The sequence below is a fragment of the Dendrobates tinctorius genome, unplaced genomic scaffold (genome assembly GCF_039654945.1).
Source record: "Dendrobates tinctorius isolate UK_male_01 unplaced genomic scaffold, ASM3965494v1 ptg000011l, whole genome shotgun sequence".
NCBI classification, from domain to species: Eukaryota; Metazoa; Chordata; class Amphibia; order Anura; family Dendrobatidae; genus Dendrobates; species Dendrobates tinctorius.
In genome coordinates, this window is record NW_027361679.1 from 32,552,464 (window position 1) to 32,696,642 (window position 144,179).

The 144,179-nt window shown below is 43.9% G+C and overlaps 1 protein-coding gene across 1 annotated transcript; it reads left to right on the forward strand.

Moving 5' to 3' along the window:
• The first annotated feature begins 38,740 nt into the window (after positions 1-38,740).
• On the forward strand, positions 38,741-115,944 carry BTC (betacellulin). The gene is made up of 6 exons (XM_073590650.1): positions 38,741-38,883; positions 97,511-97,609; positions 103,661-103,778; positions 104,944-105,090; positions 105,994-106,095; positions 109,920-115,944. Exons 1-5 carry the CDS (start codon positions 38,766-38,768, stop codon positions 106,091-106,093), a joined length of 582 nt encoding a protein of 193 aa, XP_073446751.1. The 5' UTR covers positions 38,741-38,765; the 3' UTR covers positions 106,094-106,095; positions 109,920-115,944.
• Positions 115,945-144,179: the final 28,235 nt, after the last annotated feature.

Sequence of the window (144,179 nt, forward strand, 5' to 3'; positions counted from 1 at the left end):
TTCTCAAAGAAGTTTTCCCCAGCTGAAAAAAATTATGATATTGGGAATAGGGAACTGCTCGCTATAAAATTGGCCTTTGAGGAATGGCGACATTTCCTGGAGGGGGCCAAACATCCTGTTACTGTCCTCACCGACCATAAAAATCTTGAATATCTCAAAACGGCCAAACGGCTTAATCCAAGACAGGCAAGGTGGGCGTTGTTCTTTTCATGTTTTAATTTTGTGATTTCTTTCAGACCCGGCTGCAAAAACGCCAGAGCAGACGCGCTATCTAGAAGCTTCTTGCCTGAACAACCGTCAAACATCCCACCTGTTCCCATTTTACCTGATAAAGTATTTTTGGCTGCTAATTCCTCTGATTTGTTTGCTGAAGTTAAGCAATTTCAACATTTGTCTCCGTCCGGCTCTCCTGATAATAAATGGTTCGTTCCCTGTCATTTGCGTTTGAGACTGCTGAATGAACACCACAACTCTCCTCTTTCAGGTCACCCTGGTATCTCTGGTACTATGGAGTCAATCTCCAGAAATTTTTGGTGGCCGACTTTACGCCGGGATGCCACTGCCTATGTCAAGGCGTGTGACATTTGTGCCCGGTCTAAGGTTAACCGCTCACGGCCTTTGGGTGAACTATGTCCTCTACCTGTTCCCTCCAAGCCATGGACCCATCTTTCCATGGACTTTGTTACTGATTTACCTTCCTCCCTGGGAATGACTACCTTGTGGGTTGTGGTGGATCGCTTTAGTAAGATGGCGCACTTTATTCCTTTACCCAAATTGCCATCCGCCAAGCAATTGGTCCCCTTGTTTCTAAATCATGTGGTGCGGCTGCATGGAATTCCTTCTAATATTGTGTCAGATAGGGGTACCCAATTTGTCTCCAAATTCTGGAGAGCTTTCTGTAGTAAAATTGGCGTTTCCCTTGCTTTCTCATTGGCCTTTCACCCGGAGACCAATGGGCAGACAGAACGGGCCAATCAAGCCCTTGAACAATTCTTACGTTGCTATGTGGCTGATAAGCAAGAGACCTGGGCATCTTTTATTGCCCTGGCAGAGTTTGCCATAAATAATAGGGTGAACTCTTCCACAGGGATATTTCCCTTCTTCTGCAACATGGGATTTCACCCTAAATCCAGCTCTTTCTCTGAGGACCCCTCGCACAATCCTGAGGTAGAGATTGTTTCCTCTGATCTGCGGTCAGTTTGGGAGCAAGTCCAAAGCAACATCAAAAAGGCTCATGAGTCACAATGCCACTTTGCTAATATGAAAAGGAGAAGTCCTTCCTTTGAAGTTGGGCAGAAAGTGTGGCTTTCTACTAAAAATCTGAAACTTAGAGTCCCCTCTGGTAAACTGGCTCCCCGGTACATTGGCCCTTTTAAAATATCTCAGATAATCAACTCTGTTTCTGTCAAATTGGATCTCCCCCAGGTGATGAGAGTGCATAAGGTATTCCATGTCTCTCTCCTAAAACCTTATGTACCTCCAGTTTGTCCGGCTGACACACCTCCTGCTCCTGTTGTTGTACTTGGTCACCCCGAGTTTGAGGTAAAAAAGATCTTGGATTCCAGGAAAGTTCGTGGGGTCCTGCAGTACCTGGTGGACTGGAAGGGGTATGGCCCTGAGGAGAGGTCGTGGGTGTCTCATTCTGAGGTTCATGCTCCCAGGTTATGTAAGAGGTTCCATATCAATTTTCCTGAGAAGCCTTCCCTGTGTGAGGGTCCAGGGGCCCCTCATACAGGAGGGGGTAATGTCAGGATTCGTACCGGGGTCTAGTCTGTGTTCCACAGCAAGTCTCGCTGCCTTACTGGCTGTGCCACACAACCAGTCTTAATATACAGTTTCTGATCAACTAGTTATTTTTCGTTCATCGTTCTTCCTCCGTTCTGGTGATTGGCTGCTTCACTGTTTCCTGTGCTTATGTCCCGCCTTTTTCCTATTTAACACTCCACAGGGCTCTCACTCCTTGCCGGTGATTCTTCTGTGGTACGGATTCCTGTCTTCCCTACAGCGCTGTCCGGTACAACCTCTGACAGCCTCCCGGTCTCTCTTTCGTTGAGTACCTCTGGGACTCCAGCTTCCCGCTTTTGTCTTTGCTGAATTCTTAGTATTTTTTGTGTTAGCTTGGGGTTTCGTGGTTTTACCCTTCAGGTTCATTCACTCTTTAGTTTCACTCTAGGAGTCCTCCTTGCTGCTGCTTGTCTCCCTTAGGTTGTCCTGCACTCATTCCACCCTCGGTTTACCCTCACTGTAGCTCCCTGCTCTTACGCCGAGGTAGGGATCGCCGCCCAGTTGTCTCCCACCGGCTAGGGTGGGACCGGCAAGTAGGTAGGGTCAGTGGTGGGTGGAGCTCAGTGGCACCTTCTTCCCTGCCGTCTGGTGGAATCATAACAGGTAATTGCAAAAACAGGATGCAGCAGACCCCCTTACAGGTCCGAAAGGGGGTCTGCTGGTAACACAGGTCAGAAATACTGATGAAACAACCACTCTCAGCCTATCAATCCATGGAGGGGGCTTGAGAAACCTCTATAAGATTTTTTTTTTTTTGCAAATGAGAAAAACCACTAGAATCTGAATGAGATAGAAATTCTGTGTTATGGTATGGGATGCATTGTCTTATTTACATTTTCTTCTTTTGATACTGAATTTGTTTTTGACTGATCCAAACCCAGCTTTTCCTCTTAGGGCAGAGACACACTGGTGTATTTCTCCTTTTCTCCTGCGATAATCGCATCACACTGAAGGTACAGTACTATGTGGCTAAATAAGGATGTGAAAAGGGCAATAAATAACAAAAACAAGGCATTTAAGAAGCTAAAACAAGAAGGCAATGAAGAAGCATTAAAAAGTTATAGAGAAAAAAATAAAATATGTAAAAAACAAATACATTTAGCAAAAGTGGAAACTGAGAGACTTATTGCTAAGGAAAGTAAAACAAACCCCAAACTATCCTTCAATTATATAAACAGTAAAATGATTAAAATTGATGGTGTCGGCCCTTTAAAGAACAATGAGGGTGAAATCATAGAGAGCGATGTGGGAAAAGCAAATGTTTTAAATACTTTTTTCTCAACAGTGTTCACACAGGAAAAGGATTTGCCAGGGGAAATGCAGAGTGATAATATAAACTCCCCATTAAGTATTACCTGCCTAACCCAGGAAGAAGTGCAGAACCGCCTTAGTAAGATTAAAATTGACAAATCACCAGGCCCTGATGGCATTCACCCTCGGGTATTAAGGGAGTTAAGTAATGTGATAGCCAGGCCTCTATTCCTTATATATTTAAAGACTCCACAGAAACAGGGTCTGTTCCTTTTGATTGGCGGCAAGCAAATGTGGTACCAATATTCAAAAAGGGGTGTAAAAGGGAACCTGGAAACTATAGGCCGGTAAGCTTAACATCTGTTGTGGGTAAAATTTTTGACGGGTTTCTAAGGGATACCATTATGGAATATCTCAATGTTAATAAATGTTTAACTCCATATCAACATGGATTTATGAAGGATCGCTCCTGTCAAACTAACCTGATCAGCTTCTATGAGGATGTAAGCTCTCAAATGGACCAAGGAGAATCATTGGATGTCATTTATCTCGACTTCTCTAAAGCATTTGACACTGTCCCACATAAAAGATTGGTAAGTAAGATGAGAAAGCTTGGGCTAGGGGAAAATGTGTGTAGATGGGTAGGTAGCTGACAGTGCTAGAAAACAAAGATTGGTTATTAATGGTGCATACTCAGATTGGGCCAGGGTTACTAGTAGGGTACCACAGGGTTCTGTATCGGGCCCCCTACCATTTAATATATTTATTAATCATCTAGTGGATGGCTTACACAGTAAAATATCAGTATTTGCAGATGATACAAAACTATGTAAGGTAGTTAACACAAAGGAGGACAATTTGCTACTACAGACAGATTTGAGTAAATTGGAGATTTGAGCTGAAAAATGGCAAATGAGGTTTAACACAGATATGTGTTAGGTTATGCACATGGGAAGGAGAAACAAATGCAACAATTACTTACTAAATGGGAAACTGCTGGGGAAATCAGACATGGAAAAAGACTTGGGCATCTAAGTCAATAAGAAGCTAAATTGGAGTGCCCAGTGTCAGGCACCTGCCACCAAAGCAAATAGGGTCATGGGATGCATTAGAAGAGGTCTGGGGACACGAGATGAAAACATAATTCTCCCTCTGTACAAATCACTCCTCAGACCAGACTTGGAGTATTGTGTGCAATTTTTTGATGCCGGTGCTCAAGAAAGACATTACTGAACTTGAAAGGGTTCAAAGGCGGGCTACTAAAATGATAAATGGAGTTGGTTCACTACAATACCCAGAAAGGTTATCAAAATTAGGTTTATTTACTCTAGAAAAGAGAAGACTTAGGGGAGACCTAATATATATGTACAAGTATATCAGAGGGCAATACAGAGATCTCTCCAATGAACTGTTTGTACCAAGGACTGTGACAAGAACGAGGAGGCATTCTCTTCGTTTGGAGGAAAGACAATTTCTGCACCAGCATAGAAGAGGGTTCTTCACGATAAGAGCAGTGAGGCTCTGGAATTCTCTTCCTGAGGAAGTGGTGATGGCCAGCTCGCTGAATGAATTTAAAGAAAGGAATGGATGCTTTTCTTGTGAGTAACAGTATAGAAGCTTACGAATAACTTAATATTATAGGTAGATGGTTGACCCAGCTTAGGGGAAGGAATTTTTTTTCCCTATGGAGAAAATTGGCTTCTACTCTATGGGTTTTTTTTGCCTTCCCCAGGATCAACAATGCAGAACAGCTGCACTAAAAATAGGCTGAACTAGATGGACATAAGGTCTTCCTTCAGCCTTCAAAACTATGTTACTATGTTCAAAACTATGTACTGGCCGGCACCTCTCCTGACCTGAGCATGACAGCATGATGGATTACTATGCAGCTGTCAAGCTCAGGTCAGGAGAGCAGACAGCCAGTGCGAGTTTTACCATGTGATTCTCAGACGAAAAATACAGCAGTGTGTCTCTGCCCCACTGTGGTTTTCTTCCCTGATTCTATCCCCAATTCTGTTCCTCCAATTACTGACTCAGCTGGTTTGTTTAGCCTTGCCTCAGGTTCCTCTGGCCAGCAGCTGCTCTGTGGATGCAACCTAGGGGCCCCATTGTAAGTCCAGATTATTGTAAAGGGTTTCAAGAATGAAAGCCAGATGTCCTCTGGGACCTGCTAGATGAAATGGATATCAAGTCTATCCGAAGTTGATTTTTTTAAAGCTGACTGTCTCAGACAGATGTTATGAGACCATTTTGCTTCTCTCTTCCCTGTTCTTTCTATTGCTGAAGCTAAAAGTGGAAGCTAGAGGAATATAGAGGAATATTTCATGCATTTTTTATCTGTTGTAATGAGTACCTTAATTAACAAGAAATGACTATAGGCAGCAAGTATTTGTCAACAATATTTTTGTCTTGTGATTTTCATTGCCCGTTTATGAGACAAAGTCTTCAAAATGGCACGTGTGCATCATGAATTTTGAGCAAAATAAAAAATGCTCTTTTTTCTGTCCTTGAACTGTTAAAGCAACTTTTTAGAGCCAAAAAATTGCCTGTTTCCCAAAAATGGCACAAGTATGGTGCCAAAATAAAATCAATCCTAGGGAAATCAGAGTACATTTGAGACAAAATTTACAACTTTTTAAAAAGTCGTATTTTATGAATCAAACTAAAACATAAGAAAAATCCACATTGACATAAAAAAACTAGATAAACAAGAAAAGATGACTTTAAAAAAGGCTCAAATAATTTGATGAATTTGTGGCAAATAAAAAAAAAAGTCACTAATTAAGAGGTATTCATTAGAAAATGGGACAATCGTTTGGCAGAACTTTGGTTCATCGGCCAAGTTAGTAATCTGTGACTACTGGACGGCAGACCTGTGAATCTCTTTACTTCCCAGATCTCCTCTTGATTACACAGGATGGTGTGATATCATCCTTGTGATGTGACGAACACAAGACATCTCGCTATCCCCACTAGTCAAAAGAAGAGCTGGGAATGTGGGTAGATGAGGAGAATCGCAGGCCTTCTGTCCAGTGGTCACAGATTACTAGCCTGAACCATGGACCAGAGTCCTGGAAATGTTTTCTCCCAGCTCTAATAATTCGAAAATGCAATGCTGAATCGAGCCCATTGGCTCACTTGTTCTATGTCTTGTGTGTGCTGTAGGAGCTCATCCACTTTTATTGCTGCTGCTAGGACTGCCCATACCAGCTACAGGGAAGAACACTATCAGCTTTCAGCCTGGGAATATTGCCAGCAATAATGAAAATCAGGAAATGAGTACAACGTTAACCTCTTCCCGACTGCATGACCCATAAAAAAAGCAGCTGTTACCTGGAGGAGGATAGTTATATAAGGAGAAACCCCTCCTATAACTGAGAGGTGTCACATTTGGATTCTTGGTGCAGATGTCGATTTTGTGAACTTTGTTTTTACAGATTGGCATTTTTAGCATGACTGCCCTTCTGTAGCTGGGCGTAGGTTTATAATTAACACTAACCTCTAATGAGAAATTCCAGCTCTGCTATTAATCACTGAAATTAAGGTGGAAGGGTTTAACCAGGAATTTTATAGTTTGGGATAGTTAGAGTGGATAAACTATCCAAGATTGTAATTAAGGTTGCTTAGGGATAGAACATTCCCATAGCTACAGGTGTTGGGTCATACACATGGGTAGGATTGTGATTTATACATGGATCCCGGCTCCATACATAATAATATTGAGAATAGTATACCAAGATTTCAAAAATGTTACATTATGAAAACAAAAAATTTAATGAAAGAAAATTCAACGTAATGAAAAAAAGTCCGACCTGTTGAAAACTTGGTAAGGACATTTTTTGTTCTTACCCACGTAGTAGTGATCCCTGCCATTACCTAAGACAACTACATTATGCACATATTTGCTAGGACTTATAATAAGGGCTATTTCACACGTGCTAATATTTCCGGTATCGGAAAAAACAGTACTGGAGATATCACTGTCTGTGTGCCCATGTGTGTAATACTTGTGGCAACCATGTGCCACATCAGTACCACACGTACCTGCACCTGGGAAGCAGTGGTACTGTTTGCGCTGATCCCCAGCACCAAATGCTGAAGACAGCTCGCATCATTCTCCCCTGCTGGAGCTGCGATCATCGCTATCAGGGGACAATGTTGAGCATTGTATTCAGCTGATAGCAACAAGAGCAGGCAGCGGCTGATGAGAGTATTCAAATAAATAAATAAAAACAGCATGTGTTCCCCTGTATGTTTGATAACCAGTCAGGCAAAACTGACAGCTGTAGGCTGCAACGCTCAGCTGTCAGCTTCAACAAGGATGGTTATCAAGAATAGAGGGGTCCCCATGCCATATTTTTTGAATATTTAAATAACTTAAAAAAAAAACGGCGTGGGGTCTGCCCCATTTTTGACAACCATCCTTGCTAAAGCAAACAGCTGGGGGCTGGCATTCTCAGGCTGGTAAGGGGCCATGGATATTGCCCCCCAGCCTAAAAATAGCAGGCAGCAGATGCCCAAAAAAAGCACATCTATTAGATACGCCAATTCTGGCTCTGTGACCGGCTCTGTAGGGGTGGCAAGTGGGGTTCATATTTGTGGGGTTGATGTCACCTTTGTATTGTCTGGTGACTTCAAGCCCATGGCTTAGCAATGGAGAGGCGTCTATAAGACCCCTATCCATTACTAATCCTATAGTTATATGGTAAATAAAGACACAGCCAGAATAAAGTTATTTATTTGAAAACAAAACACTTTTAGTTTTTGTTTGAAAATAATAAGTTATTTATAATAACAGTTATTATAATTATTATAATAGTTATATTATAATAATACAGTTATACTCACCTAACTGCTAATTCCACGGAATCCCTTGTCTCCTGTAATAAAGAAAAAAAACAACAATGGTTCTCACCTATCTGTCGATTTGTCCCATGCCGTAATTCATGACTGGGGAATAAAACAGTTTTCAACCTGGACAGTGCCAAGATGCGACCGTCCAGGCTGAGAACTACTAGTAAATGAGCTGCTGTGGGTGCAGCATCAGTGAAAAGCGGTGACATCATTGAGGTTTAAACAGGTCACTGAGCTGTGTTCCCAGACGGAATGAACTGCAGTGACCCACTAGCACCGTGAGAAAGTCTCACAGTGCAGAGGCGAGATCACCGCAGTTCACCAGGAGAATTTCACTGAGCTATGAGGACATCAAGCAGACTTTGAGCCGGCTGTACAACTTGACCCCTGAGACATACCAGAAGAAGCTCCGGTGTATGCTGCAGGTTCTACAGACAGAAGGGTCTATCGCATGAGGGCCCTACTGAGAGCAGTGGAACCTGCTGGGGAAAGCAGAAGGCCTTCCACGTGAACATGATGAAGGCACATCACTAGGGGGAGGCAAGCACCCACCGCATATGCAACTGCCAGAAAAGGGAGAGGCAGAGAACCTCCTAGATATGCTCGCCCAGGATAAGGTAGGTGGGACCATCGAGGATGCGGAGGTTTGTCCTCAGCTCTTGTCAGGCCAATAGTCCTAGCTGTGGATAACCCAATACCCCTTCCAGGATTTGTTCAGCAACAAGCCCGGAAGTACCAAGTCGGCTGTCTTTCATGTGGACACTGGGTGTCACCCTGCAATCCAGCGTTCAGCATATTGGGTCTCCCTGGAAGTACAGCAGCACATGCACCAGGAGATCGATGAGATTCTGAAGCTGGGGGTCATCCAAACATCCAACAGTGCTTGGGCATCGCTCATAGTCCTTGTCCCATAGAAGGTTTGGACAACACATTTCTCCATGGACTACAAGGGGTTCAATGCTGTCATGGTCACCGATGCATACCCAATGCCGCAGATTGATGACCTGCTCGATCAGTTGGTCAGGGCCAAAGTACCTGACCATCGTGGACCTGAGCCGGGGTTATTGGCAGATTCCCCTGACCTGCGAGGCACGAGAACGCTCTCCCTTTATCACCCCATTCGGACTGTACAAGTCTCCAGTGATGCCATTCGGCATGAAGAATGAAACTGCCACTTTGCAGTGGATGGTCAACATGCTGCTCAAATGACTTGAAGGGTACGCATCTTCATACCTGGACAACATAGCCATCTTCAGTCCCACATGGGAGGGTTCTAACACCAGAGCTTGGGAAGGTGGGTGTCATCACATAGTGGCCCACCCCCAGAACCAAGAAACAGGCAATAATCTTCCTGGGCACTGCAAGGGTACTTATAGGAGGTTTTTCCCCCACTAAAGTAGCCTGGCAAAGTCCATGACTGACCTCACCAATAGGAAGTTGCCTTCCTCAATCGATTGGACAAATGACTGAGATGGCCTTCTGGGCACTGAAGATCGCCCTTTCCAGCTTCCCCATACTACAAGCAGCCGACTTTACATGGCCATTTGTAATACACACCGACGCCAGTGACTTTGCCCTCACTGTTGTGCTCAGCCAGTTCAAATCTACAGGCCAAGAATACCCCGTTTTGTACCTGCGCAGGAAGCTCCTGCAGAGGAAGGTGGCCTACTCCATGGTGAAGAAGGAATATTTTGCAATTGTGTGGCCCCTGCAGCATCTCCAGCTATACTTGTGCGGACGTCAATTCACCATGGAAATGGACCACAAACCCCTGAGCTGGCTACACACAGTATCTGGAACAAATGGGAGGTTACTACGCTGGAGGCTTGCACTCCAGCAGTACCACTTGCCATTTGCCTCAGGAAGGACAGTGACTACGGTAATGCTGATGGGTTACCCTGACAAGGGGAGAATGCGGACAAGGGAACACCAGAAAATTCTGCCCTCAAGTGCCCTCTAAAGGGGGGAGGTGTGAAGTAAGGGTGATGTAATAGCAGCTTACTATCATCCTGAAACTTGTGTACCTGTAGTAGGACACCTGACTTAGCAAGGGGGCCCAGCCTTCTCAGCTTCAGAGAAGCAATTCACACCCCCACCAGCTATCTAGTCATCATACTCCTACAAGAAAACCCCAGTAGATACCATGCAGTCTAACTGATTTGTTTCATGAGGAGAATATGGACTTATCGTTCATCATAGCCACACATCTGTTACATTTTCATGATCTCTGGAATGGGCCATACTCCTTCCAGGGTCTTGATCCATTCTAGCACCCCACACAGAAACATAGAATGGCTAGTAGGAGCTAAGTATCAAAGCTGTGTTTTTTCTGAGCACGTAGCAGGGGCTCGGCAGATCCGATGGCGCCAAAACCACCTTCCTAGGACTATCCATAAGGAGTTATGACCCATCTTAGGTTTTTGAGATTTTAGCTGCTAGAGACAAGGGGAGGGGATTTATGTTCAGCTCAGGGGGCAGTTGTGAAGTGAATCATAGAATTGTAGAGTTGGAAGGGACCTCCTGGGCCATCTGGTCCAACCCCCTGCTCAAAGCAGGATTCGCTAAATCATCCCAGACAGATGTCTGTCCAGCCTCTGTTTGAAGACTTCCATTGAAGGAGAACTCACCACTTCTCGTGGCATCCTGTTCCACTCATTGATCACTCTAACTGTCAAAAAGTTTTTTCTAATATCTAATTTGTGTCTCCTCCCATTCAGTTTCATCCCATTGCTTTTAGTCTAGAATAAAGATGATCCTTCTACAATCTGACAGCCCTTGAGATATTTGTAGACAGCTATTAAGACTCCTCTAAGTCTTCTCTTTTGCAAGCTAAACATTCCCAAATCATGCAACCTTTCCTCATAAGACAGGGTTTGCAGACCGGTCACCATTCTGGTCGCTCTTTTCTGAACTTGCTCCAGTTTGTTGATTTTTTTTTTAAATGTGGCACCCAAAATTGGACACAGCATTCTAGATGAGGTCTGACCAAAGAGGAGTAGAGGGCAATAATGACTTCACGTGATCTAAACTCCATGCTTCTGTGTTATGATTGGGTCACCAAGGAGGAAAGCAAGACCAAGCTAAGCCACAGAAAACCAGAGAGGTTGGTAACTAAGCGGATTGCAGACCCCTGATCCTATCCACACAACTAGCAGTAGCCGTGGAGCGTACCTATGATGATTCTAGACGCCTCGACACAGCCGAACTAAATAAGCCTAAAGCAAGAAAGGGGAAATCTAAACTGCCCCAGAGCAAACCCCAAAGGAATAGATAGCCCCCAAACATATATTGTCAGTGAGACAAGATGAAAACACAAACGCAGGTAGGAAAATAGGCTGAGCAAACGATGGGGCCCAAACTAACTAGACAGGACAGGAAAGAAAAGACACTGTCTGCAATCACGCAAAAACCCTGCAAAAAATGCCCAACACGTCTGATAGAAAAAATACTGAAGTCACTAGACTTCGCCCACTGTATCAGCACTCTGGTATATTCTGAAAGCAGAGCAAAGAGAGGCCAATCTAATAAGGGACAAAAACAAACTGGCACAAAGAGTAACATAAGGATGGAAATTCCGCACAGCCCCAGCCGGGGGTGGTTGACCACACAAAACTGAAATAGACAGAACCAAATCAAATGTGAATAATAGCAAAAGAACACTTAGCTTGAGCATACAGGGACTGAGCTGGAAACTAAGACCTCAGGAGGCAGGAAAAAATCACCAGCAAGGATAGAGGGAGTCGGCTGTATTAAATCCAGTCGGGAACTCCAAATGTCCAATCGTCCTCCTCATTATCAGGTGGCAGGTCTCTGTTAATTAGATCAGCTCCATTACCTCCTGTAACCACCAGAGGGAGCCCGGAAAGAGAACTCGCAACCCCTCCGTCAATACAACAAGCTCCACTACCTTCACTAGTAACCAGAGGCAGGCCAGAAAGTGAATTCACAACACTTCTGTTAATACATCCTAAAATTCCATTTGCCTTTTTTGCTGCTGCATCACACTGTTGACTCATTCAGTCTGTGATCTTTTAGTATACCCAAGTCTTTTTCACATGTGCTGTTGCTTAGCCCTATTCCTCCCATTCTGTATATGCTTTTTTCATTTTTATTGCCCAGATGTAGTACATTGCATTTTTCCCTTTTAAAAACCATTCTGTTAGTTGTTGCTCACTGCTCTAGTTTATTTAAATCTTTTTGAATCCTCTCTCTCTCTTCTCTAGTATTAGCTATCCCTCCTAGCTTTGTGTCATCAGCAAATTTAATCAGTTTACCCTCAATTCCTTCATCTAAATGGTTGATAAAGATGTTGAACAATACAGGGCCCAGGACAGAGCCCTGTGGTACTCCACTTGAGACATTCTTTCAACTGGATGTGCAGCCATTTATGACCACTCTTTGGGTCCGATCACTAAGCCAGTTATGAATCCACCTAACCGTTGCCTTGTCCATTCCATACCTAGTCATTTTTTCAATAAGGATTGTGTGAGATACTTTGTCAAATGCTTTGCTGAAGTCAAGATATACTATATCTACAGCATTTCCCTGATCCACTCAATCAGTGATTCCGTCATAGAAGGAGATAAAGTTAGTCTGACATGACTTATTAGTTACAAACCCATGCTGACTCTATTTAATCACTTCATTCTTATCCAGGTACTGACATACATGTTGCTTAATTTGTTCAAAGATCTTTCCTGTATAGAAGTCAGACTCACCGGCCTATAGTTCCCTGGGTCCACCTTCTTCCCCTTTTTGAAGATAGGAATAACATTTGCTCTTCTCCAGGCTTCTGGGACTTCTCCTGTTCTTCAAGAATTTTCAAAGATTATGGAGAGGGGTTCAAAAATTTCTTCTGCTATCTCTTTCAGTACTCTGGGGTGTAATTCATCTGGACCTGGAGACTTGAATTCATTTAGGTTAGCCAAGTGTTTCCTCACTATCTTTCTGTTTATAGATATCCTGGATTCTTCTATTCCCTTAATAGGACAGTGAAGAACAGCTGATGTTACATTTCCTTTCTGAGAGAAAACAGATGCAAAATAGGAAATTAAAAGTTCGGCCTTCTCAACATCCTGTCTTACCATTTCATCATTTTCATCCTGTAAAAATCCTATAGCATCTTTGACGTTTCTTCTACTTTTGACATATCTCCAAAATCCTTTATTATTGCTTTTGATGTCTCTTGCAAGCCTCAATTCATTGTCAGCTTTAATAATCTGATTTGTGCCCTGCAGGTTCTGCAGACAGCATTATATTGTTCTTTAGATATGCTTCCCTCTTTCCATTTTATAAACATTTCTTTCTTCCTTTTTAGCATGTGCTTAAGTTCTGTGTTCATCCATCCTGGTTTCCTTAAATGCTTAGTATTCTTCCCTCTTTTCGGAATTGTTAACAATTGTGCTTTGCGAATTTCATTTTTCAAGATTTCCCATCCTTCCTGGACATTTTTGTCTTTAAGGATATCCAGCCATTGGCTCCCTCCAATTCGCTGAGTCCCTTAAAATCTGCCTTTCTGAAATCTAACCTTGATGTCTGAGTCTTCACAGGTCTTCCTCCTCTAGTTATCCAAAATTCTAAAATAGCATGGTCGCTACCTTCTAGGGTCCCAGCCACTTTTACCTCCTCAACCATTTCCTCCCTGTTTATTAGGATTAGATCCAAGGTAGCAGTTCCCCTTGTTTTCTCCCCTACCTTTTGGAAGATAAAGTTGTCAGCAAGAGAGGATAAGAATTTCCTTGACCTGTTAGTTTTGCCTGAGAGAGACTCCCAACAAATGTCTGGATAGTTGAAATCTCCCATGACGACTATGTCATATTTTGTGGAGAACTTGGCCACTTGATGCATAAAGAGTTCATCCATATCTTCAGCTTGCACAGGCGGCCTGTAGTAAATGCCTACAATGGTGTCCTTTCCATGGTTCTGTCCTTGTATTCTTACCCAAACAGTTTCCACAGAACTCCCGGTCTCTGAAGCTTCAATCTCTGTGCAGATATACGCGTTTCTAACATACAATGCGACACCTCCTCAAAGGGGTTAAATGCTCATGTAAAGCATGGCCTATTGCTTTTTCTCTGGGGAGGTCACAACAATATACCGTGTGAGAAGAAGTCAAGGAACAGAGGGTAATACAAGCCTCCCATGTGGCAGCCCCTCCCCTGCAAGCCAGACCTTTCATCTGACTGGTAACTGACTCTTATAATCTGCATACTTTGTCCTACCACTATTGTATTTGCATATATGACCATTGTATGTGTATATCCATCGTGTATATAGTGTACTGTCTAGTGCCACATCCTCTCATTCCCGTGCCTCCCTTGGTCCGAGTGAACAGGGGCTGTCTGTGCAAAACTGTACCAAGCTGGCCTTACGTGTCCACAGGGGGTGCGGAAAGTCACGTTGGTGCAAGTGGGGAGACCGCACTATGTGATCCTTCTGATATAATAGTGTAATCAGGCGGGGTGGCCAGGTGCAGGTTCATCACAATGCACTTCGGCCTTCCGTTGCTATGAACAGGAAGTCCAGTATTCAACGTCACTACTTCCCTTCCGAGCCCCGATGTGTGCCCATACAGTAGTTTTCTCCCACATATGGGATACCAGCGTACTCAGGACAAATTGGACAATAACTTTTGGGGTCCAATTTCTTCTCTTACCCTGGGGAAAATAAAAGTATTGGGGACTAAAAGATCATGTTTGTGGAAAAAACACGATTTTTTTATTTTCACGCCCGGGCGTTATAAACTTCTGTGAAGCACTTGGGGGTTCAAAGTGCTCACCACACATTTAGATAAGTTCCATGGGGGGGGTCTAGTTTCCAAAGTGGTGTCATTTGTGGGGGGTTTCCACTGTTTTGGCACATCAGGGGCTTTCCAAACGCGACATGGCGCCCAATCTCAATTCCAGCCAAAAAAGTCAAATGGCGCTGCTTTCCTTCTGAGCTCTGTCATGCGCCCAAATAGTGGTTTACCCCCACATGTGGGGTATTAGCATACTCAGGACAAATTTCAAAATAACTATTGGGGTCCTGTTACCCTTGGGAAAATAAAAATTGGGGGTGAAAAGATCATTTTTGTGGAAAAATATGATTTTTTAATTGTACGGCTGTACCTTATAAACTTTTGTGAAGCCCTTGGGGGTTCAAAGTGCTCACCACATATCTAGATAAGTTCCTTGGGGGGTCTAGTTTCCAAAATGTGGTCACTTGTGGGGGGTTTCCACTGTTTAGGCACATCAGGGGCTCTCCAAACGTGACATGGAGTCCGATCTGAATTCCGGCCAATTTTGCGGTGAAAAATTCAAACGGCTCTCTTTCCCTTCTGAGCTCTGCCATGGCGTTCCCCCCACATATCAGGTATCAGCGTACTCAGGACAAATTGCACAACAACTTTTGCAGTCCAATTTCTCCTGTTACCCTTGGTAAAATAAAAAAATTGGACCTGAAATAATTTTTTTTGTGAAAAAAGTTAAATGTTCATTTTTTTTTGGAACATTCCAAAAATTCCTGTGAAGCACCTGAAGGGTTAATAAAGTTCTTCAATCTGGTTTTGAGCACCTTGACGGGTGCAGTTTTTAGAATGGTGTCACTTTTGGGTATTTTCTATCATATAGACCCCTCAAAGTGACTTCAAATGTGATGTGGTCCATAAAAATAAAATGGTGTTGTAAAAATGAGAAATCGCAGGTCAATATTTAACCCTTATAACTTCCTAACAAAATATAATTTTGGTTCCCAAATTGTGCTGATATAAAGTAAACATGTGGGAAATGCTACTTATTAAGTTTTTTGTGTGCCATATCTCTGTGATTTAAGGGCATAAAAATTAAAGTTGGAAAATTGCGAAATTTTCAAAATTTTCGCCAAATTTCCGTTTTTTTCACAAATAAACGCAAGTTATATCAATAAAATTTTACCACTAACATGAAGTACAATATGTCACAATGTCAGAATCACCGGGATCCATGGAAGCGTTCCAGAGTTATTACCTTATAAAGGGACAGTGGTCAGAATTGTAAAAATTGGCACTGTCATTAACGTGCAAACCACCTTTGGGGGTAAAGGGGTTAAAATGTGTTTTGGTACAATATAGCGCATACTGGTGTTGGCGAACTCAGTCGAAGGGTTCAAGAGAGGCCTGGATGTCTTCCTGGAGCATAACAATATTGTATTTTATCTTACAGTTATTGTTAGGTTCTTTAGAAGGACGTAGATCTGGGGATTTATTCTGAATTTTATAGGCTCAACTGGATGGACTAATGTCTTTTTTCGGCCTTACTAACTACGGTATGTTACTATGTTACTATGTTACCCATATAAGGCACACTGGGTCAAGTGATATGTTTTCGAATATGTTTTCTGCAGTTTTGTTAGGCTTTTATTACCTTTGATAAAGAAGACCATGTTACAGTGAAAAAAAACCCTGATCATACAGTAGTTGTCTAAATTAAAAATATGACACATTTAAATATGGGTAGCTTTATCATGTTGTTCAGCTGCAAGAGCACTGTACATTTTCTTCCTTCTGTTATGGGTGTCCTACTGTTTTTATCACTGGGTGATTTACCTAAAGTTGCATGAACTAGCATGTAGTCAACCATGAACAGGTAACACACTTGCATAAGACATATTAAGATTGTCTGAGGAATGTTCTTTTACGATGAATGCACATGGGTAAATCATCAAGATCCGCTGCTGTAATTATTGACCTATGGCGTCCCAAATGTGCTCATTGGAAGACAAGTCTGGGGACATTGTAGACCATGGTAGCACATTTATGCAATGCAGGCTCCTCTGAGTAACACAAGCAACATGTGGCCTGGTATTGTTGTGTTGAAAATTCACTCCAAAGTCACTTTGGAGAAAGGGTCACCATTGGTTCCATGACCCATTCAGTGTAATACTGCACTATTAGTGTACCTCAAGTGAAGAACAGACAGGTTTGAATACCATTTATATACCATCTCCACCAATTGCTCATGTGGTCTTCAGGCCAATCTCCAGTTATTATTGTATGTAAAACAAAGCAAGGACTTATCACTGAAGAGAATAGTCCTCCATTCCAGCCTCCATCTGGAGATCACGTAGGCAACGTCATTAAGAGGCCTTCACGAGGGAAGGTCACACTAATTGTCACGGGTTTACCGTGACAGAGAAGAGACAGAAGACTGCAGTGTCTTATTTCTCCTACTCATGCAAGAAACACTTCACCTTCATATTAAAAGGTATAAATTTATTTTGGCATTGGAGGGGTTAAGTTGTTCAGTTGAGAGCTCCTGGAGATTAAGGCTCTTAGCTGTGCACTGTTAGCCACTCCCATCTATATAATCTGGGCCCTGGCTAGCACTCATTGTCAGAGAGAGATTATGCTGCATGGCTTGAGGTTGTTGGTGGTTGTTATTGGAAAAGGCAGTTGGTGGATATAAATGTTGCTAGTTTTTGAGTGTGATCTTGATGATTTGTGTGTCAAGTGCATTTATCTTGGCAGAACATTTCTCAGATAACCATTTATAACCTCACTAGTAGCATACTGAGACGTACATGTGTATTACTCCATGTGGCGCTCATATGTAGTACTGAATAAATTAAGAGGGATATCTAAAGCAAACTTAGGCTGCCAGCAGTGCACTACCCTAAACAGAAATGCATCTATCTACATGCAGTGCAAAGAGCATTACAACTAGCTGGAAGATACATTGCACCATATACCTCACTTATAAGACAGTGCACAGTGGCTGCATAATGGCTAGCTAGTACAGATACATTGCACAAACACATAACTGTATTAACTCTCACCAGAATCCGCTTGACAGAAGCAGTGATTTGTAGGGAGAGCCAGGAACACATATGTGTATAACCCAGAGATCCAGGAGGAAAATGGCCACAAGATCTCTAGCCCGGGGAAACTAAAGGGGCGGTTCCAATCAGAACAAGCTATTAAAGAGAAAGGCTCCTTAATCCAGAAACAGGAAAAAAGGGAACTAATGACATCTAATGGTCATAACTGGAACAGCACTTATGAAAATACTTGCTGCACATAAATGGGCAGAACACTCCCCGCTTGGCATCAACAGATGCCACTATTTGGTTATTTTGGGGACAATAACAACACAAGTTCAATAACTGACCTGAGGAACAGTTTGTTCTCCCTAAGTTTGCACACTCTGACCTCTACTTTGCGCACTTTCCCATCCTTGTTGGGAAGAGGCTTGGTGACTAGGCCGAGTGGCCACTCATTTCGATGTGACAGACTGTCTTTGACAAGTAGAACATCGCCAGGTTGGATGTTTGGGTGGTCTTTTTGCCACTTTATCCTGGTTTGCAGAGTGGAGAGGTATTGCTTCTTCCATCTGTCCCAGAATACATTGGACACGCTTTGTACTTGTCTACATTGTCATCTGTAGAGGTCTTTATCGTTGAATTCTCTGATTGGAGCTCTCGGGACACAAGTTTTCTGCGTGAGTAGCATTGCAGGAGTAAGGACTGTCGGGTCTCCTGAATTGCTGGAAAGTGCCGTCAGTGGTCTGGCATTCATGATAGCTGATACCTCGACCAAGAACCTAGTTAAACTCTCACGTGTGAGTCTGGTGTTCACTTGTAAGAAGATAGAGTTTAGTATTTTGTGTGCTATGCATATCATTCTCTCCCAGGCACCTCCCATGTGCGAAGAGTGTTGTAGACTGAAAGTCCAGGTGCATCCTTGCTCGCCTAGGTACCTTTCAACATTAGCAATGTCTAAATTGGAAGGGATTTGGAGTTCTCTTGCGCTCCGATGAAATTCGTACCTCGGTCAGAGCGAATATGCTTCACAGGGCGTCTAATTGCGATGAAGCATTGAAACGGTTTTATAAATCTTGAAGTGTCCATAGATTTGATTACTTCGATATGAACAGCTCTGATGGACAGACAAGTGAATATAACTGCCCAACACTTTGCTTCAGTATAGATCTTCCTAGTGCGTCGAGTAGCCATGGACCAAGGACCGAATAAATCTAGTCCAACATTGGTGAAGGGGGTTCAGTACTAAGTCTGTCGGATGGAAGATTGGCCATCTTCGGATTTTAGAACATGCTACGGAGTTTGCGACATGTAACACAGTTATGTTAAGATGAGTTTGCTCACGCTTCTCTTTGCACCAACTATCCATAGTCCAGCTGCCCGCAGATTACCTTTGGTAAACAAATGGCCTTGGTGTCTCACTAAGTCATGATGATGCTGAATGAGCAGGGTTGTGAAGTGATGATGTCCAGGGATTATTACCAGGTGTTTCTCTGAAACTTCTACCTCGGCTTCTTGAAGACGGCCATCTACTCTCAGCAGCCCGTCTTGGTTGACAATTGGATCGAGCTTCTTTAGCGCGCTGTCTCCAGGAATGGGTTGTCCCTTGTTGAGGTTGTCTATTTCTCTGGGGTAGATTTCGTTTTGTACAACACAAAGTATTGTAACCTTGGCTCTTTCTAGGTTGAGGGCGGTAAACGCATGCTTGCAGTGATGCCAACCTTTACAAGATCTCCGGCTTGCAGGTAATGCTGACTTGTAGGACTGGGCCACATGAAGTAGACAAGTAATGGCTCGAACAAGTGACTTCCAGGTTGAGTACCTGCTGAACCGCTGAGATTCCAGGTGATTACTTAAAATCACTGTATGCAGAGCAGACACTTGAGGACGGAGCTCTTCGTCGGCATCTGGATCTACTAATTCAAACGTATCAGGCCTGCCGATGTGGGGCATCGAACGGTACAAGGAAGCAGGGCCTGTGAATCATGTAGTGTCCTTAAGATGACTTGGAGCAACGGATCTAGTCGCATGGTCTGCAGGATTATGGTGAGTAGGTACATAGTGCCACTGATTAGGGCAGGTGGATCTTCTTATCCTCAGTACCCAGTTGCTGACGTGGACATTGCAGATGTATCCCAGTACCACCTTGCTGTCAGTGTAGAACTCTGCACCTTTGGTCTCCAGATTCATTGCATCTGAGATAAGCTCTGCCAACTCAACTGTGAGGACAGCAGCACAGAGTTCCAGTCTGGGTATCGTGTGTTCACGGAGTGGTGCCAGTTTAGTCTGGTTCATCACAAACCCGATGTGGCTCTGTTCATTTACGTCTATGGTTTTGAGGTACGCTACTGCTGCGATCGCTTTGACTGATGCATCGCAGAAGATACAAAGTCTATGCATCTTGACTTCTATGGATGGCACAGGAGCATGCAGTCGTTTCACATGAAGGTCAGTCAAGGCCTCGAGAGACCTCCTCCACTCTGCCCACAGGTCTGCTTTTTCTGCTGGAAGTGGATCGTCCCCATCAGGCGTGTCTTGAATGAAGTCTCTTAGCATCATTTTTCCTTGGATAGTTACTGGAGCTATGTATCCCAGGGGGTCGTATAGACTATTCACAAAAGAGAGAACTCCTCTGCGTGTGAAGGGTTTCTCGTCTTTACTGATCTTGAAGGTGAAGGCATCCGTCTTCAGATTCTAAAGCAATCCAAGGCTCCGCTGCATGGGATGGGAGTCGATGCTTAGGTCTAGGTCCTTTTGATCACTGGAATAGTCTTGAGAGGGAAAGGCTTCCATCAACTCTCGGCTGTTGGAGGAAATCTTGTGTAAGTTAGGCTAGACTGAGCGAGCATTTCTTGAGCCCTTTTTAATAGACTGACTGCAGCCTCATTTGTCGGTGTGGACTTCAAACAGTTGTCTACCTAGAAGTCCTTTTCTACAAAGGATCTGACGTCTGACCCATACCTTTCTTCGCCCTCTTTGGCAGAATTTCGGAGGCCGCAGATAGCAACTGCTGGGAAGGGCTGTTTCCGAAGATGTCTACCCTCATCCGGTATTCTACGATGCCCAGGGCCGGTTTTAGACAAAGTAGGACCCTAGGCAAAAGTTTAAAGTGGGGCTCCAAATGCTAACATTGTGAAATCACACATGTAGGTTACATTACATGAGCAGGATGTGGATACATGTGGCAGAGGGGCCTGGAGCCAGTGCTGGCACTGTGGCTCCCATATTCAGGGGCCTTATATCGGCCAATGGGTCTGCCACTATTAGCATTACACAGAAGCGTGGCTAGGGTCAGAAAAGATTGGGGGGCCCAAGCCTCAAGACAAAGAGTTGTCCCCCAACCCCCTCTTAATTTTTTTTTTTTTAACACTGCAGATAACAAACGGGACAGTCGTGATTTTGACACTCCCACCCACTATCCTGGCTGGGATTGTAGTTCTCCCGCACTGCAAATCAGCCACCATGCCCACCTGGCATTTCAGAAGGGGCTGTGTACCGATCACCATACAATTCCCTCTATGCACAGCACACTCCAGAACAGAAGCCCTCCCGGCTCACGTGACCAGTCACATGACTGTGACCTTATCCTATGTAACACCAGAGATAGCAGTAATAACTCTTGGAGAACAGATAATGTAGTAGATGTCACCTGCAGTCCTATGTAACACCACAGATAGTCTTACTCTGAAACGCTATGGCTAGGTTCACATGCATTTTTTTCAATAGCCAAAACCTGTTCTATTGGCAGTAAAAATGTTGTGTTCAAAACACCTGTTTTTCAACTTGTTTCTGGTGTTCTTTACACTTTTTTCAGCTTTTTTTAAAGTGAGGATGTTTGCTTTGTCTGCAGTATGTTTAAGGCCATGTTCACACATTGCGTGTTCGGTCAGTATTTCACATCAGTATGTGCAAGTCAAAACCAGGAGGGTGAGAAATCCAGAAGTGGTGACGTGTTCCTATTATACTTTTCCTCTGATTGTTCCACTCCTGTTTCTGCATTACAAATCCTGATGTGAAATCCTGACCAAATACTAAACATGTAAACGACACTTAATAGTTTAATTCACCAAAACCACTTAAAAAATTGCAGCAAAAAATGCCGTTGCAATATCTGCAGTTTTCTTTTTTTTTATTCTTTCATTGCTTTCCACGGGTGAAAACACACTGAAAGAAGTGACATGCTACAGATTTAAAAAGCGCTACAGTTCAGAAATTCAGTCAGAAAAAAAAACAAGCGCATGCAGGAGATTTCAGAAATCTCATATGTTTTGCTGGCACTTTAAAAAGCCACTATTGGCCACGTTCATATGCAGAATTTCTGCAGCTTTTTCTTCCGCAAATAAGAAGTTTACAGCATTTTATAGCACAAGCAAAGGCTGAGATTTTCAGAGATCTCCCGCACACCCTTTCATTTTCTCCTGACTGAATTTCACAACTGCAGCGCTTTAAATCTGCAGCGTGTCACTTCTTTCAGCAATTTTTTTCACCTGTAGAAAGCAATGAAAGTTTTAGTAAAGCTGCAAATGTTGCAACGTTGTTTTTCGCTGCATTTTTGGTGAATAAAACTAACTTTATTAAGCATGTACTGTAGACAAAATGCATATTGTAAAAAAAAACAAACAGCAAAAGCTCTAAGGGTGTGTGTGTCCACGGTCAGTAAACTCTGGATGCTGCGTACATTTGTAGCATCCAACCCGCAGCGGCCAGATGTTACAGCACAGTGGAGGGGATTTCTAGAAATTCCATGTCCACTATGCGTGCACATAGGCCCGCACTTGCAGAGACGGACATGCACCACGACTCTCCAGACCGAAGCATGTCAATTTATCTTGCATAGATGCGAGTCTCCGCAAGAGAAATCTCACCCCTACGATGTATTGGGTGGGTTCAGTGACCACTAGAGATGAGCGACTTTGCCTTTTTTCGGGTCGAGTCGGGTTTCATGAAACCCGACTTTCTCAAAAGTCGGGTCGAACTAAATCGGCCGATTGTCGTGAAAAGTCGAAGGCCGACTGAAACACGAAACCCAATGCAAGTCAATGGGGAACCAAGGTTGGCAGGGAGTGGAGGACAGGAAACACACCTAGAGTGCCCATTTTAATGCCAAAAACATCAATTCTTATTACGTAAGCTTGTCAACCTTAATTTACTTTATAATAATAGTTAGGCATTGAAAACTGGGGGTTATTTGGCTAAAGTTGTGGGGGGGTAGGGCTGGCTCCAGATTTTCGTGGGCCCTGGGCCAAACTGACACTGGGCTCCTTTAACACATGCCACAATTCATGATCCTCTTATACGGCAGAGAAATAGCGGTATAGTACAATGAAAAATACTTCACTTCTTACATCTCATGACTGATATCCATTTTAAATTCTCCAATAGCTCCAAAAACGGACAGTATATTACTCCATACAGTATTATGGCCACCGCATAGTGCGCTATACAGAGTAATGAGGCCCATATATTTCTCCATACAGAATCATTGGTCCCATATAATGTTTGAAACAGTATATGATGAGCTCCACATAATGCTACAGTATATGTTGGTCCCCATGGATGAAGCTCCACTGTGTTATGGGCCCAAAAAATGCTCCATATATAATGGGCCCCATTTCTAATGCTCCAGTGCATAATGGGCCCTGTAAATGCTGCTCCAGTGTCTGATGTCCACCTTTGGAATACTCCAGTGTATGGTGGGCCTCATATATCATTCTCCAGAGTATAGTACTCCCCAAAAATAGCTGTCCCAACATTGAAAACAATTAAATAAGTCTCCTCGCTAGGGAATCCCTGTACTAGTCTGGACTCCTCGTCGTCCCCATCTTCCATCTCACAGCACTTGGACTGTTTAGGCAGAGGGCGTACAGACGTGATGTCATCGCGCTCTCTGACTAGAATGTCACTGTCAGGAAACGCGGAAGATGTCACAGCGGTGGAGCAGGGAGAGGGAAGTATTTCAACTTTGCAAGTGCTGTGATCCTGAGCAAGCAGTGGGGGCCCACTTGTTGGCGACGGCACTGTCACAGGGCCCCTCATAGTACGGCGGTGTGTCTGACGGCGGGTGGGCCCTCCCACCAGCAGAGACACTTTTGCGTACTATAAGGGGCCCTGTGCCAGTGCGTTGCCCATGAGTATGCTCCCCCCCCACCTGCTCAAGGAACCTGCACTTTCATCTGCACCTTCCTCTTTGTCACCGTGTAAGGTGGTATAGTATGCGGGAAGGGGAACCTGAGTTTCATCAGGGTCAGATTCTGGCTGTGTAGAGTGCGAGGGGAATGTAGTGGTCTGGGTCAATGTACCAGTAGAATCATCTAGCAGTGGCTGGGCATCAGTGCACTTGTGGCGCCCCCAGGAGTATGGTCGCCACAATGGCATTACCTTCCTCCTAGGGAGTGTGATGTCAAGCTTGGGAGCAAAGAAGGATCTCTCTAGCAGTTAAACCAACACACAACACAGTTCCCACTCCAGGCCAGCAGGGAGACCTCTGAATCTGACTGCTGAGGAGCTGCTCTCTATGGTCGGGAGGAGGGAAGTTAGGGCAGTCTGTGAAGGGAAGGGGAAGTGTGTGGATGTGAGAAGGGGAGCTGGAGGATGAGCAGAGTTAAGGCTCACTCCTAGCTGGAGCACATGGTCGGTATTCCGGTCTCAGAGTTTGTAGGGACACTGACGGTCCTGCAGTAGAAACCGGAGGAAGTAGCAGCTGTAAATGCTCTGTTCCCAACTAAGGCTCGTAGGCCCCAGCAGCGACGTGTGTGAGCCAGAAGGAAAAAGCTATGGCTTCCTGCCATATGAAAAAGTTCCAAAAGAGAGTCAACAGGGGGAACTTCAGTGAACTCAGCACTGCGAGTACCTCAGATAAGTGCTAGATCGGAGGCCACACTACCTATCTGCAGAGAGAGAATTCCAAATTTGCTTCCAGGCTGACCAACTCATTCTCCATCTGTACTCTGGGTCCTGGACGGCACTTAGCAAGTACAGGTAAAGGAACTGCACGACTGTGTCTGTCATCTTTCTCCTGCGCCTGGCGCACGGCTCTGCTACATCCTGCACTGCACACCATCTACCAACTCTTTCATCTGCCCTGCGACTACGGCCCTACCTGTGCAGGGCTTCTACATCTTAGCTGCACCACAACGTCTGTCCCAGAGAAGCGACACTGCAGCGCGGGTCAATCTGATCAGAAACCACAGGTGACATCACGTATCATTCACCTTTAAACGTTATTCACCCCTTTGCATGGACATCCAGGGCCACAGAACGGGTCATCACCACCAACGTGACACATCCCTCTGAGACACCGGCCCGGTACCGATTAACCCCACTGCCCTGGCTGGCCACCCACACTCCATGTCAGATTCATCTTGGACTGGGGAATTCACGATTTGACTTGCTAACCCAGGCATGGTATGTTAAAAGAGCTCCATGGAGTAATCGGTAGTGTGGCCTGCCACATCCTTCACTTTTGGTAGGGGTGAAGGACACAAGGAATGGTGTTGTTCCTGACCAGAAGCCTCCACTGACGACTCAGTGCTTTTATTTTTTGAAACTTCAGAAGAGGAGGCGAGAGAGCTGGAGGCTGTGTCAGCAATGTAAGCCAAAACTTGTTCCTGAAGCTCCGGCTTTAAAAGTGGTTTACCTACTCCCAGAAAAGAGAGCCTTCGAGGCCTTGTGGAGCCAGGCGATGACGCAGGCTCAACACCTCCTGCCTTAGGTGCTATTATGCTTTTGCCGCTACCAACAGATGCAACACCACCACCACCACCATCGGGACCAGCTGGCAACCCCCGCCCACTTCCATGGCGTCTTCCACCATACTTGCTCATTTTTGTGAAAATGTACCCAAAATACCACCAGCTATATGGTACTGTAAAACAAGGTAGAAGGTGTATCTACTATTGGCGAGATTTTGAATCTCACTATAGATTTGAGGACGCTGAACTATTGTCTCAGGCCCAGTAGAGATTACACCTCAATGTAACAGGCTGAAATTGGAAGGTTTATGACAAGGTGGAGGGTGTCTATAGGATTTGTGAGAATTTGAATCTCACTATAGATTTGAGGACGCTGAACTATTGTCTCAGGCCCAGTAGAGATTACACCTCAATGTAACAGGCTGAAATTGGATGGTGTATGACAAGGTGTAGGGTGTCTATAGGATTGGTGAGAATATGAATCTCAATATAGATTTGAGGATGCTGAACTATTGTCTCAGGCCCAGTAGAGATTACACCTCAATGTAACAGGCTGAAATTGGATGGTGTATGACAAGGTGGAGGGTGTCTATAGGATTGGTGAGAATTTGAATCTCACTATAGATTTGAGGATGCAGAACTATTGTCTCTGGCCCAGTAGAGATTACACCTCAATGTAACAGGCTGAAATTGGATGGTGTATGACACGGTGGAGGGTGTCTATAGGATTTGTGAGAATTTGAATCTCACTATAGATTTAAGGATGCTGAACTATTGTCTCAGGCCCAGTAGAGATTACACCTCAATGTAATAGACTGAAATTGGATGGTGTATGACAAGGTGTAGGGTGTCTATAGGATTGGTGAGAATTTGAATCTCACTATAGATTTGAGGACGCAGAACTATTGTCTCTGGTTTAGGAGAGATTACACCTCAATGTAACAGGCTGAAATTGGATGGTGTATGACAAGGTGGAGGGTGTCTATAGGATTGGTGAGAATTTGGATCTCACTAGAGATTTGAGGACGCTGAACTATTGTCTCAGGCCCAGTAGAGATTACACCTCAATGTAACAGGCTGAAATTGGATGGTGTATGACAAGGTGTAGGGTGTCTATAGGATTGGTGAGAATTTGGATCTCACTATAGATTTGAGGACGCAGAACTATTGTCTCAGGCCCAGTAGAGATTACACCTCAATGTAAAAGGCTGAAATTGGATGGTGTATGACAAGGTGGAGGGTATCTATAGGATTGGTGAGAATTTGGATCTCCCTAGAGATTTGAGGACGCTGACAATGATGCTCTCAGTCCAAGTATGGATGCAGGCAGTCTAATAAGCAGGACTGCTGCACAGTGCACACACAAAAGGGTGGAAAAATGAACGCTTGGTAACTGTGCAGAAAAGAGGAAGAAAAGTATTTTTGCTTTTAAAAAAGCAGTTTGCACAGCAGTGTGCAAACAGCAATGCAGCTATCAGGGAGCCTTATAAGGCAGCCTAATAACCAACAGAGCTGATGCACAAAAATAGAGCCTCCCCTGTCAAATCAGTTTTTTTTGTTCTTCTTCCCTGCTTAACGCTCTCCCTACAGAATCAGCAGCAGCAGCTCTCTCTATACTAAGATCGGCAGAAGTAAGATAGCGGTTGGCGTTCACGCCCTTTTATAGCCCCTGTGACGCCACACAAAGACAGCCAATCACTTGCATGCCCTTCTCAAAGATGGTGGTGACCGATGCCATGTCATCGCATTGCCCACAGTGTGAGTCCTCCATCATTGGCTGAAAAAGGGCGCTGGAAGCATCTTTTGAAACGCGACTTTGGCGCTCTGGTCGCCGACCTTGTGGCCGACCTCACGCTATGGTCGGGTTTCGTTTCATGAAACCCGACTTCAGCGAAAGTCGCCGACTTTTGAATATGACCGACCCGTTTCGCTCAACTCTAGTGACCACATGTGGAATCACCTGCGTTCAAAAGATGGCAGCACTTTGTACAGAGCACATGTCCGCTGCGTCCAAAGTGCTGCCATTTCTGGATCGTCTGCACATACCCTAAAAAATGGGCATTTTGAAAGCAGTGTTTTTACTGCCAAGAGAGCAGGCTTTGGCAGCAAAAAAAATGCACCAAAAACGCTGATTCCTATGCACACCTGTACTATATATGTGTATGGTTTACCCTTATTATTTCACATGGGAAATCATTTATTTCTATATCATAAATCCCCTGATTCAGCAGACAATATCCCTGTCTTGTGTCATCCAGACAGTGACAGGAGGTCTCCCTGTCACAATACAAGAAGTGATTTAGTGACTATAGTCATAGCCCATGCTGATCGCTGCTGTATGTGGCTGTGAATCCTGATACTGCAGCAATCAGCACAGAGCTCTGGGACCACAGTGAGTAAATCACTGCTCTCTGACCTGTTATTGCTGCTCTTACCAGGTTCTGTGGCTTCACTTAGGCATATCCATTCTCAGGACAGTGCTAGGGGCAGCCATGATCAGGACTCAGAAGGAGACATACAGAGCTGCAGGCATCATCCTGCACTGTCTGCTGTGCTGTAATCGGCCCCTCCCCCTCACTCAACTTTTAACCTGACTGCAGGGAGAATGAGACAGGGGGCTCAAGGGGCTTTGCGGGACAGACGCTCCGGACTACAGAGCAATGCACAGCATTATTCTCTGCTGTACACCTTCTGGGCACTTCATAAATGGACTGCGGATGCAGGGGGCCCCCTTTGTAGGTGGGGGCCCCAGGCATCTGCCTGGTCTGCCTGGTCCAAACGCTGGCCCTGACGATGTCTTTCTCTGGATTGTTGTCACGGTACCAGAACCTCAAGTAGTTTCTGTGATCCTCTTTGACGAGAAAACAGTGGACCATCTGTTGTATGTCAGCCATAAATACCACCATGTCTCTGCGGAAAGAGAGTAGTACTTCCAGAAGTCTGTTGTTGAGGTCTGGACCCGACAGTAGGACATCATTCAATGAAACATCTTTGCATTTGGCGCTTGAGTAAAATTACACTCTTATTTGACATGGCTTCTTAGGATGATATACTCTGAAGATGGGCAGGTACCAACACTCTGAGGGCTGAAGTGCAGGAGCAATTTCTGCGTGGTTGTTCTGGAATATCTTCCCCATTAAGGTAAATAAGTGATCCTTCGTCTCAGGTGACTTCTGAAGCTTGTGCCTGAGGGAGATCAATTGGCTGTAGACCAGTTCCCTGTTGTTGGGTAGGTGCCTTCTCTGAGGTTGAAATGGTAAAGGTGCGACCCAACTGTTCGATTTGTCTTTGACTATTAGTCTATCCATGAAGTCCAAGAACATCCTATCTTATATAGACATCGTAACCTTGTCGTCTTCCTTTGTCCTCTGGAAGACTGTACATCCCATGTGGTCTTGTTCACCTTCACAGGCGTGGTCTTCGTTGGTAGGTGCTGAGAAAGGGCAAGGTAGGTGTCACAGGGCAGTAGGGAAAAACAGGAGACGAGGAACCTGGGCCCCTGAACTGCCCCTCAGGCTAAGGGGGTGCCCTCACTTTCCTTCCTCACTTGTCCGCCTGCAACAATGTGTCCTCCTCCCTAGCAAGGACTACCGGGGGCATATTCGCCAAAGCCGCAAAAAACTCGTCCACCGACCGTAGAGATGATGAATCGGCCGGCAGGGAGAAGGCCCAGGATAGGGGATCACCTTTAAGGAGGGTGGAGCCTGACGTGTAGCTTGCACGCCTCCTGAAAAAAACAAAAAATTATCTCTCTCTCCAGAAAACCTGTCTGGGAGAGATAACTTGGGTTCTGGTTGAGCCTGAACCTGAGCTGAGGCCCCGAGCTCCACCAACTGCTGCAGCTGCTGCTCCACCACACCATGCAGCACCCCACGCTCCTCAGTGAGGGTCTGCAGCAATTGGAGACAGGTCTGCATTAGGGCCATGGCTCACCAGAAAAAATGGACGGTTGGTAATAATGTCACGGGGCAGTAGGGAAAAACAGGAGACGTGGAACCTGGGCCCCTGAACTGCCCCTCAGGCTAAGGGGGTGCCCTCACTTTCCTTAACTTGGGAGTACACTTGATGGTAGTGAGGCCCAAGTCCCCGACCTGTTCCTATCTCCTGTTAAACCCTGAGCTAAACCCCCAACCCCCTCCCCAGGAGCTGAGACAGGGAATAAAGTGAACTGCACCGCAAACCAAAGGTAAGATAAAACAGACACTACGGGGTTAAAGCAACTAAAAAACAAAACTTAGCTTTGTCTGCTGCCAATGCTCCAAACAGCAGAGTAAGGCTCCTGAACACAGCTTTCATCAGTAACACCACTGCTCCCAATGCTCCTCTCTTCAGCAGCAACACCACTGCTCCAGATAAGCTGAACCCCCTCTGCACCAGGTAGGTCCAGTCTTCACCAAGGTTGGTTAGCAAATGACCAGTATTACCAACAGTGATCTGCAGCAGCAGATGACCTTATAAAGGGAAGTGGGAGTAGTCACCACCTGCTGACTAACTAAACATGTAGTAACACCAGCGGCCACCGGGGAGGGGGAAAACCCAGAAGCAAACTCACTAAACTTGTAGTAACACCAGCGGCCACCAGGGGCAAAAACCCATATTAACCCCCGAGGGCCAGAAAGGAAAAAGGTTTATATAAGAGTGTCCAGACTCTGACACAGATCCAAAAATGGATCGTAACAGTAGGGGAGTGTTGTTTGGCAATTCCTTTACCAGCAGACTATTGTGACATGGCTAGAAAAGAGACGGACGTCCATTTTCTAGTGTGCTTGTAAGCATACTGTTGACTGAGGCCGGCTTGTGTGCTCCTTCTAGACAAACGTCTCCTATAATGACCCATCCAAGGTCGAGCCTCTGTGCGTACGGAGCGTTCCTGGAGCCATTTATACATTCTCTAATCTTGTGGACTCGTAGTATATTTCTTCCCAGGAGTAGAGCTATTTGGGCTTCTGGATACAACTCAGGTATCAGGTGGGCTATATGCTTCAGATGGGGGTGATGTGTCACCACCTCCGGTGAAGGTATCTTTGACCTGTTGTCGGGAATCTGGTTGCACTCTAGAATGGTCGGCAGCGATCGGCAGGTTTGGCCATCTATGGATTCCACCTTGTATCCGGCTGCTTTCCTCCCCGCTGTCTCATCAGTACCTGAACACATCATCAGGGTGTAGAGAGAACCAGGGCCTACAATGCTGAAGTTGTCAAAGAAGATGGACAAGGCTAGGGACCTGTTACTTTGGTCATCCATTATTGCATATTTCTTTAGGGCTTTGTCCTTGCGGCCTGCAGGATAGACTCACACAAGGCAGATTTTTGAACAGGACCTTCCTCCTGTGAGTCCCTTACAGATCTCCGTACATTCAAAGCTGACCACAGTGGTGTCTTCGTCAGTGTTCTTCTGCTTCCCATTGTGCTCCTGTGCTTGCGACAACACTCGTGGAGGTGGACCAGGGTGCAAAGCTGTATTGTGATCCATGCTGCTGCATTCTGCACATTTCACGCTAGCTTCACAGTTCCTGGCGAGGTGAGAGGTTGTGGCACAACATTTGAAGCAGATGTTGTTCTCCTTGAGAAAACCTTTGTGAGCCTCCAAAGACTTCACCCTGAAGGCCCTGCATTTTAGTAGAAGATGTGGTTTCTTGTGTAGAGGACACTGTTTACTGACATCCTGAGGCTTGTTTTCATCTGGAGTGGGTTTATTCGCATTGTGAGGTGGGCCTGTGGAAACGATGTTAGTTTTGTGGACTGCCACGGGTGTCCTACTGGGTTTGACACCGGGGGCAGTGGAACATGACAGAGTGAAGAAAAAAACTAGGGTAATTTCTGATCTTAGCTTGTTGGGTAACAAAATCTATGAAAACAGTGAAAGGAGGGAATGGTACATTATGATTTTGTTTATACCATGAACCATATGTAACCCACTTTTCTTGTAGGTTGTAAGGAAGTTTTTGTATTATTGGATTGACACCCCTAGCGGTGTCTAAGAATACCAATCTGGGAAAGTCTCCTTCCTCCTGGGCAACCTGTAACTCTATCAATAAATCACTCAATTCTCTAAGCTTTTGATAACCTTTAGGTCCTATCTTAGGGAAATCATCAATTATTTTGTATAAATCATTCTCTATGACTTCTACTGTCCCATAGCATTCATCAAGTCTTTCCCACACTTTACGTAGACCTGTGTGTGGATGCTTTATATTAATATCTCTTAGTCTTTTGGCATGCTCGACCGACTCACTTCCGAGCCATTTTACTAGGAGATCTAACTCCTCACTACTAGAAAGGTCCAGACCAAGAATGGCTTTCCGGAACGAGGCTCACCATGACCTATAGTTTTCGGGTTTATCAGAGAACTTTACAAGTCCCTTTGTAACCAGTTCTCGGCTGGAAAAGAACTTTGCACAGTACATGGTGGCTCGGTCAATACTGGCATGAGTCGGTGTGTTATAGTCATGTCTAGTCTGTGGTGTATCACCATACCTGTAAGATGCTTCTGACTTCGGATAGTCTGTGCAGTACCTTCTTGGTGAAGAAGGTGTCTCTTTAAGGCAGGATGGGAGCTGTTTTTTTTGCTCATTGGAAAGGTAGCTGTGGTCGACATCTCTGTGTTAGACGTCTCCTCGTCTATAGTACTGAAGTTCAGGGTTGGCTGGTAATCGGCATAGGCTGATTGATGTGGTGCGTCAGGGCTGTCATCCACTCCGGAATGTTGACGGACGTACTCTGAGACGTGCTGCGCTGCATCTTGCTGCTCTAGATCTGATCCAAGAATATTGAATCAGGATCCTTCATAGCTTCCAAATACTCTGCCTTAGCTATTGCAGCTGCTGTCTCTTTGTCTGCTGCAAGTCTTTCTAGAGACGCTCGCAGGCGCGCACTCTCCACCTCTTGCTCTGCCTGCAAACTTGCAGTTTCGGCTTGCAGGCGTGCAGTTTCTGCCTCTCTCTCTGTCTGCAAACATGCAGTTTCTGCTTGCAGGCGTGTAGTTTCCACCTCTCTCTCTGCCCGCAAACGTGCGGTTTCCGTACCTTGCTCTGCCTGCAGACATACCTTCACTGCTTCATGCTCTGCTTGTCTCAGCTGTAGATGCATCTCTCGTTCGGCGAAGGAGGATCTCGCTTTAACAGCTTCAGCTTCGGCATGAGCGACAGCAACGAGTTCTGCTATTGATGACCTGCTAGAGCTTGCTCGTGACCTCGTTTTGAGTGTGGATGTGCTGTTTTGAGACATTGTGTATTTAGCTGCGTACTGCTGAGTATATTGGCGGGAAAATGAGTCTATGTATACACGGACTTCAGAGTGGTGGGAATGGTTTAGCACTTGTTGGCGGGCTGCACTCTCGTTCTGCGGCTGTATGGCGGCTGCTATGATACCCCTATGGGGAGCAGTGTGGGTGTTCACGGTCCTGTACAGTCTGATCAACTACAGCCTGCGACCGGCTATAAGTTTCACTGAAGGCAGCTAATTCGGTCTTACTGGGCCCTAGACTCTTGTCCCCTGCGGCTGTTTGGCGGCTGCCGAAATACCCGTAAGCGGTGCAGTCTGGGTGATAGTGGTCCCGTATAGCCTGTACAACCACCACCTGCGACTGGCGGTTCCATTTTTACTGAGCCCTGCACTCTTGTCCCCTGCAGCTGTATGGCAGCTGCTGTAATACCCGTATGCGATGCAGTCTGGGTGATAGCGGTCCCTTATAGCCTGTACAACCACCACCTGCGACCCTCGGTTCTTACTGTTCTGCCTTCATCCACGTATGATGCTGCGTGGATTCCAGCATATGGCAAAACCCTTCATCCACTTCCCAGTAAAAAGACTGTATGGATTCTTAACTCTATATTTATTGAGATGATGATGTGAACTTGGTAACAGTGAACAACAATGGTGGATGATAACGGGCAAAAACTACAAAGAAATAGACAGTATATCAGTGCTGGCAGATAACAAAACCAGAGCAATAATACAGGGTGCTATTACATCAGTAACAGAAGTATTACAGAGGTTGCGCAATACAACACATAAATGCAGTTAAGAGGGATATCTAAAGCAAACTTAGGCTGCCAGCATTGCACTACCCTAAACAGAAATGCATCTATCTACATGCAGTGCCGCTGCGGGTCCGCATCAGTTTTTGCTGCGGTGTACAGCACCATTATTCCCTATGGGAATAAAAAACTGCAGTGCAGACGGTGCGGATTTTTCCGCACGGTTTTCCTGCGGTTTTGAAACCGCAGAAAGAATTGACATGTCAATTCTTTCTGCGGATTCCGCAGCGGTTTCCCATCTCCACCATTGTGGAGATGGAGAAACCGCAGGGCCAAACCGCAGGATAATCCGCAGATAAACCGCAGGTCTTTTGACCTGCGGATTTACCTGCGGATTTTACAAAATCTGCGCGACCAAATCCGCACCCCATTCCGCAGCGTGTGCACGTAGCCTAAGTCTGCCTATGGGGGGGTGCTGCCTTATTTCTCAGTCTGCCTATGGGGGGTGCTGCCTAATTTCTCAGTCTGCCTATGGGGGGGTGCTGCCTTACCTATCCGTCTGCCAATGGGGGGATGTTGCATTACCTATAAGTTTGCCTATGGGGGGTGCTGCCTTACCTATACGTCTGCCTATGGGGGTGCTGCATTACCTATAAGTCTGCCTATGGGGGGGTGCTGCCTTATTTCTCAGTCTGCCTATGTGGGGTGCTGCCTTACCTATCGGTCTGCCTATGGGGGGGTGCTACATTACCTATAAGTCTGCCTATGGGGGGGGGGTGCTGCCTTACCTTACATTCTGCCTATGGGGTGGTGTTGCCTTTCCTTACAGTCTGCCTATGGGGGTGCTGCCTTACATTACAGTCTGGCTATGGGGGGTGCTTCCTTACATTATAGTCTGCCTATGGGGGGTGCTGCCTTACATTATAGTCTGCCTATGGGGGGTGCTGCCTTATATTACAGTCTGCCTATGGGAGGGTACTGCCTTACATTACAGTTTGCTTATGGGGGGCTGCATTATACTATAGAGTCTGCCTATGGGGGGGGCTGCATTATACTGTAGAGTCTGCCTATGGGGAGTGCACTATACTATATTGAGGACTATCTGGTTTATTATGCTATATTGAGGCTACCTAGGGGGCCATCATAGAGTGTGGGTATTACAGTAAGGGTTCAATCATACAGTGTAGGAGCCATCAAAAAGTTTGGGGGATAGTAAGGGGTCAGTATATATACAGTGAGGGGGCATTATACTGTGTATAGGGGAGCTGTACGGGGGGGACTCTGGACATTATTAAATATAAAGTGAGCACTTATTGTTATAGGGGAACTCGGTGAACTGTGACTGTCAAAGGGGCACAAAGATGGCATTATTACTTTCTAGGGGGCAAAGTGTGGGTACTGTTTTTCTAGGGCACGGCAGCAGCGGATCAGCATTGGAGTATCAGGTGCAGTAATAGGGACACACACGGCAGCAGCGGATCAGCATTGGGGTATCAGGTGCAGTAATAGGGACACATATGGCAGCAGTGGCTCAGCATTGGGGTATCAGGTGCAGTAATAGGGACATATACGGCAGCAGAGGCTCAGTATTGGGGTATCAGGTGCAGTAATAGGGGCACATACGGCAGCAGAGGCTCAACATTGGGGTATCAGGTGCAGTAATAGGGACACATACGGCAGCAGAGGCTCAGTATTGGGGTATCAGGTGGAATAATAGGGGCACATATGGCAGCAGCGGCTCAGCATTGGGGTATCAGGTGTAGTAATAGGGACACATACGGCAGCAGAGGCTCAGCATTGGGGTATCAGGTGCAGTAATAGGGTCACATACGGCAGCAGCGGCTCAGTATTGGGGTATCAGGTGCAGTAATAGGGACACATACGGCAGCAGCGGCTCAGCATTGGGGTATCAGGTGCAGTAATAGCGACACACACGGCAGCAGCGGATCAGCATTGGGGTATCAGGTGCAGTAATAGGGACACATATGGCAGCAGCGGCTCAGCATTGGGGTATCAGGTGTAGTAATAGGGACACACACGGCAGCGGCTCAGCATTGGGGTATCAGGTGTAGTAATAGGGACACACACGGCAGCGGCTCAGCATTGGGGTATCAGGTGTAGTAATAGGGACACACACGGCAGCAGCGGATCAGCATCGGAGTATCAGGTGCAGTAATAGGGACACATATGGCAGCAGCGGCTCAGCATTGGGGTATCAGGTGCAGTAATAGGGACACATACGGCAGCAGAGGCTCAGTATTGGGGTATCAGGTGCAGTAATAGGGACACATACGGCAGCAGCGGCTCAGTATTGGGGTATCAGGTGCAGTAATAGGGACACATACGGCAGCAGCGGCTCAGCATTGGGGTATCAGGTGCAGTAATAGGGACACATATGGCAGCAGCGGCTCAGCATTGGGGTATCAGGTGTAGTAATAGGGACACATACGGCAGCAGAGGCTCAGCACTGGGGTATCAGGTGCAGTAATAGGGACACATACGGCAGCAGCGGCTCAGTATTGGGGTATCAGGTGCAGTAATAGGGACACATATGGCAGCAGCGGCTCAGCATTGGGGTATCAGGTGTAGTAATAGGGACACACACGGCAGCGGCTCAGCATTGGGGTATCAGGTGCAGTAATAGGGACATATACGGCAGCAGAGGCTCAGAATTGGGGTATCAGGTGCAGTAATAGGGGCACATACGGCAGCAGAGGCTCAACATTGGGGTATCAGGTGCAGTAATAGGGACACATACGGCAGCAGAGGCTCAGTATTGGGGTATCAGGTGGAATAATAGGGGCACATATGGCAGCAGCGGCTCAGCATTGGGGTATCAGGTGTAGTAATAGGGACACATACGGCAGCAGAGGCTCAGCATTGGGGTATCAGGTGCAGTAATAGGGACACATACGGCAGCAGAGGCTCAGTATTGGGGTATCAGGTGCAGTAATAGGGACACATACGGCAGCAGCGGCTCAGTATTGGGGTATCAGGTGCAGTAATAGGGACACATACGGCAGCAGCGGCTCAGTATTGGGGTATCAGGTGCAGTAATAGGGACACATACGGCAGCAGAGGCTCAGTATTGGGGTATCAGGTGCAGTAATAGGGACACATGCAGCAGCGGCTCAGTATTGGGGTATCAGGTGCAGTAATAGGGACACATACGGCAGCAGAGGCTCAGTATTGGGGTATCAGGTGCAGTAATAGGGACACATGCAGCAGCGGCTCAGTATTGGGGTATCAGGTGCAGTAATAGGGACACATACGGCAGCAGCGGCTCAGTATTGGGGTATCAGGTGCAGTAATAGGGACACATACGGCAGCAGAGGCTCAGCATTGGGGTATCAGGTGCAGTAATAGGGACACATACGGCAGCAGCGGCTCAGCATTGGGGTATCAGGTGCAGTAATAGGGACACATACGGCAGCAGAGGCTCAGTATTGGGGTATCAGGTGCAGTAATAGGGACACATACGGCAGCAGAGGCTCAGCATTGGGGTATCAGGTGCAGTAATAGGGACACATACGGCAGCAGCGGCTCAGCATTGGGGTATCAGGTGCAGTAATAGGGACACATACGGCAGCAGAGGCTCAGTATTGGGGTATCAGGTGCAGTAATAGGGACACATGCAGCAGCGGCTCAGTATTGGGGTATCAGGTGCAGTAATAGGGACACATACGGCAGCAGAGGCTCAGTATTGGGGTATCAGGTGCAGTAATAGGGACACATGCAGCAGCGGCTCAGTATTGGGGTATCAGGTGCAGTAATAGGGACACATACGGCAGCAGCGGCTCAGTATTGGGGTATCAGGTGCAGTAATAGGGACACATACGGCAGCAGAGGCTCAGCATTGGGGTATCAGGTGCAGTAATAGGGACACATACGGCAGCAGCGGCTCAGCATTGGGGTATCAGGTGCAGTAATAGGGACACATACGGCAGCAGAGGCTCAGTATTGGGGTATCAGGTGCAGTAATAGGGACACATACGGCAGCAGAGGCTCAGCATTGGGGTATCAGGTGCAGTAATAGGGACACATACGGCAGCAGCGGCTCAGCATTGGGGTATCAGGTGCAGTAATAGGGACACATACGGCAGCAGAGGCTCAGTATTGGGGTATCAGGTGCAGTAATAGGGACACATGCAGCAGCGGCTCAGTATTGGGGTATCAGGTGCAGTAATAGGGACACATACGGCAGCAGAGGCTCAGTATTGGGGTATCAGGTGCAGTAATAGGGACACATGCAGCAGCGGCTCAGTATTGGGGTATCAGGTGCAGTAATAGGGACACATACGGCAGCAGCGGCTCAGTATTGGGGTATCAGGTGCAGTAATAGGGACACATACGGCAGCAGAGGCTCAGCATTGGGGTATCAGGTGCAGTAATAGGGACACATACGGCAGCAGCGGCTCAGCATTGGGGTATCAGGTGCAGTAATAGGGACACATACGGCAGCAGAGGCTCAGTATTGGGGTATCAGGTGCAGTAATAGGGACACATACGGCAGCAGAGGCTCAGCATTGGGGTATCAGGTGCAGTAATAGGGACACATACGGCAGCAGCGGCTCAGCATTGGGGTATCAGGTGCAGTAATAGGGACACATACGGCAGCAGAGGCTCAGTATTGGGGTATCAGGTGCAGTAATAGGGACACATACGGCAGCAGAGGCTCAGCATTGGGATGTCAGTAAGATGAGGGGTTTGTGCAGGTTGGGGATAGATGGTGATGGGGCTGGAATATGAGAAGTGAAACGTGTTTTTGTTGTATTCTCTGTAGCCGAGTCCTGGCTGGAGAATTTTCATTGTTGGTCTGGGCCAGATGGAAAAGATGTGAAAAGTGACCGATTCCATCAGAAAGAATGTCAGCGGTAAGATACTATCTGTAACTCTACTGTGATCTCTTATATGTTTTGTAGGACTGGTATTTATCACTGACCATATGGCGGTGATATCTATATTGGTCTTTATATAGAGATTATTTTCAGTAAAATCACAGTCATCTGCTGAGATTCTCCTACATCCACTATTAGGGTGCGTCACTGAGTTGTAATCAAGGGTTACCTGGTTAGGGGACCACTCAGAAGTTTCGACCCCCCTATCCAAAACCCTAGCTACGCCTCTGACATAGGGGTACCACATCAGTAGCAGCAGGAATGCTTTGCCCCTGCACTATGGAAGTCTCTGGGCCGTCACTTATAGTTCCGAGATGAATGCCTCAGGACCATAGATGCAGAGTCCCGGAAGCCCTGGAAGCAGGACTCCTCCTGAGCAGAGCTGCAGGGAGCTGGCTGCCGCCATGCACAGGCAGCGCACGGTGTGTCTGTTTTGGGCAGTGTTGGGCAGGGCTGTCACAAGTGACAGGGGAGGGGCGTGTCACCCGGATAGAAGCAGCCCTGCAGGTCACCTCCCTGCTCCTAGCTGCCTGTATGCCACAGTGGGACACGCTGCTGCACTCTGGAAGCCTCTGCCTGCCGGGCGACCACCCCCCATGTGCCAGGCAGGCTACACTGATGGACGCCCCGGTGCTGCTGACCCTACTACTCGGTAAGAAGGAAACTATGGTCCGGCTGAGGTGAGGGACACAGCGGCTGTGTGTGGGGGCTGCCCTGTCTCCCTGTGCGCTGTATAGTGCTGCTATATATGTCACTACTGACTGTACAGTGCTGGAGGGGCTGTCACCTCATGTGTCACTATGGGTCTCATAGCTGGAGCTCTATTCCATATCTATTATCTACTTATCTATCTATCATCTATGTAGCTATCTGTCTGTCTGTATATCTATCTATCCCCTATCTATCTATCTATCTATCTATCTATCTATCCCATATCTATCTATCCATCTATCCCATATCTATCTATCTATCCTCTATCTATCTATCTATCTATCTATCTATCTATCTATCTATCTATCTTTCTATTATCTATCATCTATGTAGCTGTCTGTCTGTCTGTATATCTATCTATCCCCTATCTATCTATCTATCTATCTATCTATCTATCTATCTATCTATCTATCTATCTATCCATCTATCCCATATCTAGCTATCTATCCTCTATCTATCTATCTATCTATCCATCTATCTATCTTTCTATTATCTATCATCTATGTAGCTATCTGTCTGTCTGTATATCTATCTATCTATCTATCTATCTCATTATCTATCTATCTCATATCTATCTATCTATCTATCCCATATCTATCTATCCATCTATCCCATATCTATCTATCTATCCTCTATCTATCTATCCATCTATCTATCTTTCTATTATCTATCATCTATGTAGCTGTCTGTCTGTCTGTATATCTATCTATCTCATATCTATCCATCTATCTATCTATCTATCTATCTATCTATCTATCTATCTTTCTATTATCTATCATCTATGTAGCTATCTGTCTGTCTGTATATCTATCTATCTATCTTTCTATTATCTATCTATCTATCCATCCATCCATCCATCCATCCATCCATCCATCCATCTATCTCTCTCTCTCTCTCATAGATCAGTGTATTTTGCGGCACATGTGCTGGATGTTGTCAGTTCTGCCTGTGATCTCTAATAAGCGGAGCTCAGCCCTCCTTTGTAACCTGCCCTGTGTGATGGTGACAGCCTGGATGCCGCGCTCAGTCACCATACAGTCCAGCAGCGAACTATGGGGATCCCTTATTCTCCCTTTAGCGTAGTGATTTCCATACGAAGCATACAGCCAGGTATATTATAATTAGAGACGTATGCACGGTTATTCTCGTCGTTGGCAGTTGCTGGTAATAAGTTCTATATTCCATGTATTGTTTGTCTCTTATGTCTTTATACTTCTTCTTGTCTGTAAATACTTTTTATAGGTCATTAGTGCGTGTAAGAGCAGGTATAATAACAGAATCGCAGTGCGTGAGTGAGGGAGTGCTGTCATACAGAGGCGATACAATGGATCCTGCGCACATGTGAACAATACATAGATGTGGATTCCACAGTGTTTGCTTATACAAGTGATACAACACTACGCATTTTGCTGTTTTTATAGCACATCACTGCCATGCTAGGCATTAATATATTCTGTAGACACTAAAACATGCTGTCAGATAATCATTAAAATAATCTTTAGGCTCTGTGAACACGTAGCGGAACTCTCGTGGAAGTTACAGCGAGAATTCCGGAATTCCATTCTGCGGGAAAATCGCATTTTAAATTCCCGCGATTTTCCCAGGGAAAAACTAGCGATTTGCAAGTGTTTGTAGCTTGCAGAATGCTAGCGTTTTCCAAGCGATCTGTAGCATCGCTTGGAGAACTGATAGACAGGTTGGTCACACTCGTCAAACATAGTTTTTGACGTGTGACCAACTTTTTACTATTGAGGCTGCAAAATGCAGCCTCAATAGTAAAATATCTAATGTTAAAAATAATAAAAAAAAATAAAAAATGGTGTTATATTCACCTTACGGCATCCCGTGCAGCGTCCCCAGGCCTCAGCGATGCTTCCGTTCCCAGTAATGCCTTGCGAGACCTTTGATGACTTCGCGGTCTCGTGATAATGTAGCGGTCTCGCGAGGAATAGGGACCGCTACAGTAATTGCGAGACCGCGTCGTCATCAAAGGTCTCGCAAGGCATTACTGGGAACGGAAGCATCGCTGAGGTCCTGGAAGGCTGCGCAGGACGCCGGAAGGTGAATATAACCCGATTTTTTATTTTTTATTCTATTTTTTACAGGGATATTGTACCCACAGCCCCAAGGAGAGTCTCCTCTCCTCCGGACCGTGGGTACCATCTGCAAATGTTCTGCTTACTTTTCGCTGGTGGGCACAGCCACATGGGGGAAGTAAGCGGAACAATGCATTCCTATGGGTTCGCCGCGATTCCGCAAAATAATGAGCTTGCTGTGGATTTTTCCGTGATGCGATTCCGCCGCGGGAAAATCCACAGCATTAGCACAGCATTGCGGAATCCCATAGGATTGCATGGTATGCTGTTTTTTTGCGTTTTCGCAGCAAAATCGCATTAAAAAACGCAGCGCAAACACAAAAAAAAGCGACGTGTGAATGCAGCCTTGATGTTCCAAGGATGTAAAGACATAATAGAGGGTTCCACGGATAGCTGTTAAAGTGCCATTCCAACCTTATTTATGCCATGTTCAAAGAATATGCTACCAATTTGTGATAGATATGGATACCATCATTTGGACCCAAACCTCTCTCCATAACAGGGGTTCCTCCGACCGCATCTTGTCCTGTGTGATGGCCACTGTATCCAGGTGGAGACTTTATGAAGACTGGCCATACATATGCATTGCTATTTGCATTCACTCCTATGGCAGTTTTCTCTCTAGATTCTCTGAAGTGGCATGTGTTCATACCGTCACAATTTCTGACCATTTAATGACTTAGAATCATAGAATTGTAGAGTTGAAAGGGACCTCCTGATCATCGTGTCCAACCCCCTGCTCAAAGCAGGATTCACTAAATCATCCCAGATAGATGTCTGTCCAGCCTCTGTTTAAAGACTTCCATTGAAGGAGAACTCACCACCTCTCTTGGCAGCCTATTCCACTCACTGATGATCACCCTCACTGTCAAAAAGTTTTTTCTAATATCTAATTTGTGTCTCCTCCCATTCAGTTTCATCCCAATGCTTCTACTATTTCCATCTGCAAATGAGAATAAAGATGATCCTTCTACAATGTGACAGTCCTTGAGATGTTTGTAGACAGCTATTAAGTCTCCTCTCAGTTTTCTTTTTTGCAAGTTAAACATTCCCAAATCCTGTAACCGTTCCTCATAGAACATGGTTTGCAGACCGGTCACCATTCTGTTCGCTCTTCTTTGGACTTGCTCTAGTTTATTGATGTCTTTTTTAAAATGTGGTGCCCAAAACTGGACACAGTATTCCAGATGAGGTCTGACCAAAAAGGAGTAGAGGGCAATAATGACTTCACGTGATCTCTAGACTGTATGCTTCAGTTAATTAACCTCAGATTTGTATTTGACTTTTTTGCTGCTGCATCACACTGTTGACTCATGTTCAGTCTGTGATCTATTAGTATACCCAAGTCTTTTTCACATGTGCTGTTGCTTAGCCCTATTCCTCCCATACTGTATATGGGTTTTTTCATTTTTATTGCCCAGATGTAGAACTTTGCATTTTTCCCTGTTTAAAAACCGGTCTGTTAGTTGCTGCCCACTGCTCCAGTTTGTTTATATCTTTTTGAATCCTCTCTCTCTCTTCTCTAGTATTAGCTATCCCTCCTAGCTTTGTGTCATCAGCAAATTTAATCAGTTTACCCTCTATTCCTTCATCTAAATCGTTGATAAAGATGTTGAACAATACAGGGCCCAGGACAGAGCCCTGTGGTACCCCACTTGAGACATTCTTCCAACTGGATGTGCAGCCATTTATGACCACTCTTTGGGTCCGATCACTAGTCATTTTTTCAATAAGGATTGTGTGAGATACTTTGTCAAATGCTTTGCTGAAGTCAAGATATACTATATCTACAGCATTTCCCTGATCCACCCAGTCAGTGAGTCTGTCATAGAAGGAAATTAAGTTAGTCTGACATGACTTAGTTACAAACCCATGCTGACTCTTTTTAATCACTTCATTCTTGTCCAGGTACTTACATACATGTTGTTTAATAATTTGTTCAAAGATCTTTCCTGCTATAGAAATCAGACTCACTGGCCTATAGTTAGTTCCCTGGGTCCACCTTCTTCCCCTTTTTGAAGATAGGAACAACATTTGCTCTTCTCCAGTCTTCTGGGACTTCTCCTTCAAGAATTTTCAAAGATTATGGAGAGTGGTTCAAAAATGTCTTCTGCTATCTCCTTCAGTACTCTGGGGTGTAATTCATCTGTACCTGGAAACTTGAATTCATTTATGTTAGCTAAGTATTCCCTCACTATCGTTCTGCTTATAGATAGCCTGGATTATTCTATTCCCTTAATAGGACAGTGAAGAACAGTTGATGTTACATTTCCTTTCTGAGAGAAATCAGATGCAAAATAGGAATTTAAAAGTTCAGCCTTCTCAACATCCTGTCTTACCATTTCATCATTTTAATCCTGTAAAAATGCTATAGCATCTTTTACTTTTCTTTTACTTTTGACATATCCCCAAATCCTTTTTTATTGCTTTTGACATCTCTTGCAAGCCTCAATTCATTGTCAGCTTTAGTAATCTGATTTGTGCCCTGCAGGTTCTGCAGACAGCGTTATATTTTTCTTTAGATATGCCTCCCTCTTTCCATTTTATAAACATTTCTTTCTTGCATTTTAGCATGTGTTTAAGTTCTGTGTTCCTCCATCCTGGTTTCCTTAAATGCTTCTTATTCTTCCATCTTATTGGAATTGTTAACAGTTGTGCTTTGAGAATCTCATTTTTCAAGATTTCCCATCCTTCCTGGACATTTTTGTCCTTAAGGCTATCCAGCCATTGGATCCCTCCAATTCAGTTTCTGAGTGCCTTAAAATCTGCCTTTCTGAAATCTAACCTTGACGTCTGAGTCTTCACAGGTCTTCCTCCTCTAGTTATCCAAAATTCTAAAATAGCATGGTCGCTACCTCCTAGGGTCCCAGCCACTTTTACCTCCTCAGCCATTTCCTCCCTGTTTATAAGGATTAGATCCAAGGTAGCAGTTCCCCTTGTTTTCTCCCTTACCTTTTGGAAGATAAAGTTGTCAGCAAGAGAGGATAAGAATTTCCTTGACCTGTTAGTTTTGCCTGAGAGAGATTCCCAACAAATGTCTGGATAGTTGAAATCTCCCATGACAACTATGTCATATTTTTTGGAGAACTTGGCCATTTGATGCATAAAGAGTTCATCCATATCTTCAGCTTGCACAGGCTGCCTGTAGTAAATGCCTACAATGGTGTCCTTTCCGTTCTCTCCTTGTATTCTAAGGCTATGTGCACATGTTGCTGATTTGCTGCGGATCCGCAGCAGATTTTCTGCGCAAAATTGCTGCAGTTCAGAAAGTGATTTATAGTACAATGTAAATCAGTGGGGAAAAAAAATAGCTGTGCAAATGCTGCGGAAAATTCCGCACGGAATCCGCAGCGGTTTATGTTAAGCAGCATGACAATTCTTTTTGCGGATCCGCATGCGTTCTTACACCCATTCCTTTATAGAAATCCGCAGTGGTAAAAACGCATGCCAATCCGCAAGGAATCCACACAAAATCCGCAAAAAAAGCGTGAATTTTGACCTGCAGATTCCACCAAGTTTCAGTGATTCCAATGTCATCATATTTCTTTTCCTGCTTTAGTAGTTCCAGTTCTCCTTGTTTGTTGCCCATGCTTTGTGCATTAGTATAGAAACATTTTAGTTTGTGATTGGTTTCTCTTTCTCCAATATTTTTATTACTTAGATTCTTTTGTCTTTGTTTTTCCTTTCCATTTCTAATAGCAGAGTTCTCAATAGTATTTGTCAGGTGTATGACTTTTTCTGGCCTTTTGTTTCCCTTCCCACATTGTTCTAGTTTAAAGCTCTCCTGGTGAGTATAGCAAGGCAACTTCCAAATACATGTTTTCCAGTCTTCGTAAGGTGCACCCCATCTCTAGCAAGTAGTCCATCGTATAGGTAATTCACTCCGTGAGCCCGAAATCCAAATCCTTGCTGATGGCACCATCGACGTAGCCAGTTGTTCACTTGTAGAATCTTATTCCACCTCCTTGTTCCAAAATTTTCAAAATTGTGGGTAAACAACTTTGTTGCAAGCATGTGATGCTTGTTCAAACTCACCTGTGGCAAGTAACAGGTGTGGGCAATATGAAAACCCCACATGAAACCAGATAAATAGGGAGAGGTTGAGTAAATCTGCATTGTGTGTCTGTGTATTTGTGCTACACTAAGCATGGAGAGCAGAAAGAGGAGTAGAGAGCTGTCTGAGGACTTGAGAACCAAAAAATTGTTGAATATCAACAATCTCAAAGTTACAAGTACATCTCCCGAGATCTTGATGTTCGGTTATCCATGGTGCACGACATAATCAAGATGTTTCAAACCCATAGCACTGTAGCTATCTCCCTGGATGTGGACGGCAGAGAAAAATTGATGCAAGATTGCAACGCAGGATAGTCCCAATGGTGGATAAGCAGCCCCAATCATGTGCCAGAGAAATTAACACTGTCCTCTAGGATGCATCAGTGTCAATGCGAACTATCCATTGACATATGAATGAAATTAAATGCTTTGAAGAGACCCAGGAGGACCCCACTGCTGATACTTAGACATAAAAAAGTTAGACTGCAGTTTGCCAAAATGTACTTGAGTAAGCCAAAATCCTTCTGGGAAAGCGTCTTGTGGACAGATGAGACTAAGAGTATTTTGGTAAAGCACATCATTCTACTGTTTACCGAAAACAGAATAAGGCCTACAAAGAATAGAACGCATTCCCTACAGTCAAATATGGTGGAGGTTCAAAGATATTTTGAGGTTAATTTGCTTTCTCTTGGCAGTGGGTGCTTTGACTGTGTTCAAGATATCATGAAATCTAAAGATTACCACAGGATTTTGGGTTGCAATGTAATGCCCAGTGTCAGAAAGCTGGGTTTGTGTCCTAGGCCGTGGGTCTTCCAGTAGGACAATGAACCTTAACATACTTCAAGAAGCACCTGGAATTGGATGAAAATAAAGCTCTGGAGAGTTCTGAAGTGTCTAGCAATGAGTCTGTTCAATGAATCCTATTGAACACCTGTGGAGAGATCTTAAAATTGCTGTTGGGAGTAGGCACTCAAATATGAGAGACCTTGAACAGTTTGCAAGAGAAGAGTGGGCAAAAATTCAAGTTGAGAGGTGTAAGAAGCTTCTTGAAGGTTATAGGAAGCGATTGATTGCATTTATTTATTCCAAAGGGTGTGCAACTAAATATTAAGTTGAAGGTGCCAATAATTTTGTCTGGCCCATTTTGGAGATTTTGTGTGAAATTTGCTTTTTTTCTCTGTTTTTTTTATGGGTTGTTCCAGTACACACAAAGGAAATAAACATGTGTATAACAAAATGTGTAATTGTAATAATTTTCTGCGAGAAATACTGCAAGAAAAATTTCAGGCATGCCAACACTTTTGGCCATGACTGTAGCTCTCTAATAAGATGTATTACAGTGTCTCATCTTCATTTGTACTCTTCATTTAGCATAGTTACTATTTGATTGTGTTATTTGCTGGTACCGAAACACATGTATCCTACACCAGTGGCCATAAGGATGCGTGTGAGATGGAGGATCTTTCCATGTCACCCTCAGGGAATATTCAATTTTGGAAAAAGTGTTATATTTTTGTCACTAGATTTCAGCCGCATTCATCTGAAGGTGGAGATTTCTGCAGCAGATACTTGGACACACCACCATTCAGATAAATGGAGTAGTCGCTACCTGTCTGGCTTCTAGGTAAAGCCACACTTCTGGTCATCAGCCTGGTGCATAGAAGCACAATCCTGATGACCTTCAGTCACTGTCCGAAACATCCCCATGTAAACTTTTCCTAATCTTGACCCTTTGTTCCGTCCCCAGCAGTTTCACTTTTCTAAGCTGTCTTGCCCCTTTTATCTTTCTTGATTTTCTTCCTGTACATCATCCTTTCGGAATTGTTTCACTCCTTTCTGGAGTTCTGTTACCCTTGTTTTTCAGTGAATCCTTTGTAGCTTTCCACTTGTTCTAATAGCGTGTGTATTCAAGTTTTAGCAAGTTTTCTATCCCCTATATTTCCTGATTGCTGGAAGTCTAACTATTGAGACCCTCAGCAGTCCCAAGAAGTGTGCTCTGATTTGAATGCCAGTGGGGGACAAGCATGCTCACCTCTGCTCCATTCCTTCTCAGTGGGACTAGCTGCCTTCGGTATGCCCATTGAGCATGGATTCATGTTTAACATCTGCTGCACTCAGATGAGGCTGTTCAGAACCCCATTGTCGCGACCATTAGGGGTCCCTATGGTTAAACCTCCAGGAATTTACCTTAGAAGTAACTTCCAAACTTTGCACAAGACTTTAAACCCTAGAAATCAATTTTTCCTGATTACCTGCTGTGGTTCTTTGAGTTTCTTAATTTTCTGTCTGTGGGGGAGATCGATACAAGCATCTATGGCATGTTTTGCTCCTGAGAACATGACTAAAGCTAATGTACAACCCTAATTCCCCCTAAAGTTGGGAGAATGAGTAAAATGTAAAGAAAACCAAGAATGCAATTATTTGGAAATCTCTCATAGCCATAGTTTATTCACTGCAGAACCTAGAAATCAGATTAGAAGGGGAGCATTAGATATTTTTCCATTTCATTTGTGAAAATCTGTTTGGAAATTGATGGCGGAAACACATCTCAAAAAAGATGGGACAGGGTTAACAAATGGCTGGAAAAGTAATTGGTGTTAATGAAAAGCAGGTGGATGGTTAATTACCAACTAAGGGCCCCGTTACACGCTTCAATGTCCCAGGGATCCCACCAACGATCCAACGTGGATGGGATTGCTGGGACATACAGTAGTTAGCTGATCGCTGGTGATCTGTCACATAGGCAGACTCACCAGTGGTCAGGACCAGTGAGCACGCTGGTATCCAGGGTAAACAACGGGTATCTAAGCGCCGTGCGGCTCTTTGTTACCCGCTGTTTACCCGGAATCCCGATCAGGACCAGCGAGCACGCTGGTATCCAGGGTAAACAGTGGGTATCTAAGTGCCGCGCGGTCGTTGATCGTTGCTACGTGTCACACGCAACGATGTTGTTTCAACATCGCTGCAACGTCACAAAACTGGAAACTGGTGACGTTGCAATGATATCGTTTACAATATCGTTGCGTGTAACGGGGCCTTAACTCACATGACTGTATGAAAAGAGTATGTTAGAGAGGCAGAGTTTCTCAGAAGCAAAAATGGTCAGAGGTTCACCATCTGTCAACAATTTTGTCTAAAAATTGCGAAACAATTTCAGAAAAATTTTCTTCAATGTAAAATTGCAAAGACGATGAATATCCCACCATATGCAGAACATATCATCAAAAGATTGAGATATTCTGGAGAAATCAACGTGCACAAGGCTCAGTCAATTATTGAATGCTTGTCATCCCAGACAGCGCTGCAATAATAACAAGCATGATTCGGTCATATAAATCACTGCATTGTCTCAAGAATTATTCTAGAAATCATTGCCTGTGAACACAGTTTGCCGTGCAATCCGCAATTGCAAAAATAAAGCTCCAGCAAGGAAGAAGCCATAAATCAGCACAATGAAGCCGTGTGGCCACTACACTGAAAGCCCATCTAAAAGGAGAAAATTACCTTGATTCCTCCCAACAGCCTTCAGTTTTCAGTCTTAAAGGCGCGGCCGGTGTGACTTTAGTCTCCGTTTAGTACATAGTGAGCTGTGGCTGGAAGCATGCTGTAGGGGTTGTACTCGCTCAGGTGCAATGGGAGTTAATCAGGAGGTATGTTCCTTTTAGAGTTTATTGCGGCATAACCTATAAAGCAGCACATAACAAAAGAAATAGCCTTTAGCTGAGGCGAAAGAAAGCAGAAATGTCCATTACTTCAGGCTCAGTCCTGGAGCCTCAGCACACACAGGAGGCTTATCCCTCCCCACATACAGCTCTCTGTTTCAGGAGTAGTCTACATTATAAAGGTATAGCCACACTCACAAACCCAGCAGCTGACTAGTCATGTGATTGTGACCTCACCACAGGTCCTTGCAAAACATTAGAAGTATAATGCTATCCATTAGGGCATATGTGTACTAAAGAAACACATACCTCCCATCGACTATACAACCCTTAGCCACGCCACAATGCCCTAGCACTGACTGACAGGCTCAGAAGTGCCTAAATACAGAGGTGGCTGTCAGTCAGTATCGGGGTGTGGTTACAGACTCCGCTCACTAGGTACTCAGTGGTTACTGAAGCCGCACCAGCACCATGACTGAAAGCTGCCAGGAAGAATACATTTCATTTTCTCCCAGTAGTTAGGCTCTTAAAGAAGTGGCCGCATGGCATTAGAACGTTATTATCCTGCAGATTAAAACTATACCTGCTGGTTAATAGTGTTTAGGAACAGGACCGGTTCCCTTTAAGGAACACATCTCTGTTTTTTTTTAGAAGCCATTTTCATAAACAGTTTTGTTTCAGACTTGGACCAGATTAACAGTATGTGCTTGTGAGGAGAAACACCTAATAAGCATAAAGTGGGTCTAGTATATAGAGAAAACCATTAGTAAAAAAAAGAGGCCCTATAAAATATAACTTTTATTAATGATTTTTAAAGCACTGTACAAAAAAAAACTCCATCAATATAAAATTCCTATCAGGAACTAGAATGGAATATATATATATATATATATATATATATATATATATATATATATATATATATATATATACTGCTCAAAAAATAAAGGGAACACTATTCCATTTGCAACAGGCTGTGTTCCCTTTATTTTTTTGAGCAGTATGTTTACCAATTAGCAACTATCAATTGCCGTCCGGGTGTTTTCATAGCTCTTTTTTCCTACAAATTAGTGAAACCCAAATTGTGAATAAGGTGCAAATTCAGTGCAGTAAAATGATCAATAACCTCTTGAGTTATTTTGGGCACATGTAGATATAAATGCCTATGCACAACGAATCCTGAGTCAAAAAAATGGTAGGGGTATGGGCTTGTATTTCCCTAATGCCCCCTACTGGCTCTCCCTGCTTGACTGCGGAGGTTGGCACTCTACTGTGAACCGGTATGGCACCCCCGCTCAACGTCAGCAACCCTAGGTGCCCTAGTTAGGCCCTAAATATATATTCAAATCATAGATAATACTCCCCTTCCCCAAGAGTAGAATTAACACACACTGGTAGGTTACCCTTAGTCACCAATTATGCCACTGAACAGAGGGACGAGAAGTTTAATTGTCTACCATGATCATTAGATAGACCAAATAGTTGATATGTATGAAATATGTCCTCGATGTCTGTATAGTAGATAACTATAATAGAGGTATTTTGTAGATATAGATATCTAAAAGAGATTCATATAGCTATAAACATTCATATCAAAAAGAGTGCTCCCCAAAAGATCCAATTCATAGCACATGATTCCAGCTAATCCCACTGGGGTCATATAAATCCATAATAGATGCACACATATTTTTTCAATTAGAAGCATAATGAAGGTATGACACTTATCATGAAAACAGCTTGTTCCAGAATAAGGGAAAGATATCCAATTCATAAAACATGATTCCAGCCAATCCCACTGACCAATGACCTGGGAGTACGATCAGGTGACCAAGTCACATGACCACATCCACAGGTCCTCGACACAGCGCGCGCGCTCACAAGGTTGACAGCTGGATGCAGAGGAGCGATGGTGTCTAGCCATATCCATGGCAAAAGGGATACACTCAGGGTGGAGAAAAACTAACTGTTTAGTATCCAAACTAGCCGAATTAGTAACTTAAGAGCTGTAGTGTCTTTCTTCATTTGACCACATGTTGAAATCCTAACCAAGCGCTATACAAATCAATCATTTCATTAAGTCCTAGCATCTAATTAGACCAGGGACAAAACTATAAATACAAAGCATATATCACATGACATCGAGGGAGGGGACAGAAGAAGGCATGGGGAATTATCCAACAACCATACAAAAAAAGCATGGGTATAATATCAACGATCTTCCAGATTCTATATATGAAATGTTTACGCAATCTTAATTTAGTGTATAGTGTACTTCCGCAAAAGGACAATTTAGTATTTAAAGAAAATAGTGTAAGAAGGATCTGTTTGGCTCACTTTTTCAAACTCACTTCCTAAATACGCTATTCTTTGTCTTTAGCCACGCAAAAATCAATAGAGTCTATTATTAGGCAGCGTGAGAAATAAGGTAGGGCAGATTTATGCTCAGGAATGCACCTGTGGTTACAGGAACATCCTGCATTTAGGGCTCACATTCAGTTTCCCCGTCTGAAACTATTTTTAGCCAAATTTTAATCCTGGGACGTGTGTTCGGTACAGGTTTACATTAATTGCTACTAATTAAATCCAAGCCCAGATTTCTCTAGGCGGAGAATGTTGACTTACTGAGTGGGTACAGTTTTCATTAGAATATCATTATTATGGAACTTTTTCAGACATCATTGAGTTTATAATTGTATTGGCATTTTGTTACGAAGGCGCGTTTATGTCGACTCTCTGCCACCAAGTGTTGTGAATCCCATCCCTACCTACATCTCCTCTGGCTCACGCTCCACATTTGATCCCTTCACAGAAGGGAAGTCTCCAGGCTCCTCTTTTCTTCTCGTATGACTACATGCACTACCGACTCCTTCCTTTCACATCTCCTCCAGTCTCTCTCTCCAGTCATCAATACTCACCAAACTACAATCTTTAATCTTTCCCTCTCCTCTGGCATTTTCCCCTCCTCCTTCAAACACCCATCCTGCACAAATAACTACAGACCAGTCTCCAATCTCCCCTCCATCTCTAAACTCTTGGAGGGCCTGGTTTACTCCCGCCTTACCCGTTACCTCTCCACTCACTCCCTCCTAGATCCTTCACAGCCCGGTTTCCACCCCCTACTATCGACAGAAACTGCACTCATCAAAGTGACCAGTGACCTTCTGATAGCAAAATGTAACACTGACCACTCTCTGCTCATTCTTCTCAACCTTTCTGCAGCTTTCGACACTGTTGACCACCATCTCCTAATCTCTATGCTCCAGTCAATAGGCATAAAGGACACTGCTCTTTCCTGGTTCTCTTCCTATCTTTCTGACCACTCCTTCAGTGTATCATTCGCTGGCTCCACTTCATCTCCTCTTCCGCTCTCTGTTGGGGTCCCTCAGGGCTCAGTCCTTGGCCCCCTTCTCTTCTCTTGCTACACGGCCCCAATTGGACAGACCATCAGCAGATTTGGCTTTCAGTACCATCTTTATGTTGATGACACGCAACTATACACGTTAACCCCTGTACTTACCCCCGCTGTGCTAGAGAACACCATTGACTGTCTGTCTGCAGTGTCCAACATCATGTCCACTCTCTATCTGAAACTCAGCCTGTCAAAAACGGAACGGCTTCTGCTCCGCCGTCAACTGACCTCCCTAAATCTGACATCATCCTCTCCATGGGTGGCACCATAATATCACCTAAGCAACAGGCGCACTGTCAGGTTGTTATGTTTGACACCAATCTTTCCTTCACCTCCCATATACAATCTCTTGCCCTCTCTTGCCGCTTACACCTAAAGAACATCTCTAGAATCCACCCCTTTCTCACCATGGAAACAACAAAAACCCTCACCACTGTTGCCCTGATCGACTCCCGCCTTTTCTACTGTAACGCTCTATTAATTGGCCTCCGCCTCACTCAACTTTCCCCTCTCCAGTCCAACCTTAATCCTGCAGCCAGGGTCATCTATGTGGCTAATTGGTACTCGGATGCGTCCGCTCTTTGCGAGTCATTGCACTGGCTGCCCATTTATTATGGAATCTAATTCAAACTGCTTGTTCTCACCCACAAAGCTTTCCATAGTGCGGCACTTCCCCTACATCTCCTCCCTCATTTCTGTCTATTGGCCTATCCGCTTAATTCGCTCTGCAAACGACTTTCGACTAACCTCTGCACTAATCCGCACCTCCCACTCCTGGCTCCAAGACTTCCCCCACATTGAGCCAATCCTCTGGAATGCTCTACCCCAAGAAATAAGGACTATCCACAACTTACACACTGTCTGAGAATAACCCTCCATCAAACTCCACCGCACCCAACAGCACCACAAATACTGGCTGGTGACTACCTTATTCAGCCTTTATCCATCCCCATTCCCTCAAGATGGCCGGACCATCATTGTAAATAAGCCACTGTACTTTGTGTCTCCCCCACCTCATTGTAGATTGTAAGCTCTTATGGGTAGAATCGTCATTTTTTCGCTTTAATTATAGTATTACTTTTAATGTTGTTAATTATGAGTTGTATATAAACTATTGAATTGTAAAACGCTGCTGAATATGTTGGCGCCATATAAAAAAAGATTATTATTATTATGTTGTCGACATGCTGGGTGGTGAACTCACCCCTCATGGATGAGCCACAGGGGCAAATACTCATGTGGACACAGCTGAGGCACGTTCACAACAAAGCCATACAGAAATCCATGACCTACAGATATGCCGTTTCTCTCCTTGCTGCTCTTTGAATACCTGTTTTGTACTTCGGCTCCTCGAGAGCTATACTAGACATATCACTGTTTCACTATTATCCTATAGTAAGTAATCCTGAATGTAATGTGTAGTAATAATGAATCACTTCAACTCAAAAAAGGTTGTGCACCTGCGATCTAGGACTTTGCAGCTGAGAATGAGTGATGTGCTGTCTTTTTGCAGCACAATTGCATAATCTAGCTGCCAACTCAAGTTGGTCCCATTCCCCTTCTCCACTGATGGCAATGGCACTTATTCTCTACATTGGAGAGGGGAACTATGAAGGAGACAATTGGTAAAGGGAGGTGATGAAGTACTGACGTCACCACTGCTGCCTGTCAACAAAGACCAGGACGGCGGCAGAGAGGCAGCACTGGAGGCAGCACTGGAAAGGGGAAAGGTGAGGATAGAAGATAGACGAGTTTGCGATTTTCATCATCTTCAATCTTATAAATAAAAAAAATATTCCAAACAAGCCTTTCAAAAATATAGTGTTTGAAAGTTATGAAATAGTGTCTAAAAAGGCCAATGGCATGCTTTGAGGTTCTAATGTATTTTTAGTGAAATACAATGACAGATTCTGTACAATATTTTGTACTGACCAATCTGATATGTAGGTAGAAGACAAGTGTAGGAACTTTGCAGCAGCTCATCTCACCAGAAGACATACATGCGTCGCCAATCTGATTCATGAGCAGAAGAAGATAGCTTTAGGACTACGGCCATCTGAGGCTTCTTTTACATGTGTTGTTTTGCTGTAGTTTAGGATTCATTTATAAGTCAATGCCAGGAATGAATGGTAAAGTAAGGGTTGTTTCAAGGAACGATTTTAGAATCCTTTCTTGACTTTTAAACTACATCAAAATGTTGTGTGGGAAAGCATGCTAAAATCTACAGCCATAATACAGATGTTATGAATAAACTTGCAGGACTTGGTCTATTGACCGCATCAATAATCTGCGGCTGCTGGACGGGTTCACTGAAAAACTCCTCTCTTTTTGATTTTGCAGCTTGTCGCAAGGTCACATGTGAGTACGCCGTAACAACCTCAAAAGAGGAGCTGTGGATAGAGGCCATCCAGCGGCCACAGATTAATTGATGTGGCCAATGAACCGGGTTCTTGGACTCTGTTCATACTAACACTCAAGAGCCACCCTTGCATCTAATATACAAAGCCCATAAAGGCTGTAAAGTTGTTCTACCACAGGCATATCTGGGGCTATTATGCTAAATTGCTAAGTCCTAGATGCTTGATATTGGCGTTCAGTCCTGTAACACTTCCAAAAAGTCACAAAAGTCAAAATTGGTGAGGAAAAACTTGACTGACTACGATGAAAACACAAGAGGTGTAGATACCTGCACCATCTATACAGTGCTGTATTATGATGCCTTTCTTACATGAATTTTCAGTGGGTACACAACAGGTTTTCATTTTCGAATAAGTTCAGAGAGAGATGGTAAATCACAGTAAAGTGATATATTTATTGCAACCAAATCTCAAATTGGAGATCGGCATATGTGACACATACATCACCGTAAAATTAGCTGCCGGCACCTCACAAATTGCTTCTCATAACACATTGCCTCACTCTCAGCACGTAATATAATCACTTTTTAATATTTTCCTAAATTAATTTAGTCTTTTTTTAATCATGCTTTATATAGATGGCTTTTATAGGTGCGGTTGGCCTGATGTGGCTACATGAGAGGCTGAGCTAGCACTAGTATTCGGATGTGATTGCAGTTTTTTACCCACATTCTATATGTTGTAGGCTTTCGAAAAGTCCATAAAGCGGAAGAAAACATATACACCTAGGTGCTTCTCGCAAAATTAGAATATCATAAGAAAGTTAATTTATTTTAGTTCTTCAATACAAAAAGTGAAACTCATATATAGCGTCATTACAAACAGAGTGATCTATTTCATGTGTTTATTTCTGTTAATGTTGATGATTATGGCTTACAGCCAATGAAACCCAAAAGTCATTATCTCAGTAAATTAGAATACTTTATAACACCTGCATAAAAATTATTTTAAAATCCGAAATGTTGGCCTACTGAAATGTATGTTCTGTAAATGCACTCAATACTTGGTCGGGGCTCCTTTGGCATCAATTACTGCATCAATGCGGCGTGGCACGGAGGCGATCAGCCTGTGGCACTGCTGAGTTGTTATGGAAGCCCAGGTTGCTTTGATAGCAGCCTTCAGCTCGTCTGCATTGTTGGGTCTGGTATCTCTCATCTTCCTCTTGTCAATACCTTATAGATTCTCTATTGGGTTAAGGTCAGATGAGTTTGCTGGCCAATCAAGCACAGTGATACTGTTGTATTTAAACCAGGTATTGGTACTTTTGGCAGTGTGGACAGGTGCCAAGTCCTGCTGGAGAATGAAATTTCCATCTCCAAAAAAGCTTGTCGGCAGAGGGAAGCATGAAGTGCTCTAAAATTTCCAGGTAGATGGCTGCGCTAACTTTGGTCTTGATACAATACTGTGGACCTACACCAGCAGATGACATGGCTCCGCAAGCCATCAGTGATTGTGGAAGCTTCACACTAGACTTCAATGAGCTTGGATTGTAAACAGCCAGCTTCTTTAGCAATGACCTTTTATGACTTACCCTCCTTGTGGAGTGTGTCAATGACTGTCTTCTTGACATCTGTCACGTCAGCAGTCTTCCCCATGATTGTGGAGCCTACTGAAACAGACTAAGGGACCCTTTTAAACACTTAGGAAGCCTTTGCAGGTGTTTTTTGTTAATTATTCTAATTTACTGAGATAATGACTTTTGGGTTTTCATTGTCTGTAAGCCATAATCATCACCATTAGCAGAAAAACACTTGAAATGGATCACTCTGTTTGTAATGACTCTATATAATATATGAGTTTCACTTTTTATATTGAAGGACTGAAATAAATTAACTTTTTGATGATATTCTAATTTTGTGAGAAGCACCCGTATGTACTCACATTATCTGTATTTGTATTGATTTTATGAAAACAAGCATCATGTCACGTTACAATTAATCTTAAAAGTCAATTTGGCCTTCTTCACTCCTTCCTAATATCTGCTGTACATTTACTATGGAAGTCAGAAGGAGTTGTGAGGAGCAGACTTAGTAACTGAGCTTGCTTCATATACAGTGGGTGCTGGCACCTTGTGGATACCATGGTCACCACTGACCACGATATCTAAGCAGATAGACGGGAGGTCCCCCATAGTCCCCATGCAATGTGAATTTAGTGTGCTGATGAGTTGTCATGGTAAGAGAATAATGACGGGGCAGTACAGTGCAACGCAGAAGTATGGAAGTGAAAATTAAAAATGACAGTTAAAAATAATAGATATAAAATAATAAAATACTTATAATCATCCACAAAATATATTTTTCTAAAGTTGCTGTTTTTGGGTCAGTCCTTCCAAAAATTTTGGAATAAAAAGTGATACAAAAAGTTATCTGTATTCCAAAATAGTACAAATATAATTTCAGCTTGTTCCTCAAACTCCAAGCCCTCACACAGCGCCATGGACAGAAAAACACACATTTATTGTTCTCAGAATATAGAGACACAAATCAAATACAGTTGTGGCCAAAAGTATTGACACCCCTGCAATTCTGTCAGATAATACTCAGTTTCTTCAGAAAAAATGATTGCAAACACAAATTCTTTGGTATTATCTTCATTTATTTTGTCTTAAATGAAAAAACACAAAAAGAATTGTCCTAAAGCCAAATTGGATATAATTCCACACCAAACATAAAAAAGAGGGTGGACAAAAGTATTGGCACTGTTCGAAAAATCATGTGATGCTTCTCTAATTTGTGTAATTAACAGCACCTGTAACTTACCTGTGGCACCTAACAGGTGTTGGCAATAACTAAATCACACTTGCAGCCAGTTGACATGGATTAAAGTTGACTCAACCTCTGTCCTGTGTCCTTGTGTGTACCACCTTGAGCATGGAGAAAAGAAAGAAGACCAAAGAACTGTCTGAGGACTTGAGAAACCAAACTGTGAGGAAGCATGAGCAATCTCAAGGCTACAAGTCCATCTCCAAAGACCTGAATGTTCCTGTGTCTACCGTGTCATCAAGAAGTTTAAAGCCCATGGCACTGTGGCTAACCTCCCTAGATATGGACGGAAAAGAAAAATTGACAAGAGATTTCAATGCAAGATTGTGCGGATGTTGGATAAAGTACCTCGACTAACATCCAAACAAGTTCAAGCTGCCCTGCAGTCCGAGGGTACAACAGTGTCAACCCGTACTATCCGTCTGCGTCTGAATGAAAAGGGACTGTATGGGTAGGAGACCCAGGAAGACCCCACTTCTTACCCCGAGACATAAAAAAGCCAGACTGGAGTTTACCAAAACTTACCTGAAAAAGCCTAAAACGTCAGATGAGACAAAAGTTTACAGGAGAAAAAAAGAGGCATTCAAAGAAAAGAACACGGTCTCTACAGTCAAACATGGCGGAGGTTCCCTGATATTTTGGGGTTGCTTTGCTGCCTCTGGCACTGGACTGCTTGACCGTGTGCATGGATTATGAAGTCTGAAGACTACCAACAAATTTTGCAGCATAATGTAGGGCCCAGTGTGAGAAAGCTGGGTCTCCCTCAGAGGTCATGGGTCTTCCACCAGGACAATGACCCAAAACACACTTCAAAAAGCACTAGAAAATGGTTTGACAGAAAGCACTGGAGACTTCTAAGGTGGCCAGCAATGAGTCCAGACCTGAATCCCATAGAACACTTGTGGAGAGATCTAAAAATGGCAGTTTGGAGAAGGCACCCTTCAAATATCAGGGACCTGGAGCAGTTTGCCAAAGAAGAATTGTCTAAAATTCCAGTAGAGCATTGTAAGAAACTCATTGATGGTTACCAGAAGCGGTTGGTCGCAGTTATTTTGGCTAAAGGTTGTGCAACCAAGTATTAGGCTGAGGGTGCCAATACTTTTGTCCGGCCCATTTTTGGAGTTTTGTGTGAAATGATCAATGTTTTGCTTTTTGCTTCATTCTCTTTTGTGTTTTTTCATTTAAGACAAATTAAATGAAGATAATAATACCAAAGAATTTGTGTTTGCAATCATTTTCAGGAAGAAACTGAGTATTATCTGACAGAATTGCAGGGGTGTGAATACTTTTGGCCACAACTGTAAGCTTCCTAACATTAAGCTCATTAGACGTTGATCAGAATGTCCTGACAGCGCACAAGTGCCAAAAACAGAAACAAAGCAACCTGATGTTACGACTCCATGGTGAGTGTCCGGAGTACATTTGGCTGCATGTTCCTGTTGTATTCCAGCTTGTCGAATGTTTTTTCCATATTTATCACACGGAGAGGATTCTGTTCTGTAAACACAATGTAATATAAGGTAAAGGGAAAATGATTTAAGGTTGTCAAAAATTAATATCACGTATATGACGCAGTAACCACTTGTAAATGGGTGTCAGGCTATGGGCCCACGTAGCGTTTAAATCCGGACACTGAAAAACCGGACTCCTTCCCAGAAATCGCGCGTTTTTTTCAGCGCGATTTTACAGCGATTTTCGCATGCGATATTCAAGCACTTTCCAAGCGATTTGAAGCATCGCTTGGGAAGTGATTGACAGGTTGGTCACACTCGTCAAACATAGTGTTTGACAAGTGTGACCAGATTTTTACTATTGAGGCCGCCTATGCGGCCTCAATAGTAAAAGATAAAATGTTAAAAATGATAAAAAAATAAAAAATCGGGGTATATTTACCTTCCGACGTCCCGCGCTGTCTCAGCGATGCTCCCCTTCCCAGTAATGCCTTGCGAGACCTGTGATGACGTTGGTCTCGCGTTACTATAGCGATCTCACGAGACCGCTAGAGTCACGCGAGACTACGTCATCACAGGTCCTTGCCGCAAGGCATTTTTTTTTGTCTATTCAGTTGCTGGACGCTAGCTGCCCCCAGTCTGATCTTGCACCCTTCCCATTGGCCTTGCAGGTGGCCGCAATCAGCTCTACCTGCCGATAAATTGTAGGCTTAGGCAGGTTTCACACTTGCGTTTTTTTGCGCTGTATTTTAGCGCTAAAAAACGCATGCGCTTTTTCCCCTATATTTTGCATGGGATGCGCTTATTTGCGCATACACATGCGTTTGTATGCGTTTTTACGCGCATGCGTTTTTTTGTGGTGTGCGCTCGGGCGCACAAAATGCATCCTGTTGCATTTTTTAGGAGTCCGACTTGCCTCAAAAAAACGCATGCGCGCGCAATGCGTTTTTTTTTACAGCAAGACACCCATTATAAGTCTATGGGTGCGCATATGTGCGCATTGGCATGCTCATGTATGCGTTTTTTTGCGCATGCGTTTTTTTGTTGACCATTGGTTTGACAATGGAAATTAGGGGTTTGGGTTAGAGTTAGGGTTAGTTAAGGGGGGTTAGGGTTAGGGTTTTGGTTAGGGTTAGTATGGTTTGGTTAAGGGTTAGGGTTTAGGGTTAGTTAGGGTTTAGGGTTAGGGTTTGGGTTAGAGTTAGTAGGGTTTGGTAAAGGGTTAGGGTTAGTATGGTTTGGTTAAGGGTTAGGGTCGGGGTTAGGGTTTTGGTTAGGGTTAGTATGGTTTGGTTAAGGGTTAGGGTTAGTTAGGGTTTAGGGTTAGGGTTAGGGTTTGGGTTACGGTTAGTAGGGTTTGGATAAGGGTTAGGGTTAGTATGGTTTGGTTAAGGGTCAGGGTTAGGGTTAGTATGGATTGGTTAAGGGTTAGGGTTAGGGTATGGTTTTGTTAGGGTTAGTAAAGTCATGGTTTGGGTTAGTGTGAGGGGCCAACTAATGTTGTAAAAAAACGCAAACGCGGTAAAAACGCACTAAAAACACATACAAACGCATAAAAACGCTGCGTTTTTTTCATGCATGCGCATAAAAATGCTTGAAAAAAACGCAGCATTTGTATGCGTTTGTATGCGGTTTTTCCATGCGTTTTTTTGCGGGAAAAACGCGCTGCAAAAAAAAGCAAGTGTGAAAGTAGCCTTAGCCCGGTAGTGACATGTTTGTCCAAAATTGTAGGCTGGTGGCCCAGAAGTGGCTTATGTACGGTAGAGCAGGGACCCATCAGGGGGAGGTCCCCTTGCCATGGTTGATGGGCTTACATGAATTGGCCAATTTGTGCACTAAGAACCTTCATTTTCATCTTACTGCAAGTTTAAAAAATGTTTTGGAAAAAAAATATTTTTGAGGATTATTATCTAAATTGAATGCTTTTAATGTTTTTCTGTGTTGTCACATGGCCTAGATTCATGTACATGTGCTGCTGTATTCTTTTTGTCTCCATCTATAGATACATGTATTCTATTTATTTATTTATATATCCATCTATAGATATATCTATTGATAGATAGATAGATATATTCTATTTATCTATAGATAGATATAATGTATCTATATATAGATACTCGGCACTATATATCTATCTATCTATAGGGCCGGGTATTTAGTTACGAGACTCGTGCGAGTTTTTTGCAAGTGTGACCCGGCTTTAAACGCAATATCTGTTTAATTTTAAAAAAATGGAAAAAAATTGCGTGGGCTCTCGTGAAATTTTGCAGTCCAGAGAGGGAAAGCCAGCGACTGGGGGGCAGATGGTTATAGCCTGGGAAGGGAGTAACACCCATGGATCTTCCCCAGTTATTAATATCAGTCCGCAGCTGTCTGCATAGCCTTTACTGGCTATTAAAATAGAGGGCCCCCCCCAAAAAAATGGCATGGGGTCCCCCTATAATTAATAGCCAGAAAAGTCTATGCAGACAGCTGTGGGCTGATGTTAATAGCCTAGGAAGAGACCATGGATATTGGTCCCCCGACTACAAACACCAACTCTCAGCCGCTCCAGAAATGGCACATCTCTAAGATGCGCCAATTCTGGCACTTAGCCTCTCTCTTCCCACTGCCCTGTAGAGGTAGCATATGGAGTAATAGTTGGGGGTGGTTGATGTCACCTTTGTATTGTAAGGTTACATCAAGCCTGGCTTAGTAATGGAGAGTTGTCAATAAGATACCTATCCATTACTAATCCTATAGTTGTTAAGGTGTTAAATAAACACACAGCCAGAATAAAGTATTTTAATGAAGTAAAACACGAAACAGAGTTTCCCATCTTTATTGTACTCCTAATTCCTGCGACGCCCTCGATCACCTGTAAAAAAATAAAATAACCAACACAAATACTCCCTGATCCGACGTAATCCATTTAATAACGAGTGTCCCACGGCGATCTTCCCTATAGAGCTGTCACATTAGGAGATGTGACTGCTCTACAGGGCATCCAGTGACACACTGACAAGAGATAATGGTTCCTGCAGTGTTATCACTGAGGGTTCACTGGAGTTCATGCTCTCACTTTACGGCACTGCTGCGTGAGAATTTTCCCATGCAGCGGTACCGCAAGTGACAGCATGAACTCCAATGACCTCTGACGGCGGAGTGATCCACTGTGGGAGGATACCTGCCTTCAATGTATTACCGGAGGCCCCTGGAGAGTGGTCATATCTGCCGATGTGACAGCTTTACACGGGAGATCATCGTGGGACAATCGCTATTAAATGGATTACGTCGGAACAGGGAATATACTGTTGGTTTATTATCATTATTTTTGCAGGGGATCGAGAGGGTCGATGATTAGCTGTATGGTGAGTATGCTTACTGGATGTGTTTTTTTTTACACTTGAACACAGTAGCCGGATGATGGGACTACTACTGTCCCATCTTCGGCTAATGCTGTCACTGTAGCAGACATAGCTGGATGGGAGTAGTAGTTCCATCGCACGATGCCTGACTACACACAGACCTGCACACACACACAGCCGTGCACACATCCGCAGACCCACACACACACACACACACACACACACACACACACACACACAGACACGCACATATTAACCGCACACACTTAGTCTTCGCCCACACACATAGTCTCTATTCACACACTCTTCCTCATCCCGATCTACAGCGTTTCTTGCACGCGACTCCACAGCAAAACCACAGATCTTTTTAAACCTGCGGATTTGCCTGACTCAGTGGTACTCAATGGATGCAGAAACACTGCAGATCCGCAAAAAAGAATTTACATGCTGCGGAAAATAAAACGCAAATCTGCTCGTATTTTTCCGCAGCATGTGCACATCAAATTCAGGATCCCATAAATTAACATATTTTGTGCAATTCCGCTCATCCAAAAATGCTGCGGATCCGCATCAATATCTGCAACGTGTGCACATAGCCAAAATGGATCCTAAAATTTGTTGTGCAATTTCTCCTGTGGAAATCCACTGTTTGGGCGCACAACAGAACTCGAAAGGGAAGGAGCTCCGTTTGTCTTTTTGAACACAAAAATGGCTGGAATCGAGAGCGGACGCCATGCCGCATTTGTAGAGCCCCTGATGTGCCTAAACAGTGGAAACCCCTCACAAGTCACCCCATTTTGGAATCTAGACTCCTCAAGGAAGGTGTCTAGATGTGTGGTGAGCACCTTGAGCCCCCAGGTGCTTTACAGAAGTTTATATCATAGAGGTGTGAAAAAAAAAAAAATCACATTTTACCAACACAAATGTACTTTTAGCTCCAATTTTTCTATTTTCACAAGGGTAACAGCCAGAGAAAATGGACTCCAAAATTTGTTGTGCAATTTCTGAGTACGCTGATACCCAATATGTTGGGGTACTATTTGGCGCTCAGAAGGAAAGGAGCATCATTTGACTTTTTGAACGCAAAAACGCCTGGAATCAAGACTGGACACCATGTTGCGTTTGGAGAGCCCATGATGTGCTTAAACAGTGGAAACCCCCCACAAGTGGTCCCATTTTGGAAACTAGACCCCTATAGGAAATGTATCTAAATGTGTGATGAGCGCCTTGAAATCGCAGGTGCCTCTCATAAGTTTATAATGTAGAGCTGTGAAAATAAAAAAATCACATTTTACCCTCAAAAATTGAGTTTAGCCCCCAATTTTTTATTTTCACGAGGGTAATAGGAGAAAATCGACCCAAAAATTTGTTGTGCAATTTCTCCTGAGTACGCCGTTACCTCGTATGTAGAGGAAAACTACTGTTTTGGCTTGGAAAGGAAGGCGTGACCTTTTGGAACGCAGACTTTGATGGAAAAGTCTGCATGCGTCATGTTTGGAGAGCCCCTGATGTACCTAAACAATGAAAAACCCCAACAAGTTACACCATTTTGGAAAGTACACTCCTCAAGGATTTTATCCAGGAGTATAGTGAGCATTTTGAACCCAGAGGTACTACACATAACATTCAGTTGTCAAATTGAAAATGTTCTATTTTTTTCACGAAAATGTGGTTTAGCCCTAAATTTGTAATTTTCACAGTGAATAATAGGAGAAAACAGACCCCATCATTTGTTGCGTAATTTGTCCCGAAAGTGACGATACCCCATATGAGATTAAAAAAAAACTTCTCCTTGGGCACATGGCAGGGCTAGGAAAGAAATGAGCGCTATTTGCCTGAGATAGCCTGTGAATGCCATGTCGCATTTCAAGAGCCCCTGAAAACAGCAGAAACCCCCCACAAATGACCCCATTTTGGAAACTAGACCCCGCAAGTAATTCATCTATGTTTGTAGTGAGTATTTTGGACCCATGGGTGCCTCACAGAATTTTATAACATTGAGATGTGGAAATATGACAATTTAATGGTAAAAGTGTAATTTTTATATTTGCTGAAAATTGGTCAGGTACACAAGGATTAATAGGTGAAATTAGACTCCACAATTTATTGTGCAATTTCTCACGAACGTAGTACTGCCCCATATGTTGTCAGAAATTACTGTTAGGTCACATGTCAGTGCTGAGAACGAAGGAGCATTATTTGGCTTTTAGAGAACAGATTAAGCTAGAATAATTTGTGGGCGATATTTGAGAAGCCCTGAAAATTCCAGAATAGCAGTAAAACACCAAAAGTGACCCCATTGTAGAAATTGCACCTCTCAATTAATTAATCTACAGCTGCAGTGATAATTTTGTAACATCTAAGCCAGACTTTTTTCTGGAGAATTGCAAATTTGCCAGTTTAGTGCCCATGCATTGTGCCCCCATACATTGTAGTGCTCCCATATATTGTAGCGGCCCCATACATTGTGCACAGCTTGTGGTTCTGGCGATACGCACCCGTAAATTGTTAATTGGCTTCTCTCTACAATATTTCAAACTGTGGCCCCTTACAGTGGTTTAGGCACAGTGGGGCTCATAAGGAGGGGAGCATTTGGATTTTGACGCTTTTCCAGAGTCATTGTTCTACCAGTAACGTTTGAACCCCCTATAGTTCCAGTGACAGATAATGGACCTGAGTGGGAACTGGTTTTGTGTGGAATAAATGGGGTTTTTATTGGTAAAATTTTGGGGAACATAATATTTTTCGCTCACTTCCAGTATAAGGTCTGGATCACATTGTATTCTGATCTCATCACTTACGTCGGGGTTTCCGTGTAAAGCCCACAAAAATGCGATTCAGACAAAACCTCCAACGGAACCACCAACCTTAATGAAGCAGAAGGAGTCACTTTGGAGTCCATTTGGTGTCTGCTTCGCTGGTCTCCATCTTTTCAGGCGTGCACAGATCTGTAGTTGTCCACACTTGTGAGCTAAAAAGATGTTTAAAATGATGGAACACAGACCAGTCCAAAGTGTCTCAATGTTCCTCAAATGTGAGAAATTCCTTCCTGTTTTTTTCTGAATCTCGGTTTTGGGTAAATTACATGGAAACCCTGAAATACACTCAGCAAAGAGCGTAGGATAAATATGAGCCAAACCTTATTCCGATTTTTTGAAGGTAGAATAAGTAGACAGCAGTACAAGAATAGTTATTTTTATTTTTGCGCGATTCACCGTGCTGTATTAGTAATTTTGCGGATTTCTCTTTCAGGTCAGTACAGCGGTACCACATTAGTCCCTTTGTCAGTGGAGTCTTAGTCTTCCAATTAGAAATCGTCCAGACCTCAATAAGTAAAGGCCTTGTCTCACATAGCGAGATTGCTAGCGAGATTGCTGATGCGTCACCGATTTTGTGACGCAACAGCACTCTCCCTACATGTGACACATAGCAGCGACCGGCCCCCCTGCTGGATATCACTGATCGTGCTCGAATGTCCTGGGCCATTTTTTTTTATCGTCGGCGTCCCGCTGGCCAGCATGCATCGCTGTGTTTGACGCCAACAAACGACCTCGTTGGCGACGCAGAACTCAGGACGCAGGCTGGAATCGTTCAGAATAGCTGATGTGTGACAACGCACCAGCGATCCTTACCAGGTTGTGCGTCGATGAAGAGATCTGCCTGTTTGGGAGCTTACTAGCGACCATGTAGCCACGCACCAGCGATCCCTACCAGGTCGTATCGTTGTCGGGATCGCTGGTGCGTCGCTATGTGAAACGCGACCCTAAGATGATTTGTTCTTTTTTAATCATGCTGGCATGGAGAGAGAATGACGGCCGCACCAAATGTGAGCAGTCACCTGTCTGACCCAATACAGATTCTTTGAGTTTAAGTAGAACAACAGAAGGGCGTTCAAAATACAAAGTTTGCAAAATAGTACATATGTTGGAATATGCTTAACAGTCAGCAATCATTATATACGTTAGCAGAGTAGAGAAATGATTCCTTTATTTGTATGTTAGATTAGGAAAGCCAGCTAGCATTCACAAAAAGTTACACCCATGTGGTCATAATACGTTAACTGAAAAATGTTTCTAAGTCTAGGCACAGAAATGGCATATATATATATATATATACACACATACATACACAAAAGAAAGGACTTTATTACAATTATTATAACACCCTTTTCAACATGTGCTGTAATAATACACACATGTTTGATTCCCCCTGTTTGGTTCGGGCTCCGGCGCTGAGCCCGCACCTTTCTGGGCACATGACAGCTGATCTATACAGTTGACATGTGCCCGCAACAACTGTTGACGAGTTAAATGCCACTGTCAGTCTCTGACAGTGGCATTTAACTCACGCTTACAGGAAGCGAGTCACTGGCTCCGCCCATCGGTGACCCCATCACATGATCGCGGGTCAACGATAAGTTGACATAACAACAAGAGGTCTGTAGCAGATCTCTGTGTTTGTCATTACCAGATTGCTATGAGCACCACCCCGTGGTCGGCGCTCACAGCAGGTGAGCATTTCTGTTAGGCCTCTTTCACACTTCAGTTTTTTGCATCAGTTATAATCCGCCAAAAAGGCGGACAAGCGGATCCGTTCTCAACTGATGTGAACGGATGGGACAGGATCCGTTTTCAGACGGATCCTGAAAATGAAGAAATTTAAAGGAATCGCGAGAGAGAGAGAGAGAGAGAGAGATTTTTTTTTTGTCCGCACCCAGAAAGAATTTCGGGTTAAATGAGTGTCCGTTTTTTTTCAAAACCTGGCGGATTGTGACTGATTGTAAAAAACAGAAGTGTGAAAGAGGCCTTACACACAAGCAATCTGATCATCACCAGTGTGTAGCAGAGGCAATTGAAGTACTGCAGCTTCTAGTCTCCCTTGGAGACTATTCATGCTTCCCTCTGCCGACAAGCTTTTTTGGAGATGGAAATTTAATTATCCAGCAGGACTTGGCACCATCTACAATGCCAAAAAGTACAAATACTTGGTTTAAAAACAACAGTAATCTATGGGTTATTGTCAAGAGGAAGATGAGAGACACCTGACCCAACAATGCAGACGAGCTGAAGGCTGCTGTCAAAGCAACCTGGGCTTCCATAACACCTCAGCAGTGCCACAGGCTGATTGCCTCCATGCCACGCCGCATTCATGCAGTAAATGACGCCAAAAGTGCCCTTACCAAATATTGAGTGCATTTACTGAATAGACATTTCACTAGTCCAACATTTCAGATTTTAAAATCATTTTTTCAAGCTGGTGTTATAAAGTATGCTAATTTACTGAGATAATGACTTTTGGGTTTTCTTTGGCTGTAAGCCATAATCATCAACATAAACTGAAATTAACACTTGAAATAGATCAGTCTGTCAAAACTGAACTCCTGGTGTTTCCTCCCTCTACTAATGTACCTATACCCGACATTGCCATTTCTGTGTGTGGTTCCACTATTACTCCCCAGCAACAGGCCCGCTGTCTTGGGGTCATACTTGATTCCGAGCTTTCCTTTGCCCCCCACATTCGATCACTGGCTCGCTTTTGTCATCTGCACCTCCAAAACATTTCTAGAATTCGACCTTTTCTTACTTTTGACTCTGCAAAAACTCTTACTGTTTCTCTTATTCATTCTCGTCTCGACTATTGTAACTCTCTTCTAATCGATCTCCCTCTTACCAAACTCTCCCCTCTCCAATTTGTCTTGAATGCTGCAGCCAGGATCATATTCCTCACCAATCGTTACACCGATGCCTCTACCTTGTGCCAGTCATTACACTGGCTACCCATCCACTCCAGAATTCAGTATAAACTTATTACCCTCACCCACAAAGCCCTCCATGGCTCAGCACCACCCTACATCTCCTCCCTTGTTTCAGTATACCACCCTACCCGCGCCCTCCGTTCTGCTGATGACCTGAGGTTAGCATCCTCAATAGTCAGAACCTCCCACTCCCGTCTCCAAGACTTTACACGTGCTGCGCCAATTCTTTGGAATGCACTTTCCAGGTCAATACGATTAGTCCCCAATCCCCACAATTTTAAGCGTGCCCTGAAAACGCATTTATTCAGACTGGCCTATCGCCTCAACACATTAACCTAATCTATCCCTGTGTGGCACAGCCAAAAGTTTTACCATAACCAGATTCCCCGCAGCATGTTTCCACATGCTTTATGCATCCATTAGCCCTCTGTGTTTGTACTGTTACACATTTAACATTATGGCTGGTCCATATAATCAGGGCAACTGTTACCACCGACCTTTCGTATCTACCTCTTTCCTCATAGACTGTAAGCTTGCGAGCAGGGCCCTCTTTCCTCTTGGTATTTGTTATAATCTATGTGATTATTGTTATGCTGTAATGTCTATTGTCTGTACAAATCCCCTCTGAAATGTAAAGTGCTGCGGAATATTTCGGCGCTATAGAAATAAAATGTATTATTATTATTAAATTTATTATTATTATTATTATTATCTCAACTAAAAGCCAAGATCCTTAGATCAGGAACAGAACAGACATTTATATTGTAGGACATTTCATAACTTTCCCAAATTCTTAGGAAAGAGTAAGAATCACATCCTGCATTGTACTACTGTACCAAATTTATTATATATTTTAGAAGTCGGAGTCGGTTCACTTTATACCGACTCCACCAAAATGGACACTGACTCCGACTCCGATTCCACAGCCCTGGTTCCACAGATGAGACACAATTTTGAACGTACCAGGTTCACATGAAGGGAGTTCTCCCCTAAAACAGAAATATGTCTGAATGGTCAATTATCATGTGGAGACTATTATTGTCATGAGGGCCAATTAATTAAGACTGGTATAGCACGTTTGCGCAACATCAGTGTTGCTGGAGGACAAGGCACCAAATTTATTAAGACATGTTGGTCAACTAAAGTGGTTTTCCCTCAAGCAAAGTACATTTATATTATTAGCTTTTGGAATAAATATTAGTTATTAGTGTTGAGCGATACCTTCCGATATCGGGAAATATCGGATAGGATTGGATCGGACCGATACCCCAAAAATATCGGATATCGCCGATTCCGATACCGGAAACCAATGTAAGTCAATGGGACACAAATATCGGAATGAAAATAAACCCTTACTTTCCTTGTAGGTTAATTCTACATGAAGGAAAACAACTAAGAATAATGTAGAATGTATTGGGGGAGGTGGAGGAGACATTAAAGGCATAGAGGTTTCGCCCAATCAAATGGAATACCAGGAATTAATTTTTTTTAAGATGTTCGGAGTTACAAGATATTGACTATGTTAAGCTTTTTTATATTTTGTTACTTCTCCCACACTTTCTCCTTCATCATCCTCAGCAGCAGCATCTTTTTCATCAACTTCTTCACCTTAATCATCTTCTTCACCTTCTTCCTATTATTCTTTTTTTTACATTCTTCATATTCTTATTCAACTATTATTCTTCTTCATATTCTACTTCTTCATCTTCTTCATATTCTTCTTCTTCATCATATTCTTATTTGTGACAGGCATTCCGGTAGTTGTTATCTATAAAAGTTTGAAGATTACACTTTCCGTTCTGCCTGTCACAAAAGATTTACAACAGGATTTGTCCGCATTCACTTTTGCCTGCAGCAGCAGGTATTTTCCAGGGGCACCACGAGGAGGAACGGACTCACCCCCATACTCTGCTTAGTCTTCTTCTGCTTATAGTTTAGATAATATCTTTTTCTCTGATTTTTAGTCTTATGCTTAATGTTCCTCTGCTTCTTGTTCTGCAGCTTCTTGTTCTTCTGCTTCTTGGTCTTCTGTCTCTTGTTCTTCTGTATCTTGGTGGTTGTCTTCTTGTTCCTTGTCCTCTTGGTAATCTTCAGGGTCATCTTCTTGGTTTTCTTCGGGGTGGTCTTCAGGGTCGTCGTCTTTGGGGTCGTCGTCTTCTTCGGGGTGGTTTTCAGGGTCGTCATCTCCAGGATCGTCGTTTTCGGGGTCGTCGTCTTCTTCGGGGTGGTCTTCAGGGACGTCGTCTTTAGGGAGATCCAGAGTGATTACCAAAAATCATTTCAAAAAGCTTGAACTTGGAAATGTAGCAGAAGGTACAAGAAGGCTGAGGAACTGCTGAGAACCAGCTGACGGTACTGGAACCTGGATGGGTAGCCGAAGGTACAAGAGCCAATGGAACTACCGAGGACCAGCTGATGGTACTGGAACCCGGTTGCTAAGCAGGAGGTACCTGTGCCAGAAAGCACTACCAAGGACCAGCAGACGTTGGTGGAACTCGGATGCCGAGAAGGAGGCACCTAAGCCAAAGACTCTGCCTGGAACCAGCTGACGTTACTGGAACCCAGGGGGACATATTCAAGATTGACTTCCAAAGAACCAGCTAATGGTACTGGAACTCAGATAGGCAGCAGAAGGTACACATGAAAAAAAAAGTTGCAAGGCCGCGAGCCGGCCGGAGTTACCGAAACCCACAGTCCTACAGGGGGAGCTTGTCCTATTGGCACTACGGAACCAGCCTTCATTGCCAGATCCCGCAGCCCACATAGGAAGCACATAAACTGCAGGCACCATAGAGTCGGCTAACCCGACCGCAACACGACAGGACAACGTATTGGAGGCAAAGTGACGTTGACACTACCCGGAAACAGCTGGCGTGCTAGAACCAGGCTGAGCAGGAGGGAGTACCCGTGCCAAAGACACTTCTGAGCAGCAACTGGCGGTGTTGGAGCCCAGGGATTACAGTGGAATCAGAGTGTAGCCAGAGGCCTAAATGGAGCAAGTTTAATATCTGTAGTAGTGTGAGTGTGGTCTGAGCAGGAGAAATTGCCGGACACACAGCAGGGGATCAGCTGATGTTACTGAACCCCAATAATAATAATAATAATAATAATAATTTTTATTTATATAGCGCCAACATATTCCGCAGCACTTTACAATTAAGCGGGGACATGTACAGACAATAAATTCAATACAAGTTAAGACAATTCAAACAGTGACATTAGGAGTGAGGTCCCTGCTCGCAAGCTTACAATCTACAAGGAAATGGGGGGACACAGTAGGTGAAAAATGCTTGTTAATTCAGGTCTGGCAATTATAATAGGGATTTTCATATAAAGCTGCATGATCCGGTCATCAGCCCGTGTGTTTAAGTGCAATAGACAAGTATCAAGTGCAGTTATCCTGTGCATGAAGGGTGTGGAGACAGATGAATAGTAGGGTGCAGATTCAGAATAATATTTGGAAGGAGGGAACAGGGCAAAGTTAGCTTGCTGGGTAGTTGATGTGGTAGGCTTGTTTGAAGAGATGGGTTTTCAAAGCGCGCTTGAATAGGTCAGGGCTAGGTATCAGTCTGATCGCCTGGGGAAGTGCATTCCAGAGAGCTGGAGCAGCACGAGAGAAGTCTTGGAGGCGGAGGTGCGAGGTTCGGATTACGGGGGATGTTAGTCTTAGGTCATTTGTAGAACGGAGTTCACGTGTAGGGCGATAGACAGAGATGAGAGAGGAGATATAAGGCGGTGCAGAACAGTGGAGAGCTTTGTGGGTGAGAGAGATGAGTTTATACTGGACCCTGTAGCGAATAGGTAGCCAGTGTAATGACTGGCACAAGATGGAGGCATCGGTGAAGCGGCTGGACAGAAATATGACCCTGGCTGCCGCATTCAAGATGGATTGGAGAGGAGAAAGTTTGGTAAGAGGGAGACCGATCAGAAGAGAGTTGCAGTAGTCCAGGCGAGAATGAATAAGAGCGACAGTAAGAGTCTTAGCAGTTTCAAAGGTGAGAAAAGGTCGGATTCTGGAGATGTTTTTAGGATGCAGGTGACAAGAGCGACTGAGTGATCGGATGTACGGAGTAAAGGAAAGTTCAGTGTCGAATATGACCCCAAGACAGCGTGCATGCTGCTTGGGAGTTATGGTTGAACCCTCCAGGGTTATTTCGATGTTAGGTAGAGTGAGGTTAGTAGAGGGGAGAAACACAAGAAGTTCAGTTTTAGAGAGATTTAGTTTCAGATAGAGGGAGGACATGATGCTAGAGACAGCAGACAGACAATCCTTGGTATTTTGAATTAGGGTAGGGGTGATGTCAGGGGAAGAAGTGTATAATTGGGTGTCATCAGCATAGAGATGATACTGGAACCCAAATCTGCTGATTGTTTGTCCAATAGGGGCAGTGTATAAAGAGAAGAGGAGGGGGCCTAGGACTGAGCCCTGCGGGACCCCGATAGTAAGGGGACGAGAAGAGGAAGAGGAGCCGGAAAAAGATACAGTGAAGGAGCGGTCAGAGAGGTAGGAGGAGAACCAGGAGAGGGCCGTGTCCTTGAGGCCTATAGAGCGGAGCATAGTGAGGAGGAGCTGGTGATCCACAGTGTCAAATGCGGCAGAGAGATCCAGGAGAATCAGCACGGAGCAATGACCTTTCGATTTAGCTGTTATTAAATCATTAGAGACTTTAGTGAGGGCAGTTTCAGTAGAGTGTAAAGAGCGGAAACCAGATTGTAAGGGGTCGAGAAGAGAGTTATCCGAGAGATAGCGGATTAGACGGGAGTGGACCAGGCGTTCCAGGAGTTTAGAGATGAAGGGAAGGTTAGAGACAGGTCTGTAGTTAGCAGTGCAGTTCTGGTCCAGGGATGGCTTTTTAAGTAAAGGGGTTATGATGGCATGTTTAAATGAGGAGGGAAATATACCTGAAGAAAGAGAGAGGTTAAATATTTTAGTCAGGTGAGTGGTGACCACTGGTGAGAGAGACTGCAGGAGCTGTGAAGGAATAGGGTCACTGTTGCAGGTTGTAGGCCGAGCAGAAGCGAGGAGCTTGGAAACTTCTTCTTCTGAAACAGGCTCAAAGATGTCTAGTGAGCTTGAGGTGCGGCAGGGAAGGGGATCCAGGCACTGAGGAGATAGGGCTGAGATATCCTGATGGATGTGGTTGATTTTTTCTAGGAAATAAGTGGCCAGATCCTCACCGCTGAGGTTGGTGATGGGGGCCTGTACTTTAGGTTTCAGGAGGGAGTTTAAGGTTTCAAAAAGTCGTCTTGGGTTGTTGGATAGTGAGGTGATGAGGGTGGTGAAGTAGGATTGTTTGGCCAGATGAAGGGCAGAGTTATAGGTTTTGAGCATGAACTTATAGTGGATGAAGTCTTCTGCTAAGAGAGATTTTCTCCACTGCCGCTCTGCACACCTCGAGCAGCGCTGAAGAAAGCGTGTTTGCGTTGTGTGCCAGGGCTGCCGTTGTCTGTGTCGGGTCTTTCTGCGTATAGAAGGTGCTGCTTCATCTAGGGCATTCTTCAGTGTATTATTGAAGTGTGACAATGCTATGTCTGGACAGGAGAGGGTGGAGATGGGGGCTAAAGATGTGTGGAGATTGTCCCTAAGCTGTTGGGTATTAATGGTACGTGTATTCCGATAAGTGTGGTAAGTGGGGGTGTTCCGGGTGAGGAGACAATTTTTGACAGAGAAGGAAAGAAGGTTGTGGTCCGAGAGCGGGAGGGGTGAATTAGTAAAGTCGTGCAGCGAGCCGGGACGGGAGAAAACCAGGTCCAGAGTATTCCCGTCCTCATGTGTAGGAGAATTAGTAAACTGTGAGAGGCCGAATGAAGAAGTTAGAGAAAGAAGATGAGAGGCAGACTGGGAGAGCGGATCATTGATGGGGATGTTAAAGTCTCCCATGATGAGGGTGGGGATGTCACAGGATAGAAAGTGAGTAAGCCAGGTGGTGAATTGGTCTAGAAACTGGCGGGAGGAGCCTGGAGGGCGATAAACGACCGCCACTCGTAAGGAGAAGGGCTTAAAGAGTCTGACGGCGTGGACTTCAAAGGAAGGAAATGTAAGTGAGGGAACCGGGGGGATGACCTGGAAAGCACATTGTGATGAAAGGAGCAAACCAACACCTCCACCCTGTCTGTTCTCAGGTCTGGGGGTATGTGAAAATTTTAGCCCACCAAACGAGAGAGCGGCAGCAGCGGTGGTGTCAGAATGCTGGATCCAGGTTTCTGTAATAGCCAGAAGGTTAAGGGAATTAGAGAGAAAAAGATCGTGAATGTAAGTCAGTTTGTTACACACAGACCGTGCATTCCAGAGAGCACATTGGAAAGTGAGAGGAGAAGGCATGCACTGAATGTTAATAAGATTAGCAGGGTTTCTATATGCAGATGGAGGAGAGTAACGTATGCTGGTGGAGGGAGGCCCAGGGTTGGGGGAGATGTCACCTGCAACTATTAAAAGGAGAAAAAACAGAAAAAGCAGGTGGTGGGATGATTTGTATGAACGTTTTGAGTGCTGCATGGTGGTTTTGGATGGTTTGGTGTGGGTAAGAAATGTCAATAGAGCCTCAGAGTTATACATGGGAGAGGGGAAAAGGGAGGGGTGGATATGCAGAGAGTGCACAGAATGTGTAAAAGGGCAGGCGAGTTGTTAGAAAGCAGAGGTGAAGACAAAAAAGCAGCAGTTTGATATGATCAATGCATATGTAGTACGACTGACCAAGAAGCATGCGTGCATGAAAAACTTATGCACCTTACCTGTCTCCTGCCCTGTCCAACTGCATTGTCTAACTGCAAAACACTTGATCCCGTTGCACTTAATATCTGTTGCACGCGTGCTATCCCAACCAGAGCTAAATATATATGAAATGAAATGTCTGCTAGCTTCAGCCACCAAAAGGCCACAATCAGTAATTAACCAATTAGCACAAGGCCAGAGCAGGCATTACTGTGCAGGGTAAATAACTAACGCTGGACAAGGCCATCAAACAGAGAAAGGGAAAAAAAACCTTTCTACACTTCAAAGCAGAAACCAAATAGTTAAAAAAAAAAAAAAAAAATTAAAGACCCACCACAGGAGTGATGGAATGAAATACCATAAAAATATCTGGCAATATATGATGCAGTTCACACTTGTCAGACAGCATACATGGATGATGGAATGAAATACCATAAAAATATCTGGCAATATATGATGCAGTTCACACTTGTCAGACAGCATACATGGATGATGGAATGAAATACCATAAAAATATCTGGCAATATATGATGCAGTTCACACTTGTCAGACAGCATACATGGATGATGGAATGAAATACCTGTGTGAAGAAGAGAAGAGAGGAACATCAGCTTCAATGCATTGTCTAACTGCAAAACACTTGATCCCGTTGCACTTAATATCTGTTGCACGCGTGAGCCCGCACGCGTGCTATCCCAACCAGAGCTAAATATATATAACACAGGAGCAAGTGTTGACTGTGCAGATGGCACTTCTGAGCAGCAACTGGTGGTGTTGGAGCCCAGGGATTACAGTTCAGGTGGTAGAAACATGAACACAACAGGAGACCTGGATACTGTTGCCAACCAATTATTTAATGTGGAAGAGGACTGGCAAATTCCTGCGAGATCCAGGCCTTGTTCATTTTCAGAAAAGTAAGCTGTTCAACATTATCGGAGGATAGTCGCATCCGACGGTCTGTTAGTACACCACCTGCGGCCCTAAAGACGCGTTCCGATAATACACTAGCAGCAGGGCAAGCCAGCACCTCCAATGCATACTGGCTAAGCTCTGGCCATGTATCCAGCTTAGAGACCCAAAACTTGAAGGTGGTAAGAGCCGTGTGGGAGAACACTGAGAGGGCAAGACATGTAGTCTGTCACCATCTGATGGAAACGTTGCCTCCTGCTGACTGGAGACGTCTGTGATGGTGTAGACATTTGTGGCGGGCACACAAAGCTTAGCCACATTTGGGCCATACTGGTCTTGCCTTGTGCTGAGGCGCTGCCTCTGCTCCCTCTTTGTGCATAGCTTCCTCCACTGCCTCGAAGCACAGAGCTGCTTTGTAAAGCACTAGCAGCACTGCTCTCGGGTGGAATGGAGAACATGATGGAATGCACCAGTGTGTCTTGGTACTCCCGCATTTTACGCTCCCGGTTCAACGGTGTTATGAGGCTTTGTAAGTTGTCCCGGTAGCAAGGATCTAGGAGGGTGTACACCCAATAATCAGCCGTGTTGAGAATGTGGGCGATGCGGCGGTCGTTTCAAAAACCAGGGGAAGAGTCTTGAGGAGATCATTTGCATATTCCCAGTGCCTTCTGGGATAAGTGAAGAGTCTCCGCGAGCTCCTTGATCACTGGGTTTTGGCCGTTGCAGCTGAAAAGAGGACATCGGAAAACCAGGGGAAGAGTCTTGAGATCATTTGCATATTCCCAGTGCCTTCTGGGATAAGTGAAGAGTCTCCGCGAGCTCCTTGATCACTGGGTTTTGGCCGTTGCAGCTGAAAAGAGGACATCGGAAAACCAGGGGAAGAGTCTTGAGGAGATCATTTGCATATTCCCAGTGCCTTCTGGAATAAGTGAAGAGTCTCCGCGAGCTCCTTGATCACTGGGTTTTGGCCGTTGCAGCTGAAAAGAGGACATCGGAAAACCGCGCGCCTGCCGACGCGCAAATTTTGGCTCATCTTTCCCCGTTTTTAAGAAATCTCAATATGGAAGAGGCCAGGAGCCATTTGGTGAGCTGCATTTCTTGCTACATGTTCACAGACTTACCAGTGGAAAAGCCAAACTTCACATGCCACAAATGCAAGCTTGTGTCCCTGTTGGAGGAAAAGTTGCAAAATCTCGAAGAGAGGTTAGCTACGTTGAAGACCATTAAGGAAGGTGAAGAGTTCTTAGACAGACCAGAATTATCTCTTCATGTTACAGGAAGAGAAGAAATTCGAAGTACACCTGAAGAAGCAGAGGAATGGAGACATGTGACCCAGAGAAGCAGGAGGATCAGGAGGCAGTCAGCACCCATACTTCTCAGTAACCAGTACCAGGCTCTTACACAGGAGAGCGATGAAGAAATACATCAGGATAAGACTTTGCCCACAAACAGCAACCTTGTACGCCTTCAGAGTCCTCCTGGATGGAGAAAGAAAAATGTTGTGAAGAAGAAACAGAGAGTGGTGGTCATGGGGGATTCCCTGTTGAGAGGAACAGAGGCCGCTATCTGCAGACCGGATATAACGTCAAGAGAAATGTGCTGTCTTCCAGGTGCAAAAATTAAAGATGTGACTGACAGGATATCAGGACTCTTCAGACCTACAGATGACTACCCATTCCTGCTACTACATGTGGGGACAAATGACACTGCAAGAAACGACCTGGAAACCATCTGCAGAGACTTTGAAGACTTAGGCAAGAAAGTGAAAGAACTGGGAGCGCAGGTGGTCTTCTCTTCCATCCTCCCAGTGGATGGCCATGGAACAAGGAGGTGGAATAAGATTCTGCAGGTGAACAACTGGCTACTTCGATGGTGCCGTCAGCAACGATTTGGATTTATGGATCACGGAGTGAATTACTTTTACGATGGACTACTTGCTAGAGATGGGGTGCACCTTACGAAGACTGGAAAACATGTATTTGGAAGTCGCCTTGCTACACTTGTAAGGAGAGCTTTAAACTAGAACAACATGGGAAGGGAAGCAAAAGACCAGAAAAAGCCATACATCTGACAAATCCTATTGAGAACTCTGCTATTAGAAGTGGAAAGGAAGAACAAAGACAAAAGAATCTAAATAATAAAAATATTGGAGAAAGAGAAACCTATCACAAACTAAAATGTTTCTATACTAATGCACAAAGCATGGGCAACAAACAAGGAGAATTGGAACTACTAACACAGGAAAAGAAATATGATGTCATTGGAATCACTGAGACTTGGTGGGACAATACACATGATTGGAATACAAGACTAGAAGGATACAACTTATTTTCAAGAAACAGACTTGATAAACGAGGAGGAGGTGTCGCATTGTATGTTAGAAACGCGTATATCTGCACAGAGATTGAAGCTTCAGAGACTGGGAGTACTGTGGAAACTGTTTGGGTAAGAATACAAGGACAGAACAATGGAAAGGACACCATTGTAGGCATTTACTACAGGCCGCCTGTGCAAGCTGAAGATATGGATGAACTCTTTATGCATCAAATGGCCAAGTTCTCCAAAAAATATGACATAGTTGTCATGGGAGATTTCAACTATCCAGACATTTGTTGGGAATCTCTCTCAAGCAAAACTAACAGGTCAAGGAAATTCTTATCCTCTCTTGCTGACAACTTTATCTTCCAAAAGGTAGGGGAGAAAACAAGGGGAACTGCTACCTTGGATCTAATCCTTACAAACAGGGAGGAAATGGTTGAGGAAGTAAAAGTGGCTGGGACCCTAGGAGGTAGCGACCATGCTATTTTAGAATTTTGGATAACTAGAGGAGGAAGACATGTGAAGACTCAGACGTCAAGGTTAGATTTCAGAAAGGCAGATTTTAAGGGATTCAGAAAGAGAATTGGAGGTATCCAATGGCTGGATATCCTTTTAGACAAAAATGTCCAGGAAGGATGGGAAATCTTGAAAAATGAAATTCTCAAAGCACAATTGTTAACAATTCCAAAAAGAGGGAAGAATAGGAAGCATTTAAGGAAGCCAGGATGAATGAACACAGAACTTAAGCACATGCTAAAAAGGAAGAAAAAAATGTTTATAAAATGGAAAGAGGGAGGCATATCTAAAGAAGAATATAATGCTGTCTGCAGAACCTGCAGGGAACAAATCAGATTAGCTAAAGCTGACAATGAATTGAGGCTTGCAAGAGATGTCAAAAGCAATAATAAAGGATTTTGGAGATATGTCAAAAGTAGAAGAAACGTCAAAGATGCTATAGGATTTTTACAGGATGAAAATGATGAAATGGTAAGACAGGATGTTGAGAAGGCCGAACTTTTAAATTCCTATTTTGCATCTGTTTTCTCTCAGAAAGGAAATGTAACATCAACTGTTCTTCACTGTCCTATTAAGGGAATAGAAGAATCCAGGATATCTATAAACAGAAAGATAGTGAGGAAACACTTAGTTAACCTAAATGAATTCAAGTCACCAGGTCCAGATGAATTACACCCCAGAGTACTGAAGGAGATAGCAGAAGAAATTTCTGAACCCCTCTCCATAATCTTTGAAAATTCTTGGAGAACAGGAGAAGTCCCAGAAGACTGGAGAAGAGCAAATGTTGTTCCTATCTTCAAAAAGGGGAAGAAGGTGGACCCAGGCAACTATAGGCCGGTGAGTCTGACTTCTGTACCAGGAAAGATCTTTGAACAAATTATTAAACAACATGTATGTCAGTACCTGGATAAGAATGAAGTGATTAAACAGAGTCAGAATGGGTTTGTAACTAATAAGTCATGTCAGACTAACTTAATTTCCTTCTATGATGGAATCACTGATTGGGTGGATCAAGGAAATGCTGTAGATATAGTATATCTTGACTTCAGCAAAGCATTTGACAAAGTATCTCATACAATCCTTATTGAAAAAATGACTAAGTATGGAATGGACAAGGCAACTGTTATGTGGATTCATAACTGGCTTAGTGATCGGACCCAAAGAGTGGTCGTAAATGGCTGCACATCCAGTTGGAAGAATGTCTCAAGTGGGGTACCACAGGGCTCTGTCCTGGGCCCTGTATTGTTCAACATCTTTATCAACGATTTAGATGAAGGAATTGAGGGTAAACTGATTAAATTTGCTGATGACACAAAGCTAGGAGGGATAGCTAATACTAGAGAAGAGAGAGAGAGGATTCAAAAAGATATAAATAAACTGGAGAAGTGGGCAGCAACAAACAGAATGGTTTTTAACAGGGAAAAATGCAAAGTACTACATCTGGGCAATAAAAATGAAAAAAGCATATACAGAATGGGAGGAATAGGGCTAAGAAACAGCACATGTGAAAAAGACTTGGGCATACTAATAGATCACAGACTGAATATGAGTCAACAGTGTGATGCAGCAGCAAAAAAGGCAAGTGCAATTCTAGGATTTATTAACAGAAGCATACAGTCTAGATCACGTGAAGTCATTATTTCCCTCTACTCCTCTTTGGTCAGACCTCATCTGGAATATTGTGTCCAGTTTTGGGCACCACATTTTAAAAAAGACATCAACAAACTGGAGCAAGTTCAGAAAAGAGCGACCAGAATGGTGACCGGTCTGCAAACCCTGTCTTATGAGGAAAGGTTGCAGGATTTGGGAATGTTTAGTTTGCAAAAGAGAAGACTGAGAGGAGACTTAATAGCTGTCTACAAATATCTAAAGGGCTGTCACATTGTAGAAGGATCAACTTTATTCTCATTTGCACAAGGAAAGACTAGAAGCAATGGGATGAAACTGAATGGGAGGAGACACAGATTAGATATTAGAAAAAACTTTTTGACAGTTAGAGTGATCAATGAGTGGAACAAGCTGCCACGAGAAGTGGTGAGTTCTCCTTCAATGGAAGTCTTCAAACAGAGGCTGGACAGACATCTGACTGGGATGATTTAGCGACTCCTGCTTTGAGCAGGGGGTTGGACCAGATGGCCCAGGAGGTCCCTTCCAACTCTACGATTCTACGATTCTATGATTCTCAGGCACTGCAGCATGAAATCAACTATTTGCTGCAGACTGCCAACTGGCCAAGAAATGCTGTCCCCTGCTTGAGGCGTCATCTCTTCCTGCTCTGCATCACCCCACCCTCGCTGTACATACTGACTACTAGAGCATTTTGTGCCTCCCTCCTCTGGACAGATGTCTTTCTCCTCCATTGACTCCTCATCCTCCTGTGGGGAGGAGGACCCCCATACAGTGATTGGGCTGGAACCAGGGGGACCGCCATCAGGGTTGTTGAAGAAACCACATCAGGGGGATTACAAAGGGAGACATGCGACTGAAGTTGTCAGGACAACAGGGGGCGGGGCGAGGGTAAAAGGAGCAGGGGAGGCGCTGAGGTGGCAGTTGGCAGAGAGCCTGACAGGAGAGAGGAAGCCGTGCAGCAGAGAGAGGACTGTGGCAACTGACGGTGTGGAAAAGAGAGACAGGCAGGAGTCTGAAAAAGGGAAATTTGAGACTGAGCAAAGGTTGACGCGTAAGAGACTCTCCCCGGGAGTCCCTCCCCGCAAACATTCAGATAAAGTGACGGCCGCTGATTCCCTCCGTGGTGTGACAGGACCAGGATCTCAGGTGACCGCTGCGACGAGACAGAAATCCGGTACAGTGGTCAGGACACTGCCCCCCTGTCTTCTCCCACAGCTACGGCCCCGTCATCACCGACCTCAGGGGACGCCACCTCGCTATAGGCGGCCGCAGAGCCCCGTCCCGGTTACTGAGGGGACACTGAGCAGAGTTTGTTAACGTTTATGTTTTTGGAACTGCGTCATGACCTGGCTGGGGAACGAGCGCCTCTAAATGGACGCCTGGGAGATTTACCCCCCCGAACAGTCTCTTCAGGGCCCGTTGTGCCCCACCGACCCCATTTCTTCAGGGCCTGTTGCGCCACACCGTTCCAGTTTCTCCAGGGCCTGTTGTGCCCCACCGTTCCAGCTTCTTCAGGGCCCGTTGTGCCCCACCGACTCCATTTCTTCAGGGCCTGTTGCGCCCCATCATTCCAGTCTCTTCAGGGCCTGCTGCGCCCCATCGTTCTGGTTCCTTCAGGGCCTGCTGCGCCCCACCGTTCCGGTATCTTCAGGGCCGGACGAGCACGAGTCCTTCCGGGAAATCGTGGATTGCAAGACAGCTACATCTGCAACCCCTGAGTGGTCGTGAACTCGAGCGACGCCCAGAAGGCTAAGTGCACTATAGAAAAATAAGGACCCTTTCTGTTTGAATGTTGTTTTACGAGTCCCTGCGTGGACAAATAGGTGTTTCTTCTTTATTTGATTGAAGCAGTTTAGCCCTTGCGGCTTTAAACTTATAAAAGTTTATTTCACCCCACGTTCAGTCTCGTGTCTCGTCACTGCATCCTGTGAGCCTGCTCGAACCCTACACTCCTCACAAAGTGTCCCCTGCCTAGGCCTTTGTGAGGAACCACGTTGCGCAGACAGTCCAGAAGCAGATGGCATTTGTGACTCCTCATCCTCCACCTCTTCCACAACCAACTCCCTTAGTGCTTGCAGTGTTTTTTCAAGCAGGCAGATAAGGGGGATAGTCATGCTGACTAGTGCATCATCTGCACTCGCCATCCGTGTGGAATCTTCGAATGCACGCAATACGTGGCAGATGTCCTTCATAGAGGCCCACTCAGTGGTGGTGAAGTGTGACCGGCGCGCAGTGCGACTTGTTTGCGCCTGATGCAGCTGGTACTCCATTACTGCTCTAAATAGTAAAGCCACTGAAGAAGACTCAGGTCTTCAAAAATTCATTTATAACAAAAAGCAAAAAGGCAGCAACACTTACCTGCCCAGGTCTAGAACAAATGCACTGCAGGGTGCAGCCAGCCCATAAAGCAAGATGTTAGCAACACAGGTGCAAAATACCAGATTAACAGCCACTCTCCACATACCCATTCCTGGAGGGGTAGACTGCCCGGTATACAATTGCACAATGAGGGTCCGCATAGGGTACTGTTCACACAAGGGAACTGCATGGTGTCTGGTTCACAGCCTATTAGTAACGCCCCTACTATTCGATTAGGCGGGCTGGCCAGCACCCTCTCAATGCATCCCAGTGTGAACACCCCTCATACGAGACCAAACGTGTCTGGGCTCGGCTGCACCCCGAAAAATGTAGGGCAAAAAATTTTACCAATTAGTGAGGTATTAGCTCACCCTTGTGTGAACGGTACCCTATGCGGACCCTCATTGTGCAATTGTATACTGGGCAGTCACCCCCTCCAGGAATGGGTATATGGAGAGTGGCTGTTAATCTGGTATTTTGCACCTGTGTTGCTAACATCTTGCTTTATGGGCTGGCTGCACCCTGCAGTGCATTTGTTCTAGACCTGGGCAGGTAAGTGTTGCTGCCTTTTTGCTTGTTGTTACTCCATTACTGCTGCCTGCTGCTCACACAACCTCTCCAACATATGTATCGTTGAATTCCACCTGGTGGGTAGGTCACATATGATACGATGTTCCGGAAGGCGGAATCGGCGCTGCAGAGCTGCAATGCGCGATCTTGCCATGCTGGAACGCCGCAAGTGAGCGCACTCTATGCGGACCTTGTGCAGCAGTGCATCAAGATCCGGATAGTCCCTCAAAAAACTCTGCACGACCAAGTTGAGCACATGTGCCAGACATGGGATGTGAGTGAGGTTGCCTAGGCCCAGAGCTGCCACCAGATTTCGGCCATTGTCACACGCTGCCATGCCTGGCTGGAGATTCGCTGGCACAAACCACACGTCGCTCTCCTGCTTGATGGCATTCCAGAGCTCCTGCTCTGTGTGGCTTCGATTCCCCAAAGAGATTAATCTCAATACGGCCTGTTGACGTTTGGCCACGGCTGTGCTCATATCGGTCGTAACAGGTAAGCGTTCACAGGTCCATGTGGACTGTGACGGCTCCTGCAGCGCTGATTCAGAGGAACTGGAGTATGAGGAGTCAATGTGTACAGACTGGATTCCTGCAATCCATGGAGTTGGCAGAACACGTTCAGCACCACTCTCAAGATCTGTACCCGGCTCCACAACATTTACCCAATGGGCAGTGAGGGAAAGATATCGTCCCTGTCCATGGTTACTGGTCCACGCATCGGTGGTCAGGTGGACCTTGCTACTGACGGCGTTTAGTAGCGCATGTTTAATTTTTCCCTCCACATGCTTTTGCAGGGCAGGGACGGCTTGCCTGCTGAAATAAAAGCAGCTGGGCACGTTGTATTGTGGGACTGCCAATGCCACGAAGTTGCGGAAGGTGTCAGTCTCCACCAGCCTGAATGAGAGCATTTCAAGGGACAGTAGTTTGGCAATGCCAGCATTCAGAGCCTGTGCTCGGGGGCGGTTTGCCGAGTATGGGCGCCTTTTCTCCCATGCCTGTGCTACCGATGGCTGTAGACTGGCCCGGGAGTGTGAGGATGACAGGGAACGTGGTGCTGTGGGTGGAATGACACTGTGTCTCTGTACAACAGTGCCAGAGGTTCTTCAATGGCGATCCTGTGAGGAAGCAAACCAGCTGTGTGTGAGCTGGAGGAAGAGGCTACAACACGAGCTGAAGAGGTGGTAGGTGGCGCTGTAGGTTGGCCTAGGTCTTCAGTGTGTCTTTGTAACTCCACCACGTGCTTGGTGCGCACATGTTTCCACATATTTGTGGTATTGAGGTTGCTGACACTTTTCCCTCTTTTCACTTTCTGATTACACAGCTTGCATTTGACAAAGCAAATGTCATCTGCAACTGTGTCAAAAAAGGGCCAGGCACTGCAAGTCTTGGGTGCGCCCGTTTTGGGTTTTGGAAGAGGCATGCTCCTAATGGGTGCCGAAGTGGAGGCTACAGGCAACCGAGTCTGCCCCCTCCCTCTCCCTCTTTTTTTGGCCATTCAGGGAATCTCTTCCTCAGAGCTGCTCCCACCACCTTCCTGTACCTCACGCCATGATGGGTCAAGGACCTCATCATCTACACTACCCTCTTCAAACGACTGCTTCTCCTGGGTAGTCTCGACAGCACAGTACGCACCAGAAAGTGGCACCTGAGTCTCATCATCAGATGCGTACTGATTTATGCTGACCATAGGCACTGGCCCACCCGCCTCTTCAGATTCAGAGAGACAAAGCTGTTGCGCATCACTGCATACTACCTCTTCTTCAAATTCTCGAATGCTGCTTGGCTGGCCCCCTCTTTCCAAGCCAACAGATTCAGAGAACAGAAGTAGAGATGGCTCCTGTCCAGGGCTCGCTGACTGCCTGGGCAATTTGGCAGGTGGTGAAGAGACAGATGGGTGCTCTTCAGTGCTCTGGACCTGAGAGGAACTGGAACTAATTGAAGTCGATGAATTAGCTGCCATCCATCCGACAATGGCTTCAATTTGTTCGTCCCGCAGTAGAGGGGTACAGCGAGCTCCTACAAAGCTGCACATAAAGGACTGTTCCCTGGTAAAACTGGGGGATGCTGAGTCACTGGTGCCCGCAGCAGGCACAGAATCCCCACGTCCTCTCCCTGCAGAAACTCCACGCCCACGAGTACGTGCCTTACTCCCTGCCTTCTTCATCTTGGTAGCCTGATAAAGATGGGCAGAAAAGTACTAAGGGCTTAGTGTGCTTATTCCTGAACAGCTGCTAACAGGTATAAGAAACACCAATTTTATAAAGTGTGGACTAGACTTTAATATGAGCTAATGTGGCCTACACAACTGTAAAGTGGAGTGTTTGGTGAACTTTATTAACTTTTTTTTTTTTTTCACAAAAAGACACTGAATGTGCCCAAAGATGTATAACCGATAGAATCACAAACTCTTTGTAGCTATTACAATGCAGGAAGGTAACCTACAATGCAGTAGATGAGGCTCCAAAAAATAGGCTAATACTAATCTGGCTGGGGCTGCAGGGCACAAACCAGCAGAAAGGCTCCTCTATCTACTCCTATATAGTGTTTTCAAGCAATCTAGCTGGATACGGATGGAACCACACTAATAGGAGAAATCTGGAAAAATGAGCAGCACTAATGCAAAAAAGGACAATGTATGAGGCAGTGACGCACGCTGAGCGGACTACAGCCGGAGGTGGCTGCAGAAGACACTACAGCGTGAGCTGCACTCACACACAGAGACCTCGCAGACAGCCGTGAACAGCGCTGCAAGGCAAAAGAAAGCTTCTCACACAGCATTTGCTAAAGTAGCCTGGGTAAAGCACAATAAAGCAAATCGCTAGCTCAAACTGTCCCTCAGAGTCAGAACAGCAGCGTCCTGTCCCTAAGTAAATTCACAGCAGAGTGAACCCAAAATGGCGGTGGCTTTTATAGTGAATCATGACATCATTTCAGCAGCCAATCACAGCCATGCCTTTAGTTAACATGCCTAACATGCATAACAAGATGTGCCCACACTTCTTAGGATTCCTCATTGGCTGAATAAAATCAAACTGGCTCATTGCATCATGGGAACTTCCGATTCCGGTATTCGATATTCTAAAAGTATCGGAACTCAGTATCGGAACTCCGATACCGCGAATATCGGCCAATACCCAATATTGCAGTATCGGAATGCTCAACACTATTAGTTATACAATCGGATGTTTTGAAATATGTTCCTGTGCTGAGATAATCTTATAAATGTGCCCCTGCTGTGTACTTTGTAATGGCGGTGTCTGACCATGCCTCTGCTGGGCAAGGGAGGAAGTAAAAGAGTATACAGACAGAACAGTGTGGATTTGCAGCTGATTCTTTCTGTGATGTAAAACATGCTGTAATGTCTGTACCGTGGAAGAACATGGTCTAAACATACCACATCTTCTGGTCAGGGGAGGAAGCAAAAGACCACATGATGTGGTAGGTATGATCAGACCATGTTCCTGCATGGTCAGACACAGCCATTACCCAGTACACAGCAGGGGCACATTTATAAGATTATCTCAGAACAGGAACATTTTTTTTCTTACATCCAATTCTGGAACATATTATCTATTCTATTATTTCTAAACTCTGTTTTTGGTGATTTCTTTGTAGCCCCGTTCATACTGCACACACACACACAATTGATACACCATTTGAAAGGTAAACATGCCCCCCTTGCAAGAAAATAGCCAAACAAACCACACATCCACGATTTGATCACAGAATCCAGTATAAACATTAATTTTCATAAACCTGCAGTAAGGAAAAATGACCTGCAGGTGGCACCGCACGACAGTACCCCAAAGCACACTACCAACACATTTGCACTGCTTTTTCGCTGATTACTTCGCCCCACACACAAACATGATACACCATTTGAAAGGTAAACTTGCTCCCTTCAGCAAGAAAACAGCCACGCAAATCACACATTAATTATTTTATCACTAAATACAGTTTAAACATTCATTTTCATAAACCTGCAGAAAGACACAATGACCTGCAAGTGGCACTGGTACCTCAACCGGAAAACATTTTTTGGCCTCTACTTATCAAAACAATTTATTGTATTACCAATCTACATATATAAATATCTGTCTGCGTTCATCAGCTCATGAAATACATTTACATTTGACCAGCTTGCTTTTTCTGAAATTGCCTGCGCCCGCGACGACCAATGTGCGAAAATTTTGCACGGGCCAAGCTGGTTATTATTATATAAAGATCTAATAATTGAACTGTACTTTGTTCTTGAAACAACCCCTTTAATGAATTAAGCTCATCTTCTGAGTGGCATACGCCACACCAGAAATTCTACTCCAGTAATATAATTTCTGCCGTACAAAATACAGGCACTTTTGATGAATTGGGTGAATGGGCATGACTACGCCCCGCAAAAATGCCAAAGTTGCAACATTTTTGCGCAACTCCATGTCACACAAAAATTTAGCGACTTTTCAAAATTTTTATGCCACTTGGCTGGTGTAAAAGCTTTGATGAATCAACGCCATTGTCTATATAATAGAGTTGTGGTGCACATGATTATACTTTTCAAGGTGTAGGCATTTTTTCACAGCACTAATCGAAGCACTATTGCCCTTTTACCTTTTTACAAATTAATAACATAAACTATACTATTTGTTATTATTAAGTACCTTCAGGTCAGACTACCACAGTACACTCCTGAGGAAGCAAGTATATACTGTGAAACATTATGTAATTATACCTATTTTCATTTACATTGTTTATATCTCCTAAAACAATTTTAATCCACCTAATTGTTACATTTACTATATCCTGTATGACTGTACAGTATATCAAAATATGTGTTCTTATTCTTGCATTTGATTGAAGGAATGTGGACTAGTTGTCATTTTATTCTGCCTGAATTAGGGTATGTTAAAACATGTAGCTATAGCAATAAAGGGCCTCTTGTCCATTTTTTGGGCCTTTTTACAAAAGACCAATTGCTGACTTATGTTAAAACATGGCAGATTTGCAGCAAATTCTTTCTTTATAAACCAGTATTCAGATTATTGTTGTTGCAATAGACAATGTTAGGCCGGGATCACACATGCGAGGAATACAGTCGAGTCTCGCATGTTAATAAAATAAGATAAGATAATCCTTTAATCGTCCCACCATGGGGAAATTCAGAGCATTACAGCAGCAAGGCAGGAACAAGTACAGATACAGATGCATAAAGGCATTACATTGACAGTAGGTACAGTGGGGAAAAAAAAGTATTTAGTTAGTCAGCAATAGTGCAAGTTCCACCACTTAAAAAGATGAGAGGCGTCTGTAATTTACATCATAGGTAGACCTCAACTATGGGAGACAAACTGAGAAAAAAAAATCCAGAAAATCACATTGTCTGTTTTTTTTTTCATTTTATTTGCATATTATGGTGGAAAATAAGTATTTGGTCAGAAACAAAATTTCATCTCAATACTTTGTGATATATCCTTTGTTGGCAATGACAGAGGTCAAACGTTTTCTGTAAGTCTTCACAAGGTTGCCACACACTGTTGTTGGTATGTTGGCCCATTCCTCCATGCAGATCTCCTCTAGAGCAGTGATGTTTTTGGCTTTTCGCTTGGCAACACGGACTTTCAACTCCCTCCAAAGGTTTTCTATAGGGTTGAGATCTGGAGACTGGCTAGGCCACTCCAGGACCTTGAAATGCTTCTTACGAAGCCACTCCTTCGTTGCCCTGGCGGTGTGCTTTGGATCATTGTCATGTTGAAAGACCCAGCCACGTTTCATCTGCAATGCCCTTGCTGATGGAAGGAGGTTTGCACTCAAAATCTCACGATACATGGCCCCATTCATTCTTTCATGTACCCGGATCAGTCGTCCTGGCCCCTTTGCAGAGAAACAGCCCCAAAGCATGATGTTTCCACCACCATGCTTTACAGTAGGTATGGTGTTTGATGGATGCAACTCAGTATTCTTTTTCCTCCAAACACGACAAGTTGTGTTTCTACCAAACAGTTCCAGTTTGGTTTCATCAGACCATAGGACATTCTCCTAAAACTCCTCTGGATCTTCCAAATGCTCTGTAGCAAACTTCAGACGGGCCCGGACATGTACAGGCTTAAGCAGTGGGACACGTCTGGCACTGCAGGATCTGAGTCCATGGTGGCGTAGTGTGTTACTTATGGTAGGCCTTGTTACATTGGTCCCAGCTCTCTGCAGTTCATTCACTAGGTCCCCCCGCGTGGTTCTGGGATTTTTGCTCACCGTTCTTGTGATCATTCTGACCTCACGGGGTGGGATTTTGTGTGGAGCACCAGATCGAGGGAGATTATCAGTGGTCTTGTATGTCTTCCATTTTCTAATTATTGCTCCCACAGTTGATTTCTTCACTCCAAGCTGGTTGGCAATTGCAGATTCAGTCTTCCCAGCCTGGTGCAGGGCTACAATTTTGTTTCTGGTGTCCTTTGACAGCTCTTTGGTCTTCACCATAGTGGAGTTTGGAGTCAGACTGTTTGAGGGTGTGCACAGGTGTATTTTTATACTGATAACAAGTTTAAACAGGTGCCATTACTACAGGTAATGAGTGGAGGAAAGAGGAGACTCTTAAAGAAGAAGTTACAGGTCTGTGAGAGCCAGAAATCTTGATTGCTTGTTTCTGACCAAATACTTATTTTCCACCATAATATGCAAATAAAATGAAAAAAAAACAGACAATGTGATTTTCTGGATTTTTTTTTCTCAGTTTGTCTCCCATAGTTGAGGTCTACCTATGATGTAAATTACAGACGCCTCTCATCTTTTTAAGTGGTGGAACTTGCACTATTGCTGACTGACTAAATACTTTTTTTCCCCATTGTAGGTACATATACGAAAAAAAAAGATATAACCGGACTAACACAACTTTGGATCTATCAGTTCACTGTTTGGGTCGTTCTCCGTTTTGGACAGCCTTCTGAGCAGATAAAGCCTACTGTGGCCCTTCCTGTACACTGCATCCAAGTGATGGGCCCAGTCAAGCTTATTATTGAGGATCACACCAAGGTACTTATAGGTGTCGACTATCTCAGTGTCATTTCCCTGAATGTTCACCACTACTGGTGGATTTTTTCCCTTGCGAAAGTCCACCACCACTTGGTCTTCCCGGAATTGGTTCCTCTGACACCACTCCACAAAAGCTTGGTTAGTATCTCTGTACTCTCTTTCATCTCCTCCTGTGATGAGGCCTACTATTGCAGAGTCATCAGAATACTTCTGCAAGTATCAGCTAGATGAGTTGCACTTAAAATACCCTGCACTGCCGCCGGCACTCAGGAGCAGAGCGTGCGGCCGCATAGCAATACATGGACTCGGCCATATTCCTCGCATGTGTGATCCCGGCCTTAAGGGTATGTGCACACGATCCGGAGTTGTTGCAGGATTCATGCTGCATACTTGTGCAGCGTCCAGCTCGCAACGGCCAGGTGTTCCACCATAGTACATGGGATTTCAAGAAATCCCATGTCCACTATGCATCCACAGACACCCGCTGCTCACTGCAGACCGCAACATGTTAATTTCTCGCTAGTCTCTACGAGAGACATTTGACCAATAGAATGTATTGGACGCTGTGAATTTGCACGGTTCAGTGATCACGTGCGGATTCACCTGTGTTTAATAGACGGCAGAGCTTTGGACGCAGCTACGTCCAAAGTGCTGCCATTTCCGGAACGTGTGCTCCCGGCCTAGGACTTCCTTATGTTTTTCTGTGTAGAAGTAGGTTCCGAAGTGGCTCACCTAAACTGTGTACTAATCCTTCTATAAGGGAACTGATCATATTGTGATTCAGATCTGTTTGAATTTTCAAATGAAAATGTTCTAAGGCCTTGTTCATGTCTTGCAGTTTTAGGTGTAATCAGTGCCACCTAGGCTTTAGGGACAGTCAAGAACTATTCACAGTCTATTTTCATAGGGATTAATAGTCCTTTTAGAACGGGATCAGACAGGTGTATGGAAAATCCATATTTTCATCCGTGTGCAATCTGGGTGTCCTTTTTTTTGCATCATTGTGATATCTGTGTCATATCCGTATGCCATCCATTTTTATACGTCAACATTTTTAAATGCACATAATCAAGTCCAATTTCCTAGGTTAATAATGGTAATGTATCCTTAAAAATCGAATGCTACACACATGGTCTGATATGTTTTGCACAGATGGTTTCGCCGGTTCTTACCCGACACTCAGTGTGTGCTTCGATCAAGCTGTCATCTGAACATCCCTATTAAATTACATTGGTCCCAGTGCTGTCCAATTTTTACTCGGACAACACCTGTCCGTATTATACGGTCATCTGCAGGACCCCTAAGTCTTATAAAATATATATACTGTAGGTGGAGCTTTTTATTGGGTGATAGACCAGTCCAGGCTGTTGGTGGTCACTAGGGATTTTCTTTCCATAATCTACAAAACCAAAATTGTGGAGACCAAGAAGGAAGAAGCCGAACACATGGTCAAAAAAGTACGTGTCTGAAAACCAAAACTGTGCCAGATCAAGGAATAAAAAAAAAATCTGGATAATTAATAAAAGTCTCAATAATTTGAGCATTTTGGTATAATGTCTTTCCAAAGGACGACATAAAATTCTGATGCTCAGACAACATAACATCTATGTTCCTCAGTCTGGAGGGTTAGCCTTCAAATCCCATGGGCATTTAATAAATATGTCATTGGAAAATCCAAGGGTGTGTAGAAATGGCTGTACGTATATTCGTGTCGTGCTCTGGGTGTTATGGCGGCTCCAGTCTGGATAGTATGACTGCATGGGTGAGATAATCTGATATGATTATGATACATCTGTCTCTCTGAGAAGACTCAGCTGTGAGGTCTGTCCCGTCATACAGTAATTGCTGGAGAATTATGAGCATTTCAGGACACGTTAGGTTAAAGTTGTAATTGCAAAATGCTGATTTTTTTTTATCATACGCTTTCTGATCGTAATGGGAGGCTGTGACAATAAGAATAAGAGCCAGCTGGTAAAGCTAGGGTGAGGTGGGACAACGATGCCAAAAAGCGCCCTGTGATACATCAAATGCACCACTTGCCATTACTAATGACTGTGACTTTTCACTCTTGAGCCAAAAAGGAAGGTTGGAGGGAATCCAATGAAAAAAACGAAATGTGTGATAACTGTATGCTAATCAGAAATTCAATATATAGAGCAGTTAGAGTGCGTAACGATGAGACATTTTTCGGTTTATTTCCTTGTGAACAGTCATAGTTCTTTACTTATACCTGCATACCTGCATTGGATCACATACCTAAAGAAGTGCCGAGGAAGATAATGATTTTTTACATATTAGATAACACAACTTAGATCTTTGATATGTTTTATGACATGATTTAAAGGGTAACTGTGCTTTCAAATAACTGTCCTGCGTGTGTGCTTGAGGACTAACACCATTTCTGGTCATTATGTGATTAAATCTTACATTTCCTAATGGCAATGACCTCTTACCAGGGTAATGCTCCTGTCAAATATTTTTTCGGGAATACCATAGTTTGAAGAACAAGACAAAAGTTCAAGGTGTTGACTTAGGCTATGTTCACACGTGGCGGTTTTTTCGCATTTTTGCGGCGGTTTTAACCGCGCAATTTTGCTGCGAAAATGCGAAAAATAAGCATCCCATGCATTCCTATGGGATTCCGCAATGCTGTGCTAATGCTGCTGTTTTTACCGCGGAGGAATCGCTTCGCGGTAAAAAGCGCAGCATGCTCATTAATTTCGCGGAAACGCGGCAATCCCGCACCCATAGGAATGCATTGTTCTGCTTACTTTCCGCATGTGGCTGTGCACACCATGCGAAAAGTAAGCAGAACAATTGCGGATGGTACCCACGGTCCGGAGGAGAGGAGACTGTCCTCCGGGCTTTGGGTACCATATCCCTGTAAAAAATAGAATTTAAAATAAAAAATATTGTTATTCTCACCTTCCGACGTCCCGCGCAGCCTTCCCGCCTTTCTCCACGCTCCCGATCCAGTAAGCCTTTGCGAGCGATGACGTCCATTCTCGCGGGATCGTGAAGTCTCGCGGTCATTCGCGCAACGTCATAGCGAATGACCGCGAGACGTCGCGATCCCGCGAGAACAGACGTCATCGCGGTAATTCTCGCAAAGGATTACTGAGACCGGGAGCGTGGAGAGAGGCTGGAAGGCTGCGCGGGACGCCGGAAGGTAAGAATAACAATTTTTTTTTTAATTATTTTTTACATCCTATCTTTTACTATTGAAGCTGCATAGGCAGCCTCAATAGTAAAAAGTTGGTCACACTCGTCAAACACTATGTTTGACGAGTGTGACCAACCTGTCAATCAGTTCTCCAAGCGATCTGTAGCATCGCTTGGAAAACGCTAGCAATTCTGCAAGCTAATAACGCTTGCAAAATGCTAGTTTTTCCGCGGGAAAATCGCGGGAATTTAAAATGCTATTTTCCCGCGGAATGGAATTCGGAATTTTCGCTGTAATTTCCGCGAGAATTCCGCTACGTGTGAACGTAGCCTAAGTCTCCAGATCTCAATCTGATTGAACCTTCGTGAGATGTTCTGGAATAAACAAGTCCGATCATGGAGGCCCCACCTAGCATCTTACAGGACCTAGATGTTCTGCTTATGTCTACCAGATACCATAAGACAACTCCAGAGGATTTGTGGGGTTCACAGCTCCATAAAATGCGCTACATTTTCTAAGACCCATTATGTTTTAGGTCCATTTTGTACTGATAATCTATCGCTATTGTAGTGGTGTGCTTGGCCTCTGTAGGACACATTGGGTGGGGGTGTTTTAGCATCGGCAGAGGGGGGCAGTATGATATTGGCATATGTAGATACCATTGTCTTTCGATTATGGTCATACCTTTTAGAAACCTTTTCTTACATAACTAATGTGTCTAAAGAAAACCAAGTATCCATTACTGCCATTCTCAAGTTAAAAGCATTGCGGACTTCTTTTATATATAAAGTCAGTTATTATATTTTATAGCAGTAGTTTTTGATATAAAATGAATTTAGTTGGTTTGCAAAGCCGAAACCTTGGTGTGTTGACGTTTTTCTCATGCGGAAATGCTTGAGGCAGTTGCGGCTGCCAAGATAAACGTACGTTGCAATTATCTATTCATTATGAGAAGTCTCGCCCTATTATAAAATGTGAACATATTCAGTTCTTCTAGCCTTCAGAAATCAACTAGAAGAGGATGACCATGATTCGAAAAACATGGCATCTTTTTTTCTAAAAAACAGCGCCACACTGGTCCATCGGTTGTATGTGACATTGAAGTTCAGCTCAATGGGATGAGCTGCAATACCACCAACAACCTGTAGATAGGCATGGCACTGTTTTGTAAGAAAGCACCCATGTTTTTCTAATCCAGTTTTGATCAAATTAGTGTTTTTTTGAAAAAAAAAAAAATCTGCTTATAACTCTCTATAAAATTGACGACATACAGGGTACAAGTTCCCAGTTCCCCTGTGTAAATAAAGTTGTATTGGGCATGTGCAAAAACTACTATAGACAATGAAAGGAGCAGCTGTCACACATGCGTCTTTATTTACTTGGCTACTCTGGCACCCCTGTACTTGTGATCAGAGGGGATTTTAGTGGTCAGACCCCAGTGACAATAAGCCACAAACGGTAGTTTGCAACACCATTAACCCCTTCACCCCCAGGCCCATTTCCATTTTTGCGTTTCTGTTTTGTGCTCTCCTTTTTCCCAAGCCATAACTTTTTTAATTTTTCTGTCAATATGGCCATGTGGGGGCTTGTTTTTTGCTGGACGAATTGTACTTTTGAAAGACACCATTGGTTTTACCATATAGTGTACTGGAAAACGGGAAAAAAATTCAAAGTGCCATGAAATTGCAAAAAAAAAGTGCAATTCCACAATTATTGTTTTTCTACCATGTTCACCAAATGCTAAAAATGAGCTGCCATTATGATTCTCCAGGTCATTACGAATTCATAGATACCAAACATGTATAGGTTATTTTTATTTCAGTGGTGAAAAAAAAGAAATAAATTGCATCATTTTCGAGACCCATCGTGTCTCCATTTTTCAGGATCTGGGGCTGAGTGAGGGCTTATTTTGTTATCGACACTATTTTGGTGTTTTGATCGCCCGTTATTACATTTTAATGCAATGCTGTGGCAACAAAAACAGTAATTCTGGCATTTTTACTTTTTTTTCTCGTTAAGCCGTTTACAGATTAATTATTTTTATATATTGATTGATCGGGTGATTCTGAACTCAACGATACCAAACATGTATTTTTTATTGTTTTATTTTGAAAGGGGAGAATGGGGGGTGATTTAAACTTTTATATATATATATATATATATATATATATTTTTAATATTTTTATAAACTTTTTTTACTTTTTACCTACTTCAATAGTCTCCATGGGAGACTTGAAGCGGCGATCATCTGATCGCCTGTGCTACACACAGCAGGGTTCAGCCCTGCTCTGTGTACCAGAAATGCTCACTTGCTATGAGTGCTGACCGCTGGACAGCATTCATAGCTATCTGGCTATGACAATGACAGGGGTCTTCCACAGTTCCCGGGTTGTCATGCTAACCCATCGGCAACCCGCGGTCATTTGACACGGGCTCCCCAATGGGCGGGATTAGTGCTTCCGGTGCAATCATGTTAAATGCCACTGTCAGAGATTGGCAGCAGTATTTAACATAATAACAGCTGCTGCTGGATCGCGATTCCACCCTCAGCTGTTAGGGGCACATGTCAGATGTTGAAATCATCTGATATGTGCCGGAAAAGATGTGGGCTCAGCACCGGACCCCACATTAAAGCGGGAGACCCGACATCTGCCGTACATGTAAGGTGCCTGTCATGAAGGGGTTAAGCAAGTAGCACCACTAACCAAACACCACCATGAAGACCAAGGAGATCTCCAAACAAATCAGGGACAAAGTTGTTGAGAAGTATAAGTCAGGGTTGGGTTAGAAAAACGATATCTCAATCTCTGATGAGCACCATCAAATCCATTATCATCAAATGGAAAGAACATGATATCACAAGTTTGCCAAAAGACATGTAGGAGACTCCTCAATTATAAGGAGGAAGGTGCTGTGCTCAGATGAGACCAACATTTAACTTTTTGGCCACTAAGGTAAACACTAGGTCTAGCGCCAAAACAACATAGCTCATCAGCTCAAGAACACCATCCGCGCAGTGAAACGTGGTGGCAGCATCATGTGGTGGAAATGTTTTTCTGCAGTTGGGACAGGGAAAATGGTCCAAGTTGAGGGAAGATGGATGGTGCGAAATACAGGGCTATTCTTGATTAAAACCTGTTTCAGTCTGTCAGTGATTTGAGACTGGAATGGAGGTTCACCTTTCAACAAGACAATGACCCAAAGCATACTGGTAAAGGAATACTAGACTTGTTTAAGGGTAGACATGTAAATGTTTTGGAGAGGCCTAGTCAAAGCCCAGACCTTAATCCAATTGAGAATCTGTGTTCAGATTTGAAGATTGTGGTTCACCAGAGGAAACCATCTAATTTGATGGTGCTGGAGCAGTTTTCCCTTGAGGAATGGGCAAAAATCTCAGCGGCCAGATAAGGATAGCTTATCCTGAGCGACTTTCAGCTTTAATTGCTGCAAAAGGAGGCGCTACAAAGTACTGACTTTAGGGGGGTGAATAGTTATTCACACTGAAGATTTCTGTTATTTTGTCTTATTTGTTGCTTCCTTCACAATAAAAAGAAAAACAAATGTTCACAGTTGTAGGCATGTTCTTTACATGAAGCGATGCAAACCCTTAAAAAAGTGAAATTTCCAGGTTATGAGGTAGCAAAACACCAAAAATGTCAAGGGGGCGAAGACTTTTGCAAGCCACTGTATGCACAAGCCACCTTCTTCGGGATCCAGCATCGCTGTGCTCCACTCGGTGACGTCAGCACTCCTCAGTCTCTCCGGATAACTCTGTGCTCTATGTGTGAGACGGAAGTCTCTTATAATGTGTGTAATAATATCTAGATAACCATTTTGTCTTTCCTTAGTGTGTTTTCTTTCCTATTTATATGATTATTCTTTTATAATCCAAATTTTGTAATCTATAACATGAAATCAAATTAAGAAATGACAATTATTAGGCCAAATGGGAGGTGACGTGCAGCAAATAATGCTGCCCTCCCTCTGTCAGTCTGTGGGAGAGAGCCAGCGTAATCACCGAGTTACTTTTAGAAACTGATGCATGAAACAGCTGCCAAACTCACTACCTAGCACAGCCACCAAAATAGAAAGCCGTGTCACATGGGGGGCATCACTTTGTTTTGCTTTCTGTGTAAGTAGTTCAGTGTACACCCCTCACCGGCTAACGCGTAATGAGAAAAGTCATACTGTACACCTCAGCACCGAACGTAAAAATACGGCAACAGTGGAGGGAAAAGTATCCACAGAAACGTGTCCCTAGTTCCTGTAGGTCACCATTTCTGGAGAGTCCAAGAATTGCGTCCTGTGTGGTTTGGCCTTATCCTGTTACCATAATAGAAGAAATAAATTGTAAACCTGTGTGCAAAATGAAGAGTAAAATTCTCTCTTTTTGTTTTTCATCTTCTTTCAAGGCTTTATCGTTTTCCCATGGGTGAGTTCTGATGGAAACTCAACTACACAACCTGAAACTAGAAGTTTTCCATGCCCCGAGTACATATATAATTGCTCAGGTAATTTATCAGAAATTTCTTCGTGCATAAAAAGCAATGTTTTTAAAAAAAATCTATTCTGAAGGAGGGGAACATTTGTAAACTGTTGAATATACGTAAAAAATCCTGCAGTTATATGTAGTCCATGTGATTCTCCGCCTTCTCTTTATCACTACTTTGTTTCTTTTCTCTGCAGCATTTGTGATCTGCCCTCCCTAATACCATGGATGCTTTCTCTTTCTATACACACTGAGCTTCTGCACACAATCTCCTACCTCTCTACTGCTTGTGCATAGGACCGATTTTCTAGGACAAGTACTCTCCATGTTTTTTTAACCAATGGCACTCATACATAACATATGTTATGGGGCTGTACACGTATCTGACTTTTTCAGCGCATCTGATTTTGGTTTGCGGGGACGTATCAAAATCGGCAATGCAACTCTATGGGTCAATGAAAAAAATCAGACCGCACTCGGATCACATCCGTGTACTGTCCAATTTTCTCAGACTGGCAGGAAGGACAAGGTGGAAAAATATTTTTTTTTCTCCATATGAGAGAAAATGATGCCACTGTGATCAAAGTCTGATCAGAATAATGGATCCATTTTTCTCGTGTGGGGAGAATTTGGTCGTGTGATCTTAAGACCTAAAGGTGAGAGAAGGGGTAAGCATAGGTAGTGTATTGTGTGATGGATGCCAGTGTTAGCCAGCTAGATGAAGGAGTTACGATGCCTCAAAATGAACAGTAAAAAAATCGTACAAGTGTGTCCATTGGTCCTTTGCCTTTAAATGGGTTTCCAATTTAAGAAGATCCCCAAAAGCATTTAAAATTGTAAAATAATGAACCAACAAGGTACTCACCGTCGCCGTGACCAGTGCTGGCTCTTCGACACTGCTCCAGGACCTCTTTTGGTTGTCATGTTTCACTGTTTCGGCAGCAATGACATCTGATTACAGTGCATATCATGGTTGCAGCCAGTCACTGAGGTTTACATCACTGGAACTGGAGAGGATGTCTGAACTTTTTTATACACATACTGTATAAAAAACATATGGAGACCATTTTTTATTAAAGTGGAAAACCACTTCAAGGCTTATTATTGATTACAGAGAGCCAGTCATGGTGGAAAACGCTCTACACATAGAGATATAGGGTTAATTGGCAGGTAAATAGCATTAAAATGCTGCCTTACCACCTTACGGGAAGTACGGCTACCGGGAGAAAATGTGTGTATATCTTCCTGGATGCTGCTTGCTTTTAGTCACAGGGGTGATGTGCAGAGCGATTACAGTCATCGGTCACTAGACGGTGAGTGACGGCTGTAATCATCACCTTGCACATTGATTGACAGTTCGCTTTGTCCACACACTACAGAGCGAACTGTCACTCTACTGGGGAATGATTACAGCCGTCTGTCACTGCATTGTGACCTATGACTGTAATCTCTCTGTACACACCCCTATGACTGAAAGCAAGTGGCTACCTGGAGAATACATGTTCATATTCTTCCTGTAGTCACGCTTTCATTTCAGCATTATTTACCTGCAAATTATCCCTGAATTCTGCTACTTCAGACCTTAATTACTGCTCTTTAATAGGCCGAAGTCGAAGCCTGTGCTAGTAATATGACAACAGAAAAGTGCTGCCATAAGCCAAAGTATGTTATTTTCAGCTTTCTTTCTAGTGTATCAATAAGGCTGGTTTCACACTTGCGTTTTTTTGCGCTGTTTTTTCGCGCAAAAAAAGCATGCGTTTTTTTTTCCTATTCTTAACATGGGTGCGCATACACATGCGTTTGTACGCGTTTGTATGCGCATGCGTTTTTTTTGTAGTGTGCGCTCGGGCGCCCAAAATGCACTCTTGCGTCCGACATGCCCCAAAAAAACACATGCGCACGCAATGCGTTTTTTTTCACCCAACCACCCATTATAGTCTATGGATGCGCTGACGTGCGCATGTTAATGCGCACAACAGCGCAAAAAAACGCATGCGTTTTTTAAAAAAAAATGCGCTCAAAAAACGCACAAAAACGCATGATGCGTTTTTTATGTGCGTTTGCACTGCGCAAGATTGTGCGGATGTTGGATAAAGAACCTCGACTAACATCCAGTCAAGTTCAAGCTGCCCTGCAGTCCGAGGGTACAACAGTGTCAACCTGTACTATCCGTCGGCGTCTGAATCAAAAGGGACTGTATGGTAGGAGACCAAGGAAGACCCCACTTCTTACCCCGAGACATAAAAAAGCCAGGCTGGAGTTTGCCAAAACTTACCTGAAAAAGCCTAAAACGTTTTGGAAGAATGTTCTCTGGTCAGATGAGACAAAAGTAGAGCTTTTTGGGCAAAGGCATCATCATAGAGTTTACAGGAGAAAAAAAGAGGCATTCAAAGAAAAGAACACGGTCCCTACAGTCAAACATGGCGGAGGTTCCCTGATGTTTTGTGGTTGCTTTGCTGCCTCTGGCACTGGACTGCTTGACCGTGTGCATGGCATTATGAAGTCTGAAGACTACCAACAAATTTTGCAGCATAATGTAGGGCCCAGTGTGAGAAAGCTGGGTCTCCCTCAGAGGTCATGGGTCTTCCAGCAGGTCAATGACCCAAAACACACTTCAAAAAGCACTAGAAAATGGTTTGAGAGAAAGCACTGGAGACTTCTAAGGTGGCCAGCAATGAGTCCAGACCTGAATCCCATAGAACACTTGTGGAGAGATCTAAAAATGGCAGTTTGGAGAAGGCACCATTCAAATATCAGGGACCTGGAGCAGTTTGCCAAAGAAGAATGGTCTAAAATTCCAGCAGAGCATTGTAAGAAACTCATTGATGGTTACCGGAAGCGGTTGGTCGCAGTTATTTTGGCTAAAGGTTGTGCAACCAAGTATTTGGCTGAGGGTGCCAATACTTTTGTCTGGCCCATTTTTGGAGTTTTGTGTGAAATGATCAATGTTTTGCTTTTTGCTTCATTCTCTTTTGTGTTTTTTCATTTAAGACAAATTAAATGAAGATAATAATACCAAAGAATTTGTGTTTGCAATCATTTTCAGGAAGAAACTGAGTATTATCTGACAGAATTGCAGGGGTGTCAATAATTTTGGCCACAACTGTATGCAGAAAATTTCTGCATGAAAACCGGTTCTCCTTCCCAGAAAACGCGCGTTTTTTTCCTGTGCGATTTTGCTGCGATTTTTGCCGCGATTTTTTCCCCCGCATCCCCAGACACATAGAAAATAGCCAGAAATGCGGAATTTACCGCGAAATTAATGAGCATGCTGCGTTTTTTACCGCGATGCGTTTTTTTTGCGGTAAAAAACGCATCAATATGCACAAAATGTGCAAAATGCATTAAAATTAATGGGAAGCTTCTTTTAGGCTTTTTTGAGCAGATTTTTTGGTAAATCCGCGTGAAAAACGCGAATAAAAACGCAACGTGTGAACACAGCCTCAATGTAAGACTATAAAAGCCAGAATGAGGCCCTTATAGACTTACATTGAGAGCTTGTGAACATTACCTCTGACTTCCAATCAGTCAAAAGTTGCTGTCACATGATGGTGGCGCGAGACTGGAGTGGCGCCAGGAAGAGCAAGGGTCAGGAAACTAAGATTAGTAGCACCACTCCAGCGTTGAAATGAAAAAAGCAAACAAACCTTGGAGTGGTGCCTTAAAAGTTATTATTTAGGAAAGAGAAAAATAGAAAGAAGAACCTCGCACAATGGTGAGAGAAGAAAGTGAGTTGATGGAAATACTAACTGTTGGAGTATGCGAAGAATTTGGTGAAACCCAAACAAGCCTGTGAGAGTAGAGTCACAGTCTTATACAGGGATTTCCCACTGACTCATAATTTGATGTAATGCCAACCAAAAGGTTTATGAAACTCCCAGGCCAAAGAGACGTTTTGTAGACTTTACCCATTAATATGCGGAAAGATGTTTTCTGGATTGGTGCCCAAGTGGAATTCCACTCCAAGCCTGAAAATTAGCAAGAAAAAATCCACAAAACATTCTAGTGGAAACACAAAATAAAGTACTTGTGTGAACTGGTATGTGAAAGATGCTTAGGGAGCTATCATACCGGTACAGCTTATTGATATGCAAATATTTAATGCTGCTTTAAATTTGATCGTTTATTTTGTGACTCAGCAGTTATTATTTCATTGTAGGAAATCTACATTTTCATTATTCGCCCGTCACACATGTGCATCCGAAAAGCCATTTTTAATTTTAATTATATAGCATGATCATATTTCATACAGACATCATCATCACTGTCCCTATTAAGGCTCACAATCTAAACTCCTTATCAGTATATCTTTGGAGTGTGGGAGGAAATCCACACAAACATACAAACTCCTTGCTGATGTACTTGGTGGGATTTGCAAAGCAGCTGAAATAACCACTGAGCCACCGTGTAGCTCTGCTTCAGTACGTTGCATTGGCTTTATTATATGCAGTATATTACATCATTTAATCTACATGTAAAAATAAGCCGTCACATACATTAAATTGTGTTTTGTGTTACTAAATGACTGCTTGTACAATAAACTATTTTACTTGAGGAGCATCTGCCCTGGGAGAAGAGAGTAATATTATAATGAAGTGTGTTCTTTCGTGACTCACATTAACTACTGCACATTATAGGAAAGAACAACTCCTTACAGAATTGATGTCATTACCATAACCATCATTGAAATGGCCAGACATTGTTTTCTCCAGGCCGAGACACTTTCAGCAGTGAGAGATCGGGCTTTTGAGTCACAAAAAGCAGATTTTATGACTACATGAAATTTTAATGTTTTGTTTGTATATATTATAAAATGTGTTCTTCTCACATGTAGCAAGAATCTCTAAGGAGTTCTCTTATCTTATAAAGGCACTTATGTCACGGTTCAATTTGGAAATTCGATCTGTGACCCCTTGCTCCGTGATCAGTCCTCATGTCTGCTGAGCTATTGCCCTTTTCTTCCGTGTGATAGTGCTGATGGTTCCTATTGCCTTTTTTTTCCTTTATGGGTTTGCTCCCCTTCAGGTATTTCCCACTGTTCAGTTTTAGTTTGCCCTATCACAGTCTGGGTTGGGCTATATATATTTTTCCTTCACTATATTTCCTTGCTGGCTATACTTCTAGGTGGTTTAGAGCTAATGAGTTCCAGCTCTTTAGCTAAGGGATTTTCCTTGTAAGGCAAATACCATTTGTATTACTACTGAATGTCTGATTGCCTGCCCTTCCTAGCACCTTTCTTTCTCTTTAGTTAGTTTGGTGTGAGGTTATACTTGTTTTATTTATTATTCTCCATTTTTCCGTTTTGTGCACCCTCGGTCCTCGTATCCCTCTGCACACTTTCCCTCTCTTGGTTAGCTGTGCACAGCTGCCTCTTCTCTGTTTCCTTAGCAAGTATGAGAAACCCCTTGACAGCCTTTTAGGGAGCCATTTCCAAGGTGGTATTTTTCTTAGTTGTGCTGTTAGCGATTATCTAATCTGTAAAGGAACCAGTAGGGTGTGGGTGCAGCTACTCTGTGTTCTAGGCTTAATTTTTCCCCTTATCCGTGTATGAGTGAGTTAGGTCCATAACACTTATAGTGGAGGTATAATATGCCTTACAATATTATGGTTCTATATTATATATATGGTTATATATATATTGTTCTATATTATACAATATTATGGTTCTATATTATATAATATTTATGGCTCTTTTGGTTTGGGTACGGTATTTCTTAAAATGCACACAGCTGCTTCAGAAGCTCTTTGTAAAAAAGAAGTGAAGGGTGTGTGGGCTTTATCATCTGATATACAGTATTGTATTGTCTCTCCATTAATAGTGACATGCACAGTTACTTATAAATTGTTCCCCACAATTCTCACCTTCACATCCATCCTCAATTTTCCCCCTTGCAAGGATGCATCCCATCCAGTGCCAGCTGCAGTGCCTCTAAACAGTGTCATTGGTATCAGCCATCTTCACCAAACAGTGTCAGCCTCCAATTCCTTACTTTGAGGCTATGTGCACACGTGCGGAATTGGTCGATTATTATTTCTGCCTGGAGACTGATGCAGTTTTCAATGTTACTTGCAGGAATTTCTGAGCCAGCAAGATCGAGAAGCCATTTTTCCCGATGTCCAAAGTCGTATAGACATTACTGTGTTAAAGGGAAGTGCCGTTTTGTAATGGTTTTGAAAGAGCCAGCCTGTATGTAAGTAGTGTTCTTCTTTATGAAGATTTTACCTTGAATGTATGTCTTGTAATCTGACTTTTCAATGTCCCTTACACAGCATAATAAAAGCATATATAGTCTTAGTATTGTAACAGCATATAGAGCTATAGGTTCTTTGAATTTATTTATTTTACTCATTTATATAGCGCCATTAATTCCACAGGGCTTTACAGACATTACTGGCACTGTCCCCGATGCGGCTCACAATCTAGAATCCCTATCAGTAGCTCTTTAAAATGTGGGAGGAAACAGGAGTACCCGAAGGAAACCCACGCAAACACGGGGAGAACATACAAACTCCTTGCAAATGTTGTCCTCGGTGGGATTTGAACCCAGAACCCCAGCACTGCAATGCTAACCACTGAGCCACCGTGCCGCCCATTGGGTTATATTATACCTCCATGAGGTTATCCTGTTTCAATGTTTTGTAGTCCATAGGCTCGCAGGCTTATAAGATAAAAAGAGGTTTTCCCCACGTCCAGTGAAGTTTCTCCACCTCTGCTCCGTGCTTTATTCATCATCTTCATCGGTGCCATCGCGTCTACGGTGCTCATAACTGCTACAGCCAATTATAGGTTCAGCTGCTGTGCCGGTGTAGACACTATGAGCCACTGAGCCTAGTGATTAGCAGCAGCGGTTACGAGGCCTGTAGATGTGACGTCAGTTCTGCACCCGATCAACTAAGAATGGAGCAGCGGTTGAGATGCATCACTGGACATGGGGAGTGTGATTAAAAGCTCGGTTTATTTTCTTACTCTACCAGCCTACGATCTACAAATTATTGTAGTAGGGCAACCAACCCATAGTTGGTGTTTGTTATTATAAACTGATATTGTAGTATTAATGCATTATCATATTGTGAATTACGATGTAAATTCCACTGATAATGAGCGAGTGACAGCTCATGTCCCTTGCTAATTATCATATGGTTATTCTGGATAGTAGTGCATGGCAGCTGAGATAATGGTGTCTCCTGTAAGTAAAGCGTTGGGACACAAGCTTTCTATCATGGACAGAGGTAGAAGGAATGTATGGATTGACGCCATGTATCCATTTGCAGATTGGAGGGAGCTTTTAGTGAGGGATAAGCAATGTCTGTCATTATCAATAATAGCAGTCTTCCATTTTGTCTTCTCTTTTCTAGATGTGATGAGGGCTATACTGGGTCAAGATGTGAAAGGCTGGACCTATTTTACTTGAAAGAAGACAGGGGGCAGCTTGTTGTGATCGGCCTGATCCTTGCTATGGTGGCTCTCATTATTGTCATTGTTTCTATATGCATTTTCTCACAGTAAGATATTTGTACTCTGTTTTATCATTCATAGTGTGAGGGGAAGCAGGGGATTGTGGATGTCTTCTCCATTTACGGACAGTGCACCCTGCTGATTATTCTGATACAAGGGAGGCATACTGGCACACAACTTTTGATATAAAGATCTATTGCACATCAGCTTTCATACTTTTGAAAAAATTCATAAATGTGTCGGCGCACTCAGTGAAACGGAAAATGTACAAATACACTGACCAGAAAATGTTTCTTCACCGGGCTGCAGGGAAAAGACACTAAATAAGGGACAAGGGAAACTCTTTAATGGTTGTCAGATGTTGAAGGAGATGTGTCACCAGATTTTTACATTTCAAACTGCACACATTAATAAATAGCTCTCTTAACCCTGATGAAACTGATGTTCTTACTTTGAAAATCCAGGTCAGAATGCTTGTATAATCCTTTGGGAAAGTGTTAATGCAGGACATTAGAATAAGCATTTCATGAGTGCATATCTTGCTCATTAGAATTTGAGGCTTATACAGCCATTCTGACAAATATTTTCAAAATAAGTACAACAGCCTTCATTGTACCTAAGAAATATGTTTAATAGTCTATGAAGTTTGTGTTGTAAAATAATGTGCTAGATCCACTTTATGAGAAGTGCACCTCAATGTTCTACTTTATTTTGTTAGGGCACTCATGACACCACTCCACTGTCCCCATTGAGAACACATGCATGCTCAGCTGAACAAAGCGTGCAGATATATGGGGAAGTCGAGAGGCATAGCTGTCTGCCACAGCAGTAATGGGCTGACAAATATTGAGCGTGTATGGGCATCTTAAGAGTCCGTGTGATGTCATTTGTATCGATAAGTATAACGCATTGTGGCTGTTGGTCTCTTTTAACATCATTTTTTTTTACAGTCACTGTAGAAAAGCACACAGAAGAAAAATGAAGGGAAAGGAAATGGAAAGCCTCAGTAATGAGGCCGCTGGAAAAATGGAAGAAACACACTTTGTCTAAAGGCAAGTAAAGGATCTTTATTTTTCCTTCCATCAGATAAATGTTGGATTGGAGATTTTTCTACATAGGACAGATTTAACTTAAAAGGGTTTGTCCACTACTAGGATATCACCGTCTTGATCAAAATGTTTGGCCCCCATAAAATAATAAAGCCTGTACTCGCCTTCCGGGCCGGTGCCGTTCCACTGTGGCAGCACTCGTAGTCCCAGGGATCCTGTGCGGTTGTTGTGACACGTGACCCTGGAACCCAATCAGTGCTGGCGTCACTGTCTCTGCCTTCAGACAAATAGAACATGAAGAGGCTACAGTCCAGGATACAGATGATCTCTGACTTGCTCTTCACGCTCAATTCGACAGGAGGTGGAGACAGTGACACCGGCGTTGATTGGGTGCTGGCGTCACCTGTCACAACAACAACATGGGAGTCCCGGGGAGAGCGAGGGCCGACACCCCGGGACGGCGCCAGAGCGGGAGGTGGGTATAGGCTTTATTATTTAATCGGAGCCAAGTGAGGGGTATAGGAAGAAGTTGTCCCAGTAGTGGACAACTTCTTTAATGTTGCTTTTGTTTACGAAAAAAAGGAAATTTGGCAAAAATTACGAAAATTTTGCAATTTTCAAACTTTTAATTTTTGTGACCTTAAATCAGAGAGTCATATCGCACACAACAGTTAATACATAACATTTCCCACATGTCTACTTTACATCAGCACAATTTTGGAAACATAATTTTTCTTTGTTAGTACCTTTATAAGGGTTAAAAGTTGACCAGCGATTTCTCATTTTTCCAGCAAAATTTACAAAACCATTTTTTTTCGAGACCACCTCACATTTGAAGTGAGTTTGGGGGGTTAATATGACAGAAAATACCCAAAAGTGACACCATTCTAAATATTGCACCCCTCAAGGTGCGCAAAGCCGCATTTAAGAAGTTTATTAACCCTTCAGGTGCTTCACAAGAGCTAAAGCAATGTGGAAGGAAAAAATGAACATTTTACTTTTTTCACAAAACATTTACTTTGGAACCAAACTTTTTTATTTTCACAAGGCTTTCAGGACAAAATGGACCAGAAAATTTGTTGCGCAATTTCTCCTGAATATGCCGATAGCCCATATGTGGGGGAAAGCCACTGTTTGGGTGCATGGCAGGGCTCAGAAGGGAGGGAGCACCGTTTGACTTTTTGAACGTAAAATTGGCTGGAATCATGTCGCGTTTGGAGACCCCCTGATGTACCTAAACAGTGGACACTCTCCAATTCTAACTCCAACCCTAACCCCAACACACCCCTAACCCAAACACAACCCTAACCCCAACCCTAGACCCAACCCTAACCCTAGCTATAATGCCAACTATAACCCCAACCATTACCTTAGCCCAACCCTAACCCTAGCCGGACCCTAACCCTAGCTATAACCCCAAACATAACCTTAACCGTAGCCCAACCCTAACCTTAGCTATAGCCCCAACCATAACCCCAACCCTAGACCCAACCCTAACCCTAGCTATAACTCCAACTATAACCCCAACCGTAACCCTAGCCCAATCCTAACCCTAGCCGAACCTTAACCCTAGCCATAACCCCAACCATAACACTAATTGTAGCCCAACCCTAACCCTAGCTATAGCCCCAACCATAACCCTAACCCTAGCCCAAACCCTAGCTATAACCCCAACTATAAGTACAACCATAATCCTAACCCTAATGGAAAAATGGAAATAAATGCATTTTTTTTATTTTATTAATTTTACGTAACCAAGGGGGTGATAAAGGGGTGTTTGATTTACTATATTTTATTTTGATCACTGTGTTAGGGTCTATCATCACTCAGCTCAATTGACGGAAAAATAAAAAAACACTTTCAGAACATGTCGACACAAATTTTTGTTGCACTTGGAATAATATTCCTGTTTTTCATTAAATGATGAAATGAATACTGTCGTTCAGAACTACAATAATCACACAATAAAGAAGTCCTCATACAACTATGTCAGTGGAAAAATAAAATAGTCATAGCTCCTGGAAGAAGGGGAGGAAAAAGAATAAAAGTGTAAAAACAAAAATTTCCTGGGTCATTAACAGGGTAAATAACTTACAGTATTTACAGTGGGGAAAAAAAGTATTTAGTCAGTCAGCAATAGTGCAAGTTCCACCACTTAAAAAGATGAGAGGCGTCTGTAATTTACATCATAGGTAGACCTCAACTATGGGAGACAAACTGAGAAAAAAAAATCCAGAAAATCACATTGTCTGTTTTTTTTTCATTTTATTTGCATATTATGGTGGAAAATAAGTATTTGGTCAGAAACAAGCAATAAAGATTTCTGGCTCTCACAGACCTGTAACTTCTTTAAGAGTCTCCTCTTTCCTCCACTCATTACCTGTAGTAATGGCACCTGTTTAAACTTGTTATCAGTATAAAAAGACACCTGGGCACACCCTCAAACAGTCTGACTCCAAACTCCACTATGGTGAAGACCAAAGAGCTGTCAAAGGACACCAGAAACAAAATTGTAGCCCTGCACCAGGCTGGGAAGACTGAATCTGCAATAGCCAACCAGCTTGGAGTGAAGAAATCAACTGTGGGAGCAATAATTAGAAAATGGAAGACATACAAGACCACTGATAATCTCCCTCGATCTGGTGCTCCACGCAAAATCCCACCCCATGGGGTCAGAATGATCACAAGAACGGTGAGCAAAAATCCCAGAACCACGTGGGGGGACCTAGTGAATGAACTGCAGAGAGCTGGGACCAATGTAACAAGGCCTACCATAAGTAACACACTACGCCACCATGGACTCAGATCCTGCAGTGCCAGACGTGTCCCACTGCTTAAGCCTGTACATGTCCGGGCCCGTCTGAAGTTTGCTAGAGAGCATTTGGATGATCCAGAGGAGTTTTGGGAGAATGTCCTATGGTCTGATGAAACCAAACTGGAACTGTTTGGTAGAAACACAACTTGTCGTGTTTGGAGGAAAAAGAATACTGAGTTGCATCCATCAAACACCATACCTACTGTAAAGCATGGTGGTGGAAACATCATGCTTTGGGGCTGTTTCTCTGCAAAGGGGCCAGGACGACTGATCCGGGTACATGAAAGAATGAATGGGGCCATGTATCGTGAGATTTTGAGTGCAAACCTCCTTCCATCAGCAAGGGCATTGCAGATGAAACGTGGCTGGGTCTTTCAACATGACAATGATCCAAAGCACACCGCCAGGGCAACGAAGGAGTGGCTTCGTAAGAAGCATTTCAAGGTCCTGGAGTGGCCTAGCCAGTCTCCAGATCTCAACCCTATAGAAAACCTTTGGAGGGAGTTGAAAGTCCGTGTTGCCAAGCGAAAAGCCAAAAACATCACTGCTCTAGAGGAGATCTGCATGGTGGAGGAATGGGCCAACATACCAACAACAGTGTGTGGCAACCTTGTGAAGACTTACAGAAAACGTTTGACCTCTGTCATTGCCAACAAAGGATATATCACAAAGTATTGAGATGAAATTTTGTTTCTGACCAAATACTTATTTTCCACCATAATATGCAAATAAAATGAAAAAAAAACAGACAATGTGATTTTCTGGATTTTTTTTTCTCAGTTTGTCTCCCATAGTTGAGGTCTACCTATGATGTAAATTACAGACGCCTCTCATCTTTTTAAGTGGTGGAACTTGCACTATTGCTGACTGACTAAATACTTTTTTTCCCCACTGTACATTCCAATATATAGTATGAGCATGGAACATATACAATATTATAATACATAAGTCAGATAAAATGAATTCCCATTTTTCATTACTGGTTAATAACTGATTTGATGTGTTTACACAGGTTACAATGAAGCTACAATACCTGCAGGCAGGTTTCATGCTGCTGTTACCGAAAAGAATAAGCTGACCCATTGGGTAACGATGAAGAAAATCAGACAGCACATTGGAAACATTGGAACTGTGGCACCACTGTTGTGTACAATTTGACACCAAGCAATCTGTTTTCAGTATTTTCTGCAGTCTTCTAATGCAGTATTACCAAACCTACTCATCAATCAGATAAATTGATGTGTACTGCAAATACCGTGGCAAGTTTTAATATTACAAAATGGCCTTGGATATATCTAATTCATTAACTGGTTATTCCCAAAATCACATTGTAGTCTTATAATAATGTACATATATATTTATTCAGTTGTGCCAATGTACCTCATTTTTAAATTTGTCCCAATTTGTCAATTTTCCCCCTCAGAAAGAATGCCCCTCTAGGATCTATTTACCCTCCAGTTGCCATTGGAACAGTCCTGTAGTTCAAGTGGCCCTGGTCAATCATGCATAGTGCAGCCTTTCTCAGCTGGCTTCCTGATAGCTGAGCTGTGGGATGTATCTGGAATGGAGCTTCAGTACAGTGCAGAGCGCTCATACCTGGAAGCATCAGTTTGCTGGTAGCTAAGAAGTGATGTACTACAGGATAGAGTAGTATATAGAAGGGCTGAGAGGAGAAATGTATTGCAGAATGGGGCTCTGTATAGAGGGACTGAAAATTGTGATGTATTGCAGAATGGAGCTGAAATGAGAATATGCTACATGATGGACTTTGTATAAAGGGGTTGAAAGGAGAGATATACTACGGATGGGGCTATTTACAAGGGCTGAAATTAGTTAAGACCTGTTTGTTGCCTGCTGCTGAGAGACTAGTGATGTGATGTGCATCGGTGATGTATGTGACGGAGGATTATCTTCTGCCATCTGCATCAATATGCAGCATTTTCAGTTTCTAGCTCTGCTAGACTCCACTAATGATGTAAGACCACACAGGCAGCTATACTGATGTAGATGGCACAGGATAAAAAAGGTCAGTAGGGTAGTATACGGTACAGGAGCAGAGAATGCACAGATGGTGAATTCTACACTTTCATTAGCTTGATGATAACTCAGAGAGGTGGAGCTAATCAGAAGCACATATGAGAGGGGAAAGGGGTCTGCAGCACTGTGGGGAAGCATGTGCTGCTGGGAAATGTAGTTTTATCAGATAAGAATAGTACCACCCATTCAGATACTGTAAGTGCTTCTGGTTTCAAGGAGGGGCAGATGGAGATGAAAAAGACTCAAAGGTATAAGAAAGCATTTTTATGTTAGGTTTAGTCTGTATTAACAATAAGTATACATTTATTTGTGTAAAATATGGCGATTCGGGGAATCACCTTTTAAATTCTTCTTATGTGATAAAAGACTAATGAAAAAGAACGATCGGAATATGTACATAGAAAATATTATATTTTGATAACGTTCAATTATATTTTGACCAATACATTATTTTTACGTTTGGCTAGTAATATTTAGAAGGAACTGCAGAAGTTATGTATATGTTGCTACTGTAGCTCTTACGACGGGGATAATAAAAATGCTAACAATGGAAAAAACACTAAGACAGACACTAAAATATTGCTGTCCGTGAATGGGAAGACTTGGACCTGGTATCAAGCACTAGTGATCTCATTGTTACAAGTGTTGTGCCATAAGTACACCAGTAATTCCAAAAGAAGAATAGACGGATGCCAAAAGATAGACAGGGTGTGTTGTCTCAGGTGGACAATGTCACATTCCTCTAGCCGGCACTTCGTTCAAGATCAGCGTCTGCTCCAGTAATAGGGGTCAGTGTGATCTATTGAGGTTAGACTAGTGGTGCTGCCTGTGTTTCAAAGTAATCACTGTCATCTTGAATTACTTATAATCGTGTCATCTACCATCTGCCTATGTTAGTGCTGAATATAACTGTTGAGGTCCTGCTATTTTGTGTACAGTGACCCTCAGACTTCAGGTTGGCATTAATAATTCTCATTTTGTTCAGATGCTTTTTGCAGACAGATTAGTAAACTATGGCTGCTAATAGAAGTGTCTTAAATGCAGTGAACATGGAGTTAGCTGAGACTCGGTTGTAAATAGGCATCCATAGTGAAATACAATACCAAGCCCTCAATTACTGTATAATAGTGCCAACTCCATAATTACAGTTACAATCAAAATTATTCAACCCCCATTGCAAATTAGGTTTATTAGCAAAATGTAAAAAGTTTCTGTTGTTTGCAAGAAACCAAAGAAAAATATATTTATTTTTAAATTGCTCAACACAACAGATATAACAAGTGGTTTCTCCAAATTCAGCACAAATCGCTACTTCTAAACACTACAGAATTATACAAACCCTTCATGACCAGAGTCAAGGACTTAATAGAGACCCTTTGGCTGCTATGACCTGCTGCAAACATGTTGCATAGCCAAACAGCTTCAACAAGCCTTCCACATGGGCAATTTTTATGGGGTTCTAGTCAGGAAACTCTGATATCCACTTCAGAATCTTCCAGGAATTCTTCTGAAGCTAAGCCTTGGTGAACATTGAGGTAGGTGTGGGTTCATTGTTTTGTTGTAAGGTCCTGTGACGTTCAAGCTTCAGCTTCCTACACAAGGTATGTTGTTTTCTTGTAGGATTTCCTGATACTTGATTTAATCCATGTTTCTCTCCATCGCCATGTGCTACGGGTTTCTGATGCTAGAAGAAACAAAGCAGCACCAGAGCAGCACACAGCCACCACCATACTTCACTGTAGGCATGATATTCTTTTCTGCATTTGTTTCATTATTTCTCTTCCAATCATACTGCAGATCCGTAAGTCTGAAAAGTTCCAGTTTTGTTTCATGCCTCTGCAGAACAGAATCCCAAAACTTATGTGGCTTATTTATGTGGTTTTGAGCACATTGGAGCCAACCTTTTGTTTTTCTTTTGGATCAGTAAAAGTGTACGTCTTGGGAGTTCAGACTAGGAGACATTTTGTATGCTCCTTACTGTGCAAACTGAATTCCAAGTGTCTACTGCCATCTAATCTTGCTGTAGGTCTGTCGAACGGTTTTTGACAACCTGCTTCCTCGTAATTCTGGGGACAGCTGGTAATAGGTTTGTCTTTCTGCCACGTACAGGTAGTGTAGCCAAGTACTTTTAACTTCGACCTTGTGAATTCTGCTTCCAACTGTTTCTTTAGGAACATTCAAGGCGTCTGCCATCTCTTTGTTTTCTTTTTATTGTTTCTGCAAGGCTCTCTTCTTTTAACTTTTTGGACCACTCTCATTATAACTCAGAAATATTACTGAACTGGATGGAGTTCATTGCCCATGAGGAATGGGATAGTGTTCCTCAAGAATGATATGAGAAGCTGTTGTCGGGTGATGAATCATGTTTGAAGCAGGTCATAACAGCCAAAAGTGGTCTACTAAGTACTAAAGATGCTTATTATGATGGAGTTGAATAATTCTGGTTATAGCTATACTTAGCCTTAGCTCATGTCACTTGCTTTCTTGTTGCCAAAATGCCATTTTACAAACATATAAAACTGTATCACACGTTGATGTGAAATTATATGGTAATTCATAGACAGTATTTTATTGTATTTCTTTTTATGTATAGTAGTCACGTATTAATATTTGGTACATTTTGGGGGGGGGGGGCAGTATATATCATATTACTATGAACAGTATATATATATATGTCATCTTTCTTCGATTCAGTACATTCACTGGAGTGATAGAAGCCTTACACAATGCCTGACATAGGCTCGAATGCGAAATCTATCCAGTGTAATCACTAGTTACGGAATGTACTCACATATCCCTAGATTTGGTGTCTACCTTTCCAATAAAGCGTTATATATTACATCAGCAAATATCTGATAACGTAGCACCTAGTAAATCTTAAGAGACCATTACGTGTATGGATATATATCGTCATTACTTGTGTACACGAAAAAAACATCATCAACATTGGATGCTGGCAAACTTCATTTTCTCTGTTGTATCCTGCTGTATGTGCATACGGCAGCCATAGGCTTCCATAGTAAAAATCTTATATTTTACGGCATAAAATACACCTTCCTCTATACAGTGAAAAAAGATGCCAGTGCATAGTGCCCAGCATATAACAGTCTTTGCCATATACTGGTGCAAGAGCATCTATGGACACCTTACAGGTATAGTACTGACATCTACCTCGGCCCTTTTGACGAAATTAGAAGTAGATTAATGTAGACCCAATTCAGCTCATGTGTTAAAATATAAAAATTAAAGAATTTCCCATGGACAAGATGGTTTTCCATTAGTATGATAGTTCAGTTCAGCCTTATGCCAGAAACACAGGCAGTGTTACTCAGGCAAAAATCTTCTCTAGAAATCTGACTGTATAGCATGGCAATGATATACGGTATCTGCCAGAAAATCAGATAGGTTTTACTCTGTTAGAAATTGTGTGACTTACCTATTGGGAACCGCACTAACCCCAAAATGGTAGAAGTGGCTGCACATGGACATACACTGTCCCTTTTACTGTATACAGGTCTTAGAGAAGAGAGGAACAACATACCTGTGCCGCCTTCTTATTTCTTACTTTGGACTGGCTATGGGGTTCCTTATTTCCGACGTCAGCCTCCTAGTAGAGATGGGCGGATCGATTCACGGGATTCCAATCCATCGGCTTGGTCAGTAGTCAGTGGCCTCAGGACAGGAGGATCGTGTGCTCTCTTATCTTCCGGGATCCCTGGCGCAGCTTTTGATTAGCCGGGCTGGCGCAAAGTTATCTGTGCTCCGCCCCGCAGCGATGATGTCATGCCAGCCTGGCTAATCTAGAAGGTAAGAGATACAAGAGCCTTCCCTCCAACGGCCAGAGACTATTGACCGGCCCGAGTCCCGCAAATCATGCTGCCGATCTCTACCTTATAAGCATATATGAAGCTGTTGAGTTAAAGTCAGAAGACCCGCAGTTTCTCCAGATATCGCCGTCTGCGTGTAATATAAACATACGCCCTTTATCTGTCTACCCTAAAAATGAGGTTAACTCCGTAAAATGCAGTTATATAATGAAGGATCTTTTTGTATGTTCATGTATTTGTCTAGAATATGTCAGAGTATGTGTCCTAAATTTCTATTTCATTATCGTGCTTTGCCTGAAATGACCTGTAGATGGTGCCATTGCCATCTATATTTCTCTGTACACAGCTTCTTCTGGAGGAAGAGGACAGGAACTCTAGTGCCACCTAGTGGAGGTAGAAATCCTAAAAGTCAATACGGACCTTTTAAGGGACTTGCCACATGACTTAGGATGAGAAGCTGAACCAGAAACTGAATTTGCAGAGACGTGTTTTGGGGTGTTTGCCCCAGATCACTACAGACATTGGACCTTAACGAAAACACGGTCCCCGTCTGTGCCATAATAACATGGCCAGAGTGCCTGCTGGCATTTAGATTCAATGACCATTTTGCCTCATCACTTAATGTAGGGGGGCATGGCATCTGCTGAATTCCTGTCCAAATAGATGTGTCCAGTCAGACCCCTTCCTACGGTGATTTCAGGTGGCGGAGCTGCTGGTAGCCCCCAATGTACTATGGAATAAGTACAATTCAATGCATCTTTTTACTTACAGCCGCGTTTGAGAAATCCCTTCAGTCAGAGCAAAGGACCTTTAACAAGGGGTTTCCTAAATCAGACAAATCCAAAAATCCACTGCCCCTTTTGTAACTTCGTATGCACAAAAGAGACGTCCATGTTTCTGGCCAAAAGTGATCGAGATCTGAAAGGACCATGTTTTTTAAGAATGCTTCCTTAGCTATTGAGCACGCATCACCTCTACACATATCTGTAGTTTTCTACGTTGTCACCACATTTTCATGAAGTGTAGGATTCTGTAAGTATTAATACATCAGAATAACTATTAACTATTGCGGAGGTATGCGCCTGATGCTATCACTCCTGTAGTTGTTGTATCATGAACTATTTTTGTAGAAGAACTAAAGTATTTTAATAAATGTTTTATTAATAAAAGGAATATTGGAATGATTGTGTTTTTCGTTCGCTGCAAGTGTCGTCATGCTAAAAACTTGGTAACATAGTGCCACCTGGTGGTAAACGTGATGATTACAGTGAAGAATTTTTCTTTAAAAAAAAAAACATTGTACTGAAGAATGATGCAAAAAAAATGTACAGCCTTATTCATTTCATGCCATGACTAGTGCACATAGGCTCTTCCACAACTAACTGCACGTAATATCTACTGCAGCTATTGGCTTATAGCCAACTTTACATTTTTACATTTAACACCTCACATTTTTTTTTTTTGCTGTGCTATATTCTAGGTATTCTCCTACCAGTTGACCCCAGAATCGTGTGGGCATTATCCTAGAGAGGATGCATAGCAGTTAGGCAGCATCCTATAACATTCTAGGTATTCTCCTACCAGTTGACCCCAGAATCTTGTGGGCGTTATCCTAGAGAGGATGCATAGCAGTTAGGCAGCATCCTATAACATTGCTACTACTGTACATTGAATTGCATCAATATTTTAAGGTTGCCGATACAATTTAATATATCAGCAGTGCATCACGTAATAAAAAATAAAGGACGGAAAACCAGAAGGATGATTAGGGGATGATCTGCTCCGTAGGACCCTCCCCCTAGGTGCACCACTGTACGGTTATGCAGACTGGCAATGTTTAAACCAAAGCATATTCCTTTAACATGTTGGGGGTTGTGCAGTTTCTGGAAAAAAAATGAAAAGGTGTAAGTCTTTTTATATTCTGTACTACAGTGACTGGTCTGATTTTACATCACACTCTTCTTCATACTTGACATGCCTCAGATTCTTTTCTTAGATTGCTGTGATGTTTGCTTTCAGATTGCACTGACTAATCATTTAGTAGGTGTCACATGAAAGTCATAGAGGAACTTTCCAACATTCTTGCCTAAAACATACTCACTTGATATAATATTGATGTCTATTAGATGTCTCTATAACAATTGTATAGCTCAGTATACTGTATATGAAGAATTACCCTAAAAATCATTAGCAATTGTAAAAAGAAATAGTGTTATAATAAGTCAATAAGTAGCCAAACCCCTTACAATGTTAGTTGGCTGTGTAGCCTGGACCTCGCCCTACAACACCAGGCTTTCACGATTCATGTTATCCTTCTGTGAATTGAACACTAGTATCTGCTATTATTCAATTTGACAAATTGTGATGCATTTCCACTTCTTACCACTGGAGACTGCTATTCTGTTTCTGCAGTCGCCTTTTAGTACGAACCTGTGGAAGTCATCTTGATTCATGTTTGGGCCTAATTAAAGCCACATGGAACTTTCACTCATTGATTATTTTGTCTAGGCTTTAGTCTTGTTCCAGTCTCCCGTTCCTGAGAATTGTCTTACCCAGACTGTTCCCTCTCCTCTAGTAGGATTGTTCCTACTATTCCTTTTGCTACTTCCAAGAACTTCAACTACCACTTGCTATGCCCCATTTGTGCTCCTCCAGCCCTTGGATTCCAGCCATGCTCCACCAGTATTGTATCACAGTCTGATTGTGTAGTCTGGACCGCCCCTTTATCATCTACCTGTCTGTGAAGGGGAGACAACCCCCTTTAACAGCAGTCTGGCTGTGTATTCTGGAATTTGCCTAATAGCAATTTGGGCTCTGTACTCTGGTCCTCCCTGTATAATAGCATATTGTGGAGACTACACCTCCCCCTTTGACAGCTGTCTGACTGTGCAGTCTGATCCTTCCTCTCTATCAACAGTCTGTATAGTCTGTTTGGACCTCCCCATATAACAGCAAACTAGTGTGGACCTCCCCATATAACAGCAGTCTAACTGTGTAGTCTGGACCTCCCCGTATAACAGCAGTCTAACTGTAGTCTGGACCTTCCCGTATAACAGCAGTCTGGACTAGGGATTAGCTGACCTGTGGATGGTCGGGTTCTGCCAAACTTTATAAAAAAGTTTGGCTTGGGTACCAGAACAGTATCCAAACCCCATTCAAGTGAATGGGGGCCAGAACATCCAGTGGTTCCCACGCTGTTGTCTGTGTGACATTTTGGGAAACACTGGCTCTGAAAGGCAGTAACTTTACTGAAGTCATCGCTGGTCACAGGCACTGGATATCGCAGAATGCTGTGTTTAACCACGCTGTCACACCTCACAGACAGCAGGGTGAGAGGCAGCGGCTGCGACCGGTAGTGAAAAGATTACTGCCTGTCTGGCGTCGGCTGATAATTATTACTGTCATCAGCGTCACCTGCTCTCGCTGATGGGTTTGGGCTTGATGTCAGCCCATAGGATAGTAATGGAGAGTCATGTAGAAATACCCGCTCACAGCTGTCTGTTTACCCTCAGCTGGTTTTAAAAATGAATTTGTTGTTTCTTTTTTAAATTATTATTTTTATTACTGCCAGGCCGGGTCACATGTTGCGCTATCCAATCACAAGCATGCTATTATTTGATATGGCTGTCATGGAGCCAGAAGTGCCTACAGCCTTAAATGTTGATTGGCCACGCTGCAGCTTTTCAACAAGATTTATTAGACTTCCAGGCACTAGAACTCTGGTGTGAACCCCAAACTTTCCAGTTCAGTTTTGCTAATTCCTATTCTGGACGTCCCCATATGACAGTAGTCTAGACATCTCCCCATATAACAGCAGTTTAACTGTGTAGTCTGGATCTCCCTATTTAACAGCAATCTGGCTGTGTAATCTGGACCTCCCCATATAACAGCAGTCTGGCTGTGTAGTCTGGACCTCCCTATATAGCAGCTGTCTGGCTGTGCAGTCTGGACCTCCCCATCTAACAGCAGTCTGGCTGTGTATTCTGGACTTTCCTATATAGCAGCTGTCTGGCTGTGTAGTCTGGACCTCCCCATATGACAACAGTCTGGCTGTGTAATTTGGACATCCCCCTATAACAGCAGCCTGGCTGTGTAGTCTAGACCTCTCTATATAACAGCTCTCTGGATGTGTAGTCTGGACCTACACATATAACAGTAGTCTAGCTGTGCAGTCTGAACCTCCCTATATAACAACTATCTGGCAGTGTAGTCTTAACATCTCCCTATATAGAAACATACCAGAACAAAAATGACATATGAAACTGTGACACCCCAGAGTCTGGTTGTCACAGTGACATTACCTCCCTCTAAGAGGTGAAGTCATGCTTGGAGGCAGAAAAGGGACCCCCATGCCAGGCAGCATAGATTTCATCACAATTTCCTGCTGCAGTTCAGAAAATGGAGATGCCTTATAAATTCTGGCCAGCAGATGGTGTTGTTGTGTCAGCTAGAAATCAGCTGGGGGGTTGTCATGGAAACGAAACAGCTGTGAGCTGTGTGGAAAAATAACAGTTAAACGTGAGGACGTGAGGTAAAGAGATCTTTCTGGAATATCCTGTCAGATAAAGACAGGCAGCTGATCTGTGAAGAGGGAAAGGACAAGAGCAGAGACTGTGAGACTCTAGGGAAGCTAAAATACTGCATATAGCAGACCCCTGAGTGAAGCGCTAATAAAGAGAAAAGGGACATCAGAGTCCTAGGCTGACAGAAACTGTATGCCCTGATAGCCGAATCTGAAAGTACAGGGGATTGTAAATTCCTGTGCACATTAATCACCTGAGGGCACAGCAGTGGATAAGGAGCCCGTTGCTGATGGTGAAGAGAACGGTACCCGTGGAATAGGCTCACGCTAACAGCCATACATGTTTGTGAAACCATCACGAACAGAGGGTCACAGCATAGTTATATACAGCGGAGAACCACACACATAGCACAGAAAGGAAGGTCCTAAATCCCCACCTGGCAAGGTGGATCCCCTGAATGCCTCCAGGCGAGCCGGACTCATTCCATCACCTTTATGTGGTACTCTGGACTGCAACCAATTACCAGTAAAAGGTAAAGAAACTGCACCTCTCTGTGTCTTTCTCTCATTTATCTGCACCCCAACATTTACAGACTTTTACTATTTAACATCTTTGCCCTGGGACTACAGCCCTACCTGTGGAGGGCTACAACATCATAGCTGCGCCCAACATCCATCCCAGAGAAGCAACACCGCAGCGCTGGTCACCTCTGACTAAAATACCACAGGTGGCATCACGTATTTCACCATCTAATAACTTTATTTTCATTTTTACCACATAAATACCACACAACTTTCCCCTATTCCATTTACTGGGCGACGGACCGGGTCGCCGCCGCCGTGACACCGTCCCCCATGGAAGTCGACGGGCCCGGTATCGAGTACCCCCAGGCCCCGCGGGGCGCTCCAAAACCTCATATTAGCTAACTCGAATCCTCTCAAAAAGACATAGAAAATACACACGATTCAAAGAGAGCTTTCTAGATCTAACCACATTGTGGGTACGTAAAAAGATTCAGAAGAAAAAAGATAAGAAAATAACATTTATCTTTATTAATACAATGTACAGAAGACCAATTTGATAAAATGACATCCATACTGGATATAATCCACATGGAAAAAACAGGCGGACAGCAATTAATGACTATGGAAACGATGGAGGGACATGTATACAATATCCTCATATACAAAGAATCCTCAATGTTGGCAAAAGACAGCCCACTAATATATCAAAAAATCTTAAAGTGCATAGTGCATGAAATGTGCTACCTCAGTGCAAACAGGGGGATCATATCCACAAACACGAGGAAAAGTAAAGGGTAATGATCAAATTATAAACAAAAGAAATGTCAGCAATATGAAAACACGTTAGCAGGACTAAACATAATATCCTGCCTCATTAAATAGCCAGCAATACAAAGTATGTAGAAATCTGAGATCCCATTTTGTAGCCCAAACCAGCGTGCAGATAGCCCCGACGCGCGTTTTGCTGTATCTTCCTCGGGGCAGTGTTCGTGTGTTCAAAATGCACCCCTAAATACCCCACAGATAATCCCCCCAGCCAATTGACTCAGAAGACCGGGACACTTCCTGTAATATCATGTGGGCAGAGTTTATTACAAAAAGAATATGTGAATAACCCAAAACTGATCAATTACAAGCATACTGGCCAAATAATGTGACTATATCGCCACCGTTATAAAACTGGTCACAATATATAATGGATATATTGTTCAATTAACACAGAGCAATAAATTCATAAATAGTTATAATGAACAACAAGAAAGTATAAACTACTAGCTGTGCAATTAGCCTTCATATCTAATATCCGCTTGAAGATGTTAAAGTATATTCAATCACTTCAGTTATGCGAATCCATCCAAAGGGCATCATTAGTATAGATAGAGATGTGAGACATCAGAGTGCAAATAAACATGCTGAGATGGTACCCTGCCAGAAAACAAATTAAAAACACCAAAAATCAAAATTAAAAAGATTCCAAGGTATATACATATGTTTGAATGAACATCAACAAGAATGAACACAAAAGGTCAGTTCTCCTATAGAAAGGGTGAAAAACTCAATTTTTCATTTAGACCCATAGGAGTCATGGTCCCCAAATTAATTATCCATCCATTCCGCAGGAAAATCGCATTTTAAATTCCCGCAATTTTCCCGCAGAAAAACTAGCATTTTGCAAGCGTAATTAGCTTGCAGAATTGCTAGCGTTTTCCAAGCGATCTGTAACATCGCTTGGAGAACTGATTGACAGGTTGGTCACACTCGTCAAACATAGTGTTTGACGAGTGTGACCAACTTTTTACTATTGAGGCTGCCTATGCGGCATCAGTAGTAAAAGATAGAATGTAAAAAAAAATTTAAAAAAATATATTGTTATTCTCACCTTCCAACGTCCGCGCAGCCTTCCCGCCTCTCTCCACGCTCCTGGTCCCAGTAATCCTTTGCGACAATTACCGCGATGACGTCCGTTCTCGCGGGATCGCGACGTCTTGCGGTCATTCGCGATGACGTCGCGATCCCGCGAGAACGGACGTCATCGCTCACAAAGGCTTACTGGGACCGGGAGCGTGGAGACAGGCGGGAAGGCTGCGCGGGACGTCGGAAGGTGAGAATAACAATATTTTTTATTTTAAATTCTATTTTTTACAGGGATATGGTACCCAGAGCCTGGAGGACAGTCTCCTCCTCCGGACCGTGGGTACCATCCGCAAATATTCTGCTTATTTTTCGCATGGTGTGCACAGCCACATGCGGAAAGTAAGCAGAACAATGCATTCCTATGGGTGCGGGATCGCCGCCATTCCGCAAAATTAATGAGCATGCTGCGTTTTTTACCGCAAAGCAATTCCGCCGCGGTAAAAACCGCAGCATTAGCACAGCATTGCAGAATCCCATAGGATTGCATGGGATGCTTACTTTTCGCGTTTTCGTGGCAAAATCGCGCGGTTAAAACCGCTGCGGAAATGCGAAAAAACCGCCACGTGTGAACTCAGACTAAATCACCCCCTCTTATGCAACTATGAACCGTGTCAATACCCCTGATCTTAAATATTCCTCCTATTGTTGTAGGTGGAAATAATTCTGATTTGATGGGACTCATGCAGCACCCTCCTGGAGCCGGACAAGAGCTGGGCACGGCTGGACGTCTTAGGTCTCCAGTAGCCTCGCTTGACGCAGCGTTTGTTGTATCCTCGTGCAAGAAACTTATCCCGAAGGTCCAGAGCCCGCTCTTCAAAATGCTCATCAGTGGAGCATATGCGTCTAAGACGCATATGCTGGCCAATCGGGACAGCTTGTATAGTGGATGGTGTATTCATGAAAAAAATCATAATGTGAGGTCAGTAGAGAAATACAACTCTATGTAAAGAAAATCTACAGCATTTAAGAAAAATTTGGGATTTTCTGTGTAAAAAATTATTCCCTTTTATGGTTGTGCACCAGACTTTATTGCATGTTATCATGTCAAATGAAAATTATTTCAATATGAGGAAAGAAGGGCCACATTACACATTGTGACCATATTCTGAAATATGCACTTGGTAAACAGACTTTATCATTTACAAAACCTGAAGCATTTCCTACTGAAAAATCAAGAAAGACAGGTGACTTCCAGAGCTGGGAGCACCCATAATTCCAGCATTGTGCCAAACGCCTACTTCATATCTCTTGTACTAACAAAGGAGTGTGCCACTCTCTGTAAGACTGCAGCTAGTGGCCCTTGTTCCAAGAGATACACATACATCGTGTGCTTTATACTGCTGCTCTTCTCCTTGAATGATTCGTTCACTACTACTGCCCTACCCTAACTCAAAATAGTGGTCGGTCATCTGTGATTATCTACTGCCACAATGCAGGAAGGAAAAGATTGGAATCTCTACGATTTCACCTTCTGTGATGCACCAATCATGGCATAACAAAAGGGCCCCATAATTCGCAGCTCCAATGATAGCTACAGTATTATGGAGGATGATGGCCTTAAGTGACAGTCATGAGTCTCTCTAAGGTCCCGAAGAATTGGAAAAAAATATAATTACTGATAGCGAAGAATGAATCAATTCTAAAAGAATCAAAGCTCCTAAATTCCCAAATATTTTGGATTCGAGTTGTATAAATCCAGCAAAATTGGCGTTCAGTTTGCAGGATTCTGAAGGTTTGGCATAGAATACATAGAAAAATGGGCAAAGAGTGAGGATGAGGGCAAAATAGTTACAAATATCCCAGAGATGTAGAGGTCAGTAGCACTGGTTGTCAAGCACAGTGCATATAGAAAATATGTATATATAAATGATGCAATTACTCCCCTGACCACGGACGCAGTGCACTTGATTGTCAGCCATGGGTAATTGTTAACTGGCAAACGTTCATACTTCCGCCTTCTAGTTTACCTATTTGTTTGCTGGACACATGCATATGTCTCGCCCTCAGAGGCCATGGGTTACTCGGTGCCGGGCCCGTTGATGTCAATGGGAGATGTCACAGTGGCAGTGACCCGGTCCGTGGCCTCAGGCGGTCAATGTAAAAGGGGTAGAGTGACGGGGATAAAGTTATTGAGATGATTCGTGACGCCACCTGTGGTTTCTGGTCAGTTTGACCAGCGCTGCAGGGTTGCTTCTCTGGGACAGATGGTGTGGTGCAGCAATGATGTTGAAGCTCCCCACAGGTGGAGCTGTAGTCCCAGGTAGGGATGAGCTTTCCGATATTGAAATATCGGAAATCAGCCTGATATTTGCGATATCAGAATTCCGATTTCCGATTCCGATATTTTTTTCACATCGGAAATTGGAAATCCCATAATCCTTCAGCCTCTGAGCGCTCCGTGGAGCCAATCAGGAGCTGAAGAATTGCTGACAACATTGTGTAACTCCCCTAAGCTTGGTAGGAGGCGTCCAAACATGCTAGCTAGGGGCTGCGCTGCGATTGGCTGGCTGGATGGTGTGATCAGGCAGTGTAAAAGGCTGCACCTGCCATTTTAGCCTCACTCTACTGTGAAAGCAGATAGGGATAGGTTGCTGTTGGAGATAGGGAGAGATCTCGGATCTAATAGCGATAGAAATTGTTTTTCAGCGACTGTAGCAGCCCTTGTGTGTTACAGAAGCAGTCTTTTTCCTCACTGACCCCGCTCAGTTTCATTTTTTGTGCTGTGTAGGCTCTCAGTGAGGTGCTTAGTGAGACAGTGCAGAGCACATTGACTGCAGCTGCTGCAGCTCCTCTTGCTGCAGCACTGTGTGGTGTGTGTCTCACTGCCTTTTCTTTTCATCCCTTAAATCCCCTTCCCCTATTTTTTCCTAAAAGTTAAACACTATATAGGGATTGTGCTGTGAGGGACCCAAACAACCTCTGTGGCTGATGCCACACAGCACCTGGCCCAGTCCCGGAGAATCCTTTTTTTTTGGTATCACAGCAGTGTCATTTACTGCGCTGTGACATCCGACCGTAACGTGTACACCAATACCACAAACACACGTTACTCTTTGTGTAGGCCACTCTATATTCAAATAAAGTGTAGCAGACACACCATCATCATACAGTGCCATTAGTGTTTCTTATACCTGTTTGTAGTCCTACTGGAATCAGCACACTAATTCCTAATAATTACTTTCTTGAATCCATCGATAGAGATGAAGAAGGCAGGAAGTAAGAGACGTCCCCGCGGCAGCTGCGGAAGAGGTGCATCAGCAGCTAGACATGGTGCACATCCAGGGCAAGCAGCAGGCCCAAGTTACTCAGCACCTACTTTCACCCGGCAGCAGTCATTTATGCTCAGCTTGTTAGGAGCGCAGGGCCATAGGCTGATAAGGGAGGATCAAGTAGAAACCGTTGTTGGTTGGATGGCAGCTGAGGAATCCACCTCAATGAGCACAGCATCCTCCTAGGACCTCTCCACCACATCGGGTCAGGCCACTGAAGAGCAGCACCCATCTGCTTCTTCACCGCCCACTAAATTACCCAGACATTCAGAGGGCCAAGAGCCAACCTTAATCCTCTTCTCAGAATCTGTTGGCTTGGAATCTGTGTGCCATCCAGACAGCATTCCTGCAGCTGAAGAATAGGTAGTGTGCACAGATGCGCAACCACTGTGTCCGTCTGAGGAAGAAGTGGAGGGTGGGCCAGTGCCCACAGTGACCAGACCCCAGTCAGCAGATGATGATGAAACTCAGCTGCCAATTTCTGCTGATGAAAGTGTATTGGATGACGAGGTCCTTGACCCATCATGGCATGCTGAGGGGCAGCAAGCAAGTGGGGATAGCTCAGAGGAAGAGCTTGCAGGTGTGGCACAGCGTGGCCGTCCACGTGGGAGAGGAAGAGGGAAAAATTGGTTGTCGGCTCCCCCAACTTCAGCACCGTTAGGAGCAGGGCTCTTTTAAAGAACAGAAGGGGTGCGCCAAAGAGTTGTGGTGCATGGGCCTTTTTCGACCAAGTTGCAGATGATGTTACAGTAGTCAGATGCAAGCTTTGTCGACAAACTGTGTGGAGAGGGAAGAACGTCAGCAACCTTAATACCACCAATATGTTGATGCATGTCAGGAAGAGGCACCCTGTGGAGTGGCAGCATCACACCCAAGATGATTCGCCACCTGCAGCTGGTTCCCCACCTTCCACCTCTTCAGCCACAGCGGCCACCTCTTACTCCAGCTCACAAACAGCTGCTTCGGCTTCCTCGCCAGAATGTCAGGGTGCATCTGCAGGCAGTGTTGTGCGGCGGCACACTGTCTGTACTTCGTCAGCATCAGCATCACAATCGCTGGCATCCTCACACTCCCAATCCAGTATGCAGCCATCTGTCACACAGGTGTGGGAGAAAAGGCGCCCGTACTCGGCAAACCACCCACGAGCACAGGGCATGAATTCTCGCATTGCCAAACTGCTTGCAGTGGAAATGCTACCATTCTGGCTGGTGAGCAAGTCAGCCTTTATCGATATGTTGGGGTTTGCAATCCCAAAATACAGCGTTCCCAGCCGCTTCTACTTCAGCAGGCAAGCCGTCCCTGCCCTGCAACAGCATGTGGAGCATAAAATTAAGCATGCGCTACAAAATGCAGTTAGTAGCAAGGTCCACCTGACCACTGACGCGTGGACCAGTCAGCATGGCCAGGGACGCTACATTTCCATCACCGCCCATTGGGTAAATGTAGTTGAGCCTGGAACTGAAATAGACAGTGCAAGTGTGCGGGTCCTGCCAACTCCACGGATTGCAGGCCTCCTTCCTACAAATTGACCCCTCCTCATACTCCTCGTCAGACTCGCCTGCACCCAGACGTACCACAACAACCGATTTCAGCACTGCATCGGCCAAACATCAACAGGCCGTGTTGAAATTGGTTTATCTGGGTGATGTTAGCCTCACCGCAACCGAGCTGTGGAACACGCTCAAGGAGCAGAGCAACATGTGGCTTGCGCCGCTCAACCTTCAGCCAGGTATGGTGGTGTGTAACAATGGCCGAAACCTGGTCGCGGCTCTGGGCCTAGGTGGTCTGACTCACATTCCATGCCTTGCCCATGTCCTAAACTTGGTGGTGCAGAGTGTTATGATTGAGTCACCGTAGGAGGCAAAAACAGAAATGCTAGCTAAGTCCAGAAAACCAGAGAAGTTGGCAACTATCAGATTGCAGACCAGAACCTATCAACACAACTAGCAGTAGCCGTGGGGGGTTCCTACGATGACCTAGACCCCTCGATCACAGCCGGAGAGATACATAGGCCTAAAGAAGGAAAGGGGAAATCTAACTGCCCCAGAGCAGACCCCAAAGCAAAAGGCAGCCCCCCACATATAATGACGGTGAAGCAAGATGAAAACACTTACACAGACAGAAAGACAGACTGAGCAAAGACGGGGCCAAAAACTACCTAGATAGGAACGGATAGGAAGGCTGCTGTCTGCAATCTGCCAGAACCCTATCAGAGACAAAAGCCAACAAGCTGATATAAAAATGGCCCTGAAGCAACTAAGCTTCAAAAACTAAATCAGCACTCAGGTACTTTCAGAAGACAGAGCTAACGGAATACTGCACACTCCAGCAGGGAGTAGCAGAATCCAAAAAGCAAGAACAACAAAAACAAATCTTAAATGCAAAAAGGCAAAGCAGAAAACTTAGCTTTAGGAGAGCAGGAATCAGACTGGTGTCCAAGAGTCCACAGAGAAATCACCCGCAGGGCAGAAAGGGCGTAGGCTGCCTTATATCCAGTCAGTGACTCCACTCAGCCAATCGTCTTCATTAGTCCCAGGTGCCTGATAATCAGGCTCACTACCTTCCTTCACTAGAATAGGGAGTTCACCAGACCTCAGTGACGGAGGGGAAAATGAACTCACAACAGTACCCCCCCCTTGAGGAGGGGTCACCGAACCCTCAACAACGCTACCAGGGTGATCAGGGTGAGCCCGATGAAAGGCACGCACCAATCTTTTGGCATGAATATCAGAGGCAGAGACCCAGGAATTATCCTCCTGACCATAACCCTTCCACTTAACCAAATACTGGAGTCTCCGTCTAGCCAGACAGGAATCCAGAATTTTCTCTACCTCATATTCCAAGTTACCTTCAACCAATGCAGGGTCCGGAGGTGCCACCTCAGGCACAACTGGCTCAACAAACCTCTTCAACAAGGACTTATGGAACACATTATGGATCTTAAATGTGACAGGAAGAGCCAAACGAAAAGAGACCGGATTAATAATCTCCAAAATCTTGTAAGGTCCAATAAATCTAGGCTTAAACTTAGGAGAAGCCACCTTCATAGCAATATTTTTTGATGATAACCACACCATATCACCAATCTTAAACTGGGGACCAATGGTCCTATGTCGATTGGAAAACCGCTGGGCCTTTTCCTGGGAGAGAGATAACTTATCCACCACTTGGTCCCAGATCTGGTGCATTCTCTCCACCACAGTGTCAACACCTGGGCAGGCAGAGGGCTCCACCTGCCCTGAAGAAAATCGAGGATGAAACCCAAAGTTACAAAAAAAAGGTGACATCAAAGTGGCAGAACTAGCTCTATTATTTAAAGCAAATTCGACCAAGGGCAAAAATGAAACCCAATCATCCTGATCAGCGGAAATAAAACATCTCAAATACGACTCCAAGGTCTGGTTTGTTCTCTCTGTCTGCCCATTGGTCTGAGGGTGAAAAGCAGAGGAGAAGGACAACTGAATTCCCAACTTGGAACAGAACGTCCTCCAAAATTTAGACACAAATTGAACTCCTCTGTCAGATACAATGTTCTCAGGAATCCCGTGCAAGCGAACCACCTGTTGCAAAAACAGGGGCACCAACTCAGAGGAAGATGGCAACTTAGGGAGTGGTACAAGATGAACCATCTTAGAGAACCTATCACAAATCACCCAAATAACAGTCATTCTTTGAGAGACCGGCATATCAGAGATGAAATCCATTGAAATATGGGTCCATGGCCTCCTGGGGACCGGCAAAGGCATCAACAACCCACTAGAGCGAGAACAAGATTTAGACCGGGAGCAAGTCCCACAGGACTGCACAAAATTCCTGACATCATGAGACAAGGTGGGCCACCAAAAAGAGCGACTCACCAGATCTCTAGTACCAAAAATACCTGGATGACCAGCCAATGCAGAGCAATGAACTTCAGACATCACTCTCTTCTTCCACTGGTCAGGAACATACAACTTTCCACTGGGGCAACGCTCAGGTTTGTCCTCCTGGAACTCTTGCAGAGCAAGTCTCAAATCGGGCGAGATGGCAGAAAGAACTACCCCTTCGCCTAAGATGGTAGCAGGCTTGGTCACCACAGGAGAATCAGCAAAGAAACTCCTAGAGAGGGCGTCTGCCTTGACATTCTTAGTTCCAGGAAGGAAAGAGACCACAAAATCAAAACGTGTAAAAAACAAGGCCCACCTAGCCTGTCTAGGGTTCAAGCGTTTAGCCGACTCTAGGTAAATCAAATTTTTGTGGTCAGTGAGGACCACAACTTGATGTTTGGCTCCCTCCAACCAATGTCTCCACTCCTCAAATGCCCATTTCATGGCCAACAGTTCCCGATTCCCCACATCATAGTTACGTTCAGATGAAGAGAACTTTCGGGAAAAGAAAGCACAGGGATTCATTTTAGATGTTACCGGATCCTTTTGGGACAACACCGCTCCTGCACCCATCTCAGAAGCATCCACCTCTACCTGGAACGGGAGTGAGACATCAGGTTGCCGCAGAACCGGGGCGGAGGTAAATCTACGCTTCAGCTCCCGAAAGGAAGCAACCGCCTCCGGAGACCAATTCAACACATCCGCACCCTTCCTGGTCAGGTCAGTCAATGGTTTGGCAATACTAGAAAATTTTGCTATAAATTTCCGATTAAAATTAGCAAAACCCAAAAACTTCTGGAGGGCCTTCAAAGAAGTGGGCTGAACCCAATCATAAATCGCCTGTACCTTGGCCGGGTCCATTTCAATAGTTGACGGAGACAAAATAAATCCCAAAAAAGAAATCCTCTGTACTCCAAAAAGGCATTTTGATCCTTTGACATACAGAGAATTCTCTCTCAAGATCCGGAACACAGTCCGAATATGTTCCACATGAGAATCCCAATCCTTGGAGAAGATCAAAATATCATCCAGATAGATAATCAAAAATTTATCGACAAAGTCTCGGAAAATATCATTCATGAAGCACTGGAAGACAGAAGGGGCATTAGTGAGCCCAAAAGGCATCACCAGGTACTCAAAATGTCCCTCCGGAGTATTAAACGCCGTCTTCCATTCATCCCCCTGCTTAACGCGGATAAGATTATACGCCCCCCTGAGGTCAAGCTTGGTAAACCAGCAAGCACCTCTGACTCTAGAGAATAGATCCGAAATCAGGGGTAACGGATACTGATATTTAATAGTAATTTTATTGAGGGCACGATAATCAATACAAGGCCTTAAAGAACCATCCTTCTTGGCCACAAAAAAAAACCCGGCACCTAAGGGTGAAGAGGATGGTCTAATATGACCCTTCTCCAACGCCTCCTTAATATAGGACCGCATAGCCTCGTGCTCGGGTACAGATAAATTGAAGAGCCGACCCTTAGGAAATTTACACCCCGGGCTTAGTTCAATTGCACAGTCATAACTCCTATGAGGAGGCAAGGACGCAGTCTCATTCTCACTAAATACATCATAGAAGTCCGCCAAATAGTCAGGAACCTCATGCGACTGAGGAGAGGTGGAAAAAAACGGAGCCTCACTAAAGGTACACCGGCAACCCCAACTCACCACAGACACAGACTTCCAATCCAAAACTGGATTATGAATCTGCAACCAGGGAAACCCCAGAACAACGGCATCATGCAGACCATGCAACACCAAAAATCTGCAATTTTCTTGGTGGTCTGGGGCGACCCGCATGACCAACTGGGTCCAAAACTGAGGTTTATTTTTAGCCAGAGGGGTAGCATCAATCCCCCTCAAAGGGATAGGTGTCTGCAGAGGTGTCAACGGAAATCCACAACGTTTAGCAAAATCCAAGTCCATTAGGTTTAGCGCTGCTCCCGAATCCACAAAAGCCTTGGCGGAAAATGTGGACAGGGAACAGATCAGAGTAATCGCCAAAAGAAACTTAGGCTGAACTCCACCAACAGAAAATGTGTGTGCAAAGCGTTTCTCACGTTTAGGACAAACCGAAATAATATGTGAGGCATCTCCACAGAAAAAACACAGCTTATTACGCCTTCTGAATTCCTGATGTTGCGCCTTAGACAAAACTCTATCACATTGCATAGGTTCAGACGTCTGTTCAACCGGTGGCAACACCTCTCGTGTAATCCTGCGTTCACGTAAACGCTGATCAACCTGAATGGCTAAAAACATAGAATCGTCCAGACCAGAGGGAACAGGAAATCCCACCATAGTATCTTTTACGGCTTCTGACAAACCCTTCCGAAAGAGAGCAGCCAAGGCACTATCATTCCAGGTAGTAAGGACCGCCCACTTTCGGAACTTTTGACAGTACAACTCTGCAGATTCTCGACCCTGGTTCAATGCTAACAGGGTCTTTTCAGCCTGATCAATAGCATTAGGTTCGTCGTACAGCAACCCCAAGGCTTGAAAAAATGCGTTCACATTAGTCAGAATAGGGTCATCTGGGTTCAAAGAAAACGCCCAATCCTGGGGATCGCCGCGCAGCAAAGAGATGACAATTTTAACCTGCTGCGCGGGGCTCCCTGACGAGTTAGATTTCAAAGCAAAAAATAATTTACAATTATTTTTTGAAACTCAAAAATTTAGATCGATCCCCAAAAAATACATCAGGTGTGGGGATCTTTGGTTCAACAGCATGTGAACGAGCAATATAGGTTGAAATTCCTCACACTTCAGCAGCGAGCTGCTCCACACGATCAGACACTTGCTTTATCTCCATTGAGAGAAAAAAAAAAATTCCCCCTACGGCCTCAGAGATATAGAGGAAAGAATATACACACTCCTCTTTTTTTTTTTTTTAAAACACAATTCTTTCCTGCTATTGAGTACCCAAGGATCTGCGGTTTGGCGGGTGATTCTGTTATGATTGAGTCACCATAGGAGGCAAAAACAGAAATGCTAGCTAAGTCCAGAAAACCAGAGAAGTTGGCAACTATCAGATTGCAGACCAGAACCTATCAACACAACTAGCAGTAGCCGTGGGGAGTTCCTACGATGACCTAGACCCCTCGATCACAGCCGGAGAGATACATAGGCCTAAAGAAGGAAAGGGGAAATCTAACTGCCCCAGAGCAGACCCCAAAGCAAAAGGCAGCCCCCCACATATAATGACGGTGAAGCAAGATGAAAACACTTACACAGACAGAAAGACAGACTGAGCAAAGACGGGGCCAAAAACTACCTAGATAGGAACGGATAGGAAGGCTGCTGTCTGCAATCTGCCAAAACCCTATCAGAGACAAAAGCCAACAAGCTGATATAAAAATGGCCCTGAAGCAACTAAGCTTCAAAAACTAAATCAGCACTCAGGTACTTTCAGAAGACAGAGCTAACGGAATACTGCACACTCCAGCAGGGAGTAACAGAATCCAAAAAGCAAGAACAACAAAAACAAATCTTAAATGCAAAAAGGCAAAGCAGAAAACTTAGCTTTAGGAGAGCAGGAATCAGACTTGTGTCCAAGAGTCCACAGAGAAATCACCCGCAGGGCAGAAAGGGCGTAGGCTGCCTTATATCCAGTCAGTGACTCCACTCAGCCAATCGTCTTCATTAGTCCCAGGTGCCTGATAATCAGGCTCACTACCTTCCTTCACTAGAATAGGGAGTTCACCAGACCTCAGTGACGGAGGGGAAAATGAACTCACAACAGCAGAGTTTCCTTAGGAACTATCCTGACCTTGAGGAGCTGCTGCACAAAGTCAGATACGAGTACTCTCATTTGCGGCGTTCAAGCATGGCTGCATCGCGCCTTTCAGCCATGCAGCGCAGATTGGGCCTGCCCGAGCACCGCATCATTGTTGACCTCCCCACCAGGTGGAATTCGACTTTGCATATGCTGCGGAGGTTGTGTGAGCAGCAACCTGCAATTATGGAGTTGCAGCTGCAGCAGGTGCAAAGTAGGCGACACACATCTCAGCCCTCCCACTTTACAACCACAGAGTGGGCATCCATGAAGGACATATGCACCATTTTGAAGTGCTTCGAGGACTACACTCTGATGGTGAGCGCGGATGCTGCCCTACTCAGCCTGACTATTCCCCGTATATGCCTTATTTAATCATCACTTAAAGGACTAAGGGATGAGGTTTCTCTGGAGGAGGAGGAGTATGATGACACACTTGGACCAACCAGGCAATCTTCATTGGCCCGGTTGGTACAAAGCTCTGTGGGTGCCTCACAAAGGTCCAGGCAGGACACAGCAAGTGAGGAGGATGAGGAGGACTATGAGGATGAGCCAGAGGAGGAAAGTACACAGCGCTCTACTAGTAGTCACCAGATAGAGCGTGGATGGGGTGATGCAGAGCAGCCAGAGCACATTCCTCCAGCTGGTGACAGCGATGCATGGCCAGTTGGCAGCCTTCAGAACATGAGTGACTTCATGCTGCAGTGTCTGAGAAACGACCCACGCCACGCGTGGCTCGTATTCTCCACACAAATGACTACTGGGTGGCCACCCTCTTAGATCCACGTTACCGGGACAGCCTTCAAAGCCTAATTACACCACTGAACCGGGCGCGTAAAATGCAGGAGTACCAAGATGCACTGGTTAATTCACTCATGTTCTCTTTTCCACCGCATAGCAGTGATGCGCATGCACTAGCAGGCACCTCAGTGCGTCCTGGGCCCAGCGGAATCCGTTCAGAAGCCGGTAGCAGAAGCAGTACATCTACTACTGACAGGTTCAGTATACCCAACCTGTTCCAACGGTTTCTGAACCCGCAAACAGTTCGGGCACCATCAGCACAGACAGTGCAACGCACTAGGAGGCAACGTTACCGCGACATGGTGGCACAATACCTCTCCACCCCTATCAGTGTGCTTCAGGATGGATCTGCCCCCTTCAAGTTTTGGGTCTCCAAGTTGGATACATGGCCCGAGCTTAGCCAGTATGCCTTGGAGGTCCTGGCTTGTCCTGGTACCAGTGGGATTTCTGAAGGTGTCTTTAGTGCAGCTGGCAATGTACTAACAGACCAACGTACCAGACTATCCGCTGCAAATGTGGACCAGCTTACATTCCTAAAAATGAACCAGGCCTGGATTTCTGGTGACTTTTGCTGCCCTGGGCCAGAGTAGACAAGGTACATGCTTGGTTGGTAGCAGTATGCATGCTCTGTCATGTGTCTATGTTGCACACAGCGTCATCTGTTATACCAGTGCTCTGGCCTCTACTACCAACATCTAGCTCCTGGTTCTGTGACTGACTCACCTCATACTGTTTTCCATGGGCTCTAGTACCGCCAGCTAGTGCCCATTTCCATGACTGCTGATTTCACAGCATGCCGTGTTTCTGGGCTCTAGTACCGCCAGCAAGCGCCGATTTCCGTGACTGCTGATTTCACAGCATGCCGTGTTTCTGGGCTCTAGTACCGCCAGCTAGTGCCCATTTCTGTGACTGCCACTTTCACAGCATGCTGTGTTTCTGGGCAACAGTAACGCCAGCTGTACTTCGTGAGACCAAAGTGGAAAAAAAGGACGACAGATGCCAAACACCTATAGGCAGAAGCACAAGAGGTGGGATCCAGCCATGCCGGCTTTTTCCTGGCAGTGAAGTGCGGACACAGGTGCCTCCCCCGAGGGGTAAACCGAGTTCCAGCATCGCCAGCTGGTTCTCGGGAGTGCCCAAGGGCACGGGTACCTCCTGCTCCAAACCGTGTTTTGACAACGCTAGCCGTTACACGGTTGTGTCCGCCGCACTGTTCCACGCCCCCGCCGTACATCATTCCGGCTCAGTTTGCTGTTATCCGTGGTGTCGGCAGTGTAGGAGCCCCCTACGTGGACTTCGGGACCTGGCGCTCAAGGCTGGTCTCGACAGTGTCAGTAGGCCCTCCTCCTCCCCTGCTGCGACTGCGGAGTAAAGAAGACTGTGTCCGGGTTGCGGGGGCAAATGTGGCTCTTGCACCTTCTGCCGAGAAGACATTACTCCGGTAGAAGACCCAAGACAGGAAGACAGATGCAGAAGACCCAAGACAGGAAGACAGACGCAGAAAACCCAAGACAAGAAGACAGATGGAGATGTCCTTGGACTCCTGTCTTTTTGCTCTTGAACTTGCGTCTTTGTGGGGGTTTTTTGGGCTTCTCGGCAGTGCTTTTGGCTTCTGTCACTACTACATTGTGGTATCCGGGCTACAGTAATGTCAGCTGTTGCCCAGTACAGCCACTGGCACTTTTACCTTCTGCTGCTTATCTGGGTTCCAGTAACATCAGCTGGTTCTCAGTAGAGTCAATGGTTTAGGTCCCTCCTTTGTGGTGTCCGAGTTCCAGTAACGTCTGCTGGTCCTTGGTAGTACATTCTGGCACAGGTTACCTCCGGTCTCCGGTAACGTCAGCTGGTGCCCGTTAGTTCCATTGGCTCTTATGCTGATTTCTGCTTCCTATACGGGTTCCAGACTTACCAGCTGGTTCTCTCAAGTTCCTGTGCCTACTGTTACTTCTGCGTATTTCCTCTGGGTTTGGGACATTCTGCGACCAGCCAATAGCAGGATAACCATAGACAGAGGTTTAGGAAGCAGTAGGAGCAGATGTACATGAACCAAACGCAGAATATCAATATACAAAATTACTGAATAACAGTAATATAATTAGCAGAAAAAGACTAGGCATGGTTTAAAGGGAGTGTATCCGTTCCTCCACGTGGTGCTCCTGGAAACTCCCTGCAAAGCAAGGTGAGCTGAACGCGGACACATGTCAGTCAAAGGGCAAATTGATACCATCACCGGCAGTTTTAATTTAATAATGTAAAATCACTAACCCTAACCCTAACTATCCCTAACCCCTAACCCTTACCCTATCCTTTACCCTACTAACCATAAACCCTAACCCTACCCCAACTAATCCTAACCCAAAGAAAAAACACCGCTATTAAGAAGATGTTTTCCTGCTACAGCTTTCGCTCTGTGCATTTTTCTAGCGATTTTTTTGCTCCTCTGCCTCTGCAAACTCCTTCCCCATTATCCTGAGGTGTTTCCCCTCCATTTTATCCATTATATAGCACTGTAGTGGTCATTTTGTAATTCCGATTTTTTTCTCCCATTGACTTGCATTGATATCGGAAATCAGAAATTCCGATATCCGATATTTTTTCAATATCGGAAATCAGAATTCTGATACGATATCGGGCAATATCGCTCATCCCTAGTCCCAGGGCAGTAGTAATAGGTGTTGAGGGAAAGGGTGCAGTGTTAGGCACAGGGATGTAGCAGTGCTGAGTGGGTTGGCGCAGGAAGAAGGCAAGGAGACAGCTGAATGCAGTTCCCGTTCTTTTACTCACAGTTTTGGCACAGACAGGTGCCAGCTTCAATGCTGCAGTCTCCAGACAAGGGGCTCAGCCAACTCCCAGGCAGATGGAATTAACCTTTCCAGCACTTGCTTTCGTGTGCCTGTTCTGAACGTCTCCTTTCTAGCGCTTATCTGAGGTACTTGCAGTACTGAGTTACACTGAAGTTCCTCCTGCTTGTTGTTACTCAAACTCCACTCGCATGACAAGTGACTGTAGCCTGCTTTGGGGACTCCATCTGTCATGTCCCGGCTCACACTTAGGTTGCCACCGTGTCTTCGAGTCTTTTGTGGGAATAGCGTGGTCACAGCTCCTATTCCTCCGGTTTCTGCTGCAGGAACGTTAGTTTCACAAACAGCCTCGGGGACCGGACCCCGGCCATGCGCTTCAAACTTGAGGAAGGGCTCTGCTCTGACCCTAGTCCTTAGTTCTCTTCTCCTTACGTTCCGTACTAATCTATCTTCCTTCTGATGAATCAGGCTTTCTATTGCTCTTTCTCGTGCCAGCAGCTCCAGGTCACTGAAGTCTTCTGCAGCACCTCCTTCACTCCATCCCTCTCAGGGGATCTTCTCTCACCAACTCACTACTTCCTAACATTTTCCCGCTCTCTTGTGTCATCTAAGCTCCACCTACCTCCCAGCACTTTTCATGTTCCAAGCAGGGAGCCACAAAGGCTGCTCTGCTACACTACTGGTGTGCGTGTGGGATGTGAGTGGTGGAGTCCGGTCAGGTGTTCCATCTTACCTCGGAAGTGGGATTCTACACCTCAGGAGGAGGTGCAGTACCTCTGTGGCGACTGAACCCTCAGGGGCGCCACACATACATCCTTAGGCAGACTCTTAAATGCCAAACACTGTACTTCTTTGTATGTTATTGTGCTAATTAGGTACAGAGCCCTGCTATACTGTGGCTACAGTGCAAGGTTTACCTTAGGGGATCCATTCTCTTTGACAAATACCTCTATTATAATTATTTGGAGATCCATTTTCACAGACCTAAACAGCATAGGATACACAGTTGTGCTCAAAAGTTTACACACCCTGGCAAAATTTTTACTTTCTTGGGCTTTTTTCAGAGAATATGAATGATAACACCACTTTTTCTCCACTCATGGTTACTGGTTGGGTGAAGCCATTTATTGTCAAACTACTGTGATTTAAAAAGAGAAAACACAGTAGTTTGACAATAAATGGCTTCACCCAACCACTAACCATGAGTGGAGAAAAAGTTTTGGTGTTATCATTCATATTCTCTGAAAAAAGGCCAAGAAAGCAAAAATGCTGGAGGGGTATGTACATTTTTGAGCACAACTGTACATTATGGATGAACATGCACTATGGATGCTACATATAATCCAGCAAATTATATGATTTTTATCTGGGATAGATGTATGTGAGTAAGTACATCATTTACATATACATATTTTCTATATGCACTGTGCTTGTCAACCAGTGCTACTGACCACTACATCTCTGGGATATTTGTCACTATTTTGCCCTCATCTTCACTCTCTGCCCATTTTTCTATGTATTTTAAATGTGTGTGTATTTTTAAAATAAAATCTCTTTTTTTTAAGATTATGCAGCATTGACTTTGTTCTCCTTGTATGCCAAGTATATAGAGTTGCTACTAATTATATGCATTGGGCTTAAAGGTGTATATTTATGCACATATTAGAACATGATTATTTGGAGATCTTTCTTGCTACTTATAATAACATTTTCACCTCTCTTCAGCTCTCCCCATACCCGCCCCGCAGCTGTCACTCACCACCTGATCCTCTGATTACTCTTCTGCCTTCTTATTTTTCCAAGTTTTCTGGCGCCACTGTGTAGCCTCAAGCAACGGAGCTGTCTGTCAAGCAGAAGGCAGCACTGTACAGGGAATAGAGCTGGAGTGACAGAGGCTTGATGTGTGCTTACATGGCCCAAAACACTTCAGGTTCATATGCATATTGATGCAAACACAGATTTCTCAATAAGGCTGGAGTCAGACACAGCGTATAAAAATACTGACCGTATTGTATAGTCGTAATACGCAGAAATGCTCCAAAAACAGTGATCCGTATGTCATCCATTGTCAAGGTGTGGCTCCATTTTTTGCGCATGTAAGCATCCGCATGACATCCGTATGGCATCCGTATGCTGAGATTTTCTTGCAGGCTTGCAAAATGGACATATAATGGAGCCCAATGACAGGTTAAAAAAACAAACGAAAGAATAGATAGATATATATAGAATACATATATATATATATATATATATATATATATATATATACTGTATATACACTCACTGGCCACTTTATTAGGTACACCATGCTAGTAACGGGTTGGACCCCCTTTTGCCTTCAGAACTGCCTCAATTCTTCGTGGCAGAGATTCAACAAGGTGCTGGAAGCATTCCTCAGAGATTTTGGACCATATTGACATGATGGCATCACACAGTTGGCGCAGATTTGTCGGCTGCACATCCCTGATGCGAATCTCCCGTTCCACCACATCCCAAAGATGCTCTATTGGATTGAGATCTGGTGACTGAGGAGGCCATTTGAGTACAGTGAACTCATTGTCATGTTCAAGAAACCAATCTGAGATGATTCGAGCTTTATGACATGGCGCATTATCCTGCTGAAAGTAGCCATCAGATGCCTGTTCTTAGCTGAGAGGAGTGGTACCCAGTGTGGTCTTCTGCTGCTGTAGCCCATCTGCCTCAAAGTTCGACGCACTGTGCGTTCAGAGATGCTCTTCTGCCTACCTTGGTTGTAACGGGTGGCAATTTGAGTCACTGTTGCCTTTCTATCAGCTCGAACCAGTATGCCCATTCTCCTCTGACCTCTGGCATCAACATGGCATTTCCGGCCACAGAACTGCCGCTCACTGGATTTTTTTTCTTTTTCGGACCATTCTCTGTAAACCCTAGAGATGGTTGTGCGTGAAAATCCCAGTAGATCAGCAGTTTCTGAAATACTCAGACCAGCCCTTCTGGCACCAACAATCATGCCACGTTCAAAGGCACTCAAATCACCTTTCTTCCCCATACTGATGCTCGGTTTGAACTGCAGGAGATTGTCTTGACCATGTCTACATGCCTAAATGCACTGAGTTGCCGCCATGTGATTGGCTGATTAGAAATTAAGTCTTAACACACAGTTGGACAGGTGTACCTAATAAAGTGGCCAGTGAGTGTATATACACATGTCATTGAGACACACATATATATATATCTTTATGCTTCATAGCGTTCTACATAGCAAAATAGCCGCTAACTCAATTGCCAGCTTCTGTAAAATCATTCCAAAACCCGACATGAAATAACACATGGTTTACAAAACAGTCATTTCATTTTTTTATATGTCCCTGACTAATAATTAGATTAGGGTTTGTGTGTAAAATTTGGGACATGTAGGTATTAAATAAAGGGGTTAATTCGTTGAAAAAAATTGTTTGGGGTGTTTGGAGGCAGATTTTTGTAGCAAAAACAATGGTCCCTCTCAAGGCTATTAATATCTGCCCTCACTCACTGGCTTTCCCTCTCTGGTTGCGCATTTACCGCAGGAGCCCACGCATTTTTTTTCAACGAATTAACCCCTTTTTTAACACCTAGATGTCCCAAATTTTACACACAAACCCTAATCTAAATATTAGTCAAAGACATATAATAAATGAAATGAAATGGTTTACTGTATGTAAACCATGTGTCATTTCATGTCGGGTTTTGGATTAATTGTACAGAAGCCGGCAATTGAATTAGCGGCTATTATACTATGTAGAACTCTATGAAATATAAATATATATATATGTGTCTCAATGACATGTATATATACACTCACTGGCCACTTTATTAGGTACACCATGCTAGTAAGGGGTTGGACCCCCTTTTGCCTTCAGAACTGCCTCAATTCTTCGTGGCAGAGATTCAACAAGGTGCTGGAAGCATTCCTCAGAGATTTTGGACCATATTGACATGATGGCATCACACAGTTGGCGCAGATTTGTCGGCTGCACATCCCTGATACGAATCTCCCGTTCCACCACATCCCAAAGATGCTCTATTGGATTGAGATCTGGTGACTGAGGAGGCCATTTGAGTACAGTAAACTCATTGTCATGTTCAAGAAACCAATCTGAGATGATTCGAGCTTTATGACATGGCGCATTATCCTGCTGAAAGTAGCCATCAGATGTTGGGTACATTGTGGTCATAAAGGGATGGACATGGTCAGCAACAATACTCAGGTAGGCTGTGGCGTTGCAACGATGCTCAATTGGTACCAAGGGGCCCTAAGAGTGCCCAGAAAAAATTCCCCACACCATGACACCACCACCACCAGCCTGAACCGTTGATACAAGGCAGGATGGATCCATGCTTTCATGTTGTTTACGCCAAATTCTGACCCTACCATCCGAATGTCGCAGCAGAAATCGAGACTCATCAGACCAGGCAACGTTTTTCCAATCTTCTACTGTCCAATTTCGATGAGCTTGTGCAAATTGTAGCCTCAGTTTCCTGTTCTTAGCTGAGAGGAGTGGTACCCAGTGTGGTCTTCTGCTGCTGTAGCCCATCTGCCTCAAAGTTCGACGCACTGTGCGTTCAGAGATGCTCTTCTGCCTACCTTGGTTGTAACGGGTGGCAATTTGAGTCACTGTTGCCTTTCTATCAGCTCGAACCAGTCTGCCCATTCTCCTCTGACCTCTGGCATCAACATGGCATTTCCGGCCACAGAACTGCCTCTCACTGGATTTTTTTTCTTTTTCGGACCATTCTCTGTAAACCCTAGAGATGGTTGTGCGTGAAAATCCCAGTAGATCAGCAGTTTCTGAAATTCTCAGACCAGCCCTTCTGGCACCAACAATCATGCCACGTTCAAAGGCACTCAAATCACCTTTCTTCCCCATACTGATGCTCGGTTTGAACTGCAGGAGATTGTCTTGACCATGTCTACATGCCTAAATGCACTGAGTTGCCGCCATGTGATTGGCTGATTAGAAATTAAGTCTTAACACACAGTTGGACAGGTGTACCTAATAAAGTGGCCAGTGAGTGTATATATGTATTCTATATGTATACTGTATATCTATTCTTTTGCTTCTTTATTAAACATGTCAGTGTGATTTTACTGTATCGCAAAATGAATTGCCGGCTTTTGTTAAAGGACACCGGGTGCGTATTTCTCGCAAGTCACAAGTCTGGTTCGTGTGTAATCCGTATTTTTCTCGCCCCCATAGACTTGCATTGGCATATTTTGCCCGTAATACGATGACAATTGCAGCATGCTGCGATTGTCTCGGCCCGTAAACTACGGACGAGAAATATATGGCTGATGGGAGCTGCCCCATAGAGAAACATTGGTGCGTGTGCAATGCGTGGTTTTTACGCCTCTCAGTCGTCAGTATTTCTTTCTAGTGTGACGCTGGCCTAATAGAGGAACAAGCTGGCTAGGTAAAGGTATGACTGGACATATCTTCGAAAGACATGTGCACATACATGTGCACATAAATCTGTTGACAGATACCCTTTAAGCCCACTCAATAGATTACGTAGCCCTATTGCTGCATTTTAAAGAGGACCTTTCACCAAATTATCCATGTTAAACTGGAAACATGATGTAATAGTGGCTGTAGTGTGGAATCAAGCTTTTTTTTATATTTTGCCTCTCCTTTACAGAGACATTAATAATTAAAGTATGTGGCACCTAATAAGTCAACTTAAGTTAAGTGGGTGTAGCCTCGCACAGGAATAAGTGCACACCCTGAGTGTAAACTGGTAACAGCCACATGGACTTAACTGATTAGTTGCCAAATACTTTGATTGCTAATATGTCTGCTTCGAAGATGCTAAATTAAACCTACTTTCAATCCATATGTGTTCCCTCAGTAATATAATAATACGCCTTAGGACGTATCACATGCATCAAGAGGAAGTGAACGCTGCTGCTGTCTCATTATCTCCAGATGTATGTGATATGTCTGAAGGTGGGGAGAGTGAAGCTAGCCCTAATTGGTCACAGGGATTGCATGACATAACAATGTCATGCAAGCCCGGGGAGACACGGTGCAGTTGGAACAGTGCAAGCTCTAGAGTTTAAGTGTTATTGTTTTACTAGGGGCAAACATAAGGATTGAGTAGGGGTGTGTCCCAGTTGTGGACAACCACTTTAAAAAATAAATAAATGAAAAGTTTTATTCCTCTCTGCAGGAACTATTACATTCTGTGTCCAGTTTAACATGTAAAATGTCATGAAAGGTCCTCTTTAATAAAGGCCTTTGTAAACTAGTGCAGTTTAGGGACATTAAAGACCTGATATTTTCGATATTAAAATATTACCATGAAGAAAAAAATGTATACAGTTATATTTAATACAAGAAATGATTTTATCAAACTACAGCCATAAAAAATAAAAATGATTCATTATTAAAGATTCAAGACCAAATTATTGTTTGTAAAAAAATGGTTTTAGGGTGCAAAAGTAACAAAACATAAAAAACCCCGACAAAAATGTGTTATGATTCTGATCGTACTGATTGGAAGAATAAAGTTTTCTTATTATTTTTACTGTGTAGTAAGTGATGTAAAAAAAATCAAAAAACAACTTGTTGGCTTTTGTTCACATTGTTGGGAGAAAAATAAAAAAGCTATAACTCTCAGAATATGGTGATGCAAAAACAAAAACATTTTTGTAAATTGGTGTATATTGGTTTTCAGTGTGCAAAATTGCAAAATTTATTTTTGTAATATACTTTATTGTTTTAGTCTGTAAAAGTAGCAAAGCATAAAAAAAAACTATGTAAATCTGACATCACTGCTATCATACTGACTCACTTTTACCGCATGGTGAACGGTGCAAAAAAAAAAAACCAATAATTGAACTGCTGTTTTTTGTTCATTCTGCTTCTGAAAAATCTAATTAAAAAGCGTTTAAAAGACGTTACATACTGTACATCAAAATGGTACAAAAAAAAATCTCCAAATTAAGTCCTTGTATAACACTGTTCACCATAGCCTAAAAAAGTTACAGCTCTCAGAATATGGCGATTAAAAAGCATTTGTTTTTGAAAAAAAAATTTTTTTTTGGTCTGTAAAAATAACAAAGCATAAAAAAAAAATCGAAATTTAGCATCACTGAAATCGTACTGACCTAAAGAATGAATAAGATATCACTCTTATCATGCGAAAAATAAAAACAATAACTGAATTGCTGTTTTCTGTTCATTCTGCTTCTGAAAAATGTGATTAAAAATGAACAAAAAATGTTATGTTCCCCACAATGGTACAAGAAATAATCTGCCTCATTATGGTGGGTGGTTCCATCGAGGTTTCATCCGAATCACATTTTTGTGAGATTTACACAGAAACCCTGAAGTAAGTGAGAACACAAGAATGTGATCCCAGCCTTAGGCCGGGGTCACACTAACCGACGCAAAATACGGTCCGTAGTTTACAGGCGTAATAAGGATGAATGACCCCTAAACAGTGCTCCGTATGTCATCCGTAAGCAAGGTGTGGTCGCGTATTTTGCGCATGTCAGCATCCGTATGTAATCCGTATGGCATCCGTATGCAATCTGTATGGCGAGATTTTCTCGCAGCCTTGCAAAATGGACATTTAACGGTTTTGAGGCCTGCTAACTATTTAAATCATTAGCCTGCACCCTATTTATTGCCTCAGGAACAGGTGGCTGCCTCCATTCTGTCCATTTGTGACCTTGTCTTCACTAGGTGTGTTGGTGTTGTATGTGCAAACAGTCTGAGTTTCAACACAACAGAGCAGGTTCTCTTCAACTGGCTTTTATCACGCCGCTTTGGCCAACCATACCCAGTGATAGTGGATCCGCGGAGGAGGAGACGCATGTGGGTCCATCCACTTTTGAGGCAACAACTCACAAGAGGTCATTTTCACCGCCTCTATTCTTCTATGCGTGAGCATCCTGTAAAATTCTACCAA

Excerpts from the sequence above, each read along its gene's own strand:
- BTC (XM_073590650.1), top strand. The coding sequence starts at position 38,766 with ATGCCACAGTGGGACACGCTGCTGCACTCTGGAAGCCTCTGCCTGCCG. Across the intron at positions 103,779-104,943 it reads TTGAAAGAGCCAGCCTGTAT|ATGTGATGAGGGCTATACTG; the intron begins GTAAGTAGTGTT and ends TCTCTTTTCTAG. Across the intron at positions 105,091-105,993 it reads TCTATATGCATTTTCTCACA|TCACTGTAGAAAAGCACACA; the intron begins GTAAGATATTTG and ends TTTTTTTTACAG.